Here is a 144,179-nt window from a genome sequence, read left to right as displayed (position 1 = left end):
AACGTGTTATGATTTATCATTTCTGTGGCAGTTCAGAAAACTGATAGCCATTACTCATAGAGAAAAAAATACAAAGCAATTATTCTACAGAATATTTTTTACTCTCAGAGATACAAGAAAACTCTCTTCCTTGTGGTAATTTTCAATCTAATTCAAATAATCAGATTATTTGGAGGTGTTATAGGGGTTTCAAAGGCATATAAACCACTTTCTAAACTTCAGAAACTTTTTCAGTATTCATGTTAATGTGCACGTATAAGCATATGACATGGAAAATAATGAATTTGAGAATTCAACTTGGGGAACAGGAAGACTCCCTTGTAAAACAGAGAATAAATCCCACCAATCAGTTAAGGTAAGAAATAAGCATCCAGCAAACCATCCAGATAATACATACATTACATAATAAAGAGACAGGAGAGACGATTCTACCTGGGAGTTTTGAACCGCATGTCTCAAATGTAAAATATGCCAGCCATCTTTAGTGGTTTTTTTTTTTTAAATTATTATTATTACAAATGCAAAGGTGTTTAAATAAGAAGATGCAAACTGAATTGGATGTCCAAAATGTTATAAATGAACATGAGATCTGCCATCCCAGAAGAGAGGAATGATCTACATTGTTATTATCCTGAAGAAGAAGGCAATTTATACAGCGGTGACTGTGCACTCAGGTCTGTACGGCAGACGGGTGATACCTGTCTCGGTTCAGTGGGCTTCCTGTCTAAATAAGACTGAAAGCAAAAGACGACAAAGACAAAAACTAAATTCATCATCAGAGATACAGAACTGATCTCCTTCATTCCACTAGTCCAGCTCTATCTGTCTATACCCAAAGGTATTACCAAGAAATCGTTATAGAAAGAAGGGATATTTTCTGTCCTCCTTCTTACAATCCAAAAAAATCCTGGATTGAGTACTTCTTTCTATATTCCCTGGGATCTCATCCCAATAACTGTGGCTCTTCAATTCCTTCCCTCTTCTCCACCTCATCTGTCACCTACCTCTGAAGATTGTTCCCAAATGCCCACAACTTGCATGTTCATCCAGCATCTTTTCTAATTGGCAGATGTTCCTTCTGGACTCATAGTGATTGGGGAATAGAATGAGCAGCCATCCTTGATGGGGGGAGGATGACACAGCCAACCAAGCCAGGTGAAACCACTTGTATGATTAATGAGTGACAGATGTTCTGGCCCCATCAATATCACATTCAGGAACCATTCTTCTTTACTCTCCTCCATGAGGTTTCTCTGCAGACTGTGAAATCTTTAAGTATGTAGAGAAGGGAAATGAGAGATCATCTCAGAGGAGATCATTGTTATTCATTCAACAAATCCTTTCAATAAATATTTACTGATCTCTGAGCTGGGCCTCTGAGGACAGTGAGGCATTTTATCAATGGAGTTAAGTATGTAAGAGGGCAGTGTAGAATAAAGGATCAAAACGAACACAGGCATGACGACAAGGAAGTGCATATTTGAAGAAAAACTGGTGAACCAATTTAATTGGAGCAAAGAGTTGCTATCTGGCTTCTATCTTAAACTCCTATTTAAGACCCTTTAAATGTTATAGATGTGTGCCTGCATGTGTATTCATATTATTATCAGTAAACGTGCTCTCATTAGGAAAACTGATCAGCCCTGGTAATCTTTTTCTGTTAAGCTTACTCCTTTTTTCCTGTTGGGCAATTCAGTCTATGAAGGTTGGTAAATGAATAAGGATAGTTAGAGTAAGGGGAGCAATAGAAATAAAATGATAAAAATAAAGAGAGAAACGTTTCTGGGAAAGCACGGAAAGAGAACGGGGGAGTACAGAAACAGAAAGGGAGACATAATCCTCCAAATAACACTTACTGGAGAATCTTCTTTTGTCGATTTTGCCTGGCCTTCCCTTCTCTCAGTTACTCAAGCAGCGGTCGGTAGTAATTCCTCCAAGGCCAAAGGTCTTCTGTTTCCTTTCTCATAGAAAGCAGTTATGATGTCGCTAACTGAGGCACACATGCATGAAGAAATACAACCACAAGACAGGAAACAAAGCACCCTGCTTCTGCCTTTCTTTTGAAAATTGTTTACCTACCAGTTGAGACAGAGTTCATCTTTCAGTGGCACTGTCCCAAAAAGAGGTTTAGGAAGCCGAGTCTTTATCATTTCCACTTTTCTTCCTTTATTCTCTGTGTACTCCTATATTAATCCTGAGCCTACAACTTCAATGCTTACTCAGATTCTAAAGCTGCCTGAGCATTAATCTAATAGGAAGTCTCCTGCAGGTGTCAGTGTGCACCATTCCTGGCACATATTAAAACAATCAAGAAGTATTTGTTGAGTATATGAGTGGGTTGGAGAAGAGATAACTCACCAACTACAGTTTGAGGGTGATCCAAAGGAATGAGAAGAAGCCATTTTATCATAATTGACTCTGGTCAAAATCAAGGAGCCAGCAAAATTTATCTATAAGCCCCTTACTTTCCTAGTGACCCTTATCCCCTCCTACTACAACTCCCAAATGTCAAGTGCCCTCAGGCTACCAGCAAGACTGAATAAGTTGCAAAACCAGTGTAAAGGAATAAATTTCAATTGCCTTGTGCAAAGAAGATGTACGTTGTCTGTTTATTTGTTTGACATGAGAGGTTTCCTATTGCACGGTAGGTAGTCTGAAGATAACGCACTTTTAACTGAGAAGCCAGGGTTAAAATCCTTACTGTCATCTTCTAGTCATGTAACCTCTGTGGCATTCAGTTTTATCTTCTAATTATAGTGCTAATAATACCTATGTAATGGAGTTTAATGGAGTTATTTATTTATTTGTTTATTTATTTATTATTTATTTATTCATTTATTTTGAAAAAGAGAGAGAGAGTATGTGTATGCATCTGCACTAGCAGGTGAGGGGCAGAGGGAGAGAGAGAGAGAGAGAGAGAGAGAGAGAGAGAGAGACAGAGAATTTTAAACAGGCTCCATGCTTAGCATGGAGCCTGACGTGGGGCTTGATCCCATGACCCTGGGATCATGACCTTAGCCAAAATCAAAAATCAGTCACTCAACTGATTGAGCCATCCAGGTGCCCCTGTAGTTATTTTTATTAAATGACCTAATGATTTAAAAGCATAAAGAATCATGTGTGGTACAAATTAGCTTATTAAAAATATTAACAAAAGCAGTAATGTAGATTCACTAAATAGACGTTAATTCTCATCCTATATTTCTCCTTTTCTCTTTCTTCTGCTTTTCTTATATTCTTCTCTTTCTTCCTCCTTGAAAATTGGGAGTCCTCATAGTATTTGGTAAAATGTCTTCTGCTGTGAATTCTCAGAATATATTTAAACAAAACTGAATGTGTAAGGGAGAGAATGAGTGAGTGAGGAAGTGAATTAGTGCCTGATGGTAATGTCCTGTCTTCTTTTCCCCATCTATGTGGGAATCTGTAATCATCTTTTGAAGTATCACCGGTCTGACACATCCATCCAGGGCCAAAAACTTTCCTGACTGTCATTTTTTAAATGAATTATTCTATTGTGAAAGTAATGCATTACTCTTAATTCTGCATTTTATTACATCACAGATAACACATTGCTCAATCCTCTACGGTCTTTTAAAAAAATGAACAGGTGATCCTGGTTCTGCTTTTGGGGGATATAAACTTTCACCATTGAAGAACAGTTAGGTTTTTAATCAAATAGCTTCTTTGGTCACACAGATAGAAGGCCACGGAAAACCAAAAGACAATGTGGGCAATAAGCATTTAAACAAAGCTTACCACACAATGACTACTGTCAATGGAATTCAGCAAACTTTGATGGTTAATATTAATTCCAATAGCATAGCTTTGTGAACAGGTAAGAAGCCCAAAGACCTTGAATGTTGAAAGAAGTATAGATCTTCAAAGTCACACACACAAACCAAAAAGAAAAAAAATTTAAATGAAAAAGAGTGGTATGCAATAGAAACTGAATAATGCAAAACCCTTGGTCTGGAGGAGGTTGGGGAAACAATTTACAATTTTCTGTTTGTAAAACTCCCACAGAGAGCTTATTTTAGATTTACTTAATGAGCAATGGATTGCCTGCTCCATCTTCTTTGTTTTGCTTTGTTTTCTTTTGTTTATCCTAAAATGTCATCATAGTGTCCAATGTTAAGGACAAAGACAAAGTGGGATAGTGGAGAGTTGAGATTTTGAGAGACAAAACCCAATCAGTCCTGCAGAAGTCCTTTAGGGCAGGATTTCTGAAGAAGGCAAAGGCTGAGTGCAGAGTTAAAAATTCAGACTGGAAGGAATAATTATGTGGATGTTTTATCTTGAAGGGAAGGGTCAGTGATGCAAAACACTTGGCAATGGAAGTCTCTGCTTAATGTTTTGCTTGTTAGTCTTCCTAAAAAGTGAGGGACTCCAGCATTGGAGCAACTCCAGCATTGGAAACAGCATCAAGGCAATAATTAGAAACCAATGCAAATTTCTTATTTTATTCATCTTAACCATCCCAGGAGAGTAAAAGGACTGTACAGCAGGAGGTGGAATGGATTCATAAATGCTTTCTGATGAGTATAATTTTTTACTAAGATGTGTTTTTTTAAGTAACATGTCATATATTTTTCTTTATGAATCAAACTGCAATTGGCTTCACATGAACTCTTGAGAGAATTTCTGTTTTAACCGAGGAGGGAGAGAAATATACACTCATAAACAAACATACCCGCAGCTAAATGCGTACCCTTCTCTAACTCATTGACCTTTACACACCCAGGGAAAACTCTGTTGTCCTGATAAGGAATCCCTGGGACAACCCTTTCTGAAATATAGACCCTTGTGAGAAAATATTATTTTGTGATGTGACTTTTTTTCATAACCACACTCTTACCTAGATTAAAGCTTATAAAATTTAGATATCAATCTGTCTAAACAATTCTACATGAGCTTAGATCCCAATTCTACATGTGAAAAATGAGTGCTATGGGATTGCTGAGCACTGACCACATCTGATTTGCTTACGCAGTTCACTACTAAATACCTGCTCACCCTTGATGAAAGGTGTCAGGTTGGACATGGGAAATCTAGATTAACACACTAACTGCCTCAGGACCTCTGGGGATTCACAGTGGTCAAACAGAGACACTGGGTTCTGGGGAAGAGACTTCAAATCAGGATTCTACATACTGGGATGAAGACCCACAGGAATATAAGAACTATTAATAAGTGGGATATTTAAAAATAGGGTTAAGAATATTACTCACCTATAAATCTGAACCTGGGAAACACTTTTAAAAAAATCACCAAGAGTTAAACAACTTGCTTGTTCATGTGTACATTGATAAATAGATGGTAAATAATACCAATGTATGCTAGTTACTATAGAAAGTTGTTCAAAACTAAAAGATGTGCAGTTCCTGCTTTCGAGATGCAGTTATCAGTCCCAGGTCAAGGATAACAGAGCCACAAGGGAGATCCATATGCCATAGTGCAAAAGGAAGACAGTCTTCTTCCAGTAGATAAAGCAGAGGACTTCAGAAAGGAAATACAGTAGTGCTGGTGTATTCCAGATTAAAAAATACATGTATGGAAAAAGCTTTATAGTGAATAAAGATCTCTTTTTGGGTGCTCAGTCTCCCAATATGCATGGGGGGATCTTGGGGAAAACACTTGCTATCATGCAACTCCTCTGCATACTCCATCAGACACATGGTCTAGATGCTGGCTGGCTGCTGACCTGGCAAGGGGGCTTCTGGGTGATTCTGGCCCCGCTTCAGTTTTAGGAAGACCCTATGCATCAACTTTGGGGTAGGACTTTTACAGCCTACCTGCCACACCTCCCTGGCAGCCAAACTGCTTTGAACCTGGTGAGTCTTGCGGGCTGGGGCTGCTGCCCCTCTCCTCCCCACCCCTCCACCAGCAGTGGCACACCTGCTGCAAGAGCAAACGCAGATTTGGTCCAAGAGAGCATCTTACGTGTGCCTCTGGGATGGAGAGTTTTCTATTATCTATCTACCAGTGACTCTTGTTCTCTGTGCTCCCTGAACAAGAGGCTCTTCTGTCCCTTATTTGTGGGCCTGAAGCTTTCACTTCCTGGGAGACAAAGGTCAGAGGGCCCGCAAATATTTCATGCATGCCTCTCCTTGCAGTCATCACTGGTTTCTGCACCACCAGTGGGATTTACTCACTGTTGGGCTCTGCTCCACACTTGCTCCTGAGCATATGGTAGGGGTCCTGGGAAATATCTTGCAAGTGAGTATGGATTTTCGTTTGTTCCGGCACCCCCAGCAATGCTTAACAATGACTTGCTAAGCCATACTTTGCCACTGTAAGTTCTTTAGCTTATAGCTGATTCCTATCTGCTTGGTTTGAAGTCTGCAAGGAGCCCTTCCTCGTATTATGCCATAGGTGGGACAGATCACATACCCCATCTATATTTGGAGAGATTTCTTTCTCTTAATATTTTGTATTATTAGGTTATTGTGCCACCTTATTACTCTGATGAGTTTCAGAAAAATATAATTTTGTAGTTTATCTGGATTTTATTTTTGGGATGAGAATGGTTTTATTTGAAGATTTCCATATCTTAAGAAGAAGCAAAAGCCCACTTCTGAATATAAAAAGCAGAAAATTTACAAAACTAAAAGGAGGAATAGATAAATGCAACACAGACCCAGGGATTTAACCACACCTAACCAGTACCTGAGAAGATAAGCAGGTATCTATCTATCTATCTATCCATCCTACAGAAAAACTATTACGTGTAATAAGTAAATTGAGCAAACAATTAGGAAACAACATATTTTTAAAATAGCATTTACAATAAACCAAAATCATCAAGTCCCCAGGAATAAAAGTAAATCATTACTAAGAAAATGAAAGAAGAACTGAATGAAAGGAAGGATATACCATATCCTTAGACCGGAAGAGTCAATATTGTAAATATTGTGTCTCATAATTGAGCTTTAATCAAAGCCATGCTATTCATGTTTCCAGCAGGTTATTTTTGTGAAAATCAACAAACAATTTCTAAATTTCATCTGAAAATGAAGAAAATCAAGAATACAAAAGATAATCTTGAGGGAGAACAAAACTAGAGAATGTTCACTTACCAGATATCAAGAATTATTAAGGTAGTGTCGTATTAGTTCAAAGAGAGTCACATAGCCTGATGGAACACAGCAAAGATTCCAGAAGCATGTACATACAATTTGTTTTATTAGGTGCTACTGGAATGCAGAGAACTGGATGACATTTTCAATAATATAAGAGATTGACTATGCAAACTGAACAACGATTAAACTATATATAAAGATAGAATTCTTAAAAAAAAATTGAACTCTAACTCACAACCTGAAGCAACCAGCCTGGAAATTAAAACACCCTCTGTAGTAAAATGTTCAGGAAGTCAAACCACAATCCCTACAGTAATGGGCCCCAAATGACCAGGACTTTATCAATAACTATAGCTTCCCAAAGTTGACTCCTGCTTCCAACTTAAGAACAACTGGAAAAAGCCAAATTTGCTCCTTCTAACCAATCACCATTTCTAGTTTGCTTGCCTTCATATTCTCCATACTGACAGCTTCCAATCAGGACAGACCTCAGTCCTTCCCCTTCGTCTGCTATAAATAAAGCATTCCTTCTCCCCTGTCTGCCTTTGAGTCCCTGCCAAATGCATGTGAGGTGGCTAACTCACTAGCTATAGCTACCTCTGAATTGTCTTTGCTTGTTTATTTCTAGAGATATTACGGGATCAACTGGATATCTGCATATAAAAACAATAAACCTGGATCCTCTTCTTCACAGCATTTACAAAACTAAATTCCAAATACATCATTGATAGAAGGTAAAAGATAATAAAAACAATGCAGTAATAATGGGTAATATCTTCCTGACTTTGTGGTAAGCAAATCCATTATTTTAATCTTTACACCAAGAAAACCTAAAGCAAGAATAAAATTGATAAATTGAACCACACTAAATTTAAAAATCTCTAGGAATTAAAAACATTCTTAAGAGATTAAAAAGGCAGAATGGGAGAAGTTGCTCATACCTGTCAAAAGACTAATATACAAAATATATATTGAAACTCCCAGGCATCAGAAAAGAAAAGACAATACAGTAAAATTGGGCAATAGACACAAATAAAAATTTTACAAAAGGGACATTAAAATGTAATAAGTATATGAAAAAGTGTTGGACATCATAACCCATCAGAGAAATGCAAATTGAAACTAAAATAAGATACTATTACACACTTACCACAATGGTTACAATTAAAAAAAGAAGAAGATATGACAATATCAAGGTTTGGAAAAGATCTGGAGCACCCAGAACACTCATACGATACTGATAGGAATCCAAATCGGTATAATTATTTTTGAAAACTATTGGTAGTTATCAATAGTACTAAACATCTGTATACCCTGTGATTCAAAAATGTACTTCGAGATATACACCCAATAGACATAAGTGTAAATGCATACAAAAAGACATGTAAATAAAGTCCATAGCAGTTTCATTCAGAATAATCAAAAACATAAACTGGGATGGTGGGCCAAGGTGGGGCATCAATAGAAGAATGAATTTAGTGTGATAATGAGATAACACAAAGTAATGAAAAAATGATGAACAAATGATATATACAACATGTTCAAATCTCAAAAATACTAATAAAAAACAAGCCAGACACTGAAGATTGCCTACATATGATTTCATTTATATGAAATTCAAGAACAGGAAAAACAAAAGCTAATCTAGGACAATAAAGATGGAAAGTAAAATAATAATGAAGAAGGAGTATTGAAGGAGGTTTCTAGTGTGCTGACAATCTTCGACACATTGATATGGGTCCTAGTTACAAGGCAAATATATTTGGAAAAATTCATTGAGCTACACCTTTAGGATTTATTCTCTTTGTGCATGTAATACACCTATACATTATACACCTATTTATGTGCATTATGTGAATTATACACCTATAATACACCTTCTCAAGAGAAGAGGGCTTTGACAATTGGAAAAAAAATTACAGGATGATGTCTTCAGGAATCTGGTGACAATACCAGAGTTGAGAGTTTTGCAGAAGTCCCATTATTAGTGGGCTTGTCACTGTACTGGTGGCATGGGGAGTCCAGCAAGATCAAGATCAAGACCCTGCCTGTGCCATTATGTGCCTGCAAGTTTATTATCTGGATTACTTTAGTTTTTGCCCTCTTTCATGAACATAGTTATCTGTTCTGTAAATTGCTTTGATTCTGTAAATTGCTCAATAACTCATATCCTTTCTACATAAATTTACTAGTTGATTTCTGTTCCTTGCAACCAAGAATATCATTTTTAAAGCAATTTGAAGTATTGCAAATTACTAGCCCCCCAAAATGTAATGGGCTAACCAGAGAATATATGTTATAGGAGAGGGAAGGCTTCAATATTCCAGGCTGGGGTATTTGAAACACTTATTATTTGATAGTAAAATGGTATTTGAACCTCAAATTTTGCATATTGGAAACTAGACCATGTATATACTGAACACAACCATAGCCTAGGAAGAAGAAGCAGTATATTGGAATACTTGCTAGCTTCAGGAAGAAACAAAGGTATGAGCTTTGCCTGATACTGGCTCTTTTGAAAGCAGTAAAAAAGAAAATATATCATTATTAACAGAGAACCTCGTATATTGTGAAATCTAAAATTTCAAAAGCTGCCTTGACATCTTTGATATCCTCACAAGGTCCCAAAGACCTAAATATGAGTTCTGCCCTGATCACATATGCCCCCCACTCAGTGGGGAAGGTATTCCCACTAAGCTACTTCCACTATCAGTTGGACCAGCTACACCACACACAGTCCTCAATTTAATGGGTTTTACCTCCCTGCCAGGCCTCGAAATTATTCAGTGAAGCCAATCACATCCGCCCAGGGCCAGGGTACCAGGGGGACGCTCACCCTCTTGTTATTATAAAGTCTGCCTCCCACCAACCCTTATGATTCTCTCTGCTCTCAATTGCAACCCCTGTGTGGCCTTGCATGGTAGTCAGTGTCCTCCTCTCCCGGCTGTGAGTATACGGAACTAGTAAACTGCTGTCAATTTCATCTGTCCAGGTTCAGGTGTCATGTGTTCTGCCATCTTATACTATTTAGGGAGGGGGACCCTTCTGTCTTCAATGTGGTGAGTAGGAGGTGATCAGCAAACTTCTCTGCCTGAAGACTGAACCAAATGGCTCAAAGTCTAGACATCTAAGGTCCAGAAGGACTAGAAAAACCCAATTCTCTTCCTCCAGATAAGATTTGCGTAAGGAAAGTTAGGCGTAAAGGACATAACATAATATGGCACCAGGCAAGCTTAATACAGAGGACTTTCCAAGCATTTCCTATTGCTATCTGTTGACAAAGATGACAGCTGAGCTCCTCAGAAGATGCAGACTGAGGGCAAGAACAACTCACCAGCATCCTTCCATTGAATCTGTCATTGTGAGTCACCTAATGGTAAAGGGCCATGATACAGATGCTCTCAAAGTAAGGACCTCAGAGATGGGCAGGGCTTTGAAACCTTTGCTTTGGAGACAAAGATCTCTGCACTCGAGGACTCTGATGAGACAAGATCTATGGCTCTAGGAAAAAGGCCAATTGTGTTTTAAAGCCAGGCCTTCCTTCTATTAGACTTTTTGGTGTAGAGATAGGAAGTTTGAAACTACTATCGCCATTCTGTCATTATGAAAATAAACATAATGTTACAGAAGACAGAGCACCAGGACTAGAAGAAACTAACTCTGTGGCATCTTAGCTACTGAATCAAACAAATTCTGAACCCAGCCTTATCTCCTGCCTTCCTATGTATGAAGGGCCATAAATCCCCTTAATTGTTTAAGTCAATTTGAGTTGTTTTTTCTGTAACTTGTTCTTACTGTTATAAGCATTCCAGTCAGGGAATCATAAAGCAATACTTTTTTAAACCACTAAAAAAAGATGAGTTTATAATTACAAGGATATTTCCAGACACCTTAAGATTTAAATTAGATGCCTGTACCTCTGAAATGATTAACTCTTGATGGTTTTTAGGGCAAGAAGGAGTCACATTATAGGGTAGATAAAAACTAAAGAGACTCAGAGGTGGAAGTAAACAATAATGGCAGAACAGCAGGGAAGATAGGGAGGAAGTCCAGATAAATGGTAGTTATGAGTGACAAAAGTAAGATAAAAGTGTTCAGGGGCACATGGGTGGCTCAGTCGGTTAAGCATCTGACTCTTGATCTCAGCTCAGGTCTTGATCTCAGGGTTGTGAGGTCAAGCCCCACACTAGGCTCCACACTTGGTGTGAAAACTACTGAAAACAAAAAGAAAAACAAAAACACACAAACATTCAATGATGAGTTCATGTAGACAGGAAAGACTTACAGACAAGCCAAGAAATAGACAAGAAATCTTTTCAAGAGCACCATATGGATTCAGAATAGCATAGCTCTAAGTTATCCTTTAAGAATTTTGGTCAATGTTTCTAAAACTTTGTAAAATTTTATTAAAATACGTTAAATAAGAGAGGGACTCTGATTCAGGAAGAACTCCAACAAAGGAAAAGTTATTATCTATAATTATGTTTTTCAAAACTATCAAATAACCAGGCTTATTATTTGTACATTTCTATTCTCTTTTGTCACTTTTTCCTACTTAATATTTTTGCTCTATTTCTTATATATCAGTAAGAACTTTTTTTTAATTTATTATTTTGAGAAAGAGAGAGAGAGAGAGAGAGAGAGAGGCAGAGAAAGAGGGAGAGAGAGAATGCCAAGCAGGTTCCACACCCAGCATGGAGCCCAACGCAGGGCTCAATCTCACAACCGTGATGAGCTCATGACCTGACCTGAAATCGAGAGTTGGATGCTTACCCAACTGAGCCACCCAGGTGCCCCAGAACTTTTTTTTTAATCTATACGGTTCTATCATGGGCTTAAGGAATCCTATGTGTTCCATACCATCCTATTGGTGGGCTTATCCAAATACAAAATGAATGAATTTGTATACATCCGATACACAGGGCTTCCTTCAAAAAATTTGAGATGAGCCCAGAAAGGACACAGAAATGCTAAAGGAAGGAAAAACCTATAAGTACTCATGTATAGAGTGAGAGGGATGAGGTGGGCCTGGCCACATTTCTTCTCATAGTTCCCATGGCTTCCCATCACCTACAAACTAAAATGCAATTATGTGCATAGCATAATCATTATATATACTCCACGTACCTGACAACCCAGTTTATGTCTTTTTTTTTTTTTACCTGGCATGTCTACAAAGATGAAGCATGTGTATCTTCTATAATATATTCCTTCTCATTGTCTTTAAAACATGTTATTTTTGTTTGGAATGTATTTCTACCTACCTATTACTTATACAAACTTATATGTAACATCTTTAGTAAAGCTTTTCTTGGCGTCTCTAGCCTGGTCTAAATATCCCAGTATTCCTCAATTATTTTTGTACACCACCATATTACAGCACCATATTTTTGAATTTCAATGCCTTGCTTATCACCCTGGCCTATGGGCAGGAAACATGTTGCATTTGTCTCTATTCTCATGGTGCTTGGCACAAACTGGACTCAGAATACCTTTGTGCGAATGAATGAATGATCACTATAAAATCCTTCTGAAGCAAATGATACTCCTATTTAAAGCAGAAATTTAAATATCAGAATTCTCTTCCTAGTTTAATTTATGACTTTAATGCCTGTTAAATATAAATGTTTTTCTGAAAAGATAACTATTATCAGTTTCTAGGCTATTCTAAATTTATTGCAATAGCAACTAAAGTCACTCCCCTGAATGTACCTACTCTTCCCTGATTCCCTTTGGTCCAAATATGTTGCTTGGGGAAGTTGATCAAACCCTCTGCTCAGGATGAATGTTTTGATTAGTTATAGTTTTTAATTTTCTCATAAATTACCCAAAGTTTCTTAGTGATGATGGGTACAAGGGCACATACACTCCCAAAAGAGAAAGGAGGGACTCCTATGAAAAGAGACTGAAGACATTTGGAAAATTTCAAAATTTCATGTACACTGATGGTCAAAGTACCTGTATGAAAAGGCTCATTGATGGTAGCTTTCCCTGTCCACAATAAATCATGGTATTTAAACTGACTCACTAAATGATGGAAATAAGGAAATTCCATACAGAGAGACTTGCATTTGAGATATAATAAATATTTCAAATGAAATAATATCAGACTTTAAAAAACGACTCAAGTAACTCTAATTGAACCTTTGCACTCTGACTTCTGTTAGTTTCTTTTGTTTGCTTCTTAAGTGGAATAGACATAAAGTAAAACCCTTTGATAGGTTTCCATGCAGAGAATGGGTGGTGATAGCATCAGAAAGCCCTTACCAATAAGGCCACATTGCTTATCACAGCCAGATGAATTATTCACCATTTCAGCCTCTTTCAACATTGGGATATGGAAAGAAGGTGAACTTTACGGTCAGCTTTGCACTTCTGGGGTCAGCCAAGCACTTATCTTCAGAGCAGCAGAGGAACGTTAATTTTACAAGGTCCTCTACTCGATTCTCCTGGAATGGAAATCCAACCTAGACCTTATCAGCCAAAGAGATCAGCCCTGGAGCTATAGGAGAATAAACTCACCTTGAAAAGAATAAACTCAGGCACGGAAAGGGATGGATTTTACTGCAGTGAATTTGCAGTTTCAGATATGAAGCTGCCTTCAATTTGTGCATAAGTATCATTTTTTTACCTTTTCTTTGGGGCTTCCTATCTTTCTGCCACACCTCAGAAATGCTGAATTCGAGGTTTTCTGTTTCTCTGATTCCATTACCCTAGCATGCTAATAATCCCTCAGCCATTATACTTCCCCCAACTACAGGGTGTATTTAAGGCCCAAGTATAATAGTTGCCATATTTGTCTTTCATCTTCTTCTCTCACTCTGTTTTCCCCTTACAGATCCTATTGTATTCCTTCTCTATGTTTTAAGCTCACCAGCTGCTCTTAGCAAGTGAAGTAATAACTAATTTATAATGAAGTTAGGTAAATCATAAGTGTTTTGTCTTGTTTTGTTTTGTCTAGAAGGAATTTATATTTAAGGAAGACTCAAAGCAGGAAGTAACCCAAACAGGATAGTTTCTTGGTAATGTTTTTTATCCACTCTTTCATTACATTCACTCTAAAAACATTAATTAAACACTTCCTATGTGCTATAGTCTGCAAATTGGAGCAAGAAATACAGGCACTGGCCTTAAGGAATGTAACTTTTAGTGAAGACAGAAACATGACGTTAACTATAATACATAATTGTTTATCTTAATAGAGTGAGAAAGGGAACTATGGAGGCAGACTAGGGTATATGGGCAGCAGTCTTTCTATTCCTCCCTTTTTACTGGGAGTAATACTCCCTTTCTACTCCCTATTCTCTGGGAGGATGTTCTTCCTAAGGGTATAATGGTTCGGAGAGCGAGCATTTGAGATAACAACTTCCAGACCCTCAGCAGTTTATATGTCATCTGCTCTGAAACTGATCTTCCTCCCAGGTTTTCCTTTTCTGCTTACCTTCTTAGAGTGGTCAGTCTTTAACTTTAAAAAAGAAAGGCTTACTAGGGCATATCATCCTCAGGCATCGGAACCTACATCCAGGACATCAAACAAAGAAACAATTCAAAATGATGGTTTCTGGGCCAAGAAAATGAAAGATTCTGTTGACTAAGAAATCCTTTTACAAACCTGGTGTTTCCAATGTGTTGCTTTCAACAAAATTTAAGGAAGAATAGTTGAAGTCGTTACATACAGAATATTAAAAAATAATTTTAGGGGGCATCTAGGTGGCTCAGTTGGTGAAGCGTCCAACTGGTGATTTTGGCTCAGGTCATATTATCACAGTTCATGAGATCGAGTCCTGCGTTGGGCTCTGAGCTGACAGTGTGGAGCCTTCTTGAGATCTCTCTTTCCCCCTCTGTCTCTCCCTCCCCCTTCTCAAAATTAATAAGTAAACGTTAAATATAATAACAAATTAAATAAATAATTTTGTAGAAAACTATATCTTCCTTATTTTGATTATTTTAACTTCAGAACAAAATAAGCAAAACAAGCAAACAAAGACAAAAACCCACGATACACATCCAAACCTTTTGTCAAATATGGGAAGGGATAGGATTTGAGGCCCTTGTATCCTGCTTCAGACATGCTAGGTCACTGTGTGTGTGTGTGTGTGTGTGTGTGTGCGCGCGCGCACGTTTCATTTGTTTGCTTATAATTCATCAGGAAGCCAAAGAGCTGAAAGACACTTTTTTAACAAATATGTTTTCCATCTCTGTATGTACATGAACAAGATTTATCATGCTTAGTCTTTACAAACTAAAACCAGAGGTGGGTGACTGGGTGTCTCAGTTGAGCATCTGACTGTTGGTTTTAGTTCAGGTCATGATCTCCCAGTTTCATGGGCTCGAACCCTGCGCTGGGCTCTGTGCTAGCAGCGTGCTGACCCTGTTTGGGATCCCTGTCTCTCTGCCTGCTGCTGCTTCCCCACTCAGGCTGTCTCTCTCTCTCTCTCAAAACAAATAAATAAATAAACTTAAAAACCAATACCTAAAACCAGAGAGAGAATTTTTCATTAATTCTGCCTTATTCTAGCGATGATTAATATTGATAACTAGTTACATGAATTTAAAGTTAAAAGAGCCCTTTTAAGTCGTTAAGAAATTAGTTTCAATAAACTTTACTTTTTCTATGTGAAATATTTATCAAAATGTAACACAGTATTTATATCATTTTCATAAACTGTATACTACAACAGATAATCGTAATGATAACTTAATCCAGAAAAACATTTTAACACCTAGACCTGTGGTCACATGAAATTATTTTTCAAGGTACATTAAAATAGTGCTTATTGATTTATTTACTTATTTACTTACTGTTTGCAAAGAAGTATGAGAGAGTGATCAATAAAAGGTTTTTGAAGATAAAACATTAAATTTAGGTAAGTTACAGGTGGATATGAAATGGCAATGCGAACTCAGGGAAAGAAGACCTTGTTAATATACATAAAAATGGGATTAATCAAGAAAAAAGGCTCAACGGAGAGGAAATGAAGGTAGAAGAAAAGAGCACTTTAAACGGAGGAAAAAGCAAGTACCAAATTATGAATTCAAGAAAAATCTTTGCAAATTGAGGGGACTGCAGGTGATTATCAGCAAGGAATTGCCCAGAAAAGGAATGGGGAAATCAACATACCAACTCAGTGTTGCTTGAAGGTGGCAACACATTAGCATTTCTGGAGTGACTTTTGCCTCTATCAGTGAGACAGATTGAGTTCTCTTAAGACTTCAGCCTCTTCCCAAAGTGCTCAGCCGGAAAAGTTCATGTTTAATTCAAGTCTAGTGATTTTGAAGCCTTGGCAAAAACCCAGATGAGTTGAGTCTGGAATTTCTCAGATTCTCCTGGACTTGGAAGTAAATTCCATGGTTCAGCTAAGAGAGCTAACTGTCCCAGCAACGAAGAAAAGTGACCAGTGTCCCAGCAACCACTCTCGGTAGTGGTCAGAGAGATGTTGTAATCCTGTTTCCATTACTCACCTAAAATCCTTCCAAAAGATCCAAATCCAGCTAGTACATGAACTGGAGAAGAGTTAAATGGAAAGCATGCTGTCACTATTGTTCAAGGAAGAATTCTACCTAATATGTAAAAGACATAAAAAGAAAACAAAAAAAAAAAGTGTTCCAGGATGCAATCCTTCAAGACTTGTGTCTTCCCAGGAAACTATCAAAATCCTAGAGGGGTGCACAGGCAGCAACCTCTTTGACTTTGGCCACAACAACTTCTTACTAGATACTTTGCTGAAGGCAAGGAAAACAAAAGCAAACATGAACTATTGGGACTTCATCCTGATGAAAAGCTTCTGCACAGCAGAGGAAACAATGACCAAAACTAAAAGGCAGTTGATAGAATAGAAGATATTTGCAAACAACATATGTGATAAAAGGTTAATATCCAAAAATCTATAAATAGCTTATCAAACTCAACACCCAAAAAACAAATAATCCAGTTAAGAAATAGGCAGAAGACATGAATTGACACTTTTCCAAAGAAGACATCTAGATGGCTAACAGACACGTGAAAAGATGCTCAACATCACTCATCATCAGGGAAATACAAATCAAAACCATGATGAGATATCACCTCACATCTGCCAGAATGGCTAAAATTAACAACACAAGAAACAACGGATGTTGGCAAAGATATGAAGAAAGGGGAACCCTCTTGTACTGTTGGTGGGAATGTAAACTTGAGCAGCCACTCTGGAGAACAGTAGAGAGGTTCCTCAAGAAACTAAAAATAGAACTACCCTGTGATCCAGTAATTGAACTACTAGGTCTTACCCAAAGGATACAAAAATACTGATTAGAAGGGGTATATGCACCCCAATGTTTATAGCAGTATTATCAGCAATAGCCAAACTATGGAGAGAGTCCAAATGTCCATTGACTAACAAATGGATAAAGAATATGTGATATATATATTTATGCATGTATATATATACACACATACATATATATATATATATATATAATCGAATATTACTTAGCCATCAAAAAATGAAATCTTGCCATTTGCAACAATATGGATAAAACTAGAATGTATTACGCTAAGCAAAATGAGTCAATCAGAGAAAGACAAATACCATATAATTTCAATCATATGTAGGATTTAAGAAACAAAATAGATGAACATATTGGGGAGGGGAAGAGGAGAGAGAAACAAACCATGAGAGACTCTTAATGATAGAGAACAAACTGAGGGTTGATGGAGGGAGGTGGGTGGGGGAAGGGGCTAGATGGGTGATGGGTATTAAGGAGGACACTGGTTGGTTGAGCACTGGGTGTTCTATGTAACTGATGAATCACTGAAATCTACTCCTGAAACCAATATTGCACTGTATGTTTACTAAAATTTAAATTAAAAAAAAAATTGGGTCTTCCAAGTAAAATTGTGGGTAAGAGAATGTGTGTGAATCTGTATAGCACCTGGATCCTAAAGATACATTTGGATAAAGCACAACAGAACAATGTGGAAATGAAGGCCAAAACTTTTTTTCTGGTTATATGTAAAAGCTCACAGGCAAGTTTGTTAATTTTTAACTCTTCACAGTTTCAGTTGTAAACATAGATATCTACATGAAATCCATATTAAAAAAAAGGAGGAGGAAGAGAAAGCACAGAAACCACCTGAAGAGATTCTAAATATCTGAAACATAGGGGGTTCTAGCTTAGGTTACAGATACTGAATTTATAGTGGCATCACAGATATGTCGTTTTTTTCTAGGATTTCTAAAGTCCTGTCAATGACTGGGGAAGGATTGCATTAGGCAGCATTGAAGTTTTTCAACATTGGCAGGATGGAAAGTTGAGAGGAGAAAGACATGGAGGTGACTGGCAAGAGAATGACCAAAATAATGGATTTTGGGACCCAGGCTGCCATGAGACGTGACTAGAGGCAGAAGTTGTGGCTACAGTTGGGAGTCCACAGACTCATGGGCCCTTGGGGGATGGAGTACAGGCAGGTCTGCAGGTTGAGAGTGACTATAAGCCAAGGAGCAGGGGTGGTGGGGAGAGAGCTGGATGGAGTAAGAGGAGTGCAGTCAGACAGTGATGTTTGGGAACTTGGACACTAGAGGGGGACTTAAGGCATTAGATAAAAGCCAAGGGGAGAAATATTTTGGAAGTTTGTTGGGATAGTGAGTCTGTTAATTTCTACTGTAAAGAAAGCACCGCTCTCTGCCTTGCCCTGACCACTCCCATAGAAAGCTGGCATGTTGTCTTGGGGTTTTATAAATGCATCTAGATCTTCCTATATATGTGAAGTCAAGAGCAAGAGTCCCAGATTTGAGTGGTAACCACACAATAAAAAATAAGAAAAGGAAAAGAGTGAGAGCTAGGGAGAGAGAGAAGGAGGGAGAGCAGGACAAGAAGAGAGGCTGGAAGGAGAACAACAGGAGGAAGAGGGGGAGGAGGGAAAATGAATAATGAATCTAATTCTATGGATTCCTTTATAGAAACTAAACTAGAATTAAATAATTCTTTTTCAAGTCACCTTGACCTTATTATGGTCTTAAAATGAAAGAGAGAGGAGTAATTTCAGTTCCTCCTTTTAAAATGGGAGGCAATCCATTTTGAGTTTATTTTTGTGAATGGTGTAAGAAAGTGGTCTATTTTCATTCTTCTGCATGTTGCTGTCCAGTTCCCCCAGCACCATTTGTTAAAGAGACTGTCTGTTTTCAATTGGATATTCTTTCCTGCTTTGTTAAAGATTAGTTGGCCATACTTTTGTGGGTCCAATTCTGGAGTCTGTATTCTATTCCATTGATCTATGTGTCTGTTTTTGTGCCAATACCATGCTGTCTTGATGATTACAGCTTTGTAGTAGAGGCTAAAGTCTGGGATTGTGATGCCTCCAGCTTTGGTCTTCTTCTTCAAAATTCCTTTGGCTATCCGGGGTCTTTTGCGATTCCATATGAATTTTAGTATTGCTTGTTCTAGTTTCGAGAAGAATGTTGGTGCAATTTTGATTGGGATTGCATTGAATGTGTAGATAACTTTGGGTAATATTGACGTTTTAACAATATTTATTCTTCCAATCCATGAGCATGAAGTGTTTTTCCATTTCTTTGTATCTTCAGTTTCCTTCATAAGCTTTCTATAGTTTTCAGCATACATTTCTTTTACATCTTTGGTTAGGTTTATTCCTAGGTATTTTATGATCCTTGGTACAATTGTGAATGGGATCAGTTTCTTCATTTGTCTTTATGTTGCTTCATTATTAGTGTATAAGAATGCAACTGATTTCTGTCCATTAACTGATGAATGGATAAAGAAAGTGTGGTTTATATACACAATGGAATACTACTTGGCAATGAGAAAGAATGAAATATGGCCTTTTGTAGCAACGTGGATGGAAGTGGAGAGTGTCATGCTAAGTGAAATAAGCCATACAGAGAAAGACAGATACCATATGTTTTCACTCTTATGTGGATCCTGAGAAACTTAACAGAAGACCATGGGGGAGGGGAAGGGAAAAAAAGCTAGAGAGGGAGAGAGCCAAATCATAAGAGACTCTTAAAAACAGAATAAACTGAGGGTTGATAGGAGGTGGGAGGGTGGGGAGGGAGGGTGATGGGTATTGAGGAGGGCACCTGTTGGGATGAGCACTGGGTGTTGTATGGAAACCAATTTGACAATAGATTTCATATAAATAAATAAATAAATAAATAAATAAATAAATAAAATGGGAGGCAATCACTTTGACAAAAGGGCTGTCACCGAACCTTCTCAGGTCCTTCTCTGGCTTCCTGTCCCCTGCACTACACGCATACAAACAACAATGTGATGTTTTTTTAAGCATCTATTGCATGCCAAGCTCCAACAACACCTAAGTACTTGGAGTTCTGAGGGTGTCTGTCTATCATGCCTATATGATCTTTGTACTTGCATTTTCCTCTCCCAGGAATACGCTTTCCCTGCTTTTCGTGCTGAGATATTCCTAGCCTTTTATTAAAACCTAAACATCACATACTTTATGAGGCTTACCTTTTTAGTCAGATGAAGATGCATTTTCCTCTATTAAGTTCATTATCTACTGCTATTGTAATATAGCTGTTAAGATCATTTTTCTAGCCACAATATCATGTTTGTCCCCAAAACCAAACACACTATAAGGTGAATGGAAGATACTAAATGAATATTTGTTGAATTAATGGTCTGATAAATAAATCCATTAATGAATACATCTGTACAAATATATTCTGAACTCTTCTGTACCAAATTAAACACAAAGGGAAAACTTTGGGTTCCAGTCATAATTTCTGAGCAAGTAATATCCTTTTTGTTTTAAGAAGACCTTCCAAAGACATCCTGCATTATTTGCATTATTATCTAATATTGATAGTGACAATGGTAGTATTTTTACTGAGAATTTTAGGAACCTTGATACTAGTGACACTGAGTATCAAATATAAGAAAGAAACTGGATGAAGAGGTAGCTGGAATAAGCATATTGAATTGAGGACACATGTGTCTGCTACATGCTGCATGAGCTCTTATTCTTTCTCCTTTCCTGCTGACTCCCACCTCTCCTGCTTGTTAGGGAATTGTCTTCACAATGTTCATAGAACCAACCAGATATTGTTGGAAATGACACAGTAAGTAAATTAAGAACAGGATAGTATAAGCTGATGAAGTACTGTAATTTAATTTTATTGCATCAGTGGCAACAGTAAATAAATGCACAGCATAACATGCTGAGATAGTCTATTGATCTTTTCAGTCAATATTGGATGAAAATTCCTAACAAAACATAAAATTACAATATTGTTAGAAAAGATATTATTTTCAGCTCTTAATACTACAAGGTAATTGTTTCATTTTACACACATCTAATATGTATATAGATGACCAAGAACTGAATTCACAGTTGATTCTATGGCATATAGTAATAACACATTTGTCCCAGTGTTACTTATTATGTTATCTCCTGGAAGTAGTCAGCCTAAGGGTAGGATAGGCTTTAATGTTTATATCCAACCAAAAAGACGTCACAAAATCCAGGTACCCAAGGAAACGTCAAACATTTCCTTCAGAGATCAATATTTCCTTCTAGGAGCCCACTTCTAAATGATCTTGATTATGTATTCAACACATTACATATATATAATAAATATATATATGAACGAGTTGGATATTAAAGAGGATTTCAAGAGAGAGAAAGAATTTCCATAATGATAAATGATGGTTACTTTCTTGAAGTACAAAGCATGCTTCGGAAAACATGGTTAAAAACAAGCCGAAAACAAGCAGAGAACTGTGGAGCCTTTCAAAACAGGAAAGGTTGTTTCATGTACCTCAGTAGCCATTTTGGATATTTTGAATTGTAATCTGCCTGGGAATTAACTGGTAATAATCCTTTCTTTATTGGGAATCAAATCTGTTTCTAAATGGATACAAATTTCACCTGAAAAATGTGTCATATCTAGAAATTGATTTCAGTGTTCCTGTCTTGGTGAGTCTTTGACTGTATTGAGACCATCTTTGTAATTAGAAAACTTTTCAATTAAATTCAACCAATATATATTAAATGCCTACTATGTGCCAAGTGGTATGATAGACATTTAAAGAAATGGAGAGATGACTAGCATTCAGTTCCTATTATTATGGACTGAAGATTTTAGTGGACTACTTCAGTTGAGTTGGGAGGGGCTGCCATGCCCCTTTGGTGGTCATATGGAGAATTTAAGTTATTACAAGTTTTAAAAAGAGGGAGTCAGGGGCGGCTGGGTGGCGCAGTCGGTTAAGCGTCCGACTTCGGCCAGGTCACGATCTCGCAGTCCGTGAGTTCGAGCCCCGCATCGGGCTCTGGGCTGATGGCTCAGAGCCTGGAGCCTGTTTCCGATTCTGTGTCTCCCTCTCTCTCTGCCCCTCCCCTGTTCATGCTCTGTCTCACTCTGTCCCAAAAATAAATAAACGTTGAAAAAAAAATTAAAAAAAAAAAAAGAGGGAGTCAGAAATGCATCACAAGAGTAGGTTGTGTCATTTTTGAAGTATTAGAATTCTTTTTTTACTATCTCAAGCAGAAGTTTTTGTTTTCTTTTTAATTGTAATTCCCTCTAAATGCTAATATTTCCCCCTAAGGATGTTATACATGGTACATCATTTAAAAATCTAAAGCTTTTTTTCCAGAAAGAAATTTTATTTAAATAAGGCATTTAGCGAGGTAATTTTGAAAAGAATTATTGTTGCGGTTAAAAATTAAATGATCTCCTCGAGACATTTTTCCCCCTCATTCTCCAATATTTCTTCTTCCTTTTTGACATCGTAGCTTTAATGCTTCAGATGTTAGACAAAAAGAACTAGTCCTTCTATATATGAGGTGGGATTCTAAATCAGAGTGAATTCTGAGCCAAAGTACATCGGAAGCCTACACACTTTGTGTGATAGAATAAAATTTCCATGTGGAATACCATATATACTCATTCTGGACTTTTAGGTTCCTTAAACTCTACTGTTGCAATAGAATTAAGCTTACTTTGGTAACTCTCGCTGTAGAAGATGATAAAACAAATGGACTAATCTTGGAGGAAGCAGGTCCATCAAATAGTAGCTAACTTTTTATTAGGAAAAAAAATGACTATGAATACAAACAGTAAAACAAAGCAGATATTTTTCTGTTTATTTTTCACCCAAGTTTGTTAGATATATAGAGGGTCAGAGACTTTAGAAGTGTACTCCATGATAAGAAAATGAGTACAAAATTAGGGAAAAGGCAAACCCTCTGAAAACGAAGTGCATCAAAATCAACATAATACATCAAAAAATGAATGAATGCAGCCATATGTAGAAACAACCTCTGCATCTACCTTAAGGAAATTTTTTAAATAAAACTTTGAGGAAATGAAAATAAGTTCTCTCCCCAAACTAATCAACCTAACTTGGGTCAGACTAATGAAAACTACAATCTGTGTTTCTATGTCTTAACTAATCTTGAAAAGGCAAATAGGTTTTGATGATTGAAAATGCATTTAATTTAAAAATAGAAATTTGTCAGAGCTTATTTAGCACCACCCAAGAAGAGAAATAGTTCTGAAATTCATCCAATTCTGTCTCTTCTATTTTTATGCCCATCAAACAACATTCCGGTTATCAGTTTAGATTCCAACATACCTTGAAAAGGTGTTCTGGTTAAATGACACATATTTATGGAACAGAGCAGCTGTCTAGTTGGTGATTACACCAGAGTGACTCTAAATACAATATTTGTGACTGGGACGAGGTCAGTATCTCTCCAGGAGCTCTTGGGGACAGGACCTCATGCTTATTTGTGTTTTCTTCCCTCTTAAACATGTGCCAGAGTTGTTATGAGAATAAAGTGTCTCGGGAAGAAAATCTCATTGCTGGCTATCTAATTATTGCTTCTGACACTCAGATAAAAGCTTCCAGATAGCCTGAACTTGAGTCAGAATTCAGAACTCCAAGGCCTACCCCTGGTAATCAGTAATTCAACTAGAATAAAGATAAACAGAAGACCATGAAAAATCATTTGGTAAATATTTGGGAAGACTTCCTATGCTGAGGGAACCAACAACAAAAAAATCTTCTTAAAGTCATTTGAGGGGCACCTGCATGGCTCAATCAGTTAAACATCTGACTTTGGCTCAGGTCATGATCTCATGGCTTGTGACTTTGATCCCTGCATCAAGCTCTGTGCTGACAGCTCAGAGCCTGGAGTCTGCTTTGGATTCTGTGTCTCCATCTCTGTCCCTCTCCTGCTCATGCTCTCTCTCTCTCTTTCAAAATAAATAAACATTAAAAAATTAAAAAAATAAAGTCATTTGCTTTTAGCTTAAAGGGTAGAAAAAGGATAATCATATTCATTGAAAACACAAAAAGAAAGAAGGAAGAAAGAAAGAAAGAAAGAAGAAAAGGAAGGAAGGAAGGAAGGAAGGAAGGAAGGAAGGAAGGAAGGAAGGAAAAGGAAGGAAGGAAGGAAGGAAGGAAGGAAGGAAGGAAGGAAGGAAGGAAGACTAACTCATAGTTGGCCTGGAAAATGGGTATGAAAACCTCTACTTACCGCTGCGCAGGAGAGTGAGAAGTGATTTGCTCTTGTTGTTCCCCTCCTGGGATGACCAACCAGGAGACAGATGGATGGTGTACCCTGCCCAGCGTAGGCTGAGCTCGACATATGATTAACACAACATCCGAGTTTGTCAGGCACTGTGCTCAACTCAGAACCTGAACTCCACTCGCCCCTGCTTGGAGACCTCCAAACTGCACTGATATTAAAAAGGCATTCATTTTCATGCCTGGTTTTGCTTATGCTCAGTTCTTCTGTTTTATAGGTGAGCATCACCTATAATCACCTGCTACTCCTAACAGTTGTACATTAATGACAGTGTTAATAACTACACTGATAACAGTAACATTTAACCATTTTAAACATTTATGCATATCCTTTATACATTTCAAAGTGTTCTCATTCTATTTCATGTTAATCCTCACAGTGAGTCTATGAGCAAAGAAGACAGTGATATCCATCCCATTGAACAGATAAGAACACTGCAAATCAAAGTGCTTATTTGGACTTTCAACAGCAGATTTAGGAGGGCCTGGAAGAAGATCAAACAAAGGACTCCAGTTTCTGCATCAGAGACATGTTCTGCTATTAGTCACAGCCAGGCACTCGGAATGCAGAAAGTGCTTTTTTGGGGCAAATGGAAGACAACTCTGGAGGCCTAGAAACAAGGCCTAAAAGGATCACACAAGTTTAGCTTTATTTCTCCCTTCCTCCTCATGCTCTCCTTCACCTATAAGGCCCACGTGTCCAGAGGAAAAATAGCAAATCAACATGTCTTAATTCATTCTATTTATGTGACTGACAACTACCTGCATGGTGCCTTCTCAAGGTGCTTTCATTCCAGAGACACAGGCAGTTCCAATCATACACAGGGTTGCTGTGTTGGGATAGAGGAAGAAAAACACAGATATTAACCATATACCAGTACAAAATAATAAAATAAAAAAGAAAGGTTCAGGTAGAAACAGAGATGTCACATTTAAAATACTTTTATTTCCCTAGATCTTCTAAGAGGAGACAATGGGAAGCTTTTAAATGTTTTGGAGTAAAATGCAGGGAAAATTTAAAAGACAAGAAAGACAGGATGATTTTTAAACAGTACGTTTTAAGTGCTTTCCTTTTGAAAATGTCTGAGAGAATTATTCCGTACGTGCAAGCAAATACGCAATCCCCTTGGACATTCATTTTTTTATTACCTTGGTAGCCAGTCATGAAAAGGAAGCAGACTCTGGCGTTTTCATTCTAAACACAAGAAAGCACGCTTTGAGGATTTGAGAATGCAGTGTAATTGGAGAGAAAAAATAATCACAATTAAAGAGAATGAAAGATTGAAGGGAAAGAGAAGGGCCCAGAAGAAGAGAGCTTAGCAAACTCAGAATGTGGCAAAAATTACTGTGCCTAGCAAGAACAGCGTGAGTGACTTCACTGCAAGCCCCTGAGAACAGGAAATTTTCTTTGTCACTTTTGGATTGCCTCCTCCTACTACTGAAACACTTTGAATTTAATAGACAAAGGTTAAATGTATGGTTGCATGCTGACCCAAGGGTATCTTTCCTTCTGATGAATTAGAAACTACCATTGCTCATTGTCAACTGAACTCCTAAAAATGCAGGAATGTAAGGCCTTAGAAGTAATTTAATTCCACTACACACCTCGTTTAATAGTTGTGGGGGGGTTTTGTCTTTTTTTTTTTTAATTTTTTTTTCTGTTTGGCTTTTAGCAGAATGAAGGGGAAAGAGCCCAAGACTAAAAACAGGTGGTAAAGAGCTGAGTCTCAGCTCAATCTGACTAGCAATCTAACCTCTGTCAGGTGATCAAATCTGTCTGAGGCTCATTTCATTTAAATGTATAGGGAAGGGGTTGCATTCTGTATATGCTTGTATTAGTGTCCGTGTCCTGATCGCTCTACTGTCTGTGGAAAATAACCAAATATACATTTTCAACTGCCTTAATAGCTGATTCAGTGTGAAAGGTATATATATTTTGTGCTGATGGCTTTATTTTGAGTGCAGTGGAGATTACTGATTAAGGCAAGCACCCTCTTCGTTCCTACCATTTATGAACTCAAGCTAAGTTGCACATGTTGGGAAGATATTGCTTCAGCCTTCAATTACATGCATCTATGAGGGATTTGATAGTACTAATGATTAAATGGCAAAAGAGAGTTTCCCTTTTCTTTTTGACCTCATCCTCTGCAATAATGAAGATAAAAAAATATATAATCAGCTGAGAATATACTTGGTTTCTCTGATTACAAACACTTTTACAACTATTATGATAGTATTACAACTGAAAAATTTACAACAGTTGTCGGCTTTAGTGTTTAGACTCTAAGCCCTTCAAATTAAAATGAATTGTTGTGTTGAGTTCTGTACCCGTAGCATGTAGCCCTGTGTCTGGCACAGAAAATGGTACTCAAAATGTGTCTTTTAAATTGTACAGTTTGGGGTGATTAAGAAACAATTGTCCCAATAAAACATCCTAAATGCTCAAGTTGTAAGTATGTTGACTAATGAATTATTGAGAAATGAACACACACATCTGCCACCCAGGGCAAGAAATAATCTATGAATCAGAATCGTAGAAGCCCTTCCCATTCCCTTCCCAAATACTACCTCCCTTCTTTCCTGAAGAGATTCGCCACCTGACTTCTAACATGACAGAGTATTTCTGCCTGCTTTTGAACTTTATATGAATGGCTTCTACAATATGTACCCTTTCATGTTGGGCTTCTTTCATTCATCGGAGTATTTGCAATATTCATCCGTGTTGTTGCTTGGAGCTCTAGAGCAGTCATTTTCACTATAGTATATTATGCCACTTGTGAATGAAACACCTATCAAAATAACACCAGCATTCTTCACAGAGCTAGAACAACCAATTCCAAAATCTGCATGGAACCAGAACACCTTTTTTTTTTCTTTTAATCACTTCTAATTCATGGACATTTGAATAGCTTCCAGGTTTGGGTTCCCCTGAAAATTATTTCTGTGAACATTCTGGTATCTTTCCTTTGGCGTAGAATGGGAATCCATTCTGGCACGTGAATGCACTTCTATTAGGTAGATACTTAGACATAGAAATGTGGCTTCACTTGGTAGGCATTAATTCAGGTTGGTAGATAATTGTAGATTGATTCCCAAAAGGGTTGTGCAAGTTTGCACTCTCCAGAAGTATGTTACAGTTCTAGCTGCCCCACATCCTCACCAACACTGCATCGTTGTCACTCTTCAACTGTAGCCATGGAGGCCAATGTGTGATGGCATATCATCAAGGCTTACTTTACTTTTCCTTCATTTCTAATAAATGTAAATGCCTTTTGTTGTATTTGTTGGCCATCTGGATATATACTTTTTTGTGAATTACCTGTTTAAGTCTTACACTTGTGTTTTGAACAGGTTGTTAGCCTTTTCCTTATTCATTATAAATTTACATATAAATGACTTATGTATTATATTGAATACCAATCCTTTGTTGAATATATATATCATAAGTATCTTTTCCCACTATGTGGCTCACATTTCTACTTTATTATTGTGTATCTTACTAAAGAGAAGTTCTAAATTTTAATGTACTCAGTCATATTATTCATTTACTGAAAAGGTTGTCTTTTCCTATCTGTCCTGTGCTACTACCCTTTCACATAAATCAGTTGTGAATTTGAAATCTGAACTCTCTATCCCATTCCAATGGTCCACCTCTCTGATTTTATGCTGATACCACATTATACTAAATAATGATTGCAGACTTCTAAGAAGGCTTGATTATCTTATAGGTAGAATCTTCTTAGTTCTACATTCAACTTTAGATATCTTGAGTCTTCTTGGTCCTTTGTATTTCTATACATACTTTAAAAACAGTTTATCATTTTCCACAGAAATAAACTGCTAATATTTTGTATTGTGATGGCCTAAATGCATTGAATATGTACATCAATTTACGGAGATTTAACTTCTTAAAAATATAGCCATTTCCAAATCATTAGTGTAATATTTTATATTTTATATTAGTGTAAAATTTTATATTTTGTCTTAAAATGTCTTGCACATCTTTCATTAGCTTTCTTCATAAGTATCTGTTTTTTGGTTAAGGCTATTGAAAATAGCATGGTTTTAAAATATTTTTTAATTGCTGTTTAATTTTTTAATTGGTGTTCAGTATTATTTAGAAAAACAAGTGATTTTTGTAACTCAACTATGTATCCAACAACCTTTCTAAGTTTACTTATCAACTGAAATAGTAGTTTACTTATCAACTGATAATAGTTTACTTATCAATCTGAATATATTCGTGTATGTGTGTGTGTACAATTATCATTATTCACAGATTCCTACTCACTGAATTTATTTGTAATACTGAAATGAATACTCATACTTATGGCACATTCATGGTCACTTGTAAACAAGCATAGAGCGGAAAAAAATTTGAAACACCAACATATACATTCCCAGATAAGATCGAACAAGATGATACTCTGCCTTTTGTTTCACCTCTCATACTATAAACAAGTATCCTTTCTGCATTTATTTGGTGCCATGCTTTTTACATTTTTGTGCTTTTTGGACTGATTTTACTCTTTAAAATGGTCCTCAAATCTACTGATAATATATGTTGAGTGTTACTAAGTATAATTAGGATTAAATAAGCTTTGTTAGGCATGAGTTACAGTGTTGTTGGGCATGAATTCAAAATAACGAATCACGAATGTAACTTCATAAGTCAGATATTTCTCATCTACGTTATATAGATAGATAGATAGATTTAAATATTGTCTGATAATATTATACTATATACATAATATACAATATTACATTATATACATAAATATATACATATATATTTAAATATTGTCTGATAATATTTGTGATTTAATTGGAGTTTGTCCATATATATTTAATGACTATGATTTATGATTAAATCATTATGATTTAATGATTGCTCATATTATGTGATTTAGCTACAGGTTACTATTTATTTTCTATTTATATGACAGATGATTCTTTTTCCATTGTGTTAATCAAGTATTTTTATTATATGATTTTAATCTGTATTATTTTACTAATTATAAGTACTTTTATTATTATCTTGGTGTCTTAGAGATTGCAGCATACATAATTGACTAATACAAATCTACCTTAAACTGGAACTTTAACCACTTACCAGAAACTATAAGAACATTAAACTACTGTAACGCCATTTATCCTTCTGCACTTTGTAGATTTTTTTCATATATTTTAACCCTGCTTAAATTTTTCATCCTACCCTATCTTATTGTTGTTGCTTTAACCAGGATTCAGTAAACTACACCATATGAGCCAGATCAAGGTTCTAGGTTTTTTAATCTATGGCATGTGAACCAAGAATATTTTTTATGTAATTTTAAAAAATTTTAATGAAAAGAATTAAAAATACACAATGGAGGACGTATGCAACCTGCAAAGCTTAAAATCTTTACCAGCTGGCCTATTACCGAAAATTTTGTTGATGCATGCCTTAAACTACTGATACTAATTTGGAGTAACCAGTAGGCTTACCTTTTTAGAGATCTGTTCTTTTTACATTATCAGGTTCTGTCTTCAATCATTTCTTTCTGCCTGAAGAAGTCCCTTTAGCATATTCTTAGCACAAGTCTGTTGGCAATACATTTTCTCATTTCTGGTAGATATTTTTGCTTCATAAAAAATCATAGCTTGTCAGTTATTTTCTGTTAGCTCTTGTCATCATTTCTTCTTTAAAGTCAGCTGTCTTATTAGTGCTCTTTGAGGGTAATGGATTTATTTTCCTTCTGGCTGCTTTCACATTTTTTCTCTTTGTCTTTGGTTTTCTGATACTGTAATATGCTGTCGCTAGTATTTCCTTTTCCTTTTTTCTTGTATTTATTCTATTTGATATTTGTAGCATTTCTAGAATCATCAATTTGATGTCTTGAAATAGTTTTGGAAAATTCTCACCCAGATTTTCTCCAAATATTGCTCCAAGCCCATTCTCTTCTTCTGGGATTCCAGTTTTTTATATGTTAGAGTATTTCACCAAGCTTCATATTCTTCTTATGATCTTTTTAATTCTTGATTCATCTTGCTAAACTTCAATATTTTCTAACGATCAATCCTATAATTCTTTTTCTCATATATCTGATTTGCTATTAAGCTTATTTATTAATTTTTTAATTTTTTGTCTATTGTATTTTTTTTTCATTTCTAGGATTTCCATTTCCATGAATGAATGAATGAATGAATGTATAGTCCAGTTCTCTGATAAAATTTTCTATTTTTCAGATATAGAATTTTCCTTTTGGATTAAATGTATAGCTTTTTTGTTTTCTGCAATAATTTCCTATTTTTTCTTGAATATTTTAAGCGTACTTATTTAACAATTCATGACCATTAACTCTGTTGTAGATAGCCTGTTAGTTTGTTTACAAAGCTTGGATTCTGTTGGTTTTTAAATCATGCTATCTTATCTTTCGTTTTCCTGATTATTCTTTATTTAATACTTGCCATTGTATAGAGATACTTTGAGGTAAAGGAAAATGTTATTTTCCACCAGAAAATATTTACATTTAATTCACATAACTATATGGGAACTAGCAATTCTAAACAACTTCACTTTTATCAGAGATTAAGATGATTTTAAGCTGAGATTTTAATTTTTGTCACACCAGTCTGTATCTTGTTGAAAAGTGGTCTCAGCTCTCTGGGTTTCCTTTTCACACATTTTGAGCTCAAAATTCACATATATAAGCTTCCTGAGGTCTCCTAATCATTTTTATTTTGGATTTAGTGCACTTATTTTTAGTTGTTTTAAGCGGGAGTATCTTTATTATCATTATTATTATTGTTATTATTAATTGCCTATTCTGTCATTTTATTTATTTTTTTTATATATATGAAATTTATTGACAAATTGGTTTCCATACAACACCCAGTGCTCATCCCAAAAGGTGCCTCCTCAATACCCATCACCCACCCCCCCCTCCCTCCCACCCCCCATCAACCCTCAGTTTGTTCTCAGTTTTTAACAGTCTCTTATGCTTTGGCTCTCTCCCACTCTAACCTCTTTTTTTTTTTTTTTCCCTTCCCCTCCCCCATGGGTTCCTGTTAAGTTTCTCAGGATCCACATAAGAGTGAAACCATATGGTATCTGTCTTTCTCTGTATGGCTTATTTCACTTAGCATCACACTCTCCAGTTCCATCCACGTTGCTACAAAAGGCCATATTTCATTTTTTCTCATTGCCACATAGTATTCCATTGTGTATATAAACCACAATTTCTTTATCCATTCATCAGTTGATGGACATTTAGGCTCTTTCCATAATTTGGCTATTGTTGAGAGTGCTGCTATGAACATTGGGGTACAAGTGCCCCTATGCATCAGTACTCCTGTATCCCTTGGATAAATTCCTAGCAGTGCTATTGCTGGGTCATAGGGTAGGTCTATTTTTAATTTTCTGAGGAACCTCCACACTGCTTTCCAGAGCGGCTGCACCAATTTGCATTCCCACCAACAGTGCAAGAGGGTTCCCATTTCTCCACATCCTCTCCAGCATCTATAGTCTCCTGATTTGTTCATTTTGGCCACTCTGACTGGCATGAGGTGATACCTGAGTGTGGTTTTGATTTGTATTTCCCTGATAAGGAGCGACGCTGAACATCTTTTCATGTGCCTGTTGGCCATCTGGATGTCTTCTTTAGAGAAGTGTCTATTCATGTTTTCTGCCCATTTCTTCACTGGGTTATTTGTTTTTCGGGTGTGGAGTTTGGTGAGCTCTTTATAGATTTTAGATACTAGCCCTTTGTCCGATATGTCATTTGCAAATATCTTTTCCCATTCCGTTGGTTGCCTTTTAGTTTTGTTGGTTGTTTCCTTTGCTGTGCAGAAGCTTTTTATCTTCATAAGGTCCCAGTAATTCACTTTTGCTTTTAATTCCCTTGCCAGCAGAAGAAGAGAAATAATAAAGATCAGAGCAGAAATAAACAATATAGAATCTAAAAAAACTGTAGAGCAGATCAACGAAACCAAGAGTTGGTTTTTTGAAAAAATAAACAAAATTGACAAACATCTAGCCAGGCTTCTCAAAAAGAAAAGGGAGATGACCCAAATAGATATTCTGTCATTTTAGAAACAGAACTCCTCTAAGGGCATTTTTTAAAATATGATTATCTAATATTCCCAAACAGAAAATGAGGATCATAGAAAATAAAAAAAAAAAAAATTGGGGGTTCATATATGATGCATTTAATGTCTGGATTTTTATAATTTATAAAAGGTGAGTATATAGTCTGGATTTTTAAAAAGTACAAACATATACATACTTATCAGCCTATACTTTTGTCTCTTTGGTTATTGTTAACATACATTACAATGCTTGCAAAATAAAGCATAAGAACCAATAAACCAGCCCCCTCTCCTGAAAAGTTGTTTTGTGAAAGGAATATTATTTTGATTTAACAATTTTAGAGAAAAAGGCTCAATTGTGAACTGATTCCAACTTCTTATAACACTAGATAGGAAATAATAAATAAGAGGAAAAAGAAAAGAAAAAAGAAGACCATTTTTGAATTTGGGACCCTAGCAAGAACTGATGTAAACAACTGGTCTGTTCATGGGATGTTTTGAGATTTCACTCTTTGACATCCCACTTGAACAAGGCATTATCAAGATTTATCTAAGGGAGTTATTATTCTCAAGGCCAATAACATCCCCCTTAAGTAGGACATTTAGGGGATCAGAGGACATCTATTTGTACTGTTATTTCCCTTCTTATACACTGCCACCCCATGAAATAAGCTACCTGAGAAAACTGTTTGTTATGAATATATGTAGTGTGTTAATTTGTTGGAGAATGTGTTCTTTATATTATTGAAGTAGAACTTCCTATGAGCTGTGAATTAGCCCTGGCACTTGGACTGTGGTAAAATAATACAGGGAGACCAAGCACAATAGTGGTTGTGAGTTCTGACTAAAACAAATATCCATAGTGAAACTCAGAGATACACAGGAAATCTGGGTATTTTCATGATATCAGATATGGAGACTGAGATTAGATCATAAGGGGAAAAAAAAATGCATGTAGAAAGATCTTTTAAATGTGTCTCACAACTTTCCTATACCTCTTGGGTGTGATTCTCCAGATCTCATTTGTGTTTCATTTGTTCTATACCAGATAATCCTTTTCTTGTTTCTCCGATCAATTCTTAGTCATCTGGAATAAGACTAAAAACATGAGTAGATGAAAAAATATTCACCAGATTCACTCAACTTCCCCACATTTGTGCTAATATGTTTAAACATTTGTGTCTATTATGTTGATTTATTGATTCACAATATAGTTAAGTAGATGATGCAGCATACCAAGTATATCATCATGAAAGAGAAAATGATCTGTAATCTTGGTGTCCATACACTAAGATAAGGTGTGGTCAGCAATACTTGTAGCTGGGTCTATGAAAGAATCAAAACACAGCCACACCATGGTCAATACAAACAAAATAGTATATTAAACATAGTACTGGTTGCTAATTTCTATCATTAATGCTAATAGCAACAAAAATTGGGAGTGAGCATTTTGCTGAAATTCTAGATACAGAGTGAAGGTAATGAGTGAGTGGTGTGGTTCGAATACTTTCCATTAAGTGAGAAAGTACCATATTTAGCATGACAAACCATTCACACAGAAAATTTGTATGTTACAGAATGGTAAGTGTTAATTAATAAGAACTACTCAAACTGAGTATATAATCATTGGAAGACACGGAGTAGAAGGGTGGGAATAAAAACAGAATGGTTTCTTAAAACTGTTGAATCAAGTTTTGAAAAAATATGAGAAAGGACTTGATACAATGAAGAGAAAAATGATCTAGAAAAAATAAGCAATGGCTCAATTTGAAAATATATCAATAATGTTAAAGAGTAACCGAAATAGTTTGGATAAAGAAAGGGAATTGAGATGTGTGATTGCTAATTTGTATGAGTTTGGGGTGTTGAGATTTGGATGACCAGCCATGATTACTGTTATATAAAATGAATATATGTACATATGCAGATAATGTGATATGTCTATCTTCTAACACACTTAATTCAGTTTGACAGATCATTTAAAAAATACGTATCTGTAGTAATCTTACTTGAATTCATAAGAAAACCTTATTTTATTAAAGCAATGCATCTGGTAGGCTGGTAGTCCCATTTGATTACAAATCTATAGAAATTCTAGTGGAAATTGTTACACAGTGATATGGAGAGAATTCCCTTACGTTAGTAACTAACAGTGGCACAGGGGTCCATATGGGTTGTACCTTTTTTTTTTTTTCTCACCTACATACTGAAATAAATTTACATAAAGATTTATAATAAATGTCATGGCTTTGTTTTTGTTTCTATGTTTCATTACTTAATAATACATTTCAGTGAGTTCCTCTGCCTATCTCATCCTGAGTCTTTTATGTGTCCCATGAAATGTTCATGCCATTCCAAGAACGGCAAAGCAGCTGTTGGAGGCATTTGATATAGCTCAAACAATGCTCCAGCGCGCTCTGTAATTTCATAAAAGTCAGTCAAGGGAGGGTGGAGCTCTTAGACGTGCATAATGGGAACTTTTCCTGTAAAGAAAAATGGGCACCGTTGCTTTGCCATTTGCATATAGATTTCCCCCCTACTGCTACCTGAGAAAATTAAGAGCTTCCACCCTATCAGTTTCTTAAACATGTTCTTCAGAATGTCCACATTTATGTCAGCACTTTTTCGACATCCTAATGATGCTTTTGCGAGGACTATGGCATCTATATGGCTTGTTACCAGCTTAATGAAAAGTTGCTTTAGGTGTCAAAATAAATCTAAGAATGTTCTACACTTTAGCTGACTGTAATATATCATCATGGCCTGCTTAAGTAGTATAAACTGCAACATGATAAAGCAGCTAACAAAAACCTATGAGAACCAGTAGCTGGGATAATGGGCATTCAGTGTAAGGATAATATAGCAGCAATAAAAATTTCAATAACCAAAGGTTATATACCATACTTTTTAATGGAGTTCTTGGCTAACTGAGCTTTCTTCAATAGTAGACACCTGGGTAGGGTGATTCATTACAAGCATTCTTCTGACTTTCTTCCCACTTGGAATAATATTAGTGAGCAACTTCCTCAGGTCTTGAGATTCTTTTTTGTTTAAATTGTACTTTTTGGGAATTGGATTGAGTCTTAGCTGTACTTGCAGGTAAAGCTGCAAATTGTTTTTTTTGCTAAAAACAGTAGACTCAATGATTTTGTGATTTTTTTTTTAATGAAAATACCATTTCCTGTAAACTGAAAGACAGAGCTCTAAGACTGACAGGCAGACACATTCTGTGTCCATCCACATTAATTTATTTGATGACTACTTGATGATTTCTTTCTCTTAGACTGGGGTCTCACCATTTCTGAAACCCACACAGTTTTATCCTACCATTGCACTTGACGTCATGGTACATGCTCTTTGTTAGGGCTCTGCTTCATCATCATGACCTGCTGAAGTCCTACCCAGTTATTCTTCCCCATCCACTGTCTGCATTAAATGTCTTCATTTCTGCAAAAAACTTTTCTGATAACCTCAGCCATTCTCCACATGAATGCATGTGGAAGGAATATTATAGTGATGGTAGTCCTATAGTCACTAATTCGGCCCAAGTCTTCTCTTTGCCATTGAGAACATCTTTTTAACCAATGCATTCAATACCAGTGGTTGATTTGCTAATGGAAAGTTAAAGTATGGGATGAATTTTTAAAGGATATACTCTTTAAATTCTTTATTCTAACTTAAATCCAAGATATGTAAAATAATTATTCAATCTTTTCGTATTTCTCAAGTCTTTAATTTGAATATAAATCTGGTGATAGTAATCTGGTTATTTTTTCTTGTATGAGCTGTTTCCTAAAAAAATTATCTGTGATTTTCATATTGAGCCTCTTTAAAATGGATCAGCATCTTATATACGCTTGTGTAAAAATCTGAAGGAAAATATGTATAGACTTTTACATTTTTTTCTCAAGTATTTATCATTGTCCTGCCCTGACTAAACTTGACAGCAGCATTAGGTGGTGGCTCTTTCTGTGACTAGCAAATTGACTTAATAAACCTTTCTAAGGCATTATATTAGTTTTCTATTGCTGCATATCGAATTGCCCCAAACCTAGCAGTTTAATACAATACACATTTATTATCTCACAGGTTTTGAAGGTCAGGACTCCTGGCATAACTTAGTTGGCTCCTCTGCTCAGAGTCTCACAAAACTGCCTCAAGTTGTCAGCCAAACTATATTCTCATCTGAGGCTCAACTAACGAAGAACCTTCTTTGAAGCTTCTTCAGGTTGTTGCTAAATTTATTTCCTTGTGGCTTTGTGACTGAAGGCCCTGACTTTTTACTGGATGTTTTCTGAGGGAGACCCCACATCATAGAGATTGCCCACATCTCCCTGCCACATGGCTCTGTCTGTAGGTAGTTTATAATGTGGCTCTTAGCTTCATTAAGGCCAGCATAAGAATCTCTATCTCTAGCCTGCTACAATTGAGTTTTGTATCATGTAATATAATCACAGGAGAAATATACCATTACCATGGCCATGTAACATAATGTAATCAAAAGAGTGACATCTTCTCATCTTTGTTATATTCTGTTGGTTCGAAGCAAGTCACGAGTCCACATTCACTTAAGCTGAGGGATTATATAAGAGTATGACTTCTTGGCAGTCACCTTAGGGTATGTCCATCATGAGCATTAAAATCAAATTACTTCTCTTAGAAATACTAACTCTCTTTTTGTATTCATCTTTAGTCAGCTTATCTAATATGTAATTAAATTATATAATTAGAGCACCACATTAAATGACATAAGCTGATTTGGGAATAAACATAACTGAGTCTTGGGAAGTACACAACTCGATTGATAAGAGTAAGTTTTCACTCTATGTAGGACTCCATCATTGTGATTTACAGAAAGAATGGGCATTGTCTATAAGGTCACTGAGTCCAGGTAAGTGGAGTAGTTCAGAGAATTTCATTGAACAGGTTTGCAATCCACTTGAGATTATGGCTTATAATTTTATGTGGACACACACACACACACATACACTATACATACTATGCTTTGTATCTAGCAAGTTCTCAATAAATAGGAACTAGGTAAAGGAAGCTGGTCATGCATTACAATACAAGTGGCATACAAACTATTTAGAGGAGGTAATACCAAAAGCAAAATGATGAAAATTTGATATTCTACTAGTAAATCATAGTGTATTGGAGCTAATAGAAGTATTATGTGATATCTACGTTAGTTCTCTCTGTTTAAAAATATGGAAACAAATCAAAGGAGATAACCAATGAATGGATATTGTGTGCCTATTTTATATATAAATTCACCATAATAAGAGAGAGATATAAGCAAAGTGCTGTGAGATAATGATGAAACATATACGTGATAAGGTTAAAAGCAGAGATCTGAGGAAGGTTAAATATGGGGTGCTGGAGGTGGGCCAGAAGAATTGAGATAGAGAAAGGGAGAAAAATAAAGGAAAGCTTAGTCCTGATGGAAGACACAGAATTTACTAAAACATGAAGACACGAAAGTTTCATAGTATACTCAGGGAACATAAAGTGAACAATCTCAATTCTAGAGAAAAGAGTATTCTGAAGGAAGTTGTAATGTAAGTTCCAAGTGAAATTATGAAGAGACTTAGAGTTCATACTAAGTGGTAAAAATAATATTTTCTAATACATACTCAGGATCCATAAGAGGTTTTTAGATAATAATATGATCATAAAAATACACTTACAGATGTAGTGTATGAAATGAACTGCAGAGGTGATATATGGCTGAAATGTACTCCAAGCACAGATATGGCTCTCATCTTGGATGATCAAAGTAGACATGGATGGGAAATCCAACTGGAATAATACTCAAGTTCCAGAGTTCTTTAAGGAGCATAACTGTGGATTTTCACAGAATAAAGACAAGAATAGAAATGTCCCCACCCCCCCAAAAAAAAACCTTTATTGACATTGTGTGTATGATTTTAGGCCTAAGTCAGTGATCGTGACAAGTGATGAGAGTAGTATAATGGGAGATGGGTTTTCAAGAAAAGGAGGTCAGGGAAAGGAGCCACTAGGTGAGTAACATCCAAGGAATAGTCATGTGGACACAGGAGAATTTCTAGCTCATGTCTGGCTCTAGGAGAATGCCAGTGGGAGAATGAAAAGCTGACATTTAGTTGTCAGAAGAAATGACATTCTCAAAAAAGTTAATATTTTAGCATAGTTGAACAGTAGAAGTAATCTTAACTATAGTTGAGAGATATAGGACATTTTCTAGGTAATAAAAGAGGAGATCTGAGAATGTAGTACCTGGTGAGAAATTGGGGCAGAAAGATAAGGTTAGAAAAATAACCATCAATTTCCAAGCTCATGATAGAATCTAGCTCTTCTCACTGTACACAAACACCTTATTAAATAGTTACATGGCCTATAGCTAAAGATAAATGTCCACTAATTGTCTCCCCACCACAAAACATACAGCTTGTTTAAACTTCATCTGGGTGACATCATTCAACCAGCATTAGTTCATCACTGTCATGTTTCTGAAAATGTGTTTTATTATTGTGGAGTCAGCAAAGATGCTAAGATATATCATGTGGGAGTTCTACATACACACTGTTCACTCAAACTATCTCTTCTTTATAATACCACCATATCTTTATGTAAATCCACAAAATATTCACTCAACAAAGATTGTATGAATTTCTTTCATGAGATATTGAAGCCATCTGATGACAAGGAGAGCTCAATCCCACTGCCCTTTCCTCTATTTTAACTCTTTCTCTCCCAATACAATCTACCCTTTCCATTTTTCCATTAAGGTTTACCGTTCACCTTCATCTTTATCTGATGATCCTTTACCACTTTAGGACTATGTTTCATCAATAATGCCCTCTTACTTGTTTCATCATTTTTCTTCCAAGCTGACTTCTCCCTGTCAAGCTTATGACTTCTCCCTGTCAAAGAACACCCAAGCTTTGTTCTTTCCCATTCTAGAAAATTCCATCCTTAAACATATTACTTCTTTTGGCTCCACCTTATCTATTTTAATATTCAGTCATTTTTCTTGAAAGAGCTGTCCATACTTTATCATCAAAATTTACTTTGGTTTTCATCTAAAGTTATTTCTTTCGTGAGATGGTCAGAGGCATTATATTTGGGAAATCTAAATAAGTCTTCTCTTGAGAGTTCTCCACATGCTTCATCATAAGGAAAACTTTTAATGATTTTCATCTACTTTCTGTAGATTGTTTTCTCTCTTGTTCCCCAGATAGCATGTTAAACTTAGGGTTGATTAATATTGAATTTTAAAACTTTCCTATGCTTTCCCTTTCTCATTCTCTTTCTTCTAATAGACCTGAACGTAAGACAACTCACATTTGTTTTCTACAATTAGACAGTTGTTTGCCCATATTATGACATGACATCAGGAAAAGGAAGATCCCACAAGACAAAAAAGAACATTCTGTTAGACTTATGAGGAAGTGGGGGTGATTCTCAACTATAATCAAGGTCTTGCCATCTTCCGGTGTGCCTCAGTAAATCACAGTGTAATTGTCTCTTCATTCATTCACTTGCATTAATCCTTCATAACCTTTGTTTTCTGTTTATTGCTAAATCTCCAGTTTCTCAAATAGCATCTAGCACATGTTAGGCACCTGATAAATATCTGTTGAATAACAACAGATTTCTTTTCCTACACTCCATTTTCCCTCTTACCTTAACGGAGAGACTTCAAGACTAAAATGATAACCCTCGTTTGTTCTATTATACAGGTATTCCCACTTTTTGAAAGCTCACATTTTTCTACCTCACTTTTACAAAAGACCTACATTAGAACCTTTTTTTGCTAACCGAAAGAAATCTGAAGAGGATTTTCACTTTTACAAAAAAAAAAAAGTGGAGGGAAAGCAAAAATAGCATTCAGGCTTTGTTTTAAAGCAAGCAGATACAGAGGCAGTGCACATCTCGAGGAGAAACAGTAGCCCCATCAACTTCCCCAGGAATTACACTCAGCATCTACCATCAGAGCTTTGAACTGTGTCTATATGCATCTGTGCTTTCTCTACATGGATTTTGTGTATCTGTTAGCAAGATGTGTCCTAAGGTATCAGAAAAGCCTAAGAAATGTTATTTTGGAGGTCTGGGAATCTCAAAATTGTTTCCATGTAAATTCATGTTAACTGTCTCTTCATTTTATGCTATTTCGGCTTATGAAAGGTTTCATAATGCTCTACATCCGGATGGCAGGGGAAACCTGTAGTTTCATTTTTAGATTCTTCTTTTAATCAGGTTGGTTTGACACTTACTCTCTTTATGTTTCTGGTTGCTTTGTTATTTTCTAGATGGGTAGTTTCACAGAAATAGGGCCAACATTCAGCTTTCCTGAAGCTACTTCTCAGGTTATGATACCCCTCAATCCTCATAAGTCATTGATTGTATTCTCTTTCATTGAAGAAATTGAGATAGGGAGATGCTAAAAGCCATATAAATAATTAATGGAATGAAGACACTTGGATGCATAATTCAATTGTATTAGACAAATAGATTAGATACGTTAGAGCCACAGCACTGACAATAGATGGGAGACTTCTCCAGCACCACTAAAATACAGGGCCCAGAGAGGTACTGGTGTTACACGTAAGATGAATTACTGCGACCAGCCGTGATATAATAACGGTATGAATTATTGAATTGGCATCTTCCTGAGACAGCTTTGGTCACAGCCTTGCTATGTTCTGGAGATGATAGAAGGAGATTTGTGTGATGTAAATTTATAATCAAAGGGTGTTCAGGATGAAAGATGACCTCCAAGGTTATGAACCTGAGCAGGAGACTGCATCATCACATGAAAAAGGCACTGTAAAATATGAAGCATTCTTCAGTTAGTAGTTGAAAGCCAAAGAAACTCTACTCTCTTGCAAATTTAACTCGAGGAAAGTTTCGGATAGGCAGAGATAGAATGGAAGATACCAAGATAATTGTGCTTTGGGTGGCTGAGGTGAGAAAGATAGATCTGGGAAATATCAGCTTAAATATGTTTCCTGAAATTATGTCTAAGAAAGGATTAGCAACTAATTAAAACATTTGGGCACTGAACTGCATAGAGACCTACAGCTACACACACGCATGCACACACACACACACACACACACAGGCACACAGGCACACACACATTCCACTTCCTTGGCAATTGGGCGATTAGGTAGAGTCCCTTATGTATTAGAAGTAGAATATTTTGTTAATATCCAGATCGTTTCATTACAGCTAGATCAAAGGGATGCCATTATTTTGGAAAGCGATCTGAAAAATATGCTTCTGACCCTGATGACTAGAAGATTTTTTTTTTCTTCTGAGCTCAGCTGTCTATGCAAGAGGAACCCAGACATACTGGGAGCACTTCCCTTTGCCACCGCTGCTTGACATGCTGAGTGATGGAGATGGATCTGGGAGACAGCATCTCCTTCCTGAAAACAAAGTAGCCTTTAAAAAGGGCTGTTAAACTGCTGTCTCGTGTTTGATTATTCTGTCCTCAGTAAAGTCCTTTATTTTTTACTACTAAATGGTCATTTTTATGGATGACATTATTTTAGTCCAATGACTGTTTCAAGAAACAATAGGTCAAAAGCAGCAAAGTATAGACCAGAGCCGGGACTGTGGAGAAAATTACCCCAAATAATAGACCATGGTCAGTTGAATCTAAGAAAGCATCCTCCAGGAAATTGTGCCAGATATTCAGGGAAAATTTAGGGAAAATCTGTTATAGACATGGTTTTAATTTAATGTAATGAAATAGTAATGCATAGATTTATACCATGCAATAAGACATTTTTATGTCTATACATAATTTCAAATTACATATGAAAAATACAGTAACTCAAATTAATGCATTTCTAACATATGATCAATTGCATTGCATTTCCTGGCTGTTAAAATTGTGTTTTATAGCATCAATAACAAATGTAATAAAATGTATTTCCTTATTAGGTCCCTCATCTTTTTTTTTTAAGAAAGGCAATAACCTAAAATTGTTATCTTCAAAGTTACTTTTTTCAAAAAAAATGACTTAATTGTTCTTATATTGTGTAATAAAGAGAACAGACGGTATTGACAAAATTAATTCCAAAAAACCCCACACAATTTTGCTCTTTTATTTTCTTCTAAGACAACAGAGATACATCAAAGACAACTGAAAAATAGTCCTGGAAAAAGGAATTATTATTACTCCTAGAGTGTCAGAATCAATAAAATATTACCTCTTCGTTTATTGACTTGAAGATATTTAAATCACTGCTCTTTTATTTTTAAATAATTAATTGTTTTCAGAATTTTATTTACTTAAATAGAAATTGTTTAAAACTTATCCTCAAAAGAACTAGTATCCAGCCTGTCTGTATGCTGTCATCACCAGTGCGGATGAGGTCTTCCTTTCTGTAACGTGCTCCGAGGCCTCCAGCTCTGTTTTCATCCTCCCTCTTGGCTGTGCTCCAGCCTCATAAGAAAATATACTTTCTTACCCAGCAAGAGGGGAGATAGTTCCATAAAATAACTTGTGGAGGAAGTTACAAATCTCTCGCTCTTAACCAGTTAGGGAATTGGTTTTGATCGAGACTGAGAATCACACTAATTTTTTAATTTTGTTTCCAAGACACTGAATGCTTATTCTGTGCAACCCATGGCTTGCTTGCATTTTCATGTCATCTGCTGGAAGACACGACTGTGATTGTTATAAAGTAAGTAAGCATCCACAAAAGCTTCTTTGTTCATAAATCCAGAAGAACAACATATATGGCAAGAGACACAGGATTAAGTGTGGTATACTTATAGTCCATGAAGTTTTAAGTTTATACATTTTTTAAAAGAAAATAAACCTGCCATTAAAAATCTACCAAAACTGCCTTGAAATGACCTTTCCTGGCCTATACGTGTATGGTACATCAGGGATTGCTGTCATCATAATTACCAGTGAGCTTGTGTCCTGCACCCACCATGGGAAATGTCCAATCCACATGCTGAGATCCCTACCTTGTGGAGTGTCAAATCCATTTAGGAGGGGAAAAAAATCTTACACATGAAAAGACAAATAACACTTCATGGTAACAGATACTAAAAGTCATAATGAAGACCCAGGATAGGATTAATAATATAAAATTTGTTTTAAACTCTGTTCACTGGAAAACAATTTTTCTTCTCACTCTTATTTGTTGTTTCCAATATGTAGATTCATGGTTGGATTATTTCCTTTTATTGGTGCATGGTTTTGAATTGCAGTGCTGTGCAAGGACACTTTTTCTCCATGTACTTATTAAGGGTGGCTAACGTGCTCACCTCCTAGGAGCAAACATTTTCTAGAATCACTGGTTTCTCAGAAACCCATGGATGAGCCTGGCAATTGACATCTTTAAATTACTGATGACCTGTAGTATTAATCCTTTCACCTTGCTAAGGCATGCCTGCTCGGCCATGGTAATCAGGCTTTTTTGCTCATCATAATCCCATTAACAAATTGAAAGATAGAACAAGAATTTTTTTACCAATCCCTCTGACAGGAAGCAGTGCAAAGGGGTTATAATTATGGATTATGTCTTTTATTATACATTGGAGCAAGCACACATTAGCCTAATTAAAAACACAGTGTGAATATTCAACTGCATCGAGCTGCAAATGTTTAAGGGCTGTCTGTAACAGCTGAAAATATATTTTGGTCTCATAGCAAACCTCGTCGAGTTGTATGGAAAACTGAGTTCAAGAATGGAGGATTGCACATTTTTTCGTTGGCAGATTTACTGACACCTCACCACGTAAAACACTTGCTAATCTGGGTCTCAGAGAGAAAAAAACATACCTGAATGAGCCATGGGATTAGAAAGTGAGGCTATGCTGAGGTTCACTAATGTAAACTCAGATATTTAGCTTCACTGAATCTTGCAATCTGGTTTGAGTCGCCATTAGAAGAACCCATGAGTGACGAGAAATCTATCCCAGACCTGGGCTAGAAAATACTGATTCAACATCTTCAGAAGCTACTTTATTGTCAACTTCAGCGATATTGCTTGGAATCATAAAATTGTAGATCTAGATTAGCATGTATAGGCCTTACAGTCCAACTCTTTGAAATTAGGAGATCCAGCAGGTGAAATAACCTGTGTAAAGACGTAGAGCTAGACCAGACTAGCTACAAACATTTGGTGAAGTTGCTCTTTGCATAACTGCAGGAAGTGCCAGTCATGTAAACTATGATGGACAATCTGCAGAGCCCCATGCAGCAGCCCTAGATGTTTCCATGGTCTGTTGTCCATTTCATAACTCAATGCCTTCTTAACTCCCCTACTTCTAGTATGGAATTTTTTGAATTTCTCATCAGGATACTCTTCTATCTCTGACCTAAATTATTCATACTATGATTAAAACTATATTTTCCGTGTTTTATGGAAGGCATTTACCATCAGATACAATACTTCTTTAAAATGTGTTATTGTGTTATTGACCTTTGCTGATAAAAATTCTTTCCTATTTCAGATAAGGAGTGAGCCCTGATCCAGAAAACACACCATTATGCTTAACTTTGGTGCACTGTTATCAATAAATATGTCCAGCAGTGCAACCCACATATGGACCAAAACTAAACATAAGATCACTGAGTAATGATCAGTAGAAATATATTCCTTCAAGCATGTAACACTACGACAAGAAGGGCTCAAAAACCACAATACATGATTTCATCTGCGTGTGTTGGTAACAGGGTAACTGGACCTAGGTCATGGAATGAAAACAGAGTTGGATCTTTTCCTAAACATGCTACTTGAACATGTATCAAATTTCACTCCTGTTTTACATCTCTATTCTAAACTACCATCATCTGTCATCTGGATAACTCCACAGCCTTCACCTTGATCACCTACTTCCACAGTGGCCTACCTTTCACCCAGTCTCCACAAAGCTGTCATCAAATGTTCTTAAAACTAAATCTCATGACGTCTTCTTCCCTTTAAACTATTTCAGTAGCTTCCTAATCCCACTAAAATGGATACCAAGCCCTTTACCATTGCTCTCAAAGTCCAGTTAGCTTTCCTGGCCTCCTCTTTGTCTGCTTTGCTCCAACTCCCCTGGCTGTCTTTCAGTTATTTCCTGTCTCAGGAACTTTGAATCAATATTTTTTTCTTCCTGGAAAGCTTTTCTTATTGCTTTTAGAATAATCAACACTTCTCTTTATCTTGAAAGCTTCAGTTTAAATGTCATTTCATCAAGGAATTCTTCCTGTTTCTGTCTTAAACTGTGCTCCACACTAAAGGCAAAGCATCATGTAATCTGCTTTCCGGGATTTCTTATCATTGTAATTTATACAGTTTTATGCATGACTATTAACTTAATATGTACTCTCCCCCTAGGTTAAAAGTTCATTAGGTCTCAGGCATGGTCTTTTTTTTTTTTTCTCCATCACCCTGTTCCTAGCATAGAGGATGGTGCCTCTGCATAGCACAAAACATAATAAGCACTGTGGAATGAGTGAATGAATGGGTACGTGGGGTCACGTCTCATGTCAGCCACACCCATTGGGTAGAAAGTTAATTAAATCAAATTTCTTTGACTGCAGGGTGCTTGCACATCCTGTTCCATCTGCTTGGAATTATCTTCTTTCCACTTCTGTTTAGCCTTCAGAGCCTAGTGCAAATATCATTTCATAATGATTCACACCTCCAGGCTAGTCCCTTCTATTGAACTCAGGTGACATCTTTCCATCTCCATTTATAGCATCTTTTGATGACAACTTCACATTTAATTGTGCAAAAGTTTGATCATTATCTTGCCCACACTTAGGCTTACCTATGTGGCAGGTTCTCAGGACAGTGCCTACTACATCATAGGCTCGAAGAAAATGTTTGTGAAATGGATAAAAGTTGCATATTCAGCAAGTTTCTTTATGGTATCGAGATGTCCACTATGAGAAGAGTTGTTACTCCTATAATAGTGGTCTTGTGTGTGTGTGAGTGTTTAAGTGTTAACACTAGCTAAAGAAGTCAGGATCTCAGGAGGATAGTTCACTGTTCTACTGAATAAAAAATTCTTTGCTGTGTATATTTAAAAGCAAACCTATATTTCTTATGTTGACTTAAGGTCTGTTTATTGGCCCAGGTCTGTTTTTTGAACTTAAGGTCTGTTTATTCTCTGGGGTCTGTGGGAGGGGCCACTTCATTTTGTTCAATCAGAATCCTCATCTTTGGTTATTCACGAACTTCCCCACTTGTCACTTGGATCCAGGGATGGATATATTTCACAGGCAAGTATATCCCACAGACATTCTGACAACCTCTGTAAGGCCAATAGACAGAAAGAAAGCTGCCACCAGATCATATTAATGACTTCATTTACACATGGCCTAAACGAGAACACTAAGAAAAGCCATCTGGCTTAGATGCTGAGAAAATGCCTCAGGAGATTGTATTAAACCCTCCCTCAGTATTCTTTTCTCCAGGCGAAATGACCCAATTCTTCCAGGATTTCTTAATAGAGTTTATTCTAGAGTACTACATTTCCTGGCCACTGTTCTGAGTTGGAGGAATAAGTAGTTCCTTCTAAGACATGTAATTTTTTTTTACCTCTTATCAAAAAAGCAAGTACCTAAACACACAAAATCATGAACTATCAGAGCTTTAATGATAGGTAGAGAACATGTCAGTGCCTGTTCCCTTTAATAATGAGGAAACAAAGGCCCACAAAGTCTGTCTGACTTAGACAAAGCATCCCCAAAAGGCAGAGTGATTGCCTCCCAGATACTCATGTGTATGAGTATAACATCTCCTAAATCCATGTTTCTATGAAGAAAAAAAAAAGAGATGCTTTTGAAATCCGCCAGGATCTCTAGGGTCCTGGCTGTCATTGACTTGGCAATGGCATTTCTATTTCTAATGATATCTGCATCATCCCTTAATGACCAATTGACTAAACATATTTAAACTGGTGGTACCAAAATCTGTCTGTGATTCTATTAGATAGTCATTACACTTACTTATCTTTCCTTACATATGCATGCTGATACGCCCTGGCTGTGGTAAAACATGCATATTGCAAAATGCACAGATTATAATATTTATTTAGTTAGTTTTAAATAAAGTTTATTTATCTGTTTTGAGAGAGAGAGTGAGAGCAAGCAGGGGAGCGGCAGAGACAGAGGGAGAGAGAGAGAATCTCAAGCAGGCTCCACACTGTCAGCATAGCACCTGATGCAGGGCTCAAACTCACGAATTGTGAGATGACTACCTGAGCCAGAGTAAGTCACTTAAACAACTGAGCCACCCAGGCGCCCCAGAGATATAATTTTTAAATGAAGAGGTTTATGATTTTCAATTTTGGATATTTTAATACTCAATAAGCGACGCTTTGTGTATCAACTACTGTCATTGTTTTAACACAACTATTATCTTATGACCTTTTTATCATTCTAAATGGCATTTAAATACGGAATTTAAGAACTTTAGGATGCTTCAAGACTGATGGCTTTTCATGTGGCACTGAAGCTAGTCCTTCAGGAGAATGGAAATGTGTGTAGAGATTCTTGTTGAGAGAATCTCTGAGGTTAGCTATCCTTGCATATACACAGCCAGATTCACAACTGGTAACCTAGGGTTCCTCTCACATTCCCAAGTTCTTCTTTAATGTCCCATCATAAACAAGATAGATGTTTCATTGATAATACTAAGTAAGTACAACAGTTACATAAGCCATTTAACCAATGATTCCTGCCACTGTGCTAAGTATTTTATAACATTATCATATTTAAATGCATGATGTGAGATCAAAGTAAATATTATTATTGTCCCCATTAGAAATAATATAAATTATCATCTTAAAATATCATATAATAATTATAGTACTTATAAAAATAAAACATCCAACTATAGGAATTTCAAACTCTCTTTCATAGTTATTATTTCAAAAGGAAATCACAAATATCTAGGATATATCAAAATATGTAGAGTTTTGTGTAAATTGAAACCACAACAAGGCACCACTATACGGGCACCCAGGTGGCTCAGTCAGTTAAGCGCCTGACTCCTGATTTTGGCTCAGGTCATGATCTCATGGTTTGTGAGTCTGAGCCCCACATGGGGCTCCATGCTGAAGTCTGAGATTCTCTCTCTCTCTCTCTCTCTCTCTCTCTCTGCTCCTCCCATGCTCTTGTGCTCACTCCCTCTCAAAATAAAATAAGCATTAAAAAAAAAAGACACCATTATGCACCTGTTAAAACAGCAAAAGTTAAAAAGATTGAGTGTACAAAATGATGGTGAATTCCACATGGAAGGACTGGAATGCTTATATACTACTGAGAAAAGTTTAAAGAATTCAATCCTTTTGGAAATGACTTTGACAGTTTCTTAAAAACTTAAACATGCACCTGTCAGAGGATCCAGCCATTTCACTCCTAGGTATTTTTCAAAGAAAAATGAAAGCTTTTGTCTACAAAGATGGGTACCTGGATGTTCATACCGTCTTATTTGTGATAGCCCCAAACTGGAAACAACATAAAATGCCCCCAGCAGATGAATGGATAAACAAACTAATATATCAGTACATTGGAGTATTATTCAGCAACAATAAGGAATGAGCAGCTGATTCATGCAACAACCTGGATTAAGATCAAAATAATTACATTGAGTGAGAGAGAAAGTACGTCCTGTATGATTCTATTTATATAAATTCTAAAAACTACAAACTTATGTACTGTGACAAAAGGCATATCAGTGGTTTTCTGGAGGTGGAGGGGAGGGCATGGGGTGGGTCAGAAGGGGCAATATACACTGGGTTATAAAGGCCAAAGGAAATTTTGGGAGTAATGGAGATGTTTATTGTTTTCATTGTGGTAATTGTTTCATAGCATATTTACCCTCACAATTTAAATATCTGTTTCCTGTCAATTGTGCCTCAGTAAAGCTGTTAAAATAAACTAAATAATTTCATAAAGCTGCATTTATTATTAAACGAAAATATATGAATTAAACAGTCAGCTCAACAGATTAGAAAGTAAAGCATTAATTTAGTGCTATCAAAGCAAAATAGACAAATAAGTATGAGAGCTGAAATGAAAGAATTATAAATTTTTGAAAATTGAAGTTCATAAATAAACCAGAAAGAGATTCTTTGTATTAGGGAAAAGTACTTCCAATGTGCATAACAAAGAAATTGTTAAAAAGCAGCAATCCATGCATTTAAGAATTAACAGAAAGGAAGATGGCATAACTTTATTAAATTAGCCATAAGAGAGAAATTCGTTAAACTCTGTAAAAATAATGCTGGAAATGTAAATCACTAGAATAATATTCTAAGAAAATTAAAAGATAACAAAATTGACTCCAAAGGTGATTTTTTAAATAAAAAAAAAAAACAACAAAATTCAACCATGAAGGAAATTTAGAAATTTAGTAAAGAGCAATTTTTTAAAACATTTTTTAGGGGCGCCTGGGTGGCGCAGTCGGTTAAGCGTCCGACTTCAGCCAGGTCACGATCTCGCGGTCCGTGAGTTCGAGCCCCGCGTCGGGCTCTGGGCTGATGACTCAGAGCCTGGAGCCTGTTTCCGATTCTGTGTCTCCCTCTCTCTCTGCCCCTCCCCCGTTCATGCTCTGTCTCTCTCTGTCCCAAAAATAAATAAACGTTGAAAAAAAAAATTAAAAAAAAAACATTTTTTAAATTAAGGTTAATTTGTTTTATTGGTGATTTTTTTCAAACCTTTACAAAACGTGCATTTCCTGTGAAATATTTACTTTTTCTAAATATGTAATGAATCCATGGTAATTTAAAAACTATAAGATTGGTCAAGAGAAAACGACACATTGGTGGAAACAAATATGAAAGGTACATAGAAAGAGACAAAGAAAATAAGTCAGTTGCAAAAGAAGAAAGTTATATGGCAAAATACAATTAAAAGATTAAATAAGTATTTCTACTCTTTGAGGAAACTATATACTATTATTTTGTATTCACTGAATTAATAAATAATACAAAGATTGACCAAGTTTTGTGTTGTGTGTGACAATACAGGGACACCACCTACATTCTTACTTTCTTATACTCTTTATGCGACAGTGAATTGGTACAACATTGCTAGAGAAAAGTTTGGCAAAATAAATGTATTATTAAAATTGATGCAGGAGAGCCTGGGTGGCTCAGTAGGTTAAGCACCAGACTCTTGATCTCTGCTCAGGTCATGATCTCACAGTTCATGGGTCAAGCCCTGCCTCAGGCTCCTTGCTGAGAGTGGGGAGTCTGCTTGGGATTCTTTCTCTCCCTCTCTCTGCCACTCCCCCCGCCTCTCTCTCTTTTTCTCTCTCAAAATAAATAAACTTTAAAGATAAAATAAAACAGGGGTGCCTGAGTGGTTGAGTCAGTTTAACATCTGACTTTTGGTTTCAGCTCAGGTCATGATCTCAAGGTTTGTGGGTTAGGGCTCCAAACTGACAATGGGGAGCCTGCTTGGGATCCTGTCTCTCTCCCTCTCTTTCTGCCCCTCCACCACTTGTGTGCACGCATGCTCTCTCCCCCTCTCTCATTCTCAAAAATAAATAAACTTAATTTTCTTTAAATAAAGTAATAAAATGGGGCGCCTGGGTGGCGCAGTCGGTTAAGCGTCCGACTTCAGCCAGGTCACGATCTCACGGTCCGTGAGTTCGAGCCCCGCGTCAGGCTCTGGGCTGATGGCTCAGAGCCTGGAGCCTGTTTCCGATTCTGTGTCTCCCTCTCTCTGCCCCTCCCCCGTTCATGCTCTGTCTCTCTCTGTCCCAAAAATAAAAAAAAAAAAAAAAAAAAAAAAAAGATTTAAAAAAAAAATAAAGTAATAAAAAATAAAATAAAATAAAAATAAAATAAAATCAATGTATACCTTTGAATCTTAAATTTCATTATTAGGAATTAATATTAAAAGTATTGTTAAGAAGGGGCAGATGAGTATCCGCATTTATTCATGGCCTCATAGTGTACATTTGCAAAAGTTTAGCAAAAGACTAAGTACCTTCTAATGGGCACTGGTTATAAATTACAGGAATGCACACACACTAGTATGCTATGTAGCCATTAAATTGTGATAGGGTATGCATTTTATTGGCACGGAAAGATGTCTTTCAATATTAGTGAATGAGAAAGGATGTATTCACATTTTTAAATATTGTTTAATATGTGCACACACATACATTCACACACCTACCGGTCTTTTTAAATTTCTAATATGTTTTAGAGCAATAGGAAGATGGTTGTAAAATATTTTCAAAAAAGTTAACAGCATTATAATAATTGATTAGATTCAGGCAATGCTTCTCATTTTCTTTTTTATACTTTTTAGTCTTTTTAAGAAATAATAGAGGCACCTGGGTGGCTCAGTCAGTTAAGCATCTGACTTTAGCTCAGGTCATGATCTTGCAGTTCACCAGTTTGAGCCCCATGACAGGCTCTGTGCTGACAGCTCAGAGCCTAGAGCCTGCTTTGGATTCTGTGTCTCCCTCTCTCTCTGCTCCTTCCCTGCTCACACTCTGTCTCTCTCCCTCAAAAATTAATAAACATTAAAAAAAATGTAATAAAAAATAAAATTAAAAAATAGATTAAAATACTTTATATTGTGGAAAAACTATTTTATTTGGGGAACCATTGAATAGCATATTTGAGTAACCTCTTATTCTCTGAATAAACTGGAGTAGTCATCTATGAGTCCTGCCCACAGGGGTAAGTGATTCTGATTTGATCTTATGCGTCTTGTTAACCCATCCATGGAATTAGCGAGCAGGCACTGAGGAAAGGGAGCTGCTGTCTGTGGAGGTGGGACACAGTGTGGGGGTTTGGTGGAGATTACTCCTTTCTGAAAAGTGCTGATGCTACGCTGGAGAATTCTCCAAATGCATTTGTGAGAAAATGAGGGGAAAACACACTCTTTTTATTTCTTCCCAAACCATGAATTTGTCTGGGCTTATGAATATGCTGTTTACCAAAATTAAAGTTTCCAAGTCACTATTGATTGTAATTTATTTCTCCTTCCTTCAAATCCAAAAACCTAACAGTATGTGAATTGGTAGAAACATGTAAGAAGTCAGCATGACAAGAGGAAAAGAGTCTGCGTGGAGGTCCATTAAGAAAGACTTGGAAAGCTACTAGCACATTCTGATCCCATGGTTAAAAGATAGCCTTTTCATTAACCAATAATCACACCTACTGAACCCAAGCCCTAAGTTGAAATCAGGCAATCATTGAATATCATTGTGAATATGAATATGATTATGTGCTCCAGTTATACAATCAGCTGTGCAGGTGAGCACAGGTAGAGGACTGTTCCTTGTTAGCCTATTGATGTAGAAACAGGACCCACTTTCCTGAAACAATTAGGGAATACTGCAAAATAGTGTGGTAAGGGTTCAGTGATGCAATTTAGTTAAGACATGAATTCAAAGAGTTAAGAGTATGAAGCACAGAACTTCAGCCAAAACTTGAATCCTCTAGAAGGCATATAGCCTCATTTTTCCAAGAGGATAGCGCCAACATTCACCCAGAGAATGGCCTGATTGGGAATCCAGGGCCTCATTGCTGACTCCTTACCTCTTATGCCCCTGAGTTCATTGACAGCAACCAAAAAGCTGCATGCGTCTCAACACTCATCTTCATCATCGCTGCTATTACTTTGGTTCAATTCTCTTTGAACTTCTGCTTGAAGTATTGACATCATTGCCTAATTGGGATGCTGCCTCTTGCTTTGTCCTGTCCAAACCAGTGGACCCAGTGTGATCTTTCTGAAATGCAGCTCTGACCCGACCAATCTCTTCCCTAAAATATTTCCATGACTACCCATTACCAACAGCACAAAATCTAAACCCCTTAGGAAGACAAACAAATCTCTTTGTAATCAATCCTCTGCTTGTCTCTCCGGACTCATCTCTGCTGGTCCCCTGACACTTCATCTCTTCATCCTGAATGATTTGTTATTCACACCATATACCAAGGCCTTGTCACCTTGAGGTACTTCACACATCGACTCTCCCCACTCCCATCAGCTATCCTCACGTTCCCTTTATTATCTGGTTAACTTCAATTCATCTGTTAGGAATCAGCCCAGATTTCACCTCTTCCCATAAGATGCTTTGTCTGATCTCACATGTCAGGGTTGATAGCCTTCCATCTCTCCTGTAACACCCCAAGTGTATCTCTATTTTAAGATTTGTCTATGTAACAATTTCCTTGTTTCCCCAGGTGCACTGTCAACTTCCTGAGGTTAGGAATTCCATATTATTCATCACTGTATCCTAAGGTGCATTCTCACCCTAGGTCCAGTATATGGTGAGAGCCCAAAATATGTGTTGAATTCAAAACTGAATTAATGAATGAATGAATGAACAAGTGGTGAAGAGATTACTGTATGAACAAAATTATGGAAATGTGCATGCCAACTTGAATATTAAATGACTATGAGAGGGAATAGTAAGTGATTAGAAGAAAAATAACAGACTATGAGATAAGACTTTTTCAAAATTAAGTTTTATTTAGTGTTCAATCCACACAAATTAATACTCAGCCATATATTGTTTATATGACTATCTAGACACATTTGGTATATACACATACAAACATATGTATGTGTATATATACACAGACATTTCCCATCTTCTTAATGTATATTGGACTGAGTTCTCATCAGTATGCTAACTCAATGTACCAAGGAAATTTGTAGCTTATAAAACAGTCCATACATGCTCTCCTATGTTTAAGTCATTGCAAGCTTCTTGAGATTAGAATCTGTTATTATTCTACATAGTGCCAGGCATTGTGTTAAACCCTCAGTAGTTATATTTATTTGGGGAAATGGACTTGATCTCATGGGTACAGGAGTGATTTGCTTTTGAGAGGCAGAAGTGTGGCTACTAGGAATGCAGAGCAGGTCCAAAGCACAAAACCTGGTATTTCATGAATTTAGGAAAGTTTTTAAAAAGAGACTTAATGCACAGGAGTTGACATTTTATTAATAATTCCTTTCTTGAGAGACTCATGCAGCTTGGGCTGTTTTCAGCTCTTTCAAGTCCCCTCTTCTGCTGATGTAGCGAGAAGCAGCAAATTCAAAGTAAAGCTAAAAGAAGCCTGGAAGCTCAGCCTCTGGGCAGTCATTTTCAGTATTTATGAGTGCCTGTAAATGGCTAGTGAGCTGTTGGTAGCACCATTGATTCTATTTTTAACAGTTGACTTCCTCACAATCAATGGGATTGACCAAACCAACTGTCTAGTCAGCACAACCAGGCGATGGCCACACTGTGGTCCATTAGTGGCCTGTGGTTCCAGGTGGGCGTCTACCTCTAATAAAGTCTTGAGCCAGGGAACACATCCCCTGGCACCAGCCTGCTCAACCTCTTTTCTCAGTGCCAGAGGGCCCCATTACCATAGAAACTTGATGGAGAAAGACCCAGAAGCAAATTATGCAGCTCTTTAGCACCCTCTGGTGTCCAGTCTTCCAAAAACCCAAAATTCTCCTGGGTTTTTAAAAACTTGACAACGATCATTCCTCCCCAAAGCTATGTACTGCCTTGTGATGTTCAGCAATCCAGACTGAGAAATTCTTTTATCACCTGACATCACCATTCTTGTTGGCTAAAGAGTACTCCTAATGGGAAAACCTCCCCTCTAACTATCATTTAATTAAGGGGAACTAGAATGATCTAGGCAGTGCATTTTGGAATAGACAGTATGAAAACTGCCTGCTTTAAAATCTGAAATCTATTTTGGGTTATACAAAGGAAAATTTTCTAGAAAATAGTAGAATTCTTTATGTAGAAGTCATTAACTGTTTGATTTACTACAACAAGCAAATGAAAGGCGCAAGTAAGGAGATACTAACCAAACTAACATTGATTTTCCTCTTAGGACTTCTTCTCCCATCCTTATCCATAGGCAAATGTCATGAAAGAGAAATGCTTTGGGGTGGACATCACATAAGGGCCATAGCGTTGACTCCTTTTTCGGGTTGAAATGTGACTTTGGACAAATCACAATCTCCATGAACCTCAGCTTTCTCAAATATAAAACAAGAATATAAGTACAGGACATTTTTGTCATCTTGGGGAAGAAACATGGAAATCTAAGATCCTATGAGGTTGTCAGGGCTTGGATTTCTGCACCACCTGAAGATGGCTGATGGATGCCTAGATTTCATTATCTACACATGCATAAGTTTGAATCTTTTCATAATAAAAAAGTTAAATGACTTTCAGTTGGAATCAATTTTCCATGTTCTCCCGAATATCACGTTAATGAGACTCTGTGCCAATCCTGAAAAGATAGGAAGAATGGTTGATTCTCATTTTAGACTCTCTTGTGATTATATATTTTAAAATAAGCATTGGTGGTTCAATAAAAGCTCCCCTTTTTTTAGAGTGGCCTCAAGCAATGTATGAGAAGAAGTGAATTAGAAAGAAGGATTTCTGCAGGAAAGTGCCAAGTGTTCTTCATGTGTTTTTATCATAACCGTGCTCACTTATTAAGATCCTACTAGGTACCAGGAGTTTTAGATACCTCATTTTATTTAATCCTCCTAACATTGTTGCAAGGTAGATTTTATTATTCTCATTTTGTAGAAAAGGAAACTAAGCCTCAGAGATGCAAAGCAATTTGTCCCAGTTATCACGCAACCTATAGAGCTAATATTCATACTGAGAGGTTTTTTTTTTTTTTTTTCTGAAGCCAAGCTGTTTTTCCCCCCATAGAAATAGCCTCTTTTCATTTAGAGAGCAAAATGGGGAAGGGAAGGAATTCCTGAGTCTGTTTTCTGGCAGAGCTCTTCAAAATTTCTTTTCCTAATAATGGATGGTTGTAAGAAGGCCCAAAAGCATGCAATCCAATGGTCCTGCTTTGTCTCCTTGGCAGTAAGAGGCATACAGGCTGATGAGAGGTCCTCCCATTCAGCGAGGTGTAATCTACGAGGAGCAACTCTATTTATTCACCTTGCTTCAGGTTTAATTGAGCACCTACTATATGCCAGGTATGACCAGGGCATATAAAATGAAATGAGTTCTTTTTTTTTTTTTTTAATTCTTTACGTGTCAGAAGAAATATCACAGATGCCACTAAGGAAATAAGGAAGGCCTTGATAATTTCCACCCCACATAGAACAACTCACCACATTATGGTATCCAGAGGAGATCAGTATGGCCCCAGGAATTTGTGTTCGCATCCCTCTGCTCTTTCGCCACTACAGTTAAGTAAGCTCTTTGGTCCCAGACTGCCAGCAAGTGAGCTCCGGTTAGGGAAAGAAAGAGTTGGAAGGTATATCCTACAGAGAATTGGGGAAATCCTAAGGCCAAACTATATATAATTACTATTCAGTTACAGTGACTCATAATTGAGAAGTGTAAACATCTGTTTAGGTTTCAGATTGTGTCTCTGCTCTACTCCTGTACTAGCATACCTCATTCTAACTCATCTGACAGGTCTGAAAAAGCAAGACTGATGACCTCAGACCAGAGGGGGCTTACTCTACAGATCATCTCTGCAGTTTTGCTTGGTAAAGAGAAAATTAAATAGATACCTGTTATTTAGTATTTCTTTTTCCTTTAGTGTACATTTCCCCTTCTGGATGTTGAAAAGACTTGTCCCAAGATCGTAGACAAAAGGAAGTCAAAGGCATTCTCCACAGCTTCCTCGAGCCACAGCTGTTAATGTGCCTTACTGGTCTCTTGGAAAAGAAGCCACCCTCTTGCCAAGAGTGCTGATAACCATGGGAGGAGGTAGACCCTGGAAAGAAAGAACCACTCTGGGTCTTTAGCATTTCCAGATTTGGAAATTCTCTCATAATTTATAGACCTAGAAATTAGAGATACAGAGAGAAGGAAACAAAGACTAAAGAAAAAAGAAACGAGCAATCTAGCAGGAAAAACACAACTAGGAAGTTTAGAAAGGAATGCACCCTGGCAGATACAAAGACATTCTTTCCCGCAAACTTCCTGAAACGTTGAGAATTCCAGCTTTTAGAAAAGCAAACAGTGTTATCATATTTTAAAAAATGTTTTTCTTTCCATTTCTTCTTAGCTTATATTGTCCCTCCCTTTCCCTTCTAGTTCTTTATTTCAGGATCACTGGATTCTACTGTGTTTGGGGGGGGGGGGGAGAAGGAACCATAAACCTAAATTATAGCCAATCAGATTGTACTCACAGCTCAACTACTAGACAAATTGCAGCTCATGAAATTTGCTATGGGTCAGGAGACTGAGTAATTTTATTTTAATCAGTCTTATTTGAAGCTGGAATGCCCTTGCAGCAAATCCTCTGAACAGGATTTCAGAGGGGATATAGACTGGTCTTTTTTCCTCTCGTCCCCTTTTTTTTCTTTCTTTCTTCTTAGTAAACTGTTTCAGGTCTCTGGGAGATAATGAGAAATAAAAGTTGAAGATAGTCAAATTTTATTCCAGTTCTGAATGAAAGCGTGTCTGGAACTTACATTGGCTCCAGCCTTTCTTACAATGCAGGATTAAGCTGTCCAAATCCTGTCCCCAGCATTCATTTACATGGAGATGTCCCAGGCGGACCTCGGGTCCGGCCCCAAGAACCACAAATGCCGTGCTGATCTCTGCGCCTCGCTGGCGGTTTGGATTTCTGGGACATTATTCCATGTCACAGGAGGCCTCGCAGGCTGCTGTAAAGTCGGATGGACCGATATCGCCACAACACAGCTGCCTTCTCAGCAAGGGGGAGCAAATAAGAGCCTTTCAGAGTCACGGGAGTATGGGATAGAGGCAGCATTAGCGCTTCTCAGCAATCCCTGGGGTTTGTAATGCCATCTTTGCCGCAGCTTAGATCACGGAGTCAGACCTCCAGAGAGGGCCAGGCAAATCGTGCCCATGTTAGGTCAAGAGGCAGGGTAAGGATATCACCCACTCTTCTCTGGATCTTTGCAACCCAGTTTGTCAAAGCATCCATACAATGGTGAAACGTGTGAACAGGGTGGTCTGCTTTCCAAGGAAGAGAGTTTGGCAAGAGTCTAACCTGCCAGACATCAGCTGGCCCTGTGTGAAGTCCTACGAAGTCGAGTTTTGAAGACCCAGTACTTTTAAACGTTCATGCATATCCCATATGCATAAAGATACTTCCATGTGAGTCACTAAAGGTCAGGGGCAATCAACACCGTTCCTCTTCTTGGTAATGTTCTTCTTTATCATCTCCATCTCACATTTCTTCACTTTGCATTTTAGGTCAAAGGAATTGACAACACTGGCCGAGTAATCCATGATAGATAACTCTGGCAAACTAAGAAAGAGACACACAAATCACCAGTTTGACGTTTTAGGAAGCTTATCCACATACTCACGTATCAACTTAATAAATGATTATCGGCTTCCTTTTCTGGGCAAACACAAAGGATGGAAAAAATGAGAAAACAATGTTAATGACCTCAAGTAGCTGAGGCCCTCAGGTGGCCATTGTCTGAGGTGGTGGGGGACAGACCAGGAGCGGCTGTGCCCTTCTGCTGGGATGAGCTGGAAAGTGGCTAAATATTGAGCTGGGGAGAGTCCGTTCTCTCCTGAGATGACAAGACAGTGTAATTCAATAAGGTCAATCCTTTGACAATACTATCAACTAACATTTAGTACTTACTCTGTGCCAGAAACTGTGTCGAGGGCTTTCCACAGGTTCCCACATTTAATTCTCACAGCAGTGTTGTGAGGTTGTTGCTGATGTTGCCATTCTCTTCTTACCCAAAGAAACTGAGTCATAGCTGTCAGAGAGACTGGTGGGTAAGAGCAAAGCAGAGCATTAACCTCCAGAAGTAACTTGGGCAGGATTCAGCAAAGCACATTTTATCCAGTTAGCAGAACTAAGAATCAGGGTCACTCCAGGTCCTGAAAACAAGTGGAATTCGTGTTTGTAGAATGAGAGCACCCCAGTGAAGCTACTTTTTTGTAAGCAGTGAGACTTGTTGCTGAGTTAAGACATGGGCTGGATAAAGTACCTTGCTTACTCCACTGCTTGCACTCACAGCCCTGTGATCAAGATGAATGTAGAACCCTAGAGAACACTAAATTAGTGTTGCTTATGGCCTGGTTCTCCAACCACTTGCATCAGAGAACCTGAGGTGTTTGTTCAAATACAGATGCCTAGGCCTCTGCTGAATTAGAACTACCGATGTGTAGTTCAGGAAACTTCATTTTAAAGTGAAATTTATACATCCTCCAGAAATTTCATATGGACAGTAAAATTTGAGAACCATCAACCCCAAGTTTCAGAGGGGGCTCAAAAGGCGCTGTCAGTGGGGGTAGGATGGCTGCAAAGGCTGGAAACCAGGAGCATCTGGCACCAGGTGTGATAAGGTGGGCTGGAAGGGATAATCCACTGGGCAATGGCGTTGCGATTGTAATTCAGGGGTACCTGGGTGGCTCAGTCAGTTAAGTGTCCAACACTGGACGTCAGCTCATGATCAGGATGAGCTGATGTCAGGCCTGGATGTCAGGTCTTGATCTCAGGGCAGTGAGTGTAAGCCCTGTGTTGGGCTCTGCGCTGGGATAAAGCCTACTTAAAAAAAAAAAGAAAAAAGTAATTTAAATTTAATTATTATTTATTATTTTTGATTTGGGGGTTCAGATTTATTATTATTTTTATTTTTTAATATGTATTTATTCATTCTTAGAGACAGAAAAAAAGTGCAAGTGGGGAAGGGGCAGAGAGAAGGAGAAAGAGAGAATCTTAAGCAGGCTCTGCATTATCATCACAGAGCCCAACTGGGGGCTTGATCTCACGAACCATCAGATCATGACCTGAACCGAAATCAAGAGTTGGACGTTTAACTGACTGAACCATCCAGGTGCCCCTCAGATTTGTTTTTAATAGTTTAAAAGCAAATAATTTTTTAACAAAAAATGATAATGGCTTAGACATTTAGCCTTGAGTTCTATTTCTAAGGAACATGATTACCTTTTTTGACATGAATCTAAGAAAATAAACTTTTCCTTACTAAATTAAACGAGCTCTCCATGTGAATTTGTCTAAGTCTTCAAAGGTAAAGTCCAAATATTTATTCTTTAATGAATGAATTAGAATAGCCATATCTATATTTTAAAACCACCTATTTTTAAGCTTAATTGATACTCCCCTGAAACTAATGATGGTGTATCTAATAAACTCATAATTTTCACTTTATGCTTTTGTTTCTTTATCTAAAGCATGTTTTAATAAAAATAAACATGCAAGAAAAAGTTGGGTTACCCAAGAACTATTTCTCTTTATTCATTTACTTTTTACAAGGAAAGACACATAGGTTTGCTAAGAAGGTTGTTTAAAAAAAAAAAAAGTTTTCAATGAATTTTTTAAGAAATTGATTTTATCACAAAGTAAGTAATTATCACCAGCATTTAACAGTAGCTTAAATGGTTTCTCTGCTTCATTGTAAACTCCTGGAGGATGCATTTGTTTGTGTATGTCTGAGGCAGACATTGCAAAATGTATAATCTTCCATTTGTATTTCCCCCAGCATCCCCCAAACACTGCCTGTCCTCTAAAACTTTACTCACTGCTCTGAAGTGTTTCGTTGACTGGAAATATTCTCTACAAAAACTTTGTGGAGTTAGTGTTGACTTTCTGCAGTGAATGCATTTTTCATGATTAAAAGTCACAGCATGCTTGTCTGGGGAACACATCCTAGGAGAGCCGTCATTCTTAGTTATGAGTTCCTAAGTCACAAACAGTTTTAAACTTTGAATCACTTCAAAATACACAGATTTACCAACAAAATTATGGCACTATGGATTTTGGGCAAAGTATTTACCTTGCAATTGTACTTTTATGCAACTTTTATATGTAAGTAAGGCAGCATTCCAGATTCACCTGTATCAGCCAGAATGTTGGTAGGAAACAGATGGCATACTCAATTTGTGGTAATTCTAGGAGGATCTAACAAAAAGGTGTGGTCTGGTATAGAGGAAACACAAGTAGTGCAGGAACAGAGGATTAGCACTAGAGGAGCTGTTACCACTCACAGTCTGGTGAGACAAGGAGAAGGTGAAGTTTCCAGGTTTCAGGACAATGTTCTATTAAACAGGCCACCTTGAGAAAAGCAGTGGTCACAGTATTGAGGGACACAGATATCCCAAGAAGACTTGACAGGGAAGGAGCCAGGTAATAAATACTCTACCACTCTCTCCCTCCTCCTTCCTTCCCATCTTATCCTGAGGCTTTTACCAGTTAAACTCAAGTGGAAGCCAGAAGGCATGGGAGCGCTTTAATGTCGTCCATTGCAGATAAGCCTTGCAGCACTAAAAGATGGACAAGGTGGTGAGAGCTTCCAAAGGCAAATGGAAGATATTTGGCAAAACCTGTTACACTGTGGTTCTAGGGTAAATGTCTGACACATTAGTTTCAATATCTGCTCTGATATTTAACACGTGAGTTACCTTAGGCAAGTTGCCTGAGCTCACCAAGTCCTAATAAGACTCTAATTATTGCCTTTTGGGGGTTAAATGGGAGAATATAAGCATATCACCAAGCCCAGTGCCTAGAACAAAGGGAAAACTCAGGAAGGATGAGTTCCTTCCTGTCTAGTCTCTTTCCAAATGTCAACTGTTTTCCTATAGTTATTCTTACCTTCTTCCTGGTTCCTCCTTTGATAGATATCAGGTACACACAGAAGAAATGTCTTAAGACATTAATGAAAACTGAAGAAGTCACAAATAAATGAAAAGATATTATGTGCTCATGGATTGGAAGAATCAATATTGTTAAAATGTCTATACTACCCAAAACAATCTATAGATTCGAAGCAATCCCTATCAAAATTCAATTGGCATTTTTTTCACAGAAATAGAACAAATAATCCTAAAATTTGTATAGAGTCACAAAAGACCCTGATTAGCCAAAGCAATCTTGATAAAGAAGAACAAAACTGGAGGCATCATATTCCCTGATTTCAAACTATATTATAAAGCTGTAGTAATTAAAACAATAGAGTACTGACATAAAAACAGACACATATCAATGCAACAAAATAGTGAGCCCAGTAATAAACCCACACTTTTTGGTCAATTAATTTACAACAAAGGGACCAACATTATACAGTGGGGAAAAAACAGTCTTTCCAACAAACGGTGTTGGGAAAACTGGATAGCCACATGCAAAATAATGAAACTCAACCATTATCTTACACCATACATAAAAATTAACTCAACACAGACAAAAGGCTTGAACATAAAACCTGAAACAACAAATATCCTAGAAGAAAACAAGGCAGTAATTTCCTTGACATAGGTCTTAGGGGTGATTTTTTTCACATCACACCAAAAGCAAAAACAACAAAAGCAAAATTTTAAAAGTGGAACTACATCATAAAGCCTTATGCACAACAAAGAATAACATTAATAAAATGAAAAGACAACATACCGAGTAAGAGATAATATTTGCAAACCATGTATCTGATAGGGGACTAATATCCAAAATATATAAAGAACTCATACAACTCAGTAACCAAAAGAACAATCTAATTTTAACAAATGAGAAAAAGATCTAAATAAACATTTTTTCAAAGAAGATGTACAGATGGCTAACAAGTACATGAAAAGATACTCAACAGTATTCATTATCAAGGCAATATGAATCAAAACAAAAATGAGATATCACCTCACACCTGTTAGAATGGCTATTATCAAAAAGGCAGGAAATAACAAGTGTTGGTGAGGATATAGAGAAAAAAGAACCCTTGTGTACTGTTGGTAGGATTATGAATTTGTGCAGGCACTATGGAAAACAATCTGGAGATTCCTCAGAAAGTTAAAAATAGAACTACCATATGATCCAGCAATTCTACTTCTGGATATCTATCCAAAGAAAATAGAAAAACTAACTTGAAAATATATATGCACTCCCATATTCACTGTGGCATTATTTACAATGCCTAAGATATGGAAACAACTTAAGTGTCCATTAGTGAATGTGCAAATAAATAAAATCTGAGATAGATAATAGATAGATAGATAGATAGATAGATAGATAATAGAATATTATTCAGCTATAAAAAAAAATCTTGCCATTTCCAACAATGTGGTTGGATCTCAAAGGCATTATGCTATGTGAATTAAGTCAGACAGAGAAAGACAAATAACATATGATCTTTTTATTTTAATTTTTTTTTTAATTTACATCCAAATTAGCATATAGTGAAACAATGATTTCAGGAGTACATTCCTTAATACCCCTTACCCATTTAGCCCATCCCCACTCCCACACCCTTCTAGTAACCCTCTGTTTGTTCTCCATATTTATGAGTCTCTTATGTTGTGCCCCTCCCTGTTTTTATATTATTTTTGCTTCCCTTCCCTTATGTTCATCTGTCCTGTGTCTTAAAGTCCTCATATTAGTGAAGTCATATGATATTTGTTTTTCTCTGACTGGCTAATTTCACTTAGCGTAATACCCTCCAGTTCCATCCACATAGTTGCAAATGGCAAGATTTAATTCTTTTCGATTACCGAGTAATACTCCATTGCATATATATACCACATCTTTATCCATTCATCCATCAATGGACATTTGGGCTCTTGCCATACTTTGGCTATTGTTGACAGTGCTGCTATAAGCATTGGGGCACATGTGTCTCTTCAAAACAGCATAACCTGTATCCCTTGGATAAATACCTAGTTGTGCAATTGCTGGGTCATAGGGTAGTTCTATTTTTAATTTCTTGAGGAACCTCCATACTGCTTTCCAGAGTGGCTGTACCAACTTGCATTCCCACCAACAATGCAAAAGAGATCCTCTTTCTCTGCATCCTCACCAACATCTATTGTTGCCTGAGTTGTTAATGTTAGTCATTCTGACAGGTGTAAGGTGGTATCTCATTGTGGTTTTGATCTGTATTTCCCTGATGATGAGTGATGTTGAGCATTTTTTCATGTGCAGTTGGCCATCTGGATGTCTTCTTTGGAGAAGTGTCTATTCATGTCTTTTGCCCATTTCTTCAGTGGATTATCTGTTTTTTTGGGTGTTGAATTTGGTCAGTTCTTTATAGATTTTGGATACTAACCCTTTATCTGATATGTCGTTTGCAAATATCTTCTCCCATTCTGTCAGTTGTCTTTTAGTTTTGCTGATTGTTTCCTTCACTGTGCTGAAGCTTTTTGTTTTGATGAGGTCCCAGTAGTTCATTTTTCCTTTTGTTTCCCTTGCCTCTGGAGACGTGTTGAGTAAGAAGTTGCTGCAGTCAAGATCAAATAGGTTTTTGCTTGCTTTCTCCTCAAGGATTTTGATGGCTTCCTGTCGTACATTTAGGTCTTTCATCCATTTTGAGATTATTTTTGTGTATGGTGTAAGAAAGTGGTCCAGGCTCATTCTCTTACATGTCACTGTCCAGTTTGGCCAGCACCACTTGCTGAAGAGACTGTCTTTATTCCACTGGATATTCTTTCCTGCTTTGCCAAACATTAGTTGTCCATACGTTTGTGGGTCTATTTCTGGGTTCTCTATTCTGTTCCATTGATCTGAGTGTCTGTTCTTGTGCCAGTACCATTCTGTCTTGATGATTACAGCTTTGTAGTATAGCTTGAAGTCCGGAATTGTGATGCCTCCTGCTTTGGTTTTCTTTTTCAAGATTGCTTTGGCTAGTCAGGGTCTTCTCTGATTTCATACAAATTATAGGATCATTTGTTCTAGCTCTGTGAAGAATGCTGGTGTTACCTTGATAGGGATTGCATTGAATATGTAGATTGCTTTGGGTAGTATCGACATTTTAACAATATTTGTTTCTTCATATCCAGGAGCATGGAATCTTTTTCCATTTTTTTTGTGTCTTCTTCAATTTCTTTCATAAGCTTTCTGTAGTTTTCAGTGTATAGATTTTTCACCTCTTTGGGTAGATTTATTCCTCGATATTTTATGGGTTTTGGTGCAAGTGTAAATGGGATCGATGCCTTGATTTCTCTTTCTGTTGCTTCATTGCTGGTTTATAGGAATGCAACCAATTTCTGTTCATTGATTTTATATCCTGAAACTTTGCTGAATTCATGAATCAGTTCTAGCAGGGTTTTTTGGTGGAATCTTTTGGGTTTTCCATATAGAGTATCATGTCATCTGCGAAGAGTGAAAGTTTGACCTCCTCCTGGCCGATTTGGATGCCTTTTATTTCTTTGTGTTGTCTGATTGCAGAAGCTAAGACTTCCAATACTATGTTGAATAACAGTGGCAAGAGTGGACATCCCTGTCTTGTTCCTGACCTTAGAGGGAAAGCTCTTGGTTTTTCCCCATTGAAGATAATATTAGGGTTGGGTCTTTCATATATGGCTTTTATGATTTCGAGGTATGCTCCTTCGATCCATACTTTCTTGAGGGTTTTTATCAACAAAGGATGCTGTATTTTGTCAAATGCTTTCTCTGCATCTGTTGAGAGGATCATATGTTTCTTGTCCTTTCTTTTACTGATGTAATGAATCATGTTAATTGTTTTGCGGACATTGAACCAGCCCTGCATCCCAGGTATAAATCCCGCTTGGTCGTGGTGAATAATTTTTTTAATGTATTGTTGGATCCGGTTGGCTAATATCTTGTTGAGGATTTTTTTCATCCATGTTCATCAGGGAAATTGGTCTATAGTTCTCCTTTTTAGTGGGGTCTTTGTCTGGTTTTGGAATCAAGGTAATGGTGACTTCATAGAAAGAGTTTGGAAGTTTTCCTTCCATTTCTATTTTTTGAAACAGCTTCAAGAGAATAGGTGTTAACTCTTCCTTAAATGTTTGGTAGAATTCCCCTGGAAAGCCATCTGGTCCTGGACTCTTGTTTTTTGGCAGATTTTTTATTACTAATTCGATTTCCTTTCTGGTTATGGGCCTGTTCAAATTTTCTATTTCTTCCTGTTTCAGTTTTGGTAGTATATATATTTCTAGGAATTTGTCCATTTCTTCCAGATCGCCCATTTTACTGGCATATAATTGCTCATAATATTCTCTTATTATTGCTTTTATTTCCGTTGTGTTGATTGTGATCTCTCCTCTTTCATTCTTGAATTTATTTATTGGGGTCCTTTCCTTTTTCTTTTTGATCAAACTGGCTAGTGGTTTATCAATTTTGCTAATTCTTTCAAAGAACCAGCTTCTGGTTTCATTGATCTGTTCTACTGGTGTTTTTTTGGTTTCAATAGCATTAATTTCTGCTCTAATCTTTATTATTTCCTGTTTTCTGCTGGTTTTGGGTTTTATTTGCTGTTCTTTTTCCAACTCTTTAAGGTGTAAGGTTAGGTTGTGTATCTGAGATCTGGATTGCTATGTACTTTCCTGTTATGACTGCCTTTGCTACATCCCAGACGTTTTGGGTTGTGGGGTTATCATTTTCATTGTTTCCATGAACTTTTTAATTTCCTCTTTAACTTCTTGGTTAGGCCATTCATTCTTTAGTAGGATGTTCTTCAGTCTCCAAGTATTTGTTACCTTTCCAAATTTTTTCTTGTGGTTGATTTCGAGTTTCATAGTGTTGTGACCTGAAAATATGCATGGTATGATCTCTATCTTTTTGTACTTGCTGAGGGCTGATTTGTGTCCCAGTATGTGGTCTATTCTGGAGAATGTTCCATGTGCACTGGAGAAGAATGTGTATTCTGCCGCTTTAGGATAAAATGTTCTGAATATATCTGTTAAGTCCATCTGGTCCAGTGTGTCATTCAAAGCCATTGTTTCTTTATTGAATTTTTGATTAGATGATCTGTCCATTGTTGTGAGTGGGGTGTTGAAGTCTCCTACTATTATGGTATTATATGAGATTCTTTTTGTTTGTGATTAATTGATTTATGTATTGGGTGCCGCCACATTTGGTGCATAAATGTTTATAATTGTTAGGTCTTGGGGATAGACCCCTTAATTATGATATAATGCCCTTCTTCATCTCTTGATACAGTCTTTATTTTAAAATCTAGATTGTCTGATATAAGTATGGCTACTCTGCCTTTCTTTTGTTGACCATTAGCATGATAGATGGTTCTCCATCCCCTTACATTCAATCTGAAGGTGTCCTTAGGTCAAGTGGGTGTCGTGTAAACAGCATATACATGGTTCTTGTTTTCTTATCCATTCTGTTACTCTATGTATTTTGATTGCAGCATTGAGTCCATTGGCATTTAGAGTGAATACTGAAAGATAGAATTTATTCCCATTATGTTTCTTGTAGACTTGGAGTTTTTGGTGGTTTTCTCTGGTCCTTTCTAATCTTTGTTGCTTTTGGTATTTATTTATTTATTTAAAAAAAATTTTTTTTCATCTTTTCTCCCCTCAAAGAGTCCCCCTTAAAATTTCTTCAGGGCTAGTTTAGTGGCCACAAACGCCTCTAATTTTTGTTTGTCTGGGAAACTTTTTATCTCTCCTTCTATTTTGAATGACAGCCTTGCTGGATAAAGAATTCTTGGCTGCATATTTTTCTGATTCAGCACATTGAATATATCCTGCCACTCCTTTCTGGCCTGCCAAGTTTCTGTGGATAGGTGTGCTGCAAACTTTATCTGTCTTCCCTTGTAGGCTAGGGACTTTTTTCCCTTGCTGCTTTCATGATTCTTTCCTTGCCTGAGTGTTTTGTGAATTTTACTATCATATGCCTTGCTGATGATCAGTTTTTGTTGAATCTAATGGGAGTCCTTTGTGCTGCCTGGATTTTGATGTCTGTGTCTTTCCCCAGGTTAGGAAAGTTTTCTGCTATGATTTGCTCACATAACCAACCCTTCTACCCCTATCTCTCTCTCTTGTCCTCTTCTGGGACATGATGTTGTTCCTTTTTAATGAGTCACTGATTTCTCTAATTCTTAAATCATGCTCTTTTGCCTTAATCTCCTTCTTTTTTCCTGCTTCATTGTTCTCTATAAGTGTGTCCTCTATATCGCTGATTCTGGTTCTGCCTCATCCATGCTTGCCGCCTTGGCATCCATTCATGATCGTGGCTCAGTTATAGCATTTTTTATTTCATCCTGACTAGCTTTTATTTCTTTTATCTCCACAGAAAGGGATTCCAATCTATTTTTTACTCCAGCTAGTATTCTTGTTATCATGATTTTAAATTCTGGTTCAGACATCTTGCTTGTATCTGTGTTGGTTAAGTTCCTGCCTGTCGTTTCTTCCTGCTCTTTCTTTCGGGGTGAATTTCTTTGTTTCATCATTTTAAAGGGATAAAAGTAATTAATAGGTAGAAAAAATTAAAATTAGAAAAATTAAAATTAAAAAAATATTAAAATTAAAAATTAAAAACACACACACAAAAAAAATTGAATAAATGATGCTAGATCCTAGGTGTGTTTTGGTCTGGGTGATGAAAGTGGCTTGATAGATTAAAGAAAAAGGGGGAAAGAAGAAAGAAAAAGGGAAATCATTTGAAAATTTGAAAAAATGAATACACTGAAGCAGACTAAAATGAAATGATGGAAGTAAACTAGAACTTGAGAAAATTTACACAAAAGTCAAAAATATAGTAGAAAAAAATTAAAGAAAAATATTTTTAATAAAAATTAAAAATACAAATGAATTTTTTCTCTTTCTGTATTCAAGAAAAAGAAAGGAAATGAAAAAGAGAAAAAAAAAGGAAATTGAAATTTGAAAAAATGAATACAGTGAAGTAGACTAAAATAAAATGATGGAAGTAGAATCGAATTTGAAAAAATTTACACAAAAGTAAAAAATATAGTAAAAAATTAAATAAAAATATTTTTAATAAAAATTGAAAATAAAAATGAATTTTTTCTCTTTCTGCATCAAAAAAAAGAAAAGAATTGAAAAAGAGTGAAAAGGAAAAAAATTGAATATATGGACCTACTAACAGACTGAAATACGACTGAAATTACTTCATTTTCCCCTAGATATCAGACTATGAAGCGCTTTACAGTCATAAACTAAGCAAGCAGTGAGACTTCTGTTCTTGAAGCGCAAGGTTGGCCCAGTTGGGCGGGGCTTAGTGTAACTGCTCCATTCTCCACTAGATGCTAGCCTACTGGAGTGGATTGTTGTGGCACTTGTAGGTGCATATCCACATGCATGGAAGCAGTGAAAATGATGTCACCAAGCTACCCATTCTCTAGTATCGGAACTCTGTTCTCCTTGATTAGCAATTGTGCACCCATCCTTTGTCTTCAGCTTTCGTCCACTCCCTGCTTTTATACTGTCCGTGACAAAAACCCAGGTAGTACCTCTCTTCCAAGTTTTGTCTTATATGAGGCTGTTTTCTCCAGCCCCTTACTTCTGAGGGACTGTGGCTTTGATCTGTTCCTCCCTTCTGGAGAGGGTCTGATGGAGCAATGGTTGAATGCCAGCCTTACCCAGGAAAATTCACAGGACTGTGCTGCTGCCAATGCCCAGAGACTGCTGCCAGGTGCCAGCCTGCCCCAGAAAAAGTTTGCAAGACAGTGTAGCAGCAGCGTTTCAGGGATTATGGAAAATCACAACACACATCTGGCACCAGGCTTCACCCTTAATGACTTGTTCCAGCACCAGTGAATGTGGCTGTTCTCTGGAGTCTGCTGGGCCCAGGCTGCATCACAGCCTCTACCAAATGTCCTTCCAGCAGTGTAACCACTTCTCCCTGTGTGGCCTGTGAACCTCCCGGACCCCACTCTGCTCCTGGGGATTCACCCTTCCCACCATAGCACCTCCAGGTATCGAGCTGCAGAGTTGCAGATTCTGTGCTCCCCCTGTTTATAGTCATAATGGAATATAAACCCTGTCCTTTCTCCTTTCTCCTTTCTCCTTTCTCCCTTTTTATTTCAGTCCCTGTGGCTGTGTCCAATTTTCTACTTTCTCTCCAGCTGCTTTTAGAGAGGGATGCTTTTCCTATATTCTCCCCCTCTCCCATCTCCGTCCTCTCTCTGCATGCAAAAACACCTCCCTGCCCCCCACGGCTTCTCTCTTCCCAGGTTCACCTCTCCATGCCACGTACCTGCTGAATTCTGTGGTTCAGGTTGTGCAGATTGTTGTGTTAATCCTCAGATCAGTTTCTAGGTGTGGAGGATGGTTTAGTGTTGGTCTGGCTGTATTTCATGGAGCAAGACAAACAAAAAACTTCCATGCTGTTCTGCCATCTTGGCTCCCTCTACCGTTTGATCTTTTTTATATGCAGAATCTAAAAACAAACAAAATCAAGCTCATAGATACAGAGAACAGATTGGTGGTTGCCAGAGGTGGGGTAAGGTGTATAAAAACTTCATGAAGAGGACCAAAAGTTAAACCCACAACTCATTCCTTTAAATCAATGTTAAACTAAATGAGTAGACCAGCAATGGGACAGCAGTTTTCTGATGCATTTTATGGAAGTGCATCCAATCAGACACAAGTTGATAAATCTTGATTTTTGTTAAATATATATTTTCTATGGTAATTGATAAGGCTTGTTTGTCAGAAATTTCTAATTAGTGGTCAACTGATATTCATAGATTATTGAAATGGAAGTCCCTTTGTTTCAGTGATGGATTCTCATGGAAAGAGACAAATCTGTCTCAGCGATGATGTATCTACATTCATTTAGATATCTCCAAACTTTGTTTTAATGTCTTGGCTGTATTTACAAAGTGAGAATAAGTCACAATCTTAAGAAATTATTTTATCTAGATAACTCTTAACTGAAAAGAATAGTTTGAGGGACAAAACTTAGAAAGTGTAAATTTCCCATAGTTTCAACCTTATTAATGTATACCAATAAATCTTTCTCATTTGCACCCTAAAAATTAATATTGCTTATAAGGAGAACTAATTCATTGACTTCAATCCATCCATAATAGGTATAAGTCACATTTCTTAAACAGTTTAACATTTATCCTTTTTTTTTTAAAAAAAACATATTATCTTTGGTAATCTTCAGGACAGCAAAAGTAACCAGATATACATTTGTTCCTCTTACAGATGAGGAAACGGGAGCTCACAGAGCTATAGAACTACTTAGTAACAAAACCAGGTCTTGGTCAACAAGCATAAAGTATGGAACATCATTTTAACATTCACCCAAATTTTGATTAGAAAGTTGCTATGAGCCAAACACTGTGCTGGGCACAGAGGTTAAAAAATATAATGAATAATCCATCATCATCTTTTCCCACAAGCAACATGTTCCCAGCCTTTGCTTAGCAATGGATAATCGCAAAGAGCAGTAATGCTTTCAGCCTAAACAATGATCAAATTCTACTTGACTCTAGATTCTTGTTTACTTATTAGATAGATTACATATAGATAGATGATATAGATAGAGATAGAGTGGAGATAGAGCTAGATAGATATAGACATAGACATAGATAGATGTAGATGATATAGACATAGATATGGATGATATCGATAGATATATACACACAAAAACACACATACATACATGCATACATACATACATACATATATACATAAATACATACATAATAGAGATCTAAGTGGTTTCCAGGCTGAGGTAACACAACCAATCTCATTCTATAACTAATCACAAATAGAGAAATTAGAAATCTCAGAACAGATAATCACAACTACTTATAAATTTAATTCCCTCACATGTAGATATTTTTCATCTTCCATCTTCTTTTCTATCTTTCCTTTCTTCAATATTTCCTTCTAAAAATATTTAAGAGACCAGTGCCAATTCTTTTATACGTTGAAAATCCTATGTTGAAAACAAAATTTCTATCTATGAGCAATTTTCAATTTAGAGGCAAAACATGCAATCAAATCAACAACAGTCATAAAATATAATTGTTCTGAGATGTTTAAATACAGGATTCTGTGGTAGCATAAATAAGGTGAGTTACTGCAGGAGGTTATCCTCAAGGGTATTTGAAAATTGAGCAGGACTATTCCAAAGGGAGAAGAGAGCTCCTGCAAATAGAGCAGAAAAGACAAAGAGCTCCCTGAGTGGTTAGGAATAACTGATGCCTATTAAATGAGTTGTGGAAAGATAGAGGATAGAAAGGTAAACATGAACAAAATACCGAATAGCCTCATTTGTTGTCCTGGGAAAACAAGAATAACAACATGTAAAGTTCCAAGGCCTTCTACAACACTCATATTACCTTAACTAATATTAATATTAGGTTTACTAATGAAGGTGCTGAATTGTGAGGTGCTCAGAGAAATACACATGATGCAGTAGGACTATATCCTTGAAGGATGGTTTGGATTTATTTTAGATGTACAAAGGAGTTACATTCAAATTCGGAACATCTGCTGTGGCATGGGTACCTCCATCAGAACAGATATGTGACCAATCATACTAGTTGCTTGCAATAAGTACATGCTGAAAATCAGTGCTGGTTGTGTAGGAAGGAAAAATGCCACTAAGGACTTGGGATCACTTTTTAAATCCTCCTGCACAATAATTCTGAATGTTGTGAAGAAACAAGAGGGAAAGAAAAAAATCAAACCGTTACTATTGGTATCCATGTCTTCATCAGTCTTCCAACTGATTGATCACCTGGCCTTCACTATGAAAGATTCTTTCCTGAAGCACCGATTTTCAAATGTGGCTCCGTTAGTTAATGAATCCCTGTTAAAGTCCTCACTCACTAGTCCAACGTGAAAAGTCTCCCTTAATCATGTTCTATTCGAACATTCGAACCTACCCCCCACATGCTTCCATTAGGTAAGCAATCGGGTCAGATCAAACAAGGCCCCTACATCTTTAGTATTCCCTTGAGAAAATTTGGCCTGACAGAAAGAATGTGAGCTTTGGTTCAGCATACCTCAGTGTGAATCTTATTTTTAACTGTGTGACCTTGGGCCAGTTTATTAACTTTGCTGAATCCATTTCTTCATTTGGAAAATGAGATGAATAATAGCTCCTTTGCAGAGTTGTTGTGAGCATTAGAGATTACTTTACAAAATGTCAAGTGATGTGCCTCACACATAATAGCTTCTCAATAAATGGTGGCTGTTATTGTAATTCCTTTCTCTAGGTTCCTGTTTGGCAGCTCCCAAGCATTTCTATACTCCCCAAGGTGCTGTCCCAGTTCCTGTTTTATGTTCAGTTGATGTCAATTAATTCCTTCTAAATTGTTACCTGGTAGGGAATCAGAGGCCCTCGCTTTGACTCTGCCATCAGCACACTTAATTACCTTGAACAAGTCACCTACATTTTTCTGGGCCTCAGTTTGCATAGCTATAAAGTAAGAGGTTTGATTAGATGATTTCTAATGCTGCCACCCACCCTGTGATTATGGACTCCATGGTGTTAATTAAACAGGAAAGCACCCCTTGCTGTGTCTTGTGAGTTTCTTGAGAACAATAGTAATTTCTTTTTTTTTTTTTTTTCAACGTTTATTTATTTTTGGGACAGAGAGAGAGACAGAGCATGAACGGGCGAAGGGCAGAGAGAGAGGGAGACACAGAATCGGAAACAGGCTCCAGGCTCTGAGCCATCAGCCCAGAGCCTGACGCGGGGCTCGAACTCACGGAACGCGAGATCGTGACCTGGCTGAAGTCGGACGCTTAACCGACTGCGCCACCCAGGCGCCCCAAGAACAATAGTAATTTCTACATTCAATTCTATTTTGAAAGTCCCCTAGATGTCTAATCATGATAAATTGATTACTTTGATGACAATTATGGAAATCAATGAATCAAGTCATTGGCTTTCCTTGAATCATGTTGATAACTGACAAGTAATGGAAATGGCCATATACATGACTTTAGTGTTTGATTTTGATCTTTCCATATTGGCCCAAAAATACTTCCAAAGCCATGGTGAGGATATGTAGACGGAAGCAAGGAAATAAAGCGAAGAAAGTTGGTATGTTGTCTTGATGAAATTTCACGGTCCTTTACTTTTGACCTCAATTTTTCATAGACAGAAATGAAAAGGTCCAGACTGCTGCCAAATACATGGGTTTTAGCAATTGGTTACCCAGTTGGGATCTAACAGTGAGACCATTTTGGCAAGAACCTCACAAATATAGCTATTTAACTACTGGCAGCAAGGATAAGATGTGCATGATATAGAAACAATTATGTCTGTCAACTGGATTGGGGAGGAAAAAAAAAGATAGCTATCTCCAATGTCAAGATGGTTGACAATGAAGAAATAAGCTACACAATCTGAAATGAAGGCTATGATCTAAATAGAACCACTCCTAATATGACTTTTCCTCATTTGTCAGATAGGACACTCCTAGATCTCAGACTTAGGCTATTTTCAACTGCCCCGGGCTTATACACCTGGATCAATGTGTTCCATGGAATTCAATAGGACAGTCATCTCCAGTCAACATTATCTTTTATGCCCAAACTCACCAAAAACTACGTACTTTTCTGTCTACTTTAAGTATTCTTAGTGCTTTGTAGCAAGTTTGCTTTTAATCTTTAATTTAAAATTTAAACTTAAATTTTTAATTTTGCTTTAAAAATTTTGCTTTTAAGTGGGAATCAGAAGCCAATTTAGAGTTCATGTATAACATATATGGGATTTTTTTGCAAAGGTTTATTTCTTTGCAAAATTTTCAAATTTCTCAAGATGATCATCATCATCTTGAAAATCCAAATAAGTGAGTGACACATAATTCAATAAATGAACATCTATTTTCAAATATTTAAATTTTTTACATATTCATAATTTTAAAATATGAGTAATGTATAATATTAAATATTTTTAAATATTGAAATATAAAAATTCAAATAAATATTTTTGAATGAATGAATGAGCAGAATGAGCTACACTGTGGTTGTGCAGTAGGGAATGAAAGCAATGAATTTTCATGGATATTCTGGTCTAGTAGGAAAACCAGAAAATAAAGAAGCCCATAAAATAAATGATTATAAAAGAGTTGCTATGAAACAAACAAATGGGATACTGAAGAGTAACTAACTCCTTAGCAGTGTTGAGCAATGCTTCAGATAGGCTGCCCAGCAAGGCCTCACTGAAAAGGTGATGTTTAAACTGAGACTGTAAGTCCAAAAAGTGGCTGGTTTTCTAGCAGCCTGAGGAAGAGAGTATTCTGGGTCCTTTGGGTGGGGTCTTGTGCCAAGAGTGAGGAATACCAGAAGGTGCAAGTCTAGATCCCTGATCTCAGAACTTTCACCATATAAATAAGGAAGTGGGGAATGTACAAAACAGTAAATACCAATTCTGGGAAGGTTACTGAATGTCCCATCAAAACAGATATGAGAGGTGAGCAGAGAGATTAGCCAGCACTGGAACAGTCCTTGAAGGGAAAGTCCAAATTTCAGTAGGAAGGAATCAACACTCAAAGGATGACTTTTTAATTAAAATTCTGTTTATGATTTACAATAGGATGTATGTATTGTCTCTGCCTATAATATTCTTCCTCTGTTCAAACTTTAGAACCAGGAAAGCAGCATTATTTGTTTAGTTGTTTGTTTGTTTTGTTGCTTTGTTTATAAATTCAATTTCCTGTGGAGTGCACTATTCACAGTGGGCAGTCAGCAAATGTTCTCATTTGCTTACCTGAAGAGCTTAAAGCAAAGATACAGAGTCCAGCCACCCTTGTTCACTGCAACTAATAAATGAGCTGCATTAAGGACAAAGTACTAAAGAGTAAGTTCAACCCAGGCCAGAATTCCAAGGCTCCCAGAGCTATCTCATGGAGACTTGCCTAGGAACAGCTAGGGGAACAAATAACCAGAGATGAGTTGATGGGTCAGTGCAATTTAACCACTTCACTTTATTGAAACACTCCATATATGAAGAATAATATTCAAGAGACCTCAATTCATGTGGTCACAGGATGAGCGAGCTCAAGGAGTCTGGCCTTAGAGGCCTGAAATCAAATATAGGTTGTATTAAAAAGGTATCACCAGCAGTGTTGGAAGAGATACCCTAGCTAGGCTAACACTTCTTTAAAAGTTGAGACCAAAAATAAATGGGGCAGTATTTTCCTGTGCTGGCTTACAACTCTGCACAAGTTTCTTTGAATATTTGAGGAAAGGGTGGTGAAGCCTGTATTCCCAGTCTCTGAGCTCACAGGTTGGTCAGGGACTACCTCATGATTCAAAGTGAATCCTAAGAGCAATTGTTTGACTTTAAAACATTTCTGGGTTTAGAATTCGTTCAAGTGCTGTTAGAATGTAGTCACATTGGAGCTGCTCCTAATTTTGCACAGGGGCCCATAGGATTTAGGACCACAAAAGGATGGTTGATGGGTGGTCAAAGTTCACTTCATAATGTCAGCACTGAGTGGCTAAACTACCCCTTAACCCCCACACATCTCATCAAGCTGCCTGTAAGCTTCTCTTCGTTTCTCATGAATGTATTTCTGTGTTTATTTTGGAGACCACATCTGGTTATAATGAGAGAAGGGAAATCCCTTTTGTTAGATATAAAACCAATTCCTTGCATTTTAATGAGCACCTCTTGATTACAGAACCTAGAACTTGTTGAACAACACCATACCTCGCCTTATAATTTTACACACTTGTGTAAAATTTTAATACACTTGTGTGTTAATTTGATGAGAATCAGGATGACCTTTCTGACCATTGTCTCCCCCACCCCGTAGCACCAGATTGATTTTGCCATCCATTATTTATCTCAAAGTATCTCAGTCTATCAATTTCTTGTTTATATATAAACATCCCACTGAGATCTAAGATTCTAAGTTACTGTTAACCAACCACCTTTTTTCAGGTTATTGGTTAATAAGATCTTCTCATACAATACAGTGTCGCTGATGATCAGAACTGAAGGGGTGGAACATTGGATCTGGGGAAAAATGAAGTCACTGAGTTGGTCTGCAGCCCTAAGACAGCATGTCTGGACTGAGTGTGGTACTGAATAAGGAAAATGGTTGGGGGCTTGGAGTTTAGATTTGACATAAGGGGATGGTGAGAGAAAAGGGAGATGGGAGAAGACAAATACCAATCACAAAATTTGCATAAGGTTGACCACTCTGTCAGTTCCTGAGCCCCACCTCTCACCCCTACTTTCCAACAGGAATGAATCTGAAGCTCTCTCCTCCACTTGCCAAAAATCCCTGGGGTTGCTAACACTTTCTTTCCTTGTCCTCAGTTTGTGAGTATGTCTTTCCCTATTCCAATGTCCAGAGAGCCTTCAATATGAAAGATATTTCAAAATACATGTAAGAAAATTCAAAGCATAAAGTCTCTAAGAAGATAATATGATTTCAGGTGATAGTCTTGCCTCAGAATATGCAACAGTCTACGTGGGTGAGAATAAAAAATGCAAATGTATGCAATCTCTACTCAAGTACACACATAGACCTAACAAGCATTTACACCTGCAAGTGGGCACTTGAGAAGAATTGAAAGAATATGTGACTTTTGCCAACCAGCATATTCTCCTACCCCAATTGTGAAATAATAGGTCAATTCTGCAATGCCATACCAAAGAGAAGCCACAAGCAAATTTTCTTTTGTGCCTCTGAACTTTTCCAGAAATGGGCAGTTTGCTTAACCACCTGATAAAGAAGCATGAGCCAGATGCAGACACATGCCAGCAAGAACCCAGGAACACCATTGTGGGCTGCTGGAATTCACAGACTCCAAATCTGCAAAGGAAAGCAGTGTTAGTCCATCCAGCTGCGCTGACAACAATGTTAACAAAATTCCCTTTATACAATGGTTTTGCTGAGGTCAGGTGATTACCTCACTAGGCCCTGCTTGCGAAATTGCAGCAGTCAGGAGAATGTGGGATGGCTGTAAGCTCATCAGCTGGATAGCTGGGAAAGCCAGTTTCAGAGAGCTGTCAGTTGAGAGATGTTTTCAGCATATCAGCGGTATGATGTCCAGATAGCAGATTGCATAACAACTAGTGCAGCAAATAGATTGATTTCCCCCCCCCCCGGAAGAAAATGTTTGACACAAGGAGGTGACCCAGCACTTGAACAGACTTTCTGCATGAGGATCGCGCTGGACTTAACACACTTGAGTGCCAAACAGAAGGCAGAATCCAAAGTGCCAGGTAGTCTCATTTTTTACTGGAAATCAAAGAGTAACCCCAAAATATAAGAATATATTTCTCAACAAATACTCTTTTAAGGAAACCAATCATCTAGTGTTTTTAGGAACATATATAAAATATAACACCTTAAAATAAAACACCTATTACATGCCTTTGCAATATATGTTTACCTTGCAAATATATTTTTTTTCTTTTTCCCTTAATTTTCTAATTTCACCTTATTTTGCTTTTTCCAGATGAGAACTTAGTAACATCAAACCTCAAATAATGACATCTTTAATTCCTTTTAAAGCTATTTTTTATTGCATAGTTTTTCTTTCTACAACTTTTGGTGCAGCACAGTTGATAGAATTCTAAGAAATTAATTAATCAAATTAATTGAACTGCCAGATGCTTAAATATAAAATACTGTAAATTAGATATTGTTTTTGACAGCCACCAAAATAGAGCGTAATGATCAAATGAAAAATGTTAGTTATTTTTCTTTCCCACCTTGTTTCCCTGCTTTTGAATTTTTAGTGTATGATTTTGGATTTAGTTGGGCCAGAAATAAATTATTGGATTCAATTATGGAAAAAGTGGTAAAATGCCAGCTGTACATCTCTTGGTTGAGTTGATGAAAACTGACTCAGCAGTGTTCTTCAAAGACACTTCGAATCGTGTGTTTTAGAGCTGTGAGTGATTTCAGGACTTTTTCTAGTTCAGTGTGCTACTTTCCACAAGTTAAAATAATATTTCTGTTTTATTGCACCTCAGGTTCAGAAAGGTTAGATAAGCTCCTTGAGGTTGTAAAACTGTTCTAGAGAGACCTAGAATCCAAGCTTCTGATTTATAATACAGTATCTTTTTTGTATTCCGATACAACAAATAGGTATCATATATGTTACCACTCTCTTTATCCGTGTGTATGGCAGCCATTGTGAATCAATGATTACCTGCTCTCCTGCTGAGCATAGAAGCAGCCTCAGAAGCATCTCATCTCATCAAAATAGCCGAGCAGTCCACTTTGGAGAGGGGATGAAAACTGTGCTGAACCATGCTCCTTTAAAGGGAAGGCTTGAGGGGCTCAGATTCAAACCTTGTGATAGGAAATGGCTTCTAACCAAGTTAAAAAAAAAAATGTCAATCGAACTCATAAATTATAACAAGTATACCACAGTAAATGTAAGATATTAATAATAGGGGGAAACTCTCTATGGGTGAGGGTAGGAAGTGTACCCTCTGTGTAATTCCTGGTCAATATTTCTGCGAATCTAAAATTCCTCTAAAAAATAAAATGTTATTTTTTTTAAGTCCTTGGATTGGCTGTCCTATCCCTATTTGCTGATCCATATGGATCATCACATGGTACATTTGCACATGGCCATTACTTGGAACAATATATGCAACTGTGATGGACAAGTCAACCATAACTTGCATTATCCAATGAGTATATTTTGAAGCTGTGTTTGGAACAGGAAACCTAATACAAATCCATCAAGTTAAACTGTCTTTGATGTGCATCCAGCATCCATGGGGCAAGTTTTGTTTGTTTGTTTGTTTGTTTGTTTGTTTTTTCCTTGATGGAATAATTACCAGAACATGACAGTTGTCAAAATACTTTTTTTTCTTGCAATTTCCCTAAAATTAGCAGACTTAAACTGTGGATCATGGAAGACAGTATACTTCAAGTGTGTGTACTATGATTTAAGGCTAAATAGGTCCCATAGGAAAAGTTTAAGAAAGTGATGTTGTTTAGCTTGGCAAAGAGGAGACTAAAGGGTGCTCTGAGAATTGTGTTTGAAATATGATGATCTATTAAGTGGAAGACAGAAACCAGCTGTTCTTCATCTCCAGTGAGGAAAGAACAGGAAACTGACTCAATGGAAGATGTGGGTCTGGGTATAATAGTCCTTCCCTAATTAACTCTACTCCTTCTCTGAGCATTGCTTTATCCTTCTTCCATCAGACACTTAGGTTTTAGCATATAGCAGAAAAGTCTATGTATATTAATAGTCTTACTTTGTAATCTTCCCAAGACATTATAGGTTTTATCTATTAGAAAGTGTATTATCTGTCATGAGCTAAACCTAGTATATAGTATTTCTTCCCAACTCTTCAGTAAGCCACCCAATGTCATGTACCATTTCTATAAGACACAGGTTAATAAATGCTTACAGTCCATCTGGTATACTGAAACTTTCTGAATATGAAAACAACCTAAAATTACTCAAACCCCTCCATAGTGAGAGCAAAGAACTATCACAAATATCTCTTCTCTCTTAACCACACCACCATGCCCATCACAGAGAGTTCTTGCTCATTTCCTGAGTCTTATGAGGTAGAATATGGTGCATGGCTAATAAATGTGGTAATATGTTAAGACTCAGGAAATGAGCAAGAACTCTCTGTGATGGGCATGGTGGTGTGATTAAGAGAGAAGAGATATTTGTGATCATTCTTGGCTGCAAGTGTTTCCTCAGGACAGAAGAGAAACCTTGGACATTATATCATATCTTTGTGTAATATTATTTAAATCCAAATCACATCATTGAGTAAATATACAGCAAACCTGTTGTGTTAATAGAATGATAAAATATAAAATATAGATTCAAAAAAGACCTGATACTTTCTCTTCAAGAGCTTAACCCTTCAGAGGAGAATGAAGAAACCCAGGTGTATGTATCTCAGTTTGAGGCAGAGGCTGTGTTGGGGGTTTTATGAAAATATAATTCATCTTTGGAAACAAAGTGGGAATCACTGATTGCATCATTAGGATGAGAGTAAGGCCTTCAAAATTAAGGGACTTCCACTGCCTCTCCCAAAGGCAAGTCAGGAGACAGGGAACTTGGTAACCCCCACACTTAGGAATTGTATCCTGTGACAGAGGCCCATCTCAATGCAACTGAGAAGAAGAAAAGTGCTCATGATTGTAAGAGCTACAGAAATTAGGACAAGATTGTCCTAAAATATGACATTGGTGGTGAGTTATAATTTAAGTGTAAACAAAATACATTTACCCATTCCTCAAGTACCAGTTAAGGCTTTGTGGAAATCAGGAATGTAGCCTGTGGAAATCAGCCTGTAGGAAATAAGGCCCAAATGTTAGCTTATTAAAATTTCAGCCTCATAGTTGCCCTCTAGCCCTGACTTAAAATCTCAGAATAAATTAAGAGTAAAGAACTGACATAAATGGTGCTGGATCATTTGTACAGGAGACAAAGAGAAGAATATAACACCTGTGTTACTGCCTGAGCCTAGTCCAGATCTAAAGCTGGCAAGGATGGTGAATAGATGACTTTTCTAAGATTCCAGAGTTAGGGATCTATCTATCCTAAAATTAGGTCTTCCCTATAGTCACCCTGTGATGTCATGAGCAGGGATAGACCCACCATGAAACAAATAGGAACAGGTGGCTGATGTTATCAGACAACTTAATCACTTTTAAAACAAACCCATTTTTTCCCATGGCACTGAACTAATTTATTTGAAAGTAGTTGATTTCTTCACTACTTTGCTTTTTCTCTTTATCATTTCAGAGCATTATAGGAGGATTTTTAAGTAAGTGTCAAATATATATAATTGACCGTTGAGGACTTTTTGATCTGATTCTTATCCAGAAAAGTTTATACACACGTACACACTCACAAAGTCACAATGAGGAACTGAAATAACTTTTACTTGATTTCTGATCTTTGAGTCACCTTCTGCCCAAAATTGTAGAAATTATGGACGACATATTTAACATTTTCTTGACATAAGCATAGATTTTTAGAAACTCTAAATCTTGTTCTAAATCTCCACCTGATCAAAGTATTTAATTGAGATTCACTCTACATTTCCCCTGAAAGAATGAAGATATATTAATTAAATTAAGTTTATTTGATCTATATACGTTGACATTTAACAAATTAACATTCATTCTTGTCCTCTCTTTTGTGTGCATGTGTGACTGATTTTTAAGATGGGAGTCAATAGCTGAGTTTAAGTGCATTCCAGGTTCCCCTTCCAGCTCCCCCAGTGTCCTTGAGCAGGATCTTGTTAGCACCTGAAAAGTTTGGCACACAGTAAGGCAATTAGCTTCCTTTCACACCTAAATTTACCTTCACCCCATGCAAACCTGCAGCTGTTCTCCTGCATTTGTTACTCAAATGATCTCCCTGCTAAACAGTGAATCATGAGGCTGAGGCAACATAACCTTATTGGCCTCCTAGGGACCTGGTCCTATCTCCTTAAAACATTCTCTTCACCACTTTTTTGGGGGGAGTCATTTTCCACATTTAGCTCTGAAAACTTTGAGCATTTTCAATAACGCTTTTCAATGTAATAATAATGGAAAACAAATGAACTCCTTTAAGTGGCTCACTTCTAAATGTTAGAGTTTTTTTTCATTGATTTTTAACTGGTGATTAGCAAGTATTTATTTCAGCAAGTACTTATTTATTTAATAGACAATGTATTATTGCTTACTGTGTATAGAATACTGTATTTATTATTATGGGGAATAAATTATTTGAAACCTTATTTTTTAGCTGTTTATATGCAAATGATGCCTAAACACAATATAAATAGAACAATAGCTTTCATTGTGATGTTTGAGAAGTTTGCAAATGGATCCTAAAAGTGCTAAATTAATTAATATTTTTAAGGACTGAATCATCAAGTTTGGCAAAGAAGAAACTGAAGTAGAAAGGCCTGGTCCAGACCTTGAATAGGAAGGTATTTGCTCATTCTTTTGAAGTTATAATTCAGCATCCTTTAGTCAGGTGCCTACAGACCATGAGTTAAGTGTTGAGAAGCAGGGCATTCTAAGCAGAAGGTTGGTTTGAGGGGATTCACGTAAGTGGAAATCTGGACCTGTATAATGGTTAGAGAGCTAGACATGACAGTAAGCATTACCTAATAATACTCAATATGAAGAAGGATTTCCTTCTAGTGAATGTTCAAAGATGAGAAATTATAGGAGTCAGAGCACTTTAAGGTACAATAATGTACAAGGAAACCCAAAATTAGAAACCTTGGCTATCCAAAAAATGCATGAGGGCCACCAAATGTCTAAGTAGGGAACCATGGGATATAAACCTTCCATGGGATCTGAACAATAATAGGAAGTTATAGAATCAGTGACTGAATGCTACTTTTCCTGAGAAATCACTACCTAACTCTGTCAAAAGATTTTGATTCTATCCCTGAAGGTCTTGAAGACCTCTGACTTTGTCAGAGTCTACAAATGGATCCTTCTTGTCTAATTTTCTGTAAGTGAGCAGAGTTAATCATATACAATTAAGAAAGACTATAGGTACCAGTCTTGAGAGTATCTAGAGTTATAAGTTTATAAGATATAAGAGTTATAAGGAGGTGGGAGTCTGTACATATTGAATCTAAAAGGTAGTATTCAAAGAGGGTGATTGATAATACCAACTCTACAAGCAATTGAAGATTAGCTGAAACTTGAAATTCGAGAAGAATCCAGAAGTTGTGAACATTGTGTTCAAAACTCTGTGAGTGTCATTAATTTTTAGTATCTTAAAGAAATTTATAGTTACATCTGTAATATGTTCAAAACATAAAATAAGGCATTTCTATTTTTTAATAATTGTTTTATTCATTCCATATTCACATACATTTAAAGTAATTAATCTGTTATAGAAGTTTATAAAAAATACACTTAAAAAACAATGCATTTTATATATTCTCAGAATAGGGTTATTACTACCTTGTGTCAATCTTTTTCCCCTTTCTTTCTCCTTGTTCCCTCTCTCCCTTATCCTCTTTTCTTTCTTCTTTCCCTCCTTCCTTCCTTCCTTTTTGTTTCTTTCTTATTTTTCTCATATATGAAGTATAAATAACTCTTGTTTTGATTCTCTTGTCTTAAGGAAACACCTATCTGAAAAGTAGGTTAATGCGCTTGGTAAGAATTTAAAGTTTCTTTGAGACTTGTAATAAAACCATACATAGCTCCTTTGCAATGTTGAAAGTTACATCAGCATTTCTGTGTCATCCTCTGACTCTTCTTCCTACATTTATAGTAACTGTCCAGAGTACCTGTCTGAAGAGTATAAAGGAAAGAGAATAAAACTCTAAGTCTGCAGAATCTAACCTTAAGTCTAATCTTGTGTCATATCTTCTTCCATTTGATATATCATTACATTAAAGCTTAAACAAAAAATTCTTATCCTCACAGTTCTGAGTTATGGCCCCTTTATCAAGCTTTTCAGGGAAATTTCTTCATCATAATCAACATCTTCACTTTTCTCATCTGCAAAGATGCTGTGTAAAAAATTACCACACACTTAAGAGCTTAAAATAACACACACTTATTATCTCAGTCATTGTGTCTCAGAAATCTGGCCATGGCTTAGTTGGGTCTTTTCCTTGCATTTCACAAAGTTGCAATCAAGATATCTCTTGGCCAGATTACATTATCATCTGGCAGCTTAACTGAGGAAAAATCTACTTCCAAACTCACTCTGTTGTTGGCAGAGTTCATTGCCTTGTGGTTATATAGGACTGAGAGACCCAGCTTCTTACTAGCTGTCACTTGGAAGCCATCCTCAATTCCCAGCTCCTCCTGCCTTGTAGCTTTCTCCACAGACAGTTCACTACATAGTAGTGTGTTTCTTTAGACTAGTAGAAGAGTATGAGCAAGTCCCCTAGCAAGGCAGAATATATATAACATAATTACAGGAATGATATCCCATCACCTTTTCATATTCAGCTGGTTAGAATAAAGTCAACATATTACATCCACACTCAAGGAGAGAAGATTATACAAGAGCATGCACACTTGGAGGTGGGGGTTATGGGGTCACTTTAAAGTCTGTCCACCACAGAGTGGGTATGGTTTAACATTCAGAGAGTCTTCAATCTTGGAAAACAAGCAATCAGCATGGTTTCATCCATCACAGCCCAGCTGATCATCCCATCCATTTCACAAAGATCCCCAGAGGTAAGAAATATAGTGCTATAAAATAAAGATGATATTGGAGGGCAACCTGTTAGGTGACTGGTGAGTGATGAAGTTGCTGTTCATCTCGCTATTATTTGTGGTGTGAGCTTCTGATTTCTAATCCTAGCCATGATTCAGGATCTATTAATGATGACAGGCCTAATTCCTCTTTAACTTCTTCCTCAACTTTCAAAATGTAGATGATGATATACATCAATCTTAGAAGGGCAGTACGAGCTTTAGCATGTAAAGAATTCAGCCCAATTTTGTATAGACATACTTTTGAGTAAGAATTCAGCAGAAAGCAGCATAAATCTTTAAAGAGCTGGCACAAAACTGTTGGGGAAGAGATAGAGTTCTAATTTAATATAGAGAAGTGAAGGCTAAGGGGTGATTTAATTGCTATCTACAAATATAGGAGAAATCTTTATAAGAAAAAAACTATTTTGCATATTCAAGGAAGCCCAAATTAGATTAAGGAAATAGGAGATTTTGTTTAGCCTAGACATTTTTTTTAAAAGACTTTGAAGTGATTCTACAATCTTCTTCTCTAGGTGGGTTTTAAATCTAAATCTGGAATTGGAAATGTCCTTGACATTTTTTTTTCTTTTCTTTGATCCTATTTATTAATATACATTACTTAAAAGTATAAACTTCCTTCTAAAATAAAGAATGAAGCAATTTTTACTTCCTTATTCAAGAAAAAAATGAAGTGAACTCTTCTGAATTTTGATAATATGAGCCAGTTAGTTTGAAGAGTGGTGTCATACTACCCAGGGAAAGTAGCTGGACATGGAAAGGAATAAAGATACCCTTTGATACCCAATTAGGTACCAAATCAGGCCTGAATTTTCTGTTTGTGCCAGGGGAACATTTGAATCTGTTACTAAGCTTTTATATAAAATAGATAACCAAATGAAAAGACTTAAATTGAGCTAAAAACAATTGCCAAACACAAATAGAAAAAAAGGAGGAGACAAGGGTGCCTGGGTGGCTCACTCAGTTAAGTGTTCAACTGTTGACTTCACCTCAGGTCATGATCCCATCATCGTGGGACCAACCCCAATGTGGGGCTTTATGCTGAGTGTGGAACCTGCTTAACATTCTTTCTCTCTTTCCCTCTGCCCCTCTCCCACATTCATGCTCTCTCTGTGTCTAAAATAAAAATAAATAAAGAAGAAAGAAAGAAGAAAGAAAAGAAATTAAAAGAAGAAAGAAAGAGAAAGAAAGAAAGAAAGAAAGAGAAAAAGGAAAGAAGGGAGGAAGAAAGACAAAGAGGGAGAAAACAAATAAATGGGTTATTACATGAGACTGGCTAGTAAGTGGTAAGACAGTTAAATGTCAAATAATCTTAACATCATGGACTCTTAACTAGGAAGGTCACCATGTCCAATCTGACAGCGTGATTCACTTCAATACCTTGACAAAACCACCGATTTTTTGGTAATCATTTCATTGGTTAAAATTTCAACTTCTTCTCAGTTAATTTGTTTCAATGTTGCACATTGACAAAGTTCTTTCTTATGTTGATCCTAATTATTTTTCATAGGACTGTTGTTTGTTCTCTGGAGCAGTACCTAGTGATTTTTTTTTTTAAATATACATAACCCTTTGCGTATGTGAAGATGGCCACCAGGGTATTCCTTTAATACTCTCTTTTTTTTTTTTTTCTTACTCATCATCTAAAGTTCTTCAACTGTTTAATTTATTAAGCAGCCTTAAGTCCTTTGAGAAGACTTCTCTCCCCTACCCCACCAACACTGTATATTTTAGAGAAATGATGAGATCCTAATGGCCAAAATCCTTAGATATGGATGGAGTGTTGACTTGCCTATGAATTTAACTTCAAAACCAGTTGCTTAATCAGTTCATCACAAAGACACAGACTGGCTCATAAAACAACAGATGAGTGAGCACACAATAAAATCAAAGCTGCAAAAGGCCATTAAACACTAAAGATATATTGTAAAGTAGAACTTGCTTAGGTAAGAACTTCCTGCCCAGTGCCATGCCATGATGATTAATGTGTGCATATGTGAACTTTATGAAAAAGATAATGAATTGATTGTGTTCTTAAATGATGCCATTTTAGACCTGTTTGGCTTCCTCTCCTCCCTTGGGAATCAACTGACCACACTCTGTTAGTTTAAACAAATGAACATTTAATGTTGGCCATTCTGCCAACCAAGTTGGGGAAAATTAAATCATTTATCAAGGGAAAAAGAAAAATAGTAAGGGGCGTCTGGGGAAAAGGTAAAGACCTATAGTTATCAGGAAGGAGAGGGTGCCACAGATACTGATTAAAATATAATAGAGGAGGGCCTTAGGCTTGTTTTCAAACTTTGGTTTCTTCCTATTTTGGTATCAGGAAGCTTATTTTAATCACATCATAAGTCTTTCTGATTTCTTAAGACAACCTTCTTTGGCAACTCTAATTTTAACACTAGCTCCTGTGAACACATCATCTTCTTCTTGGTGGTCATCCAATGGATTGTGAATGACAGTAATATAATTAGGGAATCTATAAGTAGAAAATAGAATTCAAAAGCCATTTGTGACAATAGACTAAAGTCTACCTTGGTAATATATCTAACATTTAACAAACAACCCATTAATATTAATAATATTAATGTTAATATTAATAGTATCAGAAATTATTAATATTATTAATCCAATAATATTTATTGTACTTAGTACTATTCTAATAACTGAGGGAAATACAAGGAAAATACAAGTCACAATCTGTGTCCTCAGGAGCTTATAAAATTTTAAGAAGAGAAAGCATGTGCCTAATATATATGTTATACTATAGATTATTATATTAATATTTATGTATTTCATGTTAGCATATTATATATATTTAATGCATTTATTATACACACACACACATATATATATATACACAAAATGACCTGAGTGTTATAATGAGATCTATAGATGAATAAAGTATATTGAAAAGTGTTTTTTTTTTTTATTTTTTTTAAATGTTTATCCATTTTTGAGAGAGAGAGAGAGAGAGCACAAGCAGAAGCAGGAGCAGAGAGAGAGGGGACACAGAATCTGAAGCAGACTCCAGGCTCTGTGTCAGCACAGACGCCAATGCGGGGCTCAAACCCCACAAACTGTGAGATCATGACCTGAGCTGAAGTAGGATGCTCAACCGACTGAACCACCCATCTGCCCGAAAAGTGGTTTTAAGAGGCTGAGAAGGAAACCAGTCAGTTTTTCTGGGTGATTTTATTATTTATGTTATTGTTTCTTAAAGCCAGCATGAATTATGTATATTTGACTTATTTGTGTATTTATAATAATAAACACATAATTGATAAAGAGTAACAAATCTTTTCAGCATAAAGGTATACCATCTGATAGAGGTTTCCACTCTAGTACAGTCATTGTGCTCACACTCTGAAGATGACAAGGAAGGCCAGGTAAATAGATAGGGAAGGGAATATTGAAAGATGAGTGCAATCTGAAGACCTTTTCTGGAAAGTGATGATGTATCACCTTCAGCTGAGCAAAAATGGTAGGTGTAGCAATTCCCTTAGAAAGTTTTCTCAGGTTTATTATGTAGTGACCTCTCATGTGCCAATCACATATTTCCTGTGAATAAGGCAGCTTGAATGCCAACTGTAAAGCCAGATTTAGGTCCTTTAACTGTTGGACTTATCCATGGTCTTGCTTTTATGAGTAGCTGACTATGAGAGGAAGGGAATAAGGTTTGGACTAAGCTGAAAGGTGTTTTACTATTTACCATGTATAGAATGAGCAGAGAAAGCTTTGAGAATTGTTTAGAGGGAGACCATAGTACAGCCCTAGTGGGAAAGCGTTAACATTAACTAAATAGTAAAGCCAAGAGAAGCTAGAACTTGGAAAGGATATAGGACAAAACAAAAAGAGAAAACTAACAAAACCATGTCAAGTACAAGAGTTGAGGGTATCCAAACACATAAAATAAATCTAAGCAATGTTGGAATTCTCTGTCAAAGATGCCCCAGAATGTTCTCCCATGTTTCCCTTATGAGCAACCAGCCAGTTATTACAAGGGTGTGGTGTGTTTTCAAAGGAACCAAAAAATGCCAAATGAATTTTAAAGGATCTATACTTGTTTCTCCATAAGAAAAAAAAAGTGTATTAATATCTGCTTGCTTATCTTTTAACATACTAACTATACTCAGGTAAGTAGAGTGTAAAGACAATACAAGAGAAAACAATATATTAACATTATTTATTGAAACTATATTTATAATATGAAAATATTGGAAACATCTTTATAGTCAACAAAAAGGAAAATATCTAAGAAAATTATGGAATAGGCCCACAATGCAAATCTCAAGATTAACATATTTAAAGTGCATGTTACAATATGAAAAATATTATTCATCTAGGACAAGAATTAAAAAAAAATTTAATCCTTATTTATTTTTGAGAGAGAGACAGAGACAGAGTGAAAGTTGGGGAGAAACAGAGAAAGAGAGGAAGACACAGAATTCAAAGCAGGCTCCAGGCTCTTAGCTGTAAGAATTTTTTTAAATATACACTTCTTTTCTTCTTTAGAGTGTCTCTTAAATGAATAGAGTAACACTTATAACAGCATGGTTATTATAGATGAATATTTTCCTCCCATATAAAATTTCAAATTTCTTGTTGGCAGGGATGTCTTACTCATCTTTCTATCCATCTTACAGGGCTGACTCTATGTTTGTTACACTGGACTAAATTGAACAGTTGAGAATGCAAGAAATGAAGGGTGTTATGTTACAATATTGGTAATCTACTTTTACTTCTAGATTTTATTATATTTTTTTTATCATAGTCTGTTAAAAGCTATCTGGTTAGATTTCTTTGCTGGTATCTTTACTTGTATTACACCAGAAGTCAAAGGGGAAAGTTTTTTTCAGAGATATAAATGATCTTTTATTAGTTTTTGGATATGGAAGTCACCTAAGGATTGATCAGTTTTTGTTCCCTTGGAAGACCCATTTGGCCACATTTTTACAACTGTGCTTCTGAAATAGAGTGTGAGACAAGGAGGGGTGGGTGATAACCAAAACCACTGGAAAGGTTTTTCAATGGGCAGAGAAGAACTGAAGAAAGACAAAGCAACAAAGAAAGATGAGAAACACTTAAAGATCTAGAGATCCTTCCAGTCTTTGCCAGAACCAATTTGTCAAGTTCATCCCCACACCTTATGCTCATTCCAGCTCTGTCATATCTCCCTGACCCAAGATGGCTGCCCCATAGCCACTGTAGTCTTCCAGTGGCCACTTCCCCTTTCTGTGTTTGAGGACTGCCTTGGCTGTCAATGTGAGACTGTTTCTACTTCCTTGGTTTCTACTTCTTTGTTTTTCAAATGACTTGGAAGAAATTCAGAGTTCTATCATTTACTTTTACATCCCAATCTATCTTAGATATATATTACCAATACTCATTCCTCTATTATTCAAGGGAAGAAAATGATTGTTCCCACACAGAAGTTTTAGAGGAAACTCCCACCACACTGTACTGTCATATCAGATAATCATTTAATCACTGACTAAATCTAAGACACTGAGATTAGAGAATTCAAGAACTCTGGGAGACTTTAAAAACCTTTCCAAATTAAGTATTTATTGTTACTTCAATGCTTTCTTGCTACTTAATTTTCCTGAGTCTCATTTTAGGAGAAATTTGCTCCTTTAGCCTTGCACACTTCATCTCAATCAATACGCTATTCTCCCTAGAGGTCCCAAATTATTCTTTTCAAATGTCTTTTTTATCTACCCTTGGAAACAACACAAGCAAATGGAGTCTGACTTCCAGCTGTCAAATCAAGTGTTGAGGCAAACCCTGTGAGCGCGAATCATTCCATCTTGCCTTGTTCAATCTGGGTAATGTGGCACCGTCCCAAAACCTCCCCTACCACCAAGAGAGAGAAAGGAGTGAAAGACAGATTGTATAATTCTCAAAAGTTGGAAAATTTGTTTATTTTTTTAATTATACATTATTTGTTCATACATAAACTATTACCTAAATAGTGAATCCTTGCTTATGTTCCTTGGAAGTCTTTGGTAAATCAGGGTTAAGATTTGGAAATAGGGTATTTTAAGTGGGTTACCTTTTTTGTTGTTGTTGTTGTTAAGAATTCAACTCAGACTTCCCTATAATTCCATCACTAGAAATCCATACCCTGGAAAATGTGGTAGCAAGGTTTCTCTGATTCTTTAAGGGACAAAACCTTCCTGGTTGAGATAGGCTAATATTCAAACGTAAGTTGTTGATCACATTGTTGACTATGGTAGGAAAAAAAATCTGTTTTCAAAGCAACGTTATTTGGAAATCTTAGGGATCATTTTAGACGTGTTACTTATATGTTGGCTTATATGTAGCCTCTGTTCAAAACAAAATTATATTTCCTTTGGGGCCTAATTTCAAGGCAGTTTTTTTTAAATGTTTATTTATTTTTGAAAGAAAGAGACAGAGTGTGAGCAGGAGAGGGGCAGAGAGAGAGAAGGAGACACAGAATCTGAAGCAGGCTCCAGGCTTCGAGCTGTCAACATAGAGCCCAATGCAGGACTCTAACTCATGTACCGCAAGATCCTGACTGAGCCGAAGTCAGATGCTTACCAACTGAGCCACCCAGGCACCCCTCAAGACAGTTTAATTTTTCACACACACACACACACACGGTTGTTATTTTTTCATAATTGAACCTATAGATTATGTCTCCCTGCTTTATGTGAAGGTCCAATTTCTCCCCTTTCTGTGTAGCTCCCAGAGGATCCTATACTATGCAAGGTGCAAAACAAACAAAACCCCTTCACTTTTGCCCTGATGATAATTGTGGAGTGGCAGTGATGATGTTGTTGGAAGTTTTTAAAACAAAAATACCTAACCAGGTTCAGAGACATTACCCAGATATGTTTTATGTGCTTTCCATAGTACATTCAATTGTTTTTAAACAAGGTGGTAAAACAGTGAGAGCTACTCCTTATTTTCCATCCTCCACTGTCCCAAATCCTCAGACTCCATCAAAGTGCACCTTGAGCTCCACCTCCCACATTGTGTTCCCCACTGGTGCCAATCTTCCAGCTAACTCCATTTCCCCTTTGTAAACGCTCGATGTGCTGACCTATTTAAAAATATAACTCAGGTGCCTGGCGAACCATGATGCCTGCCAGCTCTTCAGATAAAGAGGATCCACTTATTAATCTGCTCTGTCTCCATCTGCCCGCTCAATTGGGATTGACTGCTTGCTGTCCAGACTGATACCAGGGAAATCTGATTGAGGACAAGAATCTCTTTGTACGTTTCCCCCACTGATACGGCACAACAGGTCTGTTGCAGCCAGGGAGTTAAGCTGATGTGACATGATGTCAGATGGCCTGCCATTGTACGTCAGAAATTAAAAAGAAAATATTCTTTCAAACTGGAATTCCTTATGTGATTTTTATTTCCTTGGGCTTTGAGCAGATTGAGTATTGAATTGCTTGACTGGAGCCCATGGATAATTTAATACCTGCAACATTCGTCCCTGGGTGAATTTCAGCCACATTTGACTTGTTCAGCATGGCATCTCAGTTCTAACCATTTCATGGAACTCTTGTAAATATTGATTGATGAAATCCCAAGGAAATACTTTTTCTAGCTCTGATTCTGAAATGCTCCAGAAGGAAAGACTTGATCTCTGTTTTCGTCCTTCCTACTCCATATCTAGTGGTGTGAAAAGTAAATAAAAATTTTGGACCCTCTTTTAGCCTTCTCAAATTAAAATGGTCAATTCTTACAACTTGAGAAAGAAAGTGGTGTGGTTTGATCCATCGAGGTAGGATTGAATAAAAACAACAAACAAGCAAGAATAGCAAACAAATAAGCTCAAACCATATCAGTGGAATCAAAATATTATGCATTATTTCCTGGGAAGCTTTTGGAGTCCCTCAATAGGAGTCTTGACTACATAAAGTTAACTCTCCAGAGGAATGTAAACATAGGAGATATATATATAAGCACTAAATGGTTAGCGTCTCATGCACATCGTATTCAGATTATAGTATGTGTTTGTGCTTTTGTTGAAAAGGTCAGGTAGAACTAGCCTTAGGTCACGCCTAGAATCAAAACTGAATGCCTTATAAAATTTCTAAACACCATTTATTAATAAAAAATCAAGAAAGAAAAGAGACAGGGAAGAGTTAAAGATCTTACAGGAATTCATGTTCAGTAGCAAAGAACAAAATATTATCACTTTCTTAATATTCAGCTTTTACTATTTAGTCAAGGCTAATCATTTGTTAATTTGTGTAAGCTCCCGTGCTTAAAGATTCACCTCTGAATGAAATATGTGGCTGATCCTTACTCTTTATTATAACTTAAACAGTATAAAATGTAAATACTATTGGAGAAAATAAGATCTCATTCATTCAATGTAAATAACACTGAATAAATTCATATTGACTGGCTTCTCTTTGATATTCACTTGTGATGAGAGTGTATGTGTGCATTTATGCGTATTTGTGTTGAACTGTGTATATGTGAACATGTAAAGTATATGAAGCACTGGGGGGAAAAAGAACTTGGTTAAACAGATAAAACAGAGTAGCCTGCTACAATAAGCTTTTTAAAAATCAAGAAATTCTCGTGGGGTGCCTGGGTGGCTTAGCTGGTTGAGTGTCTGACTCTTGATTTCAGCTCAGGTCATGATTTCGCGGTTCCTGGGATGGAGTCCCATGTCTAGCTTTGCACCGACAGTGCAGAGATTGTTTGGGATTCTGTCTCTCCTTGCTATCTTCCCCTCCCTGCACTGGTGCTGTATGTCAAAATAAATAAATAAATAAAAATAAATAAATAAATAAATAAACATTAAAAAATAAATTCTCCTAACAGTGAAAGAAGTATATTGTAGATTATTTCCTTACATTTCTTTGCCATAAATATTTTAGATAAAAATATAAGAAGAAACACAAATCCACATTATAATTAGTGAAAGAAAATAATTCTGTTTGTTTTGTTTTGTTTTTTATTAAGGTATAGTAAGGTGTACTATGTAGTAATTTGATATTTGTATATATATTTGATCAATTACCAAATGTTAACTAAACTTACTAACTTACAGTAAGTTTAGTTAACATCCGTCACTATACATAGTTAGAAAACTTTTTTCTTTTCTTTATTCGTCTTTATTTTTCTTTTTTAATTGAGAGAGAGAGGGAGAGAGCATGAGCAGGAGAGAGGGGCAGAGAGAGAGAGAGACAGAGACAGAGAGACAGAGAATCCCAAGCAGACTCCACACTCAACACGGAACCCTATGCAGGGCTCAATCCCACGATCCTGAGATCATGAACTGAGCCAAAATCAAGAGTTGGATGCTCAACTGACTGAGCCACCCATGTGCACTTACAACGTTGTTTTTTTTCTTATATAGAGAACTTTTAAGACCCACTCTCATAACTACTTTCATATATGCCATACGGTATTATTAACTATAGTCACCATGTTCTACATTTCATCCCCATGACTTATTCATATTATAACTGGATATTTGTACCTTTTGGTTTCACTGCCTCACCTCCACCCCAGACAATAGCATTCTGTATTCTACATCCATAAGCTCGGGTCTTTTTGTTTTGTTTCATTTTGATTTTGTTTGGTTTTTTAGATTCCACATATGAAGTTATACAATATTTGTCCTTTTCTGTCTGATTTACTTCATACTTAGCCTAATGCCCTCGAGGTCCATCCATGGTGTTGTAAATGGCAAGATATTTTTATGGCTGAATACTATTCCATTGTATATATGTACCACAATTTATTCATTCATTTGTCAATGAAAATTTAGAGTGTTTCTATGTCTTAGTTATTGTAAATAATGCTGCAATAAAAATGGGGGTACAGATTCTTTTTGAATTAGGGTTTTCATTATCTTCAAACAAATACCCCAGAAGCAGTATGCTGGATCATATGGTAGTTCTATTTTTAATTTTTTAAAGAAACTCCATACTGCTTTCCTTAGAGGATGCACCAATTAACATTCCCACCAACAGTGCACAAAGTGTTCGTTTATTCTGTATCCTTGCCAACACTTGTTTCTTTGTGTTTTTTGTTTTTTTGTTTTTGTCTTTTTAATAATAGCCATTATAACAGGTATGAGGTGATATCTCATTGTGATTTTGGCTTGCATTTCCCTGTTTAAATCTCATCATATTGATTGAAAATTTACTTGGCTATTGAGTTTCCTTATCTCCATAGATCCATATCCATTTTTCTCTAATCTAGAGTCAAAAAGATACTCCATTCAAATGAATATTCTTTATACTAAACAGATGTTGGGTCATGTATTCTTGGACCTTTCCTGGATGAATTAAACTGAACAGAGAAAACATGGAAGAAAATTACCCTTTAGAGTGTTACCTAAAGTCATGTACCCAAAGTCCACTCCAAGTATGCAGCTTTTTGTTTGTTTTCCTGTGGGAGGTGAGTCAACAGAGAATACCCAGTGAAAATAATATCAGCCCCCAGCTGAAGGGAAAAAAAAATCACAAAAACAAGGACAGATGGGAGAAGTCACATCACTGGGATCATGGAATTCTACAAGTTCTTCAGGAAAGCAAAAACATCTATGACCAAGAAAGAGCATTTAGAATGCTCTATAGGTTAAAAGTATTCATGTTATAAACTATGAAAATGCACAAAAATATGTAGGACACAAAAAACTACTTGTATTTTTTAGGATGAAGTTAAAATATGGTATGATGTTAATTACAGCATCCAAAAGTAAACAACTTCATCTGTTTTGTCTTACATGCCACACAAGATTATGCACCTTGACACTCAATAAGAATCAAAGGCTGACATGAAGGACTTAACATGGCAAGTTTCTTTTGAAGGCAGGGACGTACCAATTTTCTTTTTAATTTATTTTTTAATGCTTATGTGTATTTGAGAGAGAAAGAGAGGGAGAGAGAGAGCAGGAGCAAGGGAGTAGCAGAGAGAGAGGGACACAGAATTTGAAGCAGGCTCCAGACTCTGAGTTGTCAGCAGAGAGCCCCTACAGGGGGCTCGAACTCACCAGCCGTGAGATCATGACCTGAGCCAAAATCACATGTCAGACGCTTAACCAACTGAGCCCCCCAGATGCCCCAAGGACATACTAATTTAAGTCAGATAAATGAAACATGATTTTTCATTTATTTTTCTTTTTTTTTAATATTTATTTTTTTGGAGGGAGAGCGCAATCAGGGGAGGAGCAGAGAGAAAAGGCCAGAGGATCTGAAGCAAGCTCTGTGCTGACAGGCTGACAGCAGCACACCCCATGTGGGACTTGAACTCCAGAACCGTGAGATCATGACCTGAGTGGAAGGTGGACGCTCCACCAACTGAGCCACCCAGGCGCACCAAAACCTAATTTTTAAAATAAATCTAGAGAAAAGTTTATTTCTCAGACTCTTAAGAAATGGGACCACTGAAAACATGTAAAGGTTATTTCCTAGAGAGGGAGTTGGAGAGAGAGAGAAAAATGAGAAAATAAAGGTTGTCCATTATTAATTTGCCATTTGCGTCAAGAAAAATGTTTGCAGGCAAATTTGCTTGTATCCTAAACTGAATATTTTTCTCATCCAGATTGCAATAGTCTTTTTTTTTTTTTCAAATTATGTTTCCTTCTTATCAAAAAGCTTTCTTGAAGTCAATCAAGGTGGGAGGCCAGAAAGTTGATAAGGTAAGGAGGTCATTACAACAACTCATGGAAGATATAAAACAATCCATTTCAAAGAGTGGGGACTATTTCCTATCAACATTTGCAATATGAGTGATTATTTGGCAATTCCTCTTCCCCTTTTCCTCTCTTCTTATCCCCCATATGCTCCGTAGTAGAAAACTTTGACCTTGCTAAGAGAAATAATAACATAACACATCTGCACCATCCGTGTGATTAATACCGCCCTCTGAAAGGAGCACCTCAACTGGCAAAATACAACTAAAATGCATGAACACACCGAGGAACTCTTTGCCTTGTTCACCTTCTTTCTAAATAATTCATCAGTTTAATGATAATGACATTCAAATATCATAATTACAGCCGACTCTTTAAAAAACATCAATTCCGGGGCCAAAAAAGGAGTAACCTGCCCCCACTTCTTTTCTCACCATTAGCTGTTAATGCCAAAATATGATCTTTATTCATTTCACTGACATAATATAAAACCAATGTAGATTTCCCATTTTTCATAAAATTTTCATCTGCACTATTAGTGTCACTGATAGCAGACTGCAAAGTGTTGTTAAGCTACAAGATGGAAGACACTGCGAAAACCTCAGCATGTTAAGAAGCCATAAAATTTTATTCAGTTCATTTACTGCTACAGTCCAGTAACCCTGTAGTAAGAGTGTGCTATTTTTATTGTGTATTTATTTAAAGGTTGAATATTTTGTTCCCTGGACTAGACATCTAACCGAGTTAATCAGGACTCCTCATACGCTGCGTTGTATTCTACTTTGGGGTTTATCATCTCCTTCAAAGTGTTTTTGTATTTTTGGTGGTTGGGGAAGAGATGACAACAGAATATTGCGAACAAGCTTAGCTATGGATAGGGGGTCACATTTGTGCTCAGAATTCAACCACCAGTGTATGGGCTTCATGTGATGCTTAGGAGAAAGATTTGCTTTGCCCTCCTCTTTTTTCCATCTTCGGTCTCTTCCCAAGCAAATCTCGGGGCAGACTGCAGTGAAGCACAATGTAATAGGCCTTGTGCTGGTTGGTCTGGCAGGTGGCCAGAGTGCTTGACTGCTCACACAATCTTGCAGAAGTCAGCCACATTTTGCATTTATTGTTTTGCTAGGATGTCTCAGCAGTTTGACATAAATAGGTAAGATCTTTTTTTTTTTTTTTAATTTTTTTTTTTCAACGTGTATATATTTTTGGGACAGAGAGAGACAGAGCATGAACAGGGGAGGGGCAGAGAGAGAGGGAGACACAGTATCAGAAACAGGCTCCAGGCTCTGAGCCATCAGCCCAGAGCCCGACGCGGGGCTCGAACTCACAGACCGCGAGATCGTGACCTGGCTGAAGTCGGACGCTTAATGACTGCGCCACCCAGGCGCCCCAAGATCTTTTTGAATAGCGTGGTGCAGAACTTAGGTCTACTCATGAAACCATAGCCATCTAGAGCCGGCTTGTCTGTATTCATATCAAGTTATATCGTATCGTATCATCATATCATATCATATATCATATCATATCATATAATCATTATGTGAAAGTTGCAGCATGAAGACACAGGGTGCTCTGTGGTATCAGTTTTGCCAATATTTGGGATGTATTTCAATATCCCAGACTTCTCTGACCACAAACAATGACAGCTACACCAGCGATAATTCCACTATGAAAACAAAATTGTCAAGACAGAAAGGAGTGTAAAAGGGGCAGTTGTTCCTACCGGTCTCTCCCTTAGGGCTGGGGTGTTGGTTGCAGTAGGCTTAGCCAACTCCCAGGAAACCCATTACTGTGCAGATTCACTTAGGCCCCAGGAGTACCTGTTTCCTACTCAGTCCCAATTAAAGGCCACATGGAAACTCCAGGTGCAGTAAATAGATAAACTAGCAACAAAAACTACAATAGCAAACAGGCTAGACAAATGATCTACAACATCCATAATACATTCTCGCTGTGTCTGTGACTTGTTAGGAACCTAGAAGACAAGCCTGTCCTTACTTGGTCCCCTCATCTATAATACAGGCTGATAAGGGAACCTATGCCAGTTGCAGTGTTTTCTCTTGAAAGTGCAAAATATGGGATTGATAAAAGCAAAGTGTGCATTTTTAAAGGCACATGAGAGAGAGATTTAAATCACCTGAGATAGTCTGTATTTATTCATTCCAAAGAGGTACAAAGGCTCTGTCTGGGTAGCATTAAAGAGTAAAGGTTCAAAAGGAATATGTGAGAGTCCCCTGGAGACTGGAAACATAAGAATGCATTAAAATGAGAAGGAGAGAGTGTCCCAAAATAGCCAAATAATGACTATTCGTAGTTACTATCTTGTTAGCATCGATTGTGGAATATTTGAGGGCCTGGGAGAATCAATGTATATGGTAAACAATCACCTCCTAAACTGAAATGTCAGAGATACGATACAGAATAATGAATATAAAATCTAGACAAAACTAATGACCAAACAAGATAAACAAATTAAAGCAGATAAGCCACGAAGGGTGAGTGACTAACGATTCAGTTAGGCATAATCCCAGTGAAAATCTGTCCATTTGAACAGCCTTTGCCGCATCGTATCAACACAGGCTGACAGCTGAGCCCCGCATGCCTCCCTTTAGCTTCTGAGGTATGAAATCTGGGCTATGGATGTGAGATGCTGGAGCCAGGTATTCAGGCAGTGGTGGGAAAACCATTTCCAGATTCTACAATTTCATGACCATCCATCTATCATTCTGAGAGACAAAAGGTTATGTTTTTCTCCTACTATGCACCTGGTGTAGAGGTCTTGCACTCAGACTCCCCCTAAAAATGATTTCCAAACTGTTGTTTTTTCTTTTTCTTTACCCTTTTTGGTTTGTTGTTTTTGGCTTGCTTTAACATTTTTTAAAGGGTGCTAGAAGCCTTACATGATATTTCTCAATTCTGTTTCTTTGTGCACCTTGCCATTATGTTATTCTGAATTGATCTGTGAACCTTTCCTTATAGCTATATGAGTCAGTAGAGATGGGCTGTGGATGAATCTCACTGGACATGGGTCAACATTGTTTTGAAATAAAAGGAGCCAGCATGGTTTTTTGGTATACCCCATCACAGGAAAGGCAGGGCTTCCACACTTCAGTCATTTAGCAACCCCTTATATCTCAAAAGAGCATTATTAGACAAAACTGAGATGTTGACACAGTCTGGTCTCCACAGTATCTTCCCACCTCCCCTCCCTTCCTCTGTGGGTGTCTTGGTGACTTGTGTTCTCAACCTGTAACTTCCACTATTTTCCTCCCCACCCCATGCCTTTCTTCATTGTCATAACCATCCCAAAACTGACCTGTTGAGGGTCTCATTTCATAAGAAATTTCCTTGAAATAGGTGTTGTCACAGTGGAAAAGGTCTCACATTAATTGAAAAATGTGTGGATAATGACATGAGACCATTTCTCTTCTTAAGGATATTGTTTTTAAACAAGATTCTCTCCCTCATACAGATACAGATATAAGCAAATTATATATATATGAATATATATCCTAGATTTAGATATAAACAGATTTGTATTTAATGGTGGAAATTTCAGATACAGTGGTATGAAAGCAGGAGGAAGCTATTTTTTTTTAATTTAATGTTTATTTTATTTTTGAGAGAGAAAGAGAGAGAGAGAATGAACGGGGAAGGGGCAGAGAGAGAGGGAGACACAGGATCTGAAGCAGGCTGCAAGCTCTGAGCTGTCAGCACAGAGCCCCACGCGGGACTCAAACTCACAAACCATGAGATCATGACTTGAGCTGATGTCAGACGCTTAACTGACTGAGCCACCCAGGAACCCCATGGAAGGAATGTATTTAGATCAGAGATACTTTTCTGCACACATGTGGGGAAAGATCTACTCTGGCTACAAATAGGACTTGTCTAACATGATGTTCTGTGAACTTTTATTCTCACCTTTTTTTTTTTAATAACCTAGGAGTTACAAAGGAGTAAGAATTTTACTTAGTAGCCTCAGCAGCAGGAAACTTTAAATTATAAAATTTAGACAGTAAATAAATATATCATTTATAATTTTCTAGTTTGACATTGTTCTAGCAATTTCATAATCAGATATGATTTGAAATCTTTCATATTTGGCTGTGAAATAGATAACTATCCTCTATCTCGTTACTTATGTGCATCTGCTGGGTGTTATATATATGATGTGGATCGTCTAATTAGAAAAGGAGATACAGGGGTGCCTTGGTGGCTCAGTTGGTTGAGCATCCAGCTTCGGCTCAGATCATGATCTCATGGCTGATGGGTTCGAGTCCCGCATTGAGCTCTGTGCTAACAGCTCAGAGCCTGGAGCCTGCTTCAGATCTATGTCTCCCTCTCTCTCTGCCCCTCCCTCACTTGTGCTCTGTCTCTGTCTCTCTCGCTCTCTCAAAAGTAAATAAGCATTAAAAAAATTTTTTAAAGAAAAGGAGGTGCAGGGGCGCCTGGGTGGCGCAGTCATTAAGCGTCCGACTTCAGCCAGGTCACGATCTCGTGGTCCGGGAGTTCGAGCCCCACGTCAGGCTCTGGGCTGATGGCTCGAGCCTGGAGCCTGTTTCTGATTCTGTGTCTCCCTCTCTCTCTGCCCCTCCCCCGTTCATGCTCTGTCTCTCTCTGTCCCAAAAATAAATAAAAAACGTTGAAAAAAAAATTAAAAAAAAAAAAAAAAGAAAAGGAGGTGCAAAATTTGTCCCTCATTTTACTCAAAGTGATCAATGACATTACCTTGGTCCTAGGAGGCATTCAGGTCAGCCTCAACTTGTCGGCCATCACTATGCATAAGAAAATTAGCATACAATTTCTCTTTACAAGTCCAAGTGGCATCTGTGCCACTAATAAGTCTGCTGTACCTACATTAACACGTTGGGCCAAGTAGAAAAGTTAATACAGAAACTTAAGGAGCAAGTCACCTGGCTTTCTAAGGTAGACTCTAATGGCCTGATCTATGTTTAATTGGTTGGGAATAAGAACTTGGAGATATGGTTCAGGGTCAAATATTGCAGACTGACACCATCGTCCTGCCTGGGATCCTGTTGGATTCCTGAATTAAATGCTGTATGACATGAACTGAGCTGATTTGGCCCCAGCCTCTGTCAGATTATTCAAAGTGGTCAATGGAGTGGCCTTCTGATGGAAAGATTTTCCACAAACCAAGATGATATAAAAATAAGGGGTACCTATTTAGGGGAGACTTATTTGCTTACATATTTATCTCACATATTTCTGCATGTGTAATGAGCAAACACACTGAGTGCCTCTGTTCTGGATTATCTTTTCAAGGATGTCTGTATAGTGAACTATTTTGGAAGACAGACGTGGTATCTCCCTCCAGAACAAAGAACAAGTCTTCTTATTGCCTTGGAAGACAGAGATAGTGTTTCCTTCCAAAGCAAAGTGCAGTCATGCTTCCTGCCCAGTATAATAAAGATAATGTCTCCCTCTGGGGCTAAGGGCAGACTTGCTTAATGTCCATTATAAAAGAACTTGGCTTCTGTAAGCTAAGGGTTTTCCTCCAAAAATGTGACCCACTCCATGTATAGAGGTCACCAGTCCTCTTTACATCATCCTTTGGGAACTGAGTCTTAAGGAACCATCACAAGAGTTGTTGATATTTTCATTGCTGCTATTTCTGTGAGCAGTAAAATCTTTTGTCTCTGACTCCGGAGTGACATGTCTTCTGCCCATATCTATAAAGGTACGGCAGACTAACTTGTTAGCTTGCAAATCGGGTAAAATCACATCTCTCTCAGAGTGCCTGACGGTCTCTGATGGAATAGCACAGGACTGTCTTCTTGAGGATCATTTATTAGTCATTTTGAGGATCAATTATTAGTATTTCTTATAAGCCGTGGCTTCTATACATGCAACCAAGGGGATTCAATATAGATACAATCTTAGAGACCATCCCCCATTCTACAAATAAGAACAATTGAGGCTCAGGCTTATTTACCTAAAACATTTATTTAGTGGCAGAATTTGAGCAGGTGCTCAAATTTTCTTACTTCCTGTTTGATACTCTTCCCAGCATATTTCATTAACTATAACAAAACTAAAACTCTAAAGTCTACTTTAGTCTCAGATATCTGATAAATTTTTAATGAATACAGTGTAAAAATGGTGAACAAATATTGCCCATCCCATAACGTGAGAAAGCAATGGGCTCACTTACATCTTAGGTTGGCATGGGCCTTGCGCTGGATCTAGCAGTGATTTTCAGATCTTGGATGAAAACACTTTTGACAAGGCACATTTTCCTCTTGGCTAGCTACAGCAACATTTGCAAATGCTCTGCAGTATTTGTTGGCCCTTAAATATGTCATGTGCATGGACAACAGGAATTAGCACTTTCTGTATTCATCCAAAATATAGGATTAGTTTCAGCCATCTTTTATACTCTTGGGGAAATCTTCCTTGAAGTGACAATAATTTAACCTCATTTTTCATTTTCTTTTGAGCCTCTACACTCTTATCTCTGAAAGCCAATAGCTTATGTTATGTTTTCTTCTCTTGGTTACGGCACTCTTCAGAGTAGGCTATCTCATGTATGTATGTGCAACAACCTCCAAATCTCAGAGTCTTAAAACAAATTTTATTTCTTGCTCATTTTACATTTCCACCACAAGGTCTTCGGGAGGTTTTGTCCTGCTTTATCCTCACTCTGAGACCCATGCTGACTGAGCATCCACCACCCTGAACATCGTAAACGCTCCTGGCATCAGCTCTTGAAACATTTGTCTTGAAGTAATATTGCCACAGCTCGTATTTTACCTGCCAAAGCCTGTTCCATGGTCACACCCAACTTAAAGGGAAAGGGCAGCCCAATACTGCCATGTGCCAGGGAGAAGCAGAACCATGTGGCAAGCAGCCTCAGTGACAACCACACTTTAATTGACTTTGACCCCCAGTGTTTGTTTAAAGTTTGGACTGAATGCCCCGTCTCCTTCCTTAGCTTCAACTCCTATTTGGGCTATTCTCATGATTTATGTTAATGACCTTTTCCTTGCTGGAAAATGTTTCCATGTAATTGCAATAAGGAATTATTGCATGATGCTGTTATGTAAGAGAAGTCTGGGTAAAGATTTTTTAAAACAGTGAAGTCAGAGGTGAAAGGAAAATTAGAAAGAGGACTGCAGAAAAGCAAAGGGAAAGGGTGATAGTAAAGAAGACATAGAGAAAAAAGGAATTAGAAAGAGGAAAGGGAATGAAAAGAAGGAAAAGGAAAGAAAGAGAAAAGGCTTTGAGAAGAGGAAATGTTGAAAGGAAAGAAAGCCAGTGGGAAATGAATACTGAGAGCAAAACTTGCACATTTCAACATGCTTAGAACTCCCTGGGAAAAAAAGGTATGAAAACCTATAAGACATTATTTAAATCTTATGATGTTGTGCCCCAGGGCTGAAACCAAGTCCTGGGCTCATCATCTCCAGTTCCCTGCTGACTTAAAGAGAAAAAAATATTTTTTAAAGTGGCAATAGAACAAAAGTTCTGAATCTCAAAGCAACTAATGAAAACACACACATAAACTCTTCAGATTTCTCCTCTTCCCTAGGGCTCATTTTTTCTTAGAAGGAAAAAAATGTGAGAACCCAGCTGAGATCTGAATTTTCTCCCCAACTCTACAGAAAAAGAGGTAGAACATTGCTGGCCCCAAACTTCAAATACCAGGAGACCAAAATGACACTTCAATAAGAGGAAGAATTCTTGAATATATTTTTTTGGTTGCAGGGTTTTCTTCTCTGTTCATAAGCTCTTTATCCCTCTGATGGGTAGCTTTTTACATGTGTGTGTGTGTGTGAGAGAGAGAGAGAGAGACAGAGAGAGAGAAAGAGAGGAGAGACAGAGACAGAGAAAGAGAGAAACTGAGGGAAATAGTGGGGTCTGGAGCCTGCTCAGAGAAACGAAAACCAACTAAGCCATAGTGGGAGTATTTACACCATGGAATCAGCACTGTCGCAAACACAAATCAGGATGGTTCATTTGTTTTCCAGAGAGTTAGTTGCTGTATTATCAGCACACCCCTGGAAGAGACAGACTATAAGATAAAAAGAAAGAAGTTTTAAAAAAGAGCATATCTGAAGAAAGAGAAAAGAGGGAGAGGAAATCTAAGGAGGAAAAAGAAAAATGAGTAGATTTAGATTTGGAAGAAGAATTTAAAAGTTGAGATTTCCTAAATTCTACCCCATTTAAGCCTTTCTTTTTGTAAGTAAAGAGTTTTTGTTTGTTTGGTCTGAAAGTTTCAGATTCTTCATATTTTTTTAACCTGTAAATCAAAAAATAAATAAATAAATAAATAAAAACATGCCTTCATGAGAAGCAGACCCAGCCTTCTGCTACTCCAGTGAGTCTCCAAGGGTGATAATTAGGCAAATCCTCTCTGCTCTGGATACATGTTCCTGGCCTGAGTTTTGGAAGCATTACTTTTTTCCACCTGAAAGACAAGCAGATTGCCCACTCAGTCTGCTTTCAGAAACAGTGGAGCACAAATTCAGTGATGTTCATAAAGCCCCATGGAAGTTTCTATTCTTTAAGGATTTGATCTCTGTATTTAAAATGCAAAATCTCTGACTCATTAACACTTTAAACATTTACATCTAAGTTTGAATAATCAGCTGATTTTTCTTTTTAGATGGGGAAGAAAGATGATGGAAACATCCAAGCGCGAAATGTGCTCCTTTTATTTTCTTTCCCTTCTTATCCCATTCAGATAACCCTGCTTATAAATATCAAGGGATAACAAAAGAGGAAATACATACAAACCTATAGGAAGGGGTTCGTTTAGTATTCAAATTAAAAGAGTGAAAAAGAAATTATAGTTTCCTGCTTTGCTTTGTTCTATTTTGTTTTTTCTTCAAACAGGCTGGGGAAATTTATCAAGGCAGAGATTAGGGGTGGAGAGTAGACAGCCCTCTCAAGGATGTGTATGTTTAACCAACTCTCTCCTGATGGGGGCTCATTGAAATTCTAGTCCGCAGGTAGAAACCCCCCATATAAGAAAGAGCAGAGTGAAGAAGCCTGAAAATTCCTACGGCTGGAGCTAGAAGACTTACCGGGTTCCCAAACGCCCAGGTTCTCTCTTCACAGGCATACACTCCAGGACCTAGTTGCTAAATTGGCCTGTGTTTCCAGACTAAGAGGGGAGCACAAAGGAGGTCCAGAACGCTGTAGCTGGCCATTTGGATAGAACAAACGGATCAGCACCCATGACCATGGACTCAAATGAGAGGATATCAGATCTTCAAACCAGAGAAAGCTCCTCTCTGGTTCTAAGATTCCTCCCTTACAAAATGAACTTACCCCAAATCTCAGTTTAGCCCTCCTGTTTAAATTTGGGTATTACTCCCAAAATGTCTGGGGTAAGAGCCACAGCTTTTGGGTTGCAGTAACTTAGAATCACTTAGAACCTTAAAGGGCCAATTTCTTTGCTTCTAGGCTGGGTAGGTAAGAATCAGACCAAAACAAAAACAAACAAACAAAAAAGGATAGATTTTATATCTTGCTCTCTTCACCTATATCAATGTTTAATGACTTGCATATACTTTTTTACAGTTTCTTTCCTGTTTTATTTTTACTGCAGAAGCATAGTGCTCATGCTTTCTTTGTAATTGTTTGGAGAGGTGCAGGGAATTCGCTATATACATGGTTTCGTTTTGTCTTGTTTTTTTGGTGAGTGTATTTGGAGGAGGTGGTAACTCACCAGCAAAGCCTAGTATAATAGCGGACTATAATAATACTAAGCAATCGAACCTGAACCTTTGCTCCTGGCATGCTATTTGGATTGCTTTGGTAGTCTCTTGCTAATTTGGAGCTGCCGCCCTCTACATCTCCACCCCCCCCCCCCCCCCACACACACCCTTCCAGTCTCGCCTTTTATCACCTCCTTCCATTTGGACGCATGCTCGCAGACATGTTTTCTTCTCTCAGTCGTTTGCAAAGGCCTCCTTCCGCCCCCATTCCATAACCAAAGCCCTTGTTCCCAACTATTCTATGTTTCCTCTGAAACTTCCTGGAGTACAATTCTCTCCTTAGAACTAATTGGCTATCTGTATATCCTGCCTTGAACTACAATTTAATTCTGTCTCTAGGTAGGTCTGTTCTCCTTACTTCCCAATTTATATTATGAGGACCTTAGGAACGTACAGCACATCTTCATCTTTGGTTCCTAGCACAGCTCTGTGTATATAGGTGGTTTGTAAGGAGCGTTTGACGAAAGAATGAAGGAAAGAATCAATTCATCTCTCAGATGATTGAGTCTTGAGTGGCAGAGGGTTACTATTTCAATGATATGATTATTGTCTTTCCCACAGTCTTTTGTGGAGAGAGTATACAATCTCCGTGTGGTTGGGGAAGTATTTCTCCCATGTGATTACTTACTTTGAGTGGATTTTACATCAGTTCTTTAGGTTTTCTGCTCAGATTAGAGCAAATTCAATTGGCACCTTGATTTACACATCTATTATGCTCTTCTTTAGTGCTGGATATTCTGTATACAAAGAAGAGTGTGAAAAATCTATGCCCTCAACAAAGTCATGTTGTCATGTGGAGGATAGGAAATAAATGATTGCAGTAGGACAAACAGGCATGTAAACAAGCTGTTGGGAGCAGAAACAGGGCACTCTTTAGGGTATGATTTAGAAAGGGAGAGACTCAGAGATGAAGGGATAATTATTTTATTCTTTCCTTACATGTAAATGACCTAAATATATAATAAATATATTACTTAATGAAGGAGCTAAAATTCTGTAGTCTTGACTGGTGGTTATATAACTTTGATTTTCAAATATGTAGCCCAATGTGTGAAAGTGAAAGTAGGAGTACCCTGATTAGGAGGAAGGGACTTATTCCCCCTTCCTTCCTCTTTTTAGCCTTGACCCTGGAAAAGGATCTAGAAACACACTTTAAAAACCATTCATAGGGACTCCTGGGTGGCTCGGTCGGTTGGGCATCTGAATTCGGCTCAGGTCATGATCTCATGGTCTGTGAGTTCCAGCCCCGCATCCGGCTCTGTGCTGACAGCTCAGAGCCTGGAACCCGCTTTAGATTCTGTGTCTCCCTCTCTTGCTCTGTTCCTCCCCTGTTCATGCTTTCTGTCTCTCTCTCAAGAATAAATAAAACATTGAAAACAATTTTTAAACAAATAAATAATAAAAACCATTCATCAAAGACTTAAGAATAGACATTTAAAATTCTATTAAATCATAAAGGCTGACTAGTTGAAATTAGAGCATGTCCATGTAATAATGAAATATATCACTTGAAAAATAAAATCCTCCTCTCAGTTATTTTGAATTTAGAAAATTAATAAAATATATGGAGAAAATCTCTTTGATCATTAGGAAATAGAGGGATGAATCTCATAATCCCAAGAGATGATATAAAGTAAATAGTGAGTGTATAATTACTTTGTATAAGGTATTTGCAGATAATAATAGTAAAATGGATCATCAAGGAACAGCTCCATAATAACAGTCCTCCAAACATTGAATCTGATGCCAAGAATAACAATCATTTTCCGAAACATGGGTATGACAGAGTCATAGTCCACGACTCAATGAACCATGTGACCAACTTAGACACATTTTCTATGTTTCTGATTGCTTGGAAATTGAGAAATTAATATTACCATGGGTAAAAACATGGTCACAGTTTTTTACCCAAAACGGATATTTTCCTTTTCTGCATGACATGAATTTTAAATGAAGTTGCCTTTTCCTGTTGAACAGAGTCAATCAGAATATGTGCATGTGTAAGTCACACATTAGTTTCAGTTCTTGTCCTCCCAAATCCCCTCTGGGTCCTTTTCCAAGTCCCAGTTGTATTGGGTGTGTGCACAGTTCATGAGGTTCTAAAGAAATGAGAGTTGGCTGTGTCTTTTCTTGAAACTGAAATTAGTTATATTCATCAGAAGGTAGTGTGTGTTTGAGATTTTGCCCCATTATCCTGTGATTAATAACTCATGGAAAAAGGCATCAAGATCTCAGTCTGAAACTGAAAATTACTAGAACAACTGCCTGTTTTATATTCTCCTGTCGTGTGGGGTTAAAAACAATAACAACCTATATGGACTCTTGAAAAAAGAAACGGAATAACTGAGAAGAGCATTGTTCTCTGTAGTACAAAGAGCCCAAAGGCTTGGGAAGTGAAAGGACTTAGACTTTTTTTTCTGTTTTGTTTGTTTTTGTGTTTTTCCCTTTGGGCCATCTGCAAGTGAACCAGTCTAAATTGGTTTAATCAATCAATAGGAATTTGCAATTCTATACTAAGTGCAATGAGAGATAGGAAAAGACTGTAAAATTCGAAGAGGTATTCTGTGAAATTGAGGCATACAAGAGGCAGGCTCCAACTGATCCTTTGATCCAGCTCTTAGACATTTCCTGAAGGGCTGAATACCAGACATGTCCCCCTTTCCAATACTCCTCCAACATTAACTACCAGAGAGGAAAGATTATACTCCTAGTTAGTAATTATATCATGGATCTTTAAAATTATAGGGCTAAGCAATAAAGGTCCATGAGTCATCTATAATATGAAAAAAAAAAAAGCTTTTTTTTCAGCAACTGAGGAAAAGCTGCTCAAATGTCATGTTTCTTTGCCTTGTGTAAAATAACATCAACTCACTGATATAGGAAAGGAAAAATGTTTTCTCTACCCTTCTAGGTTCTTTTGGCTATTCAATTAATTAAATTGACATGAGACGTATTAACAGGAGAAAAACAAATTTAATCACATATATACAGGAGCCCCATAAGAAAATGTGAGTCCCAAAGACAAGTGGGTTCAGTTGAGTCTGAGCTAAGGAGTGGAATAGTGGCCTAGGGCTTTAAAGGGGAGGAAGGCAATTCAATACAGACCAATTCACAGGGCAATAAAAAGAACAAATGTTTGATAATTAGATGTTTGCCCTGCCATATCGATGGGTCACTCAGAGATAAAATTTATCTCTGATAATAGCTCTTATTCTGGGAAAGACCCCCAGTTTAGATTCTTTAGGTAGTTAAGGGAGGGGCAGAAGTCTCCCTTGAGCCTGCAGAGACTCAATTGTTTTCAGTTCAAAATAGTCCACGTAACAAAGTGGCACGTTTTTTGCGGAGACCTGTTCCAAATCCCTTCAGTGAGATACGGCCTTGAACTGGATAATAACATTTCAATCTAAAAAGGTCATCTTATCCCAGCAAGTATGTGAACTCCACCAGAGGCAGGACAATGCCTTCCACTTTGGATTTCCCACTGTCCTAGGCACAGTGTTTTTGTTTTTGTTTTTGTTTTCAGAGAAAGTTAATGTCAAATGCCTGTGAGAGTTTTACAGAGAAAAACTGAAAGTGTGAAATAGGGTCTGGAAATTAGAATAAAACACCCAACTAAGCCCACGTGTATTGTGTACTTTCATTATCAACGATTGCTTTAGACTCTGTGGGCCACTTTTATCTGAAAAAGAGGTGGTGAAAGCAGTGTTTTTATATTCCCTCCAATACATGTTTACTTGAAAAATTCTTTTAAAAATTAGACTTAAAAGGGCACCTGGGTGGCTCAGTCATTTAAGCATATGACTTCAGCTCAGGTCATGATCTCCTGTTGGTGGGTTCAAGCCCCACATTGGGCTCTCTTTTGTCAGCGCAGAGCCTGCTTCAGATTCTCTGTCTCCCTCCATCTCTGTCCCTCCCCTGCTCATGTGCTCTGTCTCTCCTCTCTCAAAAACAAACAGACATTTAAAAAATTAGCCTGAAATAAAAATCCATGTTTTGAAAGTTTAAGAATTTTAGTAATCAGACCATTTTTATCTGGACTTTCAGACCAAAAACCTTTGAAGAGCTACCTCGGTACATTGTGTATTGTAGACATTGATTTTGTTAATTTCCTCCTTTGGAACAGACCTGGTTGCTTTATTGTTGTTGTCTTTTTATTTTATTATTCTATTATTGGCTAAATCATCAGAGAAATTCTGTGAGTGCATGAGAGAACTAAAGATGTATTCAGTTTAATCAAAGTCTAAATAGCTTGGAAGTCTATGAAAATACATACATACATACACACACACACTTAAGATTTTATGTAGAATTATTCATACATGCAGGATGCCTTGTGAGGTATCTTTGAGTAGTGAAAAGAGGAACCAACCTTTGGAAGTTCTATTGTCTCATTCCAGTGCTTATATTCACTGGTCTTGTGTCCTTGGACAACATCTCTCTCTGGGATCCTCACCTATATATTAGGAGAGATAGGAGACCAGTGGGCTACATAGCTAATCATACCCACACCATTTTTTAGTGTAAGTGTATATATACCTATATGAATGATACAGGTTTCTGAAATCAGACTTATGGAGAACAGATTTTGACTGAATATACTATTGTTACCTGACTTTAATGCAGAATCCTAGCTTTGCTACTTATTTTCATATCGCTTCCTTCAAAACTAGAAAAATAACCTTTTTTTTCCCTTTGACTCTTGGCATGACTGCTGGCGACAACCCATCGCTGAAGTGCTTGAGTAAATAGAGAATAGGAGATTTCTTAAACAAGTGAATTATTTAAATCTGCATATGCAATGAGACTTGTTAGGCAAAATTTCTGCTCAGTAAGACCCCCAGGCTCTTAAGAAGATATTTGATATGTAATTTCCTAAACTGCTTACTGTAGTTTTTGCATCTTATTGTTTATTTTGCACGAAATTGTATTGTCAGTAGGAAGGTTCCCAGAGAGAGTTTTGATTGAAATATGCTTGGATGAGCATTAGGCTTTATTTTTGTGTGTGTGTGCACGTAATAATATTAAATCTTCAAGTTATTGCAAGTTGGATATTTGCCAAGATTTGAATCAAAATGGTTCCTTTTCTTTGTGTTTTCATTATGCTTAGTTCCTATAAATAATGCACATTTTCTCCTTAGTTAAGCAAAAAAGATGTAAGAGGAAATGAAATGTATTTAATTAGTAAGCACAAACATTTCTAACACATACCTGCTCTGTATCTGAGGTAAGCAAGGGTCCCCTAATTTCCTTTGTCCTTACAGCTTCAGCCTCATTTGTCTCTGACTTTACCTTTCAAGTCTATGGCTTCTGGCCTCAAAGTCAACTCACTTTGGGTTGTATAAGCAAAAGAGAGCCCGTGTATAGAGACCGCATGTATTCGAGTCAATAGGTTAGCAGGTACCAAGCATGGGCAAGGCGTCCAGAACTGTCTTTGTCACCATAATGAAGCCAAAAGACATATGACTCTTCTCTTCCTGTTATAGTGAGTAGAAAAGGTTTTCACACGTGAGACCAGTTTTCGAATACAACTGGCCAATAACAGTTATAAAACCAATCATACATAAGGTGAGAGATCAACTAGACAACTGGCAATACACACTCATAAACACACACACACACACACACACAAGCACACAGAATATGCTTCTAAAACATAAGAACTCATTTACGCAAAATGAAATATTTCAAATATCCTGAATTTTTCTCCTCAACTTTTTTTTCTCCTCTCTTCTTTGATTTATAACCTTTCTCTCTATATCTCTGTCTCTGTTTCTTTGTGCTTTTCTCTCGGTCTCTTCTTTTTCTTCACTTAGGATATTTTTCAAAAGCCACAGTTTCTTAAGATTGCAACTAGTCTGGTGACTTTTTCTACCCAGTTTCTTGATAAGAACTAAAAGTTAGATGATTTCTTGTGTATCCTACAAAAAGCTAATATGTTTAAAAAATAAAAAAAATAAATAAAAAGCCCCTGGTGAGATTAATGTTCCAGCAGGTCTTGAACTTGCCTTAAAACTTGGAGCCTACTGTTCCAAGTTTGCATGGAAAGTACCAGGAAGAGGAGAGAGTAAAGGAGTTTAATTTCAAGTCAAGCTCAGTTTTAGTATTTTCAGCTTCTCTGTTCTGTGGTAGTTTCTCTATATGTCTCCCTTTTATTCTATAATCCATAGCTCATAGCAAAAAGTGTAGGCACTTAACTAGTCTGTGATTTGTCAGGTTTCTTAGTCTTGATCCAACCCGCCCCTACAATAGAATATACATTCTTTGGGAAAGGGAAGAACTGTGACCCATTTGGGTAATGACTAGGCCACATTTAGGAGCCTACTAAAAACTCATATTATCTGAGTGATTGAGTTGTTAGTTCACTAATGTCCTAATTATGAAGGTTTTTATGATACAAGTAATATAGGAACAAATATACTAAGCCAGAGATGCTTCATACTGTGCTCTAGAGTCCTAAGTAGACAACTGATTTCTGAAGGAAAAGGAAGCTCCCTTTTCCCTCCCCCTCTCTGTTCTTTTTCCATATTTGTCACATGATGGCTTCTTTGCTCCTCCACCAGGAAGAGATGAAAAGTGATAACTGTCTTCATTTCATCATGGACCTCCAAGCCCCTCACGGTTGCATCTCCTTTCTGGGAGTAGGTCGGTTTTCTAGATGACTTTCAGTAAGAAAAAGATACTTAAACAGAAAACTGTTTCTACTCTGGAGGGACTGGAGACTTTTAAAAATCATTTGAAGCAAAGTATATGACTCGGTTTGTTGTTGGGATGAAATTACTAATGCACAGAATGAACTGTGACTTAAATTGAATATTGCGCTGATTAGGTTTATGTTTGGGCCGTTCTTGATAAGGCTCTTCTCCATTACCCTGGTAATTGAACGCTGGCTCCAGTAATAAAGATGCAAGTTTGGGGGCGCCTGGTGGCTCAGTCCGTTGAGCGTCTGACTTTGGCTCAGGTCATGATTTCACAGTTTGTGAGTTTGAGCCCCTCATTGGGCTCTGTGCTGACAGCTCAGAGCCTAAAGCCTGCTTTGGATTCTGTGTCTCTTTCTGCTCCTCCATTGCTGCCACTTTCTCTCTATATATATATATTAAAAATAAATAAAACATTTAAAAAATTTAAGATGCAAGTCTGTTGTTATCCAACAAGAAGCTAGGAGGAAATTAAGTGCTTGGCAAAAATGATGTACCTTAGAAACTCCAGGTCTTACATCTTGGGGGTCAGCCTGATTTCTCAGGCTTGGGAATCCATGATAATTTCTTATGTGTTTTACTTCCAGTGTGAGTTTTAAGACTGCTCGAGTGAGCTGTTCCAATGTTCTCATCTCCCGATCCCTCATTACTTTGAGCCAAAGATTTATTGTTCGGTACTTTGGAGGGTGTTGCTTGTATGCAATTATGCTGGCTTAATTGTAGTTCATTCTTCCCCATATATTGTTGTGTGACCTCGTGCTCACTTTATTGTGGGCTCTTGCTGTCAGGCCTAATCCCTGGAAAGATGTAAGTACATCAGAATTCATTACAAAAAGAAAGGAAAACACAAGTTGGGGTGGAAGAAAGCTCGCAAACGGGGAGGCAGCTTAACCTGCTGCTACTGCCTTTACAGACAGAAAAATAAAAACCCTGGGTAAAATGGTCCCCAGTGCAGCCCTAATCCAGGTCTGTGACCCAGTAGTCACCAGTGTAAAGTTCGATCATGGAAAAGACTGAAGTTAAGCTAGAACTAAGCTAGAAGAAATGGTAATGCTTGTGTCTTCCTGCAGTCTCTCATCCTTTTCTGCTCTTTTGTTCCTGAACTTCCTTTCACACCATCCGCATTTGCCCTTTGTCTCATTACACCCCACCAGCTGCCACTGCCATCTCCTGGCTCTGCAAGCTTTTATTCAAGCCCTTTCTCCATGACATCAAAATCTGATTTCAGGAAAGCATCAGAAACTCGTTCACTCTTCGGTGATTACCTGAATCCACAATATAGAGTAGATCCCCAGGGGAGCTGCCAGAGGGGTCAGGGTTTCTTAAACCTGAATATGAATTAGAATCACCTAGAGGGCTTGTGGAAACGCATATTGTTGGGCTCCAATCCCAGGGTCCCTCATTCAGCATTCATGAGACAGGGATTGAGAATTTGCATTTCTACCAAATTCTGAAGCAATACTGATGCCATTGCTCTGGGGGCCACACTTTGAGAACTGCTGAACTAGTGATCTATCTGCTATCTTCAGATATTAGCCTAACCCACACACAAACTCCAGTGGGAGCACAGTGACCTCACAGAAGAGCTTCTGTCAAGCCTGGTTTTCCTTGGCTCCCTTGCTTACAGTAAAGTTGTGAGCTTGGCAGGTGGGAGGATGCTCTCTGATAACGTAATTCACAACCTTGAACTGACTTCAAAATTTTTTCTAATGTTTATTTATTCTTGAGAGAGAGACAGAGACAGAGAGAGAGAGAGCGTGAGCAGGGGAGGGGAGAGAGAGAGAGAGAGAGAGAGAGAGAGAGAGACAGAGACAGAGACAGAATCTGAAGCAGGCTCCAGGCTCTGAGCTGTCAGCACAGAGCCCGACGGGGGCCTCGAACTCATGAACTGTGAGATGGTGACCTGAACTGAAGCTGGACGCTTAACCGACTGAGCCACCCAGGCACACTGAACTGACTTCTAGAAGTTTCCTGCTCTTCCTGGAAATATGTGTGTCTCCAAAAGAAGTGACAGCACTGGGTCCTGATATAGGAAAAGAATGAATGGCTTGGGGTACAATTTAGTGACAGAAGAAGATGCGAGATATTTCTAGGCAGAGAAGACCTGACAGACGCCCTTCCCATCCTGACCTTGAGCTGCCGTATAGCAACACCTGGACTTTTGAGGCTCTTATAACCCACTGCCCTATCACAGAGGAGAATAGACACACACCTCCATGCTCCAGGAAAGGACTGGGGTATCTTGGGAAATTGTGCTGTTTAAAGTGTTACGTGATTGTCTCCCAGATAGATAGATAATACTTTTTTAAAAAAATACAACTAATGTTTTGAATTTTTTATCATTGCATCACACTGCATTCCATAGTGTGTTTTCCTACTGGCAATCTCTTATAGTTTTGAAGCTTAGATTTACTCCTTCTAACCTATGTGGATGTGTTCTTTCTGCATTTGCATGACTAAGTGGCTTCCCTGACTCCTCAAGCTTTTGTGTGTATCTGTACTTACCTTCTCCCTTCAGGGTTAATGTTTGCGCCGTTTCTTCCATCATTTCGGGTATAGTCAACTTATGTTGGTCCACTGGAGTTGTCCATTTTGTTGTTAGAGTGTCAGTGTTCCTGGACATGTAATCAAGATAAAGGGAAACTGATGACGTAGAGCATTGTGATCTAATTTCAGAGGAGACTGAGGCCTTGATATCTTCATCCTTCAAACTTATGTTTCTTACCTAGTATCTGGAATTGCAGTGTGCCATTCATAGCTTCTATTGGCAAATAAAAAAGAAAGACTAGCTTTTTAGTGTTTGGCATGTAGAAGGTGTTCATTACATGACTGAATAATACGTAAATGAGTGGATTTATTTATCCCAAGGCTTTCATTCAAAAGAAATTGCTTGGTGTTCTTAGACTGCTGGTACCTAAAGGGGGTTTCACTCACATGTCAATGTGATGAAGGTTCTAATAGTTGGTTTTGATATGCAATGGTTCCTTGAGGGGTATCCAAGGTAGGAGGAGTGGGAAAAGACAGGGACTCAAAAGGTACACTTTCAGATCTCAGAGTTTGCCCCCAGGCTTACCTCTCCAGTGGTCCCCGGCTGTCATGATCTTGCTCTGGTTTCTGCCTTCTCTAACTTGAACCTGAATCTGTGCCAGTTAGCCCTCTAGCACCTGTATATGGTTGCTGAGAATATAATCGCCAAAAACTGATTAAATGTTAAATAGAAATTATAAATGTGAAATTTCATAGCATAGCATCTGATCCAGAAGTCAGCACTCAATACACACTTGATTCATTTGAATAAAGTCACGGCCCCCAGGGATTGTTGCAAATCCAGTTTTTCCCTGGTTTTGTGTTTGTTAATAGTCCTAGTTCCAATCTAATTTATGATCTCCTCGGAGGAAATTCCCAGGATTGCACCCAGAAATGGGATTCAGGTAAAATAGGAGGGCTGGGGATGTGGAGGCATAAAGCTAACTTAACCACGCAGAGGGCTGTCAGACCTCACGGATGGACAAATGAAAAGCAGGTATAGATTCTGTGCTAGGCTCATTAACAGGGTGTGGGGCTGTGGGAACCCCTGCCTCAACTTCAAGAGGCTGAATAGATGACACATACCTTGTATCATCGTTCAATACTAAAGAAAAGCTCTTTTATGCCCCTTCTTATCTCATTCCTCTGCTTTTCACCGAGTACGTCATTGTACAAGCTCAAGTCCCACTCAGACTCATTACTTTAAACATCAAGAGAGTAATTCTACTCTTCCCTTGTCTCCTGCTCTAAGGTGTCTGACTCCAATGTTTCTATACCACAACCAACTGTATCCTTCTCTCAAATGGATCCTGCTCCTTTTCTCCTCTTTAGTTACCAGTACCAGCTCAGGTATTCCCCCTCACATAATGTTTCACAACATAACACATCCACTTGCATTTTATTGTTTTCTCCTTTATCTGTTAAAACTCTTTCCCAGTTAGTATGGTGTATTTTCTCTCTTTATTTCCTTCCTCATTAACTTTTTTATTCTCACCTTCATTATTGCAATCATGATTCAAACAGTGGGATAATCATTGTTTGAAATTTTAGTGGTTAGTGACATACCTGTTTTAAGGCAAGAACATCATATAATTTGAAGTGGCAATTAGGAATAATCAAGAACCACTGCCAATAACATATAAATCCTTGAAAATATTCCTAATTCCCTTCAAAACATCTGTAAAATCTCTACCTACCTTTTCATTCTCCCCTAATTAAAAAAGCTTGTCTCAGTATTAGCTTAAAATATAGACAATATATTCTTTGCATTTTAGCACTTTTTTTGTTTGTTTTATTGAATTAGTAGCATTGTAAAGGTGTTTCGTTTTATAGTATACAAATTTACAGTGTTTCATTTTGAACATATAGCCTAAGGAGTTAAATAGGCATTGGAATACTCTCCCAGAAATCTCAATTGCTATAATATTGTCCCACTGGAGAAATCTAAAAGATTTTCAAACAACTGATTTATAAAGAAATTTTTGGAAAATAATCTATTAATAGTTGGAGTCCACTGAGCAGATAAGACTACTTTTCTTGATATCTCTTTTGCCCTGAATTGATTGCTGAAAGATTTTTTTTTCTTAAAAATAAGATTATATTTTATGGTATAGATATATTAATGATTTTTGGCAAGTTGAGCATTAAAAATACAATAAAAGCAAATAAATTATTGAGCATGAAATGTCTTTTGACTTCTTAGTTGCAGAATATAAACGTATAGTTGGAAGTTCTTGTGCACCTAGAAACAGAAGAAAAATTCAACATGAGCAATGGGTATTCAAATGCACTGAGGAAAACTGAAGGCAGGTTTTGAAACTTAATGAACAAGCTATTTCAGAATAAATAATAGGGTACCTGTGTCTTCAAATGAAGTCCTCAGAATAGCTACATAAATACTGTTCACCAAATAGTTCCCTATCACTTTGAGTTTAGATATTGCCACAAAACTTGTTTCATCTAATAAAATAAAAACATTTCTGGGTGGAAATTTTAAGGGCTAGTAAGCAGTTCAACACATTCTCTTTTCCTCAGGTGAAGTGAATGGTAACATTTCTGCGTTGGTCCTAGAGAGGAGTATCTAACTGACCTATTTGTATGTTTTGTCAAATAGAATATCAACTTTGGAGGTTTGCCTGTTACTGCAATGGAAACTAACCTATCTTGACTAACAAAAATGTTCACTTAGAATATAGATTTGATGGCCATATGCCAAACCTCTTGAATCAGTATCTGGATCTGGTAAAGCCTAGAATTCTCAATTTTTAGCAAAATCTACAAATGTTAGGCTTCCTACATTTTTAGAACTATTGATGTATGGAGCTGTTAGGCTTTTGCATTTTTTTTTACTCCATACAAAATATATGTTAGGTTCAAGTGGTGAAAGTCTTACATCTTCGACCCAGGACTTTGGCTTCCATCTTCAGGACAATAGAGTGACTGCATAAAATTGCGTAAAAGACATTTGTGTTCATGAGGTACCGCAGAAAAGAGTTTAAGTACAAAAATAAAGCAAAAAAAAAAAAACATAATTTGAAGCTGTTGCCAAAATTCAACGTAGAATGTCACTAGGGTAGATTTTTTGTTTTTTTAATGTTTATTTAGTTTTAAGAGAGAGAATGCACACGAGAGGGGCAGAGAGAGAGGGAGACACAGATGTGAAACAGGTTTTACGCTGTCAGTGCATAGCCCGATGTGAGACTTGAACCCACCAACCGAACTGTTAGATCATCACCTGAGCTGAAGTGGAAAGCTTAACAGACTGAGCCACCCAGGAACCTGGTTAGGATAGATGTTTTAACTCATTTCTTGATTATGAGGCTTCGAACACAGAAGAATGGCCTCTTATATATGCATATATATTAGAGGGTATATGATGTGGAGGGGATAATTTACTTGGGAATTAGACTGAAAAGTTAATGTATAAGTTGGAAAAAAAAAAAAACCAGAACATCTCATAAAGTGAAATCTATTATTGGAACCCAAGACCTTGGATACTCAGAAGTACTGGATTATCTTTTTTTTTTTTTTTAACTTTCTTTTAAGGCTGAGGATTTTATTTCGTTAGGATAATAAAGGGCAAGTTGCTGGGATAAATAAAAGTGTAGATAGATGAAACAGAGAGAGAGAGGGAGGAAGGGAGGGAGATAGATAAAGGTATCTTGTTTTATATGTTTCTATACCTTGGGTTTTCCAAGTATGTAGTAGGAAATTAATGTAAATTAATTGTAAAACTAGTCATTCCACTGTATCCATAATGCACACTAAGCATAACTGTGCATAGCTTATTATAAATCTCTTCCTTCTTTCTAAACTCTCTTCCCTGATATTCTATCCAGTTTGGATGAAGCTAACTCACTCTGTATCTCATTTCTACTACCTCTTTAACATTAACATTTAACTCAGGCTTGGCCAATTAAGGTGTTCCATTTCCTTTCCATAATGATGGGTTTAAAATGGACATAGAACCTACATGGTATCACCATGAGTCATGCTCATGACTTTACTAAAAGCCGTCAAAAGAGAGGAATCTTCTTCACTACAGTGTTGATGATGTTCCTTTCTTCCTAATGTGGTTACTTTCTTTGCTGCATTACACATTCTGTTCCACTGGAAAGGAGAGGGTATGACATATAAGAAATTCATCTGAGAAAGAAAGGAGAGGGACGCCTGAGTGGCTCAGCCAGTTAAGCATCTGACTCTTCATTTCCTCTCAGGTCATGATCTCACACTTTGCGAGTTGGCTAATTAGAGCCCCATGTCAGGCTCCACACTGATGGTGTAGAGCCTGCTTGGGATTCTCTCTGTCCTTCTCTCTGGCCCTCCCGCTCTATCTCTTAAAATGAACATCATAAAAATAAAATAAAATTAAAATTATAAGATAAAAATATGAAGTTTGAGAGGAAAAGCCAAAACAGGGAGGACTTGCATCCTGCCTCCTATTTCAGATTGGTGGAAGAGACTGATTCACACAGTGCTTCGAACCAACACTGGAACAAGATGGAACAGGAAGTAGCACAATGGAAGAACATCTCTGACAAAAGGGAGTTGACCCAAGACTGCACGTGTTTATACCCCCAGACTCTGTATAATATGGAGTAAACTATGGTGAGTGAGACAGCCAACAGTCTTGGGAATTGAGAGCCAACAGCCTTGGTCAAGCAGACAAGGAACATGCCAAGACCAATGAAGATAGCATATAAACCAGCCACCACTCTCCATAAGGGTTCATGACCTTTCCCTATAACCAGTCACCATTTAGGGTAAGAGAAAATAGATGGGCCAAATTCTGAGCGGAGAGAATTGTTTGAATCTCAAATGTGATTGCGTGTTTTCTGAAACATCTTGAAATGCTCTAAAATAGTCTAGTGTAAAGTGGCAGAGACTGTTTTGTTTTGTTAATTGAATATAGTTGACACACAATGTTAACATTAGTTTCAGGTGTACAACATAGTGATTCAACATCTCTATACATTATGCTATGCTCACCACAAGTGTAGCCACCATCTGTCACCATACAACACTATTGTAATGTCATTGACTAAAGACTGTATTATGTTTAATAGGTGGTGGGAAGAGGCACCACCTTTAGCATTAATGGAAACTCCAGAACAAAACCACAGTAGCTATACATGCAACATACTTTTGTTTCTTTGCATCTCTGAGAGTATGTAATGCCTAACTCCACAGATATAGCCTAGTATGCTAGTGACTTTCTTTGCTATCATGTAGGAATATTGTCTGAGAATGAAGAACACAGAGAGGAAAAATGATCAAGGGATAGAGAAAACAGACTGAATCCCAATGACATTTTTGCCATACTGAGGGTGTAGCTGCCATTGGACTGCTCACATTCATGAAATAACCCATTCATCTTTTTACCCCAAGCAAGTGTGAAATGTATTGCAACTTATTATAAAGGCAGTGTAACTCTTCACTAGCTGGGTAACCTCAGCACATTATTTACCTTTTTGAGACTCAGTTTTCTTATCTGTGGAAACACCTCACAGTATTTTTAACATGATAATTTAAACAAGATAATTGATGCAAATAACTTAGCATATTACCTCACTTGATTTATAGTGGTTTTATTATTATTAATGATACTTCTTAGTCATTTACCAAGATACATTTTCTAAAAGCTATAACATCCCTTGGAAATAACGTAACTTTTAGAAATACCTATTGTTTATTTTTCTACTCTAAAATTGGTTGATAAAAATCTGGCTAAAATGCTATTTTCCCCCCATGTTTTAGGTCAAAAAAAACATCTGGTTACCATTCCTGGGATGATTCCTCTTGGCTAAAAAGGACATTCCTGCCTTCTTGAAAGCTCAATGTTTGTCCATATCACTGAAATCTGAAGTGTAGGAAAAAAACAGTTTAAAATATTTTTTTTTTGGCTTCTCACTGCAGTAAAACATAATTTGGCTGAAATAATGAGATTCAATTGCTCATAAGCTTAAACAATGACAGTTGGGTGGTATTTGTTGTCAAGTCTCCTGTTTCAGAGGCAAGCTTTGCTATTGACTCATTTTGATACATTTTCTAGAGATTAAGAATTTGGGAAAGGGGGCTAAGAAAAAAATTACCAAAGCGGTACACTGAATTCTTATCAAGTGCAAACTCTTGTACGTTAAATTCTGATTTCTTTTTCAAGTGCTTCTCAACCTTAATTTACTGACACCAGCTATCAAATATTTTTTGTATCATTTCTTTTCCAGTTATCCAGGTCCCAGACTCAAATATTTTGATCGGCATAAATTCCAATTAAGTCTGATTATGTTTCTTTGGAAGAGTTAATTAAATTATTCCTTTTAGTGTTCTGGAAGGCAAATGCCAAGCCATGTGGGTTGCAAATGACCTTTAGAACACTTAGAGATTTGCATGCATGTGACACGCGGGTTTACTGACATTCCCCATCCCTGCTCTCTTTGAAACATAGAAAGAGCAAGTAGATTTCACTTGAGAGACACTTCTAAGTGAGGAAAGATCATTTTCATCATCTCCAGTCTCCTTTTGTGAACCCATTTCTATATACTTTTTTAAGTTTCATTTACTTATTTTGAGAGAGAGAGAGCATGAGCAGGGGAGGGGCAAAGGGAGGGAGAAAGAGAATCCCAAGCAGGTTCCATGGTGTCAGCAAAGAGCCCGATGCAGGGCTGGAACTCACGAACCGTGAGACCACGACCTGAACAGAAATCAAGAGTCGGACACTTAACCAACTGAGCCACCCTTGGCACCCCCTCCCATTTCTATATTTTTTAATGTCCTGATAATCTTGTCACATATCAGTCATTCTTCTATTTGTCACATCTTGTCACTTTATAGCCATTCTGGTTTTAAAGGCAGAATTGAGAATCCTTTCTGTAGCATCTTTCTAGGGGGGGAAAAAAACAAAAGCTATAACTTTGGGTAGATAAATAAGGCTTAAGAATCAAATAATTATTTATGGCAGACAAACAAGGTAGACCCTGCTTTGGTTTCTTATTGATGTTTATGGGCACCTGTGGAAGTGGTGGTTAGTGGTAGGTGAGATTTTACTTTAGGAAAATGCTGGCCTTCGTAGGCAAAAGAACTGAACATGTTTCCAGGGAGGTGGAGAGAGTGAGCAACATCCCTTCTACCCACTTCCACTGTCACTGTGATTCCTGACGTTGGCCCTTGCAGACCCCTGCCAAGGCAAAGATTAATTGTCTTTTCTTCTAGTCTCTCATATTTCAACTCCTTTCTGAGTGAAAGCTGGCTAGTATTACCAATTAATTCCTTCTGATAAAGTAAAACATATATTTTTATACAGATACTAATGGATGCTAATAATCTGCCTACTCTTCTAAGTAGAACAGATTTTATCTTTTCAACTTAACCTTCTTTGACTATTCAGTATATAGTAATCACCCTCCCTCTGTGGACCCTTGTAAGGCTTATTATGATCCATCTTTCTTACATGCTGCTTGATATTGTTACTTACTATTTTTGTGAATGAAATATGCTATGTCACTGTTTTTTTATCAAATCCAAACTCACACCTTCAAATGATATTGTCCCTTGAGCAATTATGCAATTACTTTAATGATGCTGCTATAGCTCAGAGGCTGTTTGAACTCTTGTTTTGGAACTTTCTTCAAAGCCTGTAGCACTTTTTTAAAGACCTTGATAGTGGTGAATCTTCATTTCTTGCAGATGGGATCTGATTTTGGGAAATAGCTAAAAGTTATTCAGAGCCAGGTTTAGTCAATAAGATGCATGATCAAACTGGGTAATGCAGTTTTGGGTTAAAAACAATATTTGATCATAACCTACCTAATGAGATGTCACACTGACATTGAGAGGGATTCCTAAGCAGATGTCTGAATGACCTATGGCAGTTTTCTTTACATAGTTGGCCCATCTTTGATGGTGACTAGACCCACACTGGACACTCAGAAACTATAACCTAAACACCTACCTCATTTATAGATGAGAAAACTGAGGCTGAGGGAGGTGGGCTCACTTGTCCAAATTCATCAAAGGAAGAAAAACAACGTCTGACAACTGCAATAATCCAATAATGGAAGAAGGTGTCTTTGGAGGTGATGAATGATCACTTCTGGGTATATTGATCAAATCAGAAGGATAGATTATACATATTACAAATAAGTCAGGCAACTTTTTTTAAGGTTTATTTATTTTTGAGAGAGAACACAAGCTGGGGAGAGGCAGAGAAAGAGGGGAATAGAGGATCTGAAGGAGGTTCTATGCTGACATCAGGGAGCCTGATGCTCAAACTCAGGAACCTCAAGATCATGAAATGATCTGAAGTTGGATGCTCAACTGACTGAGCCAACCAGGTGCCCCAAGTCAGGCAAGTTTTTTTGTTTTTGTTTTTGCTTTTGTTTTTATAACTAATGGGAATGTTAGGACTTTGGTTGGGATGGAATTTGAGGGGCTACAAAACCATTCTTTACATACAAATCACAGAGTTGGTGTCTTGCTCCAAAAGTCATCTGGAGTGTAGGAAAATCTCATTTGAACTCATCAAACCTCAATTTAAGAAGAAAGCCTGGAGCTTATTTGGTTCAAGTACTCACCTGGGGATTGACCTGCTGCAATATTGATGCTGTTCATATTTTGTCTATTTTAAACTTCCTAAGGATGGACAACTAAATATATTGAGACATCCAACTGCAGCCCCATCTATTAAAATTTTCTCTCTTACATTACACTCAAATTGTTGTATTGTCCAGGTATTGTTCCTATTTCTGACTGCTCTCTCACCATCAGGTGCATTCAGAATAAATCTAATCACTCTTCTATGTATTTGTAGAAATCATCGAAAACTCCCTAAGCCTTCTTAAAGTTGAATACTCTATTAGCCAAACATCCTTCATATTAAGTAATTTCAAAACCTTATTCCCATATGAGTCGTTTTTACAACTTGAAATTCTTGTAGGAATTTGATACATGAAAATTGTTATGGCCTTCCTCAGGGCAAAACAAACAAACAGTTTCTCCATTTGTCCCCTGAAGTATGCAGACTGTAAAAGGAGCTTGGCTACCTAGAGTGAAACTGGACTGGATTTTCCTTAAATGGGGATTGTATCCTCTATCAATGCAGAAAATTCCAAAATAACCCAAAGAATTGGAATCTTTTTGAGAATTTTACCTCATGTTTCAGGGTTCCATGTTTTAGTAATATGGAAGGCCAACCAAATCCTGACTGTGGTCTCTATTTTATAATATTTTCTTTGGATTCATAGTGTTTCCTTCCCCAAACACTATATTATTTTCTTTTTTTTTTTTTAATTTTTTTTTCAACGTTTATTTATTTTTGGGACAGAGAGAGACAGAGCACGAGCAGGGGAGGGGCAGAGAGAGAGGGAGACACAGAATCGGAAACAGGCTCCAGGCTCTGAGCCATTAGCCCAGAGCCCGACGCGGGGCTCGAACTCCCGGACCGCGAGATCGTGACCTGGCTGAAGTCGGACGCTTAACCGACTGCGCCACCCAGGCGCCCCTACACTATATTATTTTCAAAAGGCTTCATAATTCTAAAAATCTTTCACTTGCAATTTCATTTGATTCCCTTACATAACAAAGCCAAATGATATTATCCTTTTTTTTTTTTCTTTTTGGGTAAATTATCTAAGAGTTGAGAAAATGGAAGTCAGCTATCAAAGGGTTAAATAAATTGTGTATTATTGTACATGTGGTTTAGTAGACATTACTTTAAAAAAGGAAGGCAAGAGGTATAGCAGGTTTAAATCGAAGAGGGTTTTTTAAGCATATTTTTAAATTCTTGTTCTCAGAGCTTTGTTTTGGGAATCTTAGAATGGGATAAAGTTATGCAGAACCTGGTTTGAAAAAGCTATTCTAAGAATGTTTTAGTCGTATTAGTAGGATAGCTCTTTCTATTGTTAATCGCTCTGAACTTGTAAAGTTATCTTTACATCAAACCAACCTATCGAAAGTTATTCAGCCTTTCTGGACTGCTATTCTCACCTCCAAGAGAAAGGTTTGAGAATTAGCTCTATTTCAGCCTTTATTTTCATAAATTGATGCTGTGTCATCTGCAGTGGACTGGCTGGAGATAATTTTTTCAAAGGCACAACTTCTCATTATTCCATAAAGTTGTTTCTAAACTTATTGATAGATTTGGAGACTAAATCTTTACACAAAGTGGCCTGAAAACATCTCACTAGACCCCAGACTCAAATTTCTATATTTTCACTGAAGGTTGTATATTTGCTGTGTTCCAGATGCTATTCCAGAGCCTGAACGTATGTCAGTGAAGGAGACACACAGGAGCTTACATGCCATGGGGCAGCGTACATTTCTGTGGATGAGATTGTGGAATACATTGTATGAATCAGTGATATTTGCTCTGATGTAAACAAAAGAGCATCATGTACACCTTTTTATTGGGGAGGAAAAAGATTAGTAGCAGTATAAAGGTCTGGGAGAAGTACAGATAAATATGTAACACTTAAAAATGCAAAGGGTTGGGGCGCCTGGGTGGCGCAGTCGGTTAAGCGTCCGACTTCAGCCAGGTCACGATCTCGCGGTCCGTGAGTTCGAGCCCCGCGTCAGGCTCTGGGCTGATGGCTCGGAGCTTGGAGCCTGTTTCCGATTCTGCGTCTCCCTCTCTCTCTGCCCCTCCCCCGTTCATGCTCTGTCTCTGTCCCAAAAATAAATAAACGTTGAAAAAAAAAATTTAAAAAAAAAATGCAAAGGGTTAAAGGGAGAAGTTGTTTAACCTATTTTATTTATTGTCTTATAGCCTTTCATTTGCTTACTAGCTCCCTATGTATTCATTTCTAAGAACACATTGAATAGGAAGAAAAGGAAGGAAGTAGCCATGTCTAGCCATACATGCTGAAGTTTCATATTCAGCTATTGAAAAAATGCTTTACTTCTGATGATACTGGTATCATCTCTCTCAAGAAATAGGTTCCACATAATATTTAGCTAGAAAAAAATATTTCATTTTCTTTCTCTGTTCTTGTAGAGACCCTATTTCCATGAATATCCCTGGCATTTAACAAAACCACAAAGTGTATATTGCCCATGCTATTTCTTGACAATTCCGTTATTGGTGACTTCACCAAATTCTGCAATTGCTTCCTGTTATTTGGGCCTGTGATGGTTAATTATATGTGTCAAGTTGGATGCCAGTGCCTAGATGTGTGGACAAATATTATTCTCGATGTTTCTCTGAGGGTACTTTATAATAGATATATACTTAAACTGTGGACTCTGAGTAAAGCAAATTGTGGGTGGGTCTCATCCAATCTGGTGAAGGCCTGATCGACCCTGAGCAAGAGGAAATTCTGTAGGAGAATACTTTTGGACTTCGTCTGCAACATTGGCTCTTCCTGGTTCTAAAGCAGACTGCCTTTGGACTTAAACTGCAACTTTTCTTGAGTGTTCAGCTGGATAGCCTCCTCCATCAGATTTTAGTATCATCAGGCCTCCACAGTTAGGTAAACCAGTTCCTTAAAATGAATCGATCTTATTAATTCTGTTTTTCTGGAAAACCCTGACTAATACAGGGCCACTCCAACTATAGTGCCCAACCCAGGCATCCTCTCATAACAGAGCCTCTTATCCTCCTTTGTTCTTTCTATTGACTCAAGGTAATCCACATTTGGGCAGATTATAATAAAAGTGAATGCTTGATTTGAATCTTAATGTGTTCCCTTTCTTGACAGTATTTTATTATGAAATCCTTGGCAGGAAGGGCTAAGCCCTGTAGAAAAGCTATACAGCAACGACAGGGCGGATGGGACCTATGCTCCAAGATCTGTTTTTCTTTGTCTGTTTGTTTGTTTGTTTCAAATATACTTAATTCTTTTTTTAGAGCAGTTGTAGGTTCACAGTAATATTGAGCAAAAAGATTCAGAGATCTCCCGTATATTTCCTATCCCCACACATGCATAGCCTCTCCCACTATCAACAACACCCATCAGAGCGGTACATTTGTTACAGTTGATGCATTGACACATCATTATCACCCAAAGACCATAGTTTACATTAGGGTTCATCTTGGTGTTGTACATTCAATAGTTTGGGATAAATATATAATAACATGTATCCACCATTATAGTATCACATGGGGTAGTTTCATTGCCCTAAAATTCCTCTGCACTCTCTTTATTCATTTCTCCCTCTCTGCCAACTCCTGTCAAACATTGATCTTTTTACTGTCTCAATAATTTTGCCTTTTCCAGAATGTCATTTAGTTGGATTCACACCATATGTAGCCTTTTCAGATTGTCTTGTATTACTTAGCAAATGTGCACCTGAAATTTCTCTATGCTTCTTCATGGCTGGTAACTCATTTCCTTTTAGCACTGAATAATATTCCTTTGTCTCAAGGTATCCTAGCTCATTTTACTTACCATTTGCCTGCTGAAGGACATCTTGGTGACCTCCAAGTTTTGGCTATTATGACTAAAGCTGCTATAAACATCTGTGTGCAGGTTTAATGTGAACATAAGTTTCCAACTTTTGGGGGTAAACACTAAGGTGCATGATTGCTAGATCATATGGTAAGAGTATGCTTAGTTCTGTAAGAAGCCACCAGACTGTCTTCCGAAGTAGCTGTAACATTTTGCATTCCTAACCATCAGCAATGATAGTGCCTGTTGCATCACATCCTTGCTGGCATTTGGTGTCATCAGTGTTCTGGATTTTGACCATTCTGATAGGTGTGTAGTGGCATGTCGTTATTGATTTCATTTGCATTTTCCTGGTGATGAATGAGGTGGACCACCTGTGTATATGCTTATTTGCCAATCATATATCTTCTTTGGTAAAGTGTTTGCTAATGTCCTATTTTTTAATAGAGTTGCTTGTTTTCTTATTATTGAGTTTTTAGAGTTTTTGTATGTTATCCAATATATGTTTACACTGGATAATACATATTATACTTTATTAGATATGTCTTATGCAAATATTTTTTTAAGTTTATTTATTTTGAGAGGGAAGGAGAGAGAGAGAGAGCAAGAGTGCACAAGAGAGGCAGAGAGAGAGAGGGAGAGGGAGAAGATCATAAGCAGACTCCACACTATCAGTGCAGAGCCCCATGCAGGGCTCAAACTCACGAAATGTGAGATCATGTCCCATCAAGGGCGGGATGCTTTACTGACTGAGCCACCCAGGTGCCCCATCTTTTGCAAATATTTCCACACCAATTTGGTGTCTTGAATGTTTGATGTCTCACAGTGTCAGTCCTTCAATTTTGTTGTCCTTCAATATTGTGTTGGCCAAGGTCTGTTTTTAAATCATACTTTATAGGTCAATGCCTATCCAATTGAAGCCAGCCTGATTATAGCATCTTTACGCATAAAACAGAAAGGCTACTAATAAAAATACAGTGCCCTTAATATTTTAGGGAAATGACTTATGTTTTAAATAAGATTTAGTATTATATAAGTCTAACTGCATATTTAATGGCTGAGAATTCTGGTCTATGTTCCTTTTCTAGATGACTACATGGCTTAAGACTAGGGGTTAAGAGCGTTTCTCTGTAGAAAGGGGAGGGAAGGTGACACCTGCTGACACCTCAAGGAACAGAGATTCATACAAAATGAATGGCTTGTTCAAGATAACTCAGGTTACGTAATGTCAGAGACAAAGCTCAAATGCTCTGCTGCCCTTCCTTATTCTTTACTATGCCATACAAAGCTCTGGATGTCTACAGAGTAGGCAGTTTAAAGTATGGTTAATCAGAAGGTTCAATTTTGTTTTAAGGACCTACACTCAAAGGGAAGAGCAGAACGCAATGCATGCTCTTCCCAGACTAGCAGACACAGTCAAGTCTTCGCTGGCATGCGTCAAGAACCTTGTGGCTTTGGATGGTAGCAGTGCCTAAGGGTTTTTGACATGCAGTTCCCCAGGACTGACCTCACCTACTTATAGTCACTTCTTCAATCTTCCCTGATCCCCCAAGACTATCTATTCCCTCCACACACAGGTTTTGAAAATGGTTAAGTGGAGACAAGGTTTTAAGTGGAAACATTGCTTATGTGAATCCTATTTGTTTCCTTAAGGATAAGTGTTGGATGTGAGATTGCATAATGATTCAGAATCTAGCAAATGGGCTTAACTGAGCAGAGAAGGTATTTTTATCCCGAGAGAGGTAAAAATAAAGATAAAAATGCAAGCTGAACTCTGGGGAAAGCTCTCTCTAGCTACATACCAATCTGTGATACTGAGTCACAAAAATGTAGAACGAAAAATGATTTTCCAGCCTGGCCCAATTAGTTCCTGGTAATGGTTGGTACCAGATGTGAAATACATATAATGTGCTAGTCACTGTGGTAATTTTTATATAATTATCTCATATAGTCTTCACAAAAACCCTAAGAAATTAGAATTATCATTTTATTTGTCTTATTACCCCTTCCCAGTTTCCTGCTAATTATCACTTCCCTTTGGCTGTTGATACAGATTTCTTCCTTGAATGCCCAGTTCCTCCGTAATGCCTGGTGCATGGTAGGCACTCCAAAAATATTTAACAAGTAGATCAATAGATGGCTAACCTTTGAACTTGGTGAAATCAATGTATGTAGTGAATTATTAAAGGAGATAGTCAAATATTTGGTTTGGTGGACCCAAAAATGCAGAATCTCCTCCTGGTTCAAAATTTGCCAAGGGCCTCAAAATACAGGGCTGCCCCAAACATTATATCTTTCTAGAATATCAACCTCTCGTGGTTGAGACAGTCAAAGATACAATTTAGGCTCCACGGAAGGTCCAGTCCTAATAGATCCTGATATGGATGGAAGGTAGGTGCTCTATACTGCTTAAAAATAATTCACTAAATGCCTCCTCTATGCTCTGCCTGTGTTAGGTACTGTAAGAAGTATTAAAGAAGAAATGGCATGAAGCTGGCATTTAAAAAGTTTACAGGGGCACCTGGGTGGCTCAGTCTGTTAAACATCCAACTCTTGATTTAGGCTCAGTTTGTGATCTTGCGGTTCATGAGTTGGATCCCTGCATCAGGCTCTGTGCTGATAGTACGGAGCCTGCTTGAGATTCTCTTTCTCCTTCTCTCTGCTCCTCCTCTGCTCATGCTCTCTGTCTCTCAAAATAAATAAATAAATACACTTTAAAAATAAAGAGTTCACAAATAATTTGGAAGATCAGCTTTATACACTTAAAACTATGACATCAGTTCTAATGTAAGACAGTACAAAAGTGTGTCAAATACATTTTGTAATTAAGAAATGTTCCTGAAACATATCAAGACTATCAATCCAGATTTTACCCCATCATTCAAGCCCTTGAGGCTTATCTAGTTCATCAAGATGTTTTGAAATAATTTTATGTAATAAAAGATCTTTGCACTGTGATGTTCACCTTCACCTCTAGATGAATGAAGAAAAAAATCATATGACTAAGTTTCAAAATTTAATAACATGACTTAGAGTGTTTCAAAATAAAGCTGAAGAGGTTACCACACATCAAAAAATAAACTATTGGACCAAGGGCAAAAGTTTAACTTTCTCTTGAAAACTTTTTGAAAAGAAATGATGGTTCATGAAGAATCCATGTGTAACTCATGGCTTTTTATGTTCCCTGGGGCACATAAATTCCTTTTTGGATGCTTAATTTAATAGTGTAAATTTCTGAAATTGACCTATCTGTGGCACCTTTGGCCAACCTTTAAAACTGTGTGAAAAACTGAGCTTTTGTGCTTTGGTTTGCTTCTGAAAGCAAGCTCTTTGGTTAGCCTCTGAAGTCAAGTATACCACAGAGATCTTTTTTGAATTCTCCTGAGCTTTTCTTTTCAAACTCGAAATGGCAAGTCACATCATATTTCATGAATGTTATGAACTAACATTTATTGAGATTCTAATGTACTTTACACATCATAACTAAGGGACTGCAAAAAAAAATGATATGATTGGTAACCTTTGAGAAGCTCACATTGCTGGACATTAGCCAAACAATTTACAATACAGGGCAGTAAGTGCTATGATAGAGGTATTGACAATGGGTCATGAGAGCCTAGAAGATAGAATGACTCAATGTCAGCAGAGCTATGTTAAATCTCAAAAATGTGTAGAAGCATATTATGATGACTTTCAACCCCAGTGGTTCTCTTTAGGAGGGTTTCACCATACCCGGTGAAACAGAAGTTCTGATTTTCAGGTAGTCAACACCAATATATTACATGCACATTACATATTCACTATGTACCAGGTACTGGGCCAGACTTAAGAGATAAAGAGTTTCAAGAAAAACAATGTCACTGCCCTCTTCAACCTAATAACATATGTAAGACAGTTAAATATACGTTATTTAACCAGAACTGTGATGATTGTTTTTTTTAAAAAAAGGAGTGATAGAGTGAACCTGAATTAGTCTAGAGCATCAGTAAAGTCCTCTTATAAACTGGAGGAGATGATAATTGAGCTGGGTACTGAAGCCGAATGGAACCACCTTGGTGAAAGTCAGGTTGGTAAGGAAGAAAGTGAGTGGTAGTAGGAGAGCCTAGTGGAGAAAGATCATTCTAAAAAGAGACAGTAAACTTGAGGAAGAAGATAATGCAATTCCTCACTAACTCTTAGCATGGATTTGTCTCAATTGTCATTTACCCACTCACTTTCTCTCTGCTCTTCAAAATATTCTACCTCAAAGATGGGTACTGGTTTAGATAGATGCGCAAGGAAGGCACAGTGAAGTTATTTACCCATCAACCCTGCAGATGTTAAATAGAAACTATATTAAAGAAGTGGTACATGTTCACATGATATGGAGTGAGAGACACATGTTGGTGTCCCACCCACAGATATTTTCCCAATAACATAGAGTTACCTCATCGAATCAATCCTAGATGCGGGGCATAGAAAGGCACCTTACAAACGATCAATTCTATTAATTGACTAATGAAAAAAAATAGGGTAGCTTGGATAAACTGACTTACACAAGACCTATTCGGTCTCAAAGCAGAGCTCTAGCAGCCATATTACTTATGCTTTTGATTGTGTGCACCTACTGTACAATATAACTTGTTGAGATGATAGAAATGTTGCATAGCTGCACTGTTCAAGGTGGTGGCCACCAGCCACAACTTCTCATTATGGATTTAAAATGTGAGTCATGTGACTCAGGACCAATTTTTAACTTTTCTTAAAATTTTAATTGATTTAAATGTAAATAGCCAAACGTGGCTAGTGGCTATACTATTGGATACTGCAGCCCTAGAACATTCACCTTATTTAAAATAATTTTAAAATAAGTGGGGCATCTGGGTGGCTCAGTCAAGTGCCCCACTCTTGATTTTGGGTCAGGTCATGATCTCACGGTTTATGAGTTCAAGCCCCACATCAGGCTCTGTGCTCATTGCACAGAGCCTGCTTGGGATCCTCTGTCTCCCTCTTTCTGGCCCTCTCCTGCTTGTGCTCTCTCTCTCTCAAAAATAAATAAACATTAAAAATTTTAAAAAAATAGTAAAACAAATTAGGAGAGTTATTTCTATTTTAAAGTAAATAAAAAACCATTCATTCAGAAGATGATTGTAAGACAAAGGAAACAGAAACCATGCAAAGATTGCTATACATGTTCATATTATTTTTAGGCTATATCAACAGAGACCATAAGTATAGCCATTTACAGCAACTAATTTTAGCCACATCAACAGTGAATTTCAATCACAGTATGTAATTGGCATATGACAGACAGGATATATATTTAAACTGTTGATTTTTTTAAACATATGTGAACTTCCATGAAACCATCACTGCAATCAAGATAAGAAAGTATGCATTACTTTAAAGTTTCCTCATGCCTCTTTGTATTCTCTCCCATCTGCCAGTGTTCATTTCTCCACCCCATCCCCGCAACACCTAGGTGGCCACTTCTCTGTTTTATGTTGCTATGGATTGGTTGGAATTTTCCAGAATCTTACATAAATGGACTCATACAGAAGGTCCTCTTTCTTGTCTGGTTTCTTTCACTCAGAATAATTATTTTGAGATTCACTCATGTTTCCACATGTCATGATAGTTTATTCTCTTTATTAATTTATAGTTTCCCACTGTATGGCCATATCACGATTTGTTTCTTTACCAGCTGAACATTTGGGCTATTCCTGGTTCTTGGCTAGGAAAACTCAAACTGCTGTGAACATTTGTGTACAGGTCTTTGCATAGATGTATCCATTTCCTTTTGCATTGTATTGTATTGTATCAATCTTTGCTTTCCGTATTTTGAGACTTTTTAATTAACTCTGTGAATGTTTATAATTGCCATTTTCTCCTAATTAGTTGAGTCTTTTATTATTATGAAATAAGTATCTTTATAGTTGATAGTGACTACCTTTAACATGGTACATCCGTGGTGCATTGTTTTACGTCTAACTTGTTTGTGTCATTATAGTTAAACTGGGTCTCTTGTAGGTGTCCCATAGTTTTGTGTATCTTGTTATTCGGACTATCAGTGTCTTTTAATTGGGATGTCCAGACTATTTTTCTTCTTCTTCTTCTTCTTCTTCTTCTTTTTCTTTTTAACGTTTATTTATGTTTGAGAGACAGAGAGAGACCGAGTGCAAGCCGGGGAGGGGCAGAGAGAGAGGGAGACACAGAATCCGAAGCAGGCTCCAGGGTCCGAGCTGTCAGCACAGAGCCCAACACAGAACACGAACCCACAAGCTGTGAGGTCATGACCTGAGCCAAAGTTGGACACTTAACTGACTGAGCCGCACGGGTGCCCCAGACTATTTCTATTTATGAGATTATTGATATGCTTGGGTATAACTTTACTATTTTGCTATCTATTTTCATTTGACTTATATGCTTTTTGTCCCCCTTTCCTCTTTTTCTGCCTTTGTTTGCAATAACTGAATGTTTGTTTAGGATTCTTTTTCATGTCTTTTGTGTCTTATTAGCGATCACTCTGTTACTTTAGTGGTTGTTCAGTTTATTTAAGATTGCTTACCTTAAAATAGTCTTCCTTCTAGTGATATTATAGTATATGACATAAAAATATTTCATGGGGTGCCTGGGTGGCTCAGTCGGTTGAGGGTCTGTCTGACTCCTGATTTTGGCTCAGGCTGTGATCTCATGGTTGATGGGATTGAGGCCCACATCCGCTCTGTGCTGACAGTGCAGAGTCTGGGATTCTCTCTCCCCCTAACCCCTATCCCTTCCCTGCTCATGCTCTTGTGCTCTCTCTCAAAATAAATACATAAACTTTTTTTAAAATGTTGCAATAGTATATTTTCATATCTTGTGGACTTTAAATTAGTTTTGTATATGCATGACTTTTACATATGCTTTCATTGTGGGGTTTTGGTTTTATCAAGTTTGGAAAATACATGACCATTATTTCTCTGAGTATTTGTTTCTTTTTGGCTCCTTAAGGCATTCTAATTATAGCTCACTTATTCCCCACTTCCTTTTTTCTTGTGGTTCTCTCTCTGTTTCATTGTTTCATTTTGGAAAGTTTCTCTTGCAATGACTTTAAACTCTCTTCTGCAATGTTTAATCTGCCATTAATATCATCTAGTATATTTTTCCTAGTAGATTTTGTAATTTTCATTTCTACAAATTCCCGGTAGATTGCGTCTGCAGATTGTGTCTGTATCTTTCCAGTCTGTTTAAAATGTTGCATATTTCATCCTGCCCCTTAAACATATGAGATACAATTGTAACTGTTTTAGTGTCCTGTTCTATTGCTTCCAGCACTTGTGTAATTTCTGGTCAGATTCCCTTGCCAGATCACATACCAGATATGGGAAACAAAGGCAGAAGGAAATGGCAATTAAAATTAAATTTCCTTATAACCTGCAGCCCATTGACCAATACGTGAGGCTGGCAGAGTAGAACATTTCTCCAGGAACTCCCTGCTGTTTTAATGTTAATGCTTTACTAGAGGGAAAAGCAACCTTAACTTGAAAATAACTAAGCCTCGAGTATCCTGTGAGTCTTCTTTAGCATATGAAAATCTGCTTGGAAACTTCCCCTGGGCTTTACCTCCCCCAACTCCATGGTATATAACCAGCGGCTCCTCATGGTCCTAGGGCAGCTCTTTCTGCCCACCGGTCCAGTCCCAGTTTTTTAATAAAATCACCCTTTTGCAACAGAGACATGTTTAAGAATTCTTTCTTGATTGTCAGCTCTGGATCCCCCACCGTCACCCCAAAACCTCATCACCAGGCAGTGTAGACTTTAACTTGGTGGGTGCTGAGTATTTTTGTACTCCTATATTCCTGTAAGTATTACTGAGTTTTGTTCTGAGATACAGTTAAGTCACTTGGAAACATTTTGATCCTTGCAAATCTCGCTATAAAGTTTTGTTTGGTAGAACAAAAAATATATTTGGTCTAGAGTTCATTTTTATTTACTGCTGAGGCAAAGCCCTTCTTTACCTGATGCCTGGTGAATTTTTTTTTTTTAATGTTTCTATTTATTTTTGAGACAGAGAGAGACAGAGCATGAACGGGGGAGGGGCAGAGAGAGAGGGAGACACAGAATCTGAAGCAGGCTCCAGGCTCTGAGCCTTCAGCACAGAGCCGGATGCAGGGCTCGAACTCACGGACCGTGAGATCGTGACCTGAGCTGAAGTCAGACGCTCAACCGACTAAGCCACCCAGGCACCCTGCCTGGTGAATTATTATAAGGAATTTCACAGACTGTTAGGTTAATAACCATGTCCAGCCCTGTATGGACTCTATGTGTTGTTCCCTCTCTAATCCTTTGGAGTAGTTTTTCCCAACTTTAGGAAGTTTCCTCACATTCGTGTGTGGTGCAGAGCCCCAGAGTTGTCCCGCTGTATAGTTCTCTCCTCTCAAATAATTGAGACTGCAAACTTTAGCCACCGAGATTTCCGGGACTTCCAGCTCATTTCTTGTGCTCAAGAAGTTCACTCAGCTCCCAAAATCCCACTGTCTGTGCTGCAGCTTGGAAAGTCTCTCCTAGCAGGAGGCAGGGGACAGTCAGAGGGCTCATGTCACTTGATTCTTATACTCTTAACATGCTCTCCTTCGTAAGTGAATGTTCAGCATCTTGAGAACCATTGTTTCATATACTTTCTATATATTTTAAGTTGCCTCAGGTGGAAAGGGAAACCTAGTTGCTATCACTTTATCCTAGCTAGAGGGGAAAGCCTGCAGGTGACACCATTTTTGACATGACTTCTTGATAACCGTCACACCACTTAGCTTACAAATAAAATCAACAGAATATTCATTTGGGTTGCTAGTAAGCTGTTGTGGAGTCTTTCTTGGGAGTCTACCAGACAATGAGGCTGGTGTCTGTTGATATAAAGCTTTCTTTTTTTTCCTCCCTTCCTCCCTTTCTCCTTTCCCTCCCCTGTCTTCCTTCCTTCCTCCCTTCTTCCTTCCTTCCTTCCTTCTTCCTCCTTCCTTCTTCTTTTGAAAAAACTAACATAAGGTCAATGGCAAAAACAAAATTAAATGAATGGCTAATGTATTACCCAAATTAAAAAAAAAAATACCTTTAATGTTCTAGGAAAATGAAAAAAAATTGGCCAGACAAGTGAACATCTTAGAGATGAAGGAGAAGAAATATGATATGGAGAGTTTAGACTGTAAAAGGCCTAGGGAAGTGGGAAAGACAGACATATGCCATAGTGTGAATGATAGACTTTGGTATTGCTGGGTACACATAACTTGGAACTTGATCTAAATTATTGAACAATCCATAGTCCAGTGAAGTACTTTGCAAGTGGATTTACCCCCCTGCCTTTCACATTTCCCAAGTCACAATTTCCTATAGTATATAGATGGAATCCAAAAAAGGGGTTTATTGTTTCTGATAAAGGTTGGGAACTCTTTTCAAACTTAGAATATCTCCAAATAATGACTCCCCTGTTCTTTATGACAACAGTGCCTTGAAAGGTAAGAAAGGGATAAGTTGCTCACCCTCGGCCTTTGATCTTATGAAGTCTAAAGAAGTTGCTAGTCCTTGCTCCTTTTGCCACTTGCAAAATATTACTTCCAGGCCCTCCCTGTTCTAACATTGTTCCCACCCTTGATCAATATTGCACATTTTGTGGTTGTCAGCGTGTGCATTCACATACAGTGGGAGGAGATGTGTGGAAATGATGTGAGGCTCAGTGTCTCTCATCTTGACTTGACTGAACAGCTACCCTGGGCAAGCTGAGGATCACTGCCCTCAAGGTGGTTTACTGGGCTCCCTGGAGTATTGTTATTGTATCCCCAATAGGTGTGAGTTCTCTGATCGGCTGGGGGGAAAATGGAAATCATGGCAGTTTATTGTATTCCATTCATCATGTCATGCTTGTTAGCATGCTGTTTTATAGCCACATTGCTCCACAGTAGAACCATTTTAGTGTGCAAACTCTACGTTTTTACTTTAATTTGCAACAGATATGATATAAAGATAAACGAGTTTATGTTTCTCATTCACCAACAGGAATTGTCTCCAGTAGTTTACAGGTGATCAATCAAGATGGGACAGGAATCCTCCTGATGAATATTAAACATCATATTTACAAAGAGGGAAATGAACTAATGAGCAAACACCACTAACAAATGTTCGATTTCATTCACCTTTCTAACTTTCGTAGTGACAAGGCTGAATCACCATGGACAAATCCTGATGCTTCACAGAACAATCGTTGCTTGCTTTCTGGAACAGCCAATGAGAATGGGGGCACAACGCTTTTCAAAAGGTGCCTTCCGTATCATATGCTTAGTGGTCAAGGCTCAGTGGAAACCCTTCCATCCTCTTCTTAATGGGCTGCATATTTTTGTGAATTTCAAGCAAACTGATACTGACAGATCAATCCTTTTCCCTCATTAAAAAAAAAGAGACAGCTTAGACATCTGCTATTCACCTTTCCAATTGCTTTCAAAACCATTACCTCAGTCAAAAAAGTATTTTTGAGTACCTGAAATGTGCACACTGGGTGGTATAAACTAAAAGTGAAATAGTACCCATTGTGCCTCTCATCTTAAGCAATATGTAAGTTAGGAATAGTTACACACTTTTGGCAATGAGTAAGAATGATAGCAATTTATTGAATATGTACTATTGCATTAGTCTATAATAATAGACACTACATGAGATATTTTAAATTTATCCTTAATCCTCATGGCAAGTTTTAAAGTGTGTATAGCAGCCCTCACCTTACAAATGAAGAAATTAATTAGCGTAGCTTGCCCAGTCACACAGTCATTGAATTGAAGAGTTAAAATGCAAATTCCCATCTGTCTATTGTTCAAGTATAAATTCCACCTCACCACAGCAGCTCTTTGCATTAGTTTCCTAGAGTTGCTGTAGCAAGGTACCAGACTTGGCAGCTTAAAAAAACGGAAATTTATTTTCTCATGTATGTGGGAGGCTAGAAGTCTGAAAACAAGGTTACAGCAGGGTTGGTTCCCACTGGAGGGGCTGAGAGAGAATCTTTTTCCCTGCTTCTTTCCTTGCTTCTGATGGTTGCAGGTAATCTGTGGTGTCTCTTGTCTTCTGGATGTCTAACTCCAATCTCTGCCTCTGTCTTCATACAGCATTCTCTTTCATATGTGTCTGTATCTCTCCTCCTTTTATAAAGAAACCAGTCGCATTGGAGTAGGGTCTATCCTAATCCAGTCTGACCTCAGCTGAACTTGATTACAGTTGCAATGACCCTATTTCCAAGCATAGTCACATTCATAGGTACTGGGGGTTAGGTTTACAACTTATCTGTTTGGGAAACAAAATTCAACCCATAGCATTCTTCAAATATGCTTTATGCTGCATCCTTCAAATTTATGGTTAAATTGAAAAAAAAATGTCAAAACTCTTTGAAACCCCAAATCTCTCATGTAATCAGTGCTCAATAAATTCATGATGACTATCATTGCTTCCATTAACGCAACAGATTCACGCAATAGAGTCTGAAATTAGTCCTAACATATCTCCCAAATCTATGACTATGAGGGAGATCAAAGGGCTTTCCATTGAGGAAAAAATTTAGCTTATATGCCTATGATTCAGTTCCATCACATTGCATTAATTATTCAAAAATAAATGAACAATTTCAGACTACACTCTGACTGCATAAAACTTATGCAAGTCATAGGTACCTAAAGAAATAGGTACACATATAATTGTGTTATCACAAGACTGACAAATACTATAAAGAAGAAATGCATTGCACCGGTTAGCAATGGATAAAGGTACTAGTGCACAAACTTTCGTGTAATTGAAGAATGAACTCTGGGAGAAAAAAAAAAGAAAAAAAAATAGAATACAGTAACTTAAATGCATACAAGGATTTGAAAATAGTCTCTATAGAATACCTCAGAAAGGTCTATTATTGCAATTAAATATACTTCATGAAATGTATCTCCTGACATATTTTTTTTTAATTTTTTTTTTCAACGTTTATTTATTTTTGGGACAGAGAGAGACAGAGCATGAACGGGGGAGGGGCAGAGAGAGAGGGAGACACAGAATCGGAAACAGGCTCCAGGCTCTGAGCCATCAGCCCAGAGCCTGACGCGGGGCTCGAACTCACGGACCGCGAGATTGTGACCTGGCTGAAGTCGGACGCTTAACCGACTGCGCCACCCAGGCGCCCCTCTCCTGACATATTTTTGATGATTTGTAACAAACTGAACCATTACAACTTCACAAAAGCCTCATACTGTTGATTTCATATGCAATTAAAGATCTACCCGAAAGGGTTGTTTGGTTTTGGTTTTGTTTTCCCTCTACAGATTGTAGCTTCAAATAAAATTTGGTAGTTAGCAATGTGGCTGTAAGCCCATATAGGCTTTTTGACATCCTGAAATATAGCAAAATAAAGAAAAATGGCAGAAACTAGGGGTAGACATGATATTTACTGTTAAGTACAAAGGACTCTGGGTTAAAATATGCAGTAATACCAAAAGCATTTTGATCTTATTTTGTGAGTCTAAAAATGAATGTAGGTAAAACAGATAATCATTAAAAATTCTTCCAGTTTAAATGTCTCATGACTAAAGTTTAATTATTCTAATTAATAGACATACTCTTTGTCTTATTGGTATTACATTTATTTATTCATTCATTCATTTTTTGTTTGTTTGTTTTTGAGAAACCAAGGGAGACTGGGGGGAGTGGGCAGTTAGAATATGGAAGGTCTTCAAATTGAAAGAGAAAGGACAGAGCCCATCAACCACAGCCAAGAGAATGTAGAGCAGTTGGGGGTGTCAGTCTAGTCAAGTTCCGAAAAAGGCAGACTCTACCTCAGGTAGTACAGAAAAAACTTGTTTGTTGTGGTTGTGATTTTGTTTTAAACATACCACACAACAGATGTTCCATTACAGTTCTCTGTCAGAATGTCTGAATAAAGAGAATGGATTCTGCTTCTTCCTTTGCTATCTCAGTCTCAGAAGTCTTAATTAGGACATTGGAGTACAAGTTTATTTTCTGTGTTTGAGCTGGAATTATCATGAAACCATTCCCAGAGATCCTCAAACTTGCCTCAGCTTCGGAAGAACACTCATGCCTAATACACACTTCATTGCAACATGAAAGGCATCACCTCAGCCCCTGGCAAAGGAGGTGTCAAGCCATGAGGTTTTGTCTAGTTTGTCGTTTTCCTGGAAGTCTCTGAAATCTCTGCCCCTGTGTATGATCGCTGATTGTGTAGCCACAAAAAATGAGAAACATAATAGGAGAAGTCGTTCCTTCAAGGTTTTCGTCTGCCAGTAATTGGTTTACATTACATTCACTTCTTAGAAATAAAACAGAATACAATGAACAATTCCAATCCTAGAAATGTTTAATTCAAAGACTGTGTACACATCTCATTAGGTGATGACTTTTGTCAATGGCTCAGAGTATCAAATAAAGTAGGAATGGGGGAATTTGTGTCAAAGCAACTTAGCCACTCCAAGTCTGTGCTTTCCCATGTGTAACATGGGGAGACTCAAATGATAGGACAGTGAAATCTGTCTCAGGGATAGAGCTATTCAATTAGGTTAGCTCTCTTAGATCTATTCCAATTATTCCTGATTCTACCTAATAGTACCATAAATGTGGAGCATTTCAACCATTGTTCTTATACTGTGGCAATAGAATTAGTATGATTATAATCATTAGTGTATCATAGTTTTCCAGCAATTCATCTTTGTTATTTATAGCATTCAACTTCATTTTCTGCCAGGGATGATTGGATGATACTACATAGAAGCCTAATAGATTGTATTTTCTTTAGAGGACATAGCCTTGAATGTATACACTCAAGAAAGGAGTTACTAGTTTTGTAATTCCTAAGATATACACACTGTTAACTAGTCCTGTCAAATTCTAAATACATATTTATGTTCAGGAATCAGGAACAGCAAATCAAAATTCCCAGGAATCCTCCAGATTTCTTGAAATCATAAGATATTCTATATTTTTATAGTTATTTACATATTTAAAATTATAGTGAGCCACAGTAATAATAAACGAGGAATCATTTTTCTGTGACAGAGTTATATACAGCTTTTCTGCTAAAAAAGGAAAATATATAATAATCAGTACACAGTTTTGTAATACTTGAACTAGTGAAAAAGTATATATTTTAGTAACTCATACAATGTTATCTATCTGATATTGTCATTTGATAATAGAAATAAATAAAAGGAGCAACTATTTATACCAAATAAAGGTCAAATAAAGTAATCTGAAATATTGAAAGTCACCACAAATACTTAAAAGCTACTCTTAAAATTATGAAAACATGGAAAATTCCCTGTTCCATATTCTTGATCTTTGCATGTGACAAGTGTTGCAGATGTGGATAATTTCCCTCCTTTTATCATTGACATTGTAGTTAATTATTAAGAGTGAAGTCAAAACATCTTCAGATTATTTCATATAAATTCTAGATTAGTTTCCTATTGCCACTGTAATAAATTCCCACAAAATTACTGGCTTAATACAACACAAGTTTATTACATTACAATTTGTAGGTCAAAAGTGTCACTGGGGTAAGGTTAAGGTGTCAATAGGGTTGCATTCTTTCTGGAAGCTCTCGGGGGAACATGCTTTCCTTAGCCTTCCTTAGCTTCTAGAGGCCATCTGCATTCTTCGGCTAGTGGTCCCTTTCATCATCTTTAAAGCGAGCAGCACAGGCAGCATTTTCAAATCTTTTCCTCTCTCACCTTCAGCCTCCCTCTTCCAATATTTAAAGACTCCTGTTATTAAGTTGGGCCCATTTGTATAATGCAGGTTAATCTCCCCTTCTCAAGATCTCTAATTTGATCACATTTGCTAGTTCCAGTTTGCCCTATAAGGTAACATATTCACAGGTTCTGCACTTAGGATGCAAGTATCTTGGGGGTCCATTGTGCTACCTACCACAAGCTAATTTCCTTTTTTAATGATAAAAACATTGGCTACACTTTACAAAGACCTGTAGTTGTAGCAAATATTCAAATACTAGCTAACATGATTGGGCATTTAATAACATAGCATATGGATATCCTAGCATCATTAAGGATGCCGCGCAAACTAACCTGTCAAACTTGCCAATTTAAGGATTTATTTCGCTTCTCAAATTATTTCTTGGAACATCAGTTATAGTATTTCTATAATATATAGATACATGTAAATGTATTAATATATGTTTTGTTTGCAAGAATGACTCATTGTATATAGCAGACAGGGCCACAAACACATACTTACAAGACAGTGTCAGCTACAAGAAACAAGATTGATTATATTGTGACCACTTCTCTCCTATGTGCTCCCGTCCTGTCTCCCAGAGATGGCAACATTATCTTTCTAGTGTGTACCTTTGGTTCCAGTTCTTGTTTTGAATTGACATTAGCAGAGTCCTTGGATAATATTAGTAAGGTCTAAATGCTGATTGTTAAATTTTAAATCTCACAAAATTATAATACTTTTTCCTATTTTCCTAAATTATTAATGGATTTTTCTCGGAATACAAGTCAGATAAATGTTCTGAGAAATGCCAGACTGGGATTCCTACACAGAAACACTGATTACCAGAGCAACCAAGTCTCAGGGGTTGACTGGGTTATATGGAAGATCCTTAGACTCTGTGGCACACAGTAAATTGTTAATTCTTGTGCAAGAGTATCTTCCTCCATTTGAGCTAAATATTTGGATATTTGTCTTCTGTTAAATTTCGGGACTATGAGGATACTATTAGTTG

This window comes from Lynx rufus, unplaced genomic scaffold (assembly GCF_022079265.1).
Source record: "Lynx rufus isolate CCGP_SWC_20201006 ecotype Redwood Valley unplaced genomic scaffold, mLynRuf1.p SCAF_22, whole genome shotgun sequence".
Taxonomy (NCBI): domain Eukaryota; kingdom Metazoa; phylum Chordata; class Mammalia; order Carnivora; family Felidae; genus Lynx; species Lynx rufus.
This window is presented reverse-complemented; position numbering follows the sequence as displayed.